The following is a 144179-nucleotide window of genomic DNA, read 5'->3' on the forward strand; positions in this document are numbered from 1 at the left end:
TATTATATTATATTATATTATATTATATTATATTATATTATAATATTTATTATATTACATTATATTATATTATATTTATTATATTATCTTATCTTATCTTATCTTATATTATATTATATTATATTATATTATATTATATTATATTATATTATCATTATATCATGTCATGTCATGTCATGTCATATCATATATCATATTATATTATATTATATTATATCATTATATCATGTCATGTCATGTCATGTCATATCATATCATATCATATATCATATTATATATTATATTATATTATTATATTATATTATATTATATTATATTATATTATATTATATTATATTATATTATATTATATTATATTATTATATTATATTATATTATATTATATTATATTATATTATTATATTATATTATATTATTATATTATATCATTATATCATATCATGTCATGTCATGTCATGTCATGTCATATCATATCATATATCATATCATATATCATATCATATAGCATATCATATATCATATCATATCATATCATATCATATCATATTATATTATATTATATTATATTTATTATATGTATGTATGTATTGAAAGTCACAACCCCTGGTATGCCCAAATATGGGAGGAAGTCTACTGCTTCCATTCTCTGTCTATTGGCTCGTCACAAGAGACCATCCAGACAGAAACCCAATATTTTTACTGTTTTACTACTGGTGGTCATATTCTTCCAGCCCAGAATAACACCAGTTGTGAAGTCACAGCATCAACTGCCAGTATGCTTTCAGGCCAATGCAAAGTGCTGATTATTCACTGAAAGTCTAAGGGAACTTTTCCTTGCTTGATGAAGAACCTAGTGAACTTTCGTATAGTAATTGCTTTTAATCATTAGTGCACAAAGAGCAAATGGGCTTTTCAATGTGAATATGTTTTCAGAGCACAACGTGTGCTAAAACTTTGTCATTAATTTCAACTGAAATAACTATAAAATAATAAGCGAGAACTCCCTGGAACTGAAGCCGTGCTCGCCATGTTGCAGAAAATCAGGAGATTTGGACGGCGAGATCAAGAAAAAGCTTTATTGGGCCAAATAGTTCCGATAGAGATAGCAATTTCTAACATCTGAACAGCATTCTAATCCAAACATGCGTTCTTATAGTAGGTGCAAAGCATCAAAAGCACAGAAATATTAAAGCATTTCAATTGGTTAAGTTATTGCTAGGCAGAAAAGCATGCAGGAAACACAAGTTTCATTCTGGTTTTTGTGGTTAAGCTCTATGCCTGACTCGCGAGCGAGACCCCCAACTGACTTGACTTACTGACAACAGGTGTCGCGGTTTGACATTTGAATTTCCTAAGCTCAAGTTTCCTGTTCTACTTCAAGACTCAGTAAATGTATAACAAGATAGAAGGGATAGACGCCACGCCCCCCCCCCCCCCACCGGAGATCTTATACTCTGACCCCGTTTCATGTTCTCTCTTATCTCCAAATCTCGCTTTATGTCCTGCCTTAGCCACAATGAACTCAAAGTGAAAAAACAACAACATATATACTGGAAGAATTAATCAAGCTTTTAAATTCTTCATACATTGTAAAAACTAGTTAAAACTGTTTTGATTAAGAAAATATGGAGGGAGAAGAATAAAGTAATAGAAATTTAAATACTCTAAATAGATGTTATATACGCCAGAAGATATTTTGCACGAAAGTGCTAATGTTGGAAGACATACCGGTAATAATTTGTTAGAGGTCAATCATATAGTGCCTCTAAGACACTGATGGCAAACCTTTTTCACCTCGGGTGCCAAAAGCACGAGAGCATGCATGTGCTGTTACACGTGCTTGCATGCCCACCCCCTAGATTTTTAGATTTTAGATTTTAATGAGCATTTATATGCCGCCCTTTTCCCTGAGGGGACTCAGGGCGGCTTACAACAATGGGGGGAAGGGAGTGCAAGACAAGACTTAAAAGAAAAAAAAATGTGAATAAAAAAATTAACCATAAAAACACAACAGTCACTCAACATTCGGGCGGGGTGAGAATAAATCCTATCCCCAGGCCTGACGGGATAGCCAGATCTTGAGGGCTGTGCGGAAGGCCTGGACTGTGGTGAGGGTACGGATCTCCACGGGGAGGTTGTTCCATTCCCTAATTTAATCCCCCACGCCGTGCCCCCTGTGCATGCGTGCATGGTTTTCTTGGAGCCTAGGGAGGGCAAAAACGCCCTCGTGCCTCCTCTGGAGGCCCTCCAGAGGCCGGAAATGGCCATGTGGGCCCAGTAGTTCTGTTTCTAGGAGCCTCTGGAGGGCGAAAAACAGCGCAACACGCAAACCGGAAGTCCATAGCTGAACTTCCGGTTTGCACGTTGGGCGGGTTTTCGCCCTGCGGAGGCTTCAGGGAAAAATGGGCGAAAAATAGTAGAATTGTGAATGTGAGTCTTCCACGCAAAGCCTTGTTTCAGAATTTTGATTTACTTTTGCCTCTGTCTTGTGCCCAGTATTTTTAAGCTTTAATTTCATTATTAGCTCTTCTCCTGAACATACTGGTATTATTTCATTTTGTACTGAATTGTTTACTGAATTGTTCGGTGTTCTTCAGGGGGTCCAGGTATCTTCAGCAATTTCCCCAGCATTACAGGACAATGGCTCAGCTTTTTCTATTCCGCTTATCGGATGGTCAAGCTTTCCATAGGCATGATGCGGCTTGGAAAACTGTGGCATTGACTCGAAGTATCTTTGTTGTCAGTGTGATGTTTCTGAACTTCAACACTTTGTAAAGGCCATAATTCTCTTTCTCTCAAGTAGCAGATGTCTCTATTACATGGTTACACACACTACATCTATGGATATTTGAACTTAGGAAAATGGCAGTCTATTACTACTTGAATATCTCAATTTGCATTCAGTTGGCATTTTGCCATAATTTTATGAGCTTTTTTTGCCTACAACAAAAAACTTTAAGTCTTCTTGCTTTGCAGATTTTAATTTCAATAGCCATCCCGTCCATTATCCATCTCATTCAATCCAGCATTTCTCACGATCATAAAAACGTACAACTGGCTCTTCGCTAGTTAATTTTGAGAGCTATCTCACTTGTTCACTTGTTTCAATTATAAATATTTACATCATTTATTTCCTCAGATCAAATAAATACCTTGGAAAAATGTGATGTAAATATTTTCAATTATACAGCAAGCAGACGACTTCAAAGAGTATTTCATTTCAAGGCGTATTTAGGAAATAATAACAATATTTGTTAATGCAGAAATTATGAAACAGTAATCAAACAATGTTTAAATAATTTTATTGGGAAAGGACTTTTTAGTAGAAAAGGAAACACAACCACGCAAAGGAGGAGAAAATGGACAATTTTCATTTGTCAGATACACCTGCTTATTCAAATTAAATTTTAATACTTTCTATACCTACTGTTCTCAACCACAGGACACAATACTTTTATTTTAAAAAATACCTAAAGCTTTCTATGACTACAGTGATCTGCAAGCCATAGATTTGTGGCAGCAATACAGTAACCTCATTCAACACTGATAAATTTGTACTGACAAAAGTATTAACAGGATTATTTTTCTATCCTCAACAAATGTTATGAATAAGTATTGCTCAATAGGATGAATGAAACTTTGTTGACTTCCCAGGAATGTATTACAATGAGTAATTATACTAAGGATGGTTTAAATAAATGAAAAATAGATAGGTTTGTGTTACTTTAAAATAGGATAGAGGGGGTATTTATCTTTCAAGTTCTGATCTGCTGCATGAGTATATGAATGAGTTTGCAATTTTTATCTGGTACAAGTTAGTTTTACCACTAATTTGCATTAGTGGTATACTTCTTGAATCATCTCACATTTTTGATAGAATTTTTTAAAAGGGCTCAGATTCCCCCCATCCCCCTTTCAAAGTTACTTCCTTCCAGACAGAAAGAAGAGCTATGGAGGATTATAGTGGAATAGACTGTGCATATTCCACTATATGATTATATTATTTTGTGGTTTCTCTAAAGAACTAATAGCCAAATGCAGCTGGTATATAATTTCAATTTAGACAATGAGATATTTCTAGACACTGCAGATTTTTTTTTACATCCTAGAACAAGCATAAAATTCAATACCAGTGAAGATGGCTAGAGGAGTTTGCATATTTTTGTCTTCAGCATAAATGCCGATCGATTTATTTAGTGCATCCGTTTCTGGGGTGGGGGGGCCCTGCTCTCTTAGGATAATATTGGATCAGCCTTGTTGAAAATGTTATTTTCCAAGGCACGGTCTTTGACATTGATTGTTGTCTTCAGTAATCAAATGCGATTGAACAATTATTATTTATATTGACAGTTCTGCTACATGGTCGCTTCTCACAAGTTGAGCCGCACCAGGGAGGAAAACTTGCTGCAACTATGGAGGAAGAAGGTACGCAGCACGGTATCCAAAGGAGTCTTGTTGTTGTTTTTTGCAGCTGTAATCTGGAGTTTTTAGATCCAGCACAAAAGACAAGATACTTGATCAGCTATTGAACTAATCGTCTTAATAGGGAGAACTTAACATGTACAAATTGTAGCTTTTCTATCTACGGCGTCTGTTTTATGAAAAAAAGAAGAAACAAATAGCATGCAACAGATTGAGGGGGGGGGGGCGGTCTAGAAAACAGCCCTACCGAAAAGATATGGATGCTACATCCAAGATTTAACTGGAATGCTTATTTGGGATTATTATTTCTCCCTGAGAAGATGCAGCCTCCAGCCTTCTCTGTGAATTGAAATGCATAGAGTTTAATTCTTCCATTTTTTTCCCCAGCATAAGAAGAGATAGAGCCACTGAACTTCAACACCTGCACTTTTTCTTCTTTAAAATAATGCACTGTAACTTTTATTACCTTTTTCCACTCCAAAGCTCCAAGCTTTCCAATTCTGTCTATCAAAACAACAACAACAACAATAACAACAACAACAACCCTATGTTGATTTCTAGAAGGGATGAAATTTACTTTTAAATACTCTAAAAATAAATCAATGTCAACTTGTTCCTGAAAGAAAGCGTTTCATTATATGAAAGAAAAAATTTCTACCCACTTTTATGCTGAAGCAACAAAACTGCATTTGGGCAAAAGAAAAGCTAAGGAATTAAAAATAAAATGTAGGCTATGAATATATAAAAATCTTCAACTCTTGATGCTGCTGCTGGTAGTTATTTTAATACTTTATACTTCATTATATTACTCTACAAACCCAGCTTTGTCATATTTAATATTGCTTTAAATAGTTTCCAAGACTTACTACCCTACAAAACATATTGCTCACAACGGAAGAAGGATCCCCTATAATAAATTGAGTTTTCACTGTGAAACGAAGCTAGTGTTAAGTATGAAATGGCATGGGGGGGGGGGGGGCTAGTACACGACTATGCTAATATCCCACTGCCATTAACAATGGGCAGAACCATGTTGTAATCGTGACCCGACAAAAGCGCGAACGTCATAAGCGCGAACGTCATAAGCGCGCCGACAAAACCGCGATGTCAAAAGCGCGCCGACAACAGCGCGCCGACAACAGCGCACCGACAGAAGCGCGATTTAAGTTAAGGTAAGGTTTAGGGTTAGGTTTAGGGTTAGGGTTAGGTTACAGCGCGCTTCTGTCGGCGCGCTTCAGGGCTCATTCGTCGCTCCTTCGTCGTGCGGTTTTGTCACCGCGGTTTTGTCACTGCGGTTTAGTCAGGCACGCTTTTGTCGTTCGCGCATTTGTGGTGGAACCGTTGTAATGCTTATGGTGAATTATACCAACCAGTAAGTTTAGAATTCCATGGCGGTTTGATACTCTGACCAAATACTGTTCAAAATATAATTAAAGAAAATGCCTCTTTCCCTGCCAAAAGTACATTTTACCGCCTACATCCTAAAATTATACAACTGGGGACAAGATTGTACTCTGCTGATTTTATACACTGGCTCTAATAATTCCCAGTCATGTAAAAAACAAAATGCCCAATATCTCATGTTTTACTACAGAAAAGTGAAGCTTAGTACCATCACTGTGGCTATTCAGTTATGGAGTTAGAGAAGTAGCTGCTCGGCGAGTTAATTGCCCAGCATACCATATCCAAAAACTTAACTTATGGAATATTTGGTAAATGTCATTACAGTATGAACCATATCTTAATTATATTAAATACCTCCTTATTGCTACATTTATTTGTTTTATATAAAATGTGGTCAAAAAAGAAAAGGAAAAAAATCCTTTTCTTTCTAAAAAAAAAAAAAACGAATTTCAAAAGTTATTTAAAAAAGCCCCCAGAACAAAAAAAAAAATTTTTTCCCCACAATTCTATGCTGATATACAAATGTGCATTGGTCCTATGAAAATAAATGCCTCAGTCGTAAAATAAGAACAATACAAAAGTTACACAACTTTGCATTCAAATACATACAACTAAAAAGTAAACTCTCTTAAAAGATCCTGAAATGTCTCGGTTGTAGAAAATACGGACGGGAGAAATGTTACAGGAGCCTGGATGTTTAGCCAGTGTCATGGAACGCATGCGCCAATCCCATAATTCAGCGGTGAGCAGCATATTTTGAAGACCAGTCAATCCTTCCATGCACAGGTTGAACAGGCGGTGGGGCTGGCAGAAACCCTGGTGTGCTTTTCATAGCCAGGTTAAATGATGGCCTCACAATATGAGGTCGGATCGTCTTCAAGGAACTGTATTCTACAAATGAAGAAGAACATGAAAAGGAGAGAGGAAGTCAAGGTGACAGTCAGATTAAAGCATCCTATTTCAAATTAAAGGACTACTGTAACGCTCTCTACATGGGGCTGCCCTTGAAGAGCACCCGGAAGCTTCAACTGGTCCAGAATGCGGCTGCGCGGATTATCATGGGGGCACCTAGGTGCTCCCATGTTACACCCCTTTTAGGCGGCCTGCACTGGTTGCCGGTTGTCTTCCGGGTGTGATTCAAGGTACTAATTATGACCTTTAAAGTGCTTAGGCCCAGTGTACCTGCGAGACCACCTACTGCCACCGGTAGCCTCCCACCATCCAGTGCGATCCCACAGAGTTGGCCTCCTCAGGGTGCCGTCGGCCAGACAGTGTCAACTAGCGGCCCCCAGGGGGAGAGCCTAGTTGTTGTGCTAGTTGTTCCCGACTCTAGGAGGCGGTGCTCATCTCCATTTCAAAGGCGAAGAGCCAGCGCTGTCCGAAGATGTCTCCGTGGTCATGTGGCCAGCATGACTCAACACCAAAGGCACACGGAATGCTGTTCCCTTCCCACCAAAGGTGGTTCCTCTTTTTCTACTTGCATTTTTACATGCTTTCGAACTGCTAGGTTGGCAGAAGCTGGGGCAAGAAACAGGAGCCCCGTTACGTGGCACTACGGATTCGAACTGCTGAACTTCTGATTTACAAGCTCAGCGTCTTAGCCACTGAGCCACTGTGTCCCTAGAAACCAGTTAGCAATCCATTATTCAACCCTGAACTACAGATATCCTCTTCTACTGGAAGATAACATTATTATGTACAATAGTGCAAGGCACAATAGAGCATACAATGTAAGCATCTATATTTTTTGTTATTGACTGTCTAACACAGAAAGTCAGAAGTTTCCAAAAGAAAAGATCCGTTCAAATTAGCTACTTATTAACATGAGGTTTGCCTGGCTGGTTGCCCAATTAACCGTGACCCGACAGAACCGCGATGTCATCAACGTGCCGACAACAGCGCGGCGACAGAAGGGTGATTTACAACAGCACATCTATTTAAGTTAAGGTAAGGGTTACGTTTAGGGTTAGGTTTAGGTTTAGGGTTAGGTTGAGGTTTACAGCGCGCTTCTGCTGCCGCGATTCAGCGCTCATTCGTCGGAGTGCTTTAGAACTCGCGGTTTTGTCACCGCGTTTTAGTCGGGCGCGCTTTTGTCGTTCGCCCTTTTGTCAGTGAACCCAATTAACATCCAGTTGAAACCTAAGGAGTTGTGAACTGTGAGGATTTCCCAAATGAAATGCCACAGTTTCTAGAGCAGTGGCTTTACCACCATAGTGCATCAATAATTTCCAGAGGGAAACAGAGCTTACGAGAAGATGAATCTGCAGGAGGCGGATCAAGAATTGGTGCCAACTGCACTCTCTGGCCAGCAGAGCCAACTTCTTTTTTCAGAAAGGAAGGGACATAAGCACCCATTAGGCCACTTGATCCTGTGCAATCTGAAATAAATTGCAAGAAACAGGGATGCATCAATGCAGGAGGTCAAGATAAACATTCCTTAGGCACCACTTCACCACTTGCAATCGTTTCTTTAAACGGAACATCAGTTAATGCCTAGTTGAAATATGTTAAACATTAGCGTTTAATTAGCATAACTTCAAATGCAAATTATTTCAATCAGCATAATAAGCCCCAATGTATGTATGTATGTATGTATGTATGTATGTGTGTGTATATATATTTGTTTTCTGAGGTTTTCGCGGGTGTTAGTATGTAGGTCTTTGGTCATTCGGGTTTTCTCCCGCGTAAAATTGGAAGAGTCTTGGTGACGTTTCGACGAAGTTTCATTCGTCATCTTCAGGCTTGGTGCTTCCAGGAGCAATGTGAGATCTCGGCTGTTTCTTCCTTTTAACTGCCAGTGGGGGTTTGAGCTGATTGGGTGGGAGCTTGGCTGTGTTCTGATTGGGTGGAGGTGTGTTCTGATTGGTTGGGGGTTTGTGTTTCATGTAAGGATAGGAGGGGTTTAAAGTGGTTACTGGTGCAGTTGCGGTCTGGCTTCTGGTCCTTGGTCGTGCCTCCTCATCAGTGTGGGTTTTAGTCTGCTTTCTGCGTGGATGTTTGGTGGTGACATCCTGTGTGGCTATTGTGAGTGTGGGCCTGGTGTCATTCCTCATATTAGGGCTAGTATAGTATATACAGTATATATCAGTGTTTCTCAACCTTGGCCACTTGAAGATGTCCGGACTTCAACTCCCAGAATTCCCCAGCCAGCATTCGCTGGCTGGAGAATTCTGGGAGTTGAAGTCCAGACATCTTCAAGTGGCCAAGGTTGAGAAACACTGGTATATATATATTAGTATATATATTTAAGGGTCTCATTTTAATACCCTGTGGAAAAAATCTCTAAAGCACTGGTGTCAAACTGGATTTCTTCGAGGGCCAGATCAGCATTGTACTTCTCCTCTGCGGGCCGGACACCTCTTCCAGCACCCTGCCAGCCAAAACGGGGTATGAGTGGGTGCACGCGGCCCCCTCGCACCCTGTGTTCAGCTTGAACAGCCACCTGCATCAGCCTGCGAGCCAAAACGGGCACAGATGTGTGTGTGTGCAGCTCCTCTGAACCCTGTTTTGGCTGGCAGAGTGCTGCAGGAGGCCATAAATGGGGAAGGGAACCTATATGCAACCCCCCGTGCACCATTTTGACTGCTAGAGGCACCGCGGGCTGGCCCTTTGCTATTTCCAGGGTGGCCCCATGCCCCAGATTTAAGCACCCTGTGGGCTGGATCCATCCTGCAGGCCTTGAGTTTGATACCCCTGCTCTAAAGAGACACTAAAGAGAGCCGAGGTGGCGCAGTGGTTAAATGCAGCACTGCAGGCTACTTCAGCTGACTGCAGTTCTGCAGTTCGGCTGTTCAAATCTCACCGGCTCAGGGTTGACTCAGCCTTCCATCCTTCCGAGGTGGGTAAAATGAGGACCCGGATTGTTGGGGGCAATATGCTGACTCTGTAAACCGCTTAGAGAGGGCTGAAAGCCCTATGAAGCGGTATATAAGTCTAACTGCTACACTATCCCCATTACTTTCATTAAAAAGGATGCTGGTCGGAAGCCGTTCTCCTTGTATTAAAGCCCAGCCCATGTGAAAGGATGCCATAGAGGTAGTTTCATTTCTTTGACAAGGTCACATAAAGCAGCAACCTGAATGAAATATAATACATTAGCAATGGGTCAAGATTGTACTATAGCCAGCAGACTTTCTGAACTGCAGTGAAAGGCAGATTGTTAATTGGTGGTTTTTGTGATAATAATCTTAAAAGCCCAATTCATAGGAAGTCAAAGACTGTAATTCTATCCAGATTAGGAAGAAATTACCCACTGAACTCAGTCGAACTAAGAATGCCTTTAAGGTCTTGGTTCAGGGATCTTTTAGAAGTATCCCGTTCAGAAAAGGGGTAATGGTGGGGGATCAGAATGCCTCTAAAGAGTGTTTGGAGACTACAGTTGGTCCAGAATGCAGCCGCGTGAGCAATATTGGGTGTACCTAGATACACCCATGTTACACCTATCCTCCGCGAGCTGCACTGGCTTCCCATTGGTCTCCGGACCCGCTTCAAGGTGCTAGTCGTTACTTTTAAAGCCCTACATGGTATTGGACCTGGCTACCTGAGAGACCACCTCCTGCCATTTACCTCCCAACGACCAATAAGATCACACAGGTTGGGCTTCCTTCGGGTACCGTCAACCGGACAATGCCAGCTGGCGGGCCCTTGGGGGAGGGCCTTCTCTGTAGCTGCGCCGGCCCTGTGGAACAAACTACCCGTAGAGATCCGGACCCTCACCACATTCCCGGCCTTCCGTAAAGCCACCAAGACCTGGCTGTTCCGGCATAATATCCAGCCCCTCTTGGACAGAATGGATGTTGTGTTAATTTTAATATTGTATTTCTTATTTTAAAATGTTTAAAAATGCTTTTATCTTGCCTGTGAGCTGCCCAGAGTCCCAATGGGAGTGGGCGGCATACAAATTTCATTAAACTAAACTAAACTAAACTAATTTAGTAAATCCTTCAAAAGATTTCAGTAAGACTTCTTACTGGTATTCAGCCTGGTGATCCCGCCTGCTGTTGCCGACGTCTTTCTAGGCAAACTAGAACTTGGCCATGGATTTGGTAGGACAGAATCTTTGCTTGAACTAGATACCAAATTATTTCTTGGGCTTATTCCTAAGGTCAAAACGAGACAGCTGTTAAAATGGCGCAGATACGTTATAAACGAATATATCTTTTTTCTCTTCCATTTCTGTGCTATTGTAATTCCCAACCGACTTAATTATTTGCAAATGTTACTGCTCATTGGCACTGATTGTTCTTTTTAGAATAAGAAGATTCTTTCTTCTTAGAAGGAATCCAGTGGTTAGGACAGTTAATCAGTATGTGCCTTTAGAGAAAAGAAACAGGAGGTGCTGGAATAATGAAGAAATGGCAAAGCTCAGAGACAACATTGTGTCACTTTACCTAGTTAATTTAAACAGCTGAATGGTGCAAATTTACTGTGAAAGCTGACTACTAATTAGTACAAAAGATCTTTCTTAGTTCTTAGCCAGAGGACGACTTCCCAATGTCCTCCTGAGCTTCAACACCAAATCACAAGCTGGCATTCTGTCTAGTTTTGATAGACATACCATTTAGCTAGGACAGTGGTTCCCAAACTTGGCAACTTTAAGACTTGTGGACTTCAACTCCCAGAATTCTCCAGCCAGCTCTGGGAGTTGAAGTCCACAAGTCTTAAAGTTGCCAAGTTTGGGAACCACTGAGCTAGGAAATCACCATTGTTTTGACTGAAAAGCTGTTTGATTGCAGTTGCTGACCCTACGGACAAAGGTGAGCAACCTTCCAGCAGCTAATTACCTGCAGCCTTTATTTATTTTATTTTATATTTTTGAAAGATGCAGTTAAAAGCCACAATAGAGGAAGAGTTCATTGTCTGATTAGAGGAGAGGATTATTTTGCTTGGTTTTGGATGTGTTAAAGGCAACAAAAGTTGACATCCCTTTAAAATGATCTCCACCAAAAACTGATGGGAAATTCAGTTTCTGTTTGTTGTTTGCCAGCAAAATTTGGTGGTATATTTTCTGGGAATGACAGGAAGGCTAATGTTGCCTGTCTCTTTTGCAGGCTATATTTTGACAATTTACAAATGGGGGGGGGGGGGAATCATTTGCGATGTATTTCAAGTTTTAAACAAGTCCAATTTATGTTGAACTGTGAAACTTAACAGTTTGAGCAACTTGTTCCTTTCAAATCTGGCATAATTTGCAGGATTTTTGTGAAAGTAAACCAGCTACTATCAAAAAGTAGACTGAGCTCCGTGGAGGGAAGGATGGCACGAGGATCATAAACTGAATAGAATTTAATCTGTGAAAATATTCTCTGCAAAGCGCACAATGAAGATACTGCTTGCGCAGGGCAGAGCAAACTGATAACATTTTGAAAAGTCAGCTGTTTAGAACATCTGCTGCTATTTGGACACATGAGTAAAAGGAAACAAAAACAACAATTTACACAACAAGCAGTTTGAGGCTATGAAATCAAATGGTATTTCTCCCCCCCGCCCCCCAATCTAAATGCCAATGAAATATCACAGTAAAGAGTATGGTTTGGGTTTGCTTGTTTTACTAACCAGGTAAATACCTAGAATGTTTCAAGTAATGTTGTTTGGCTGCAGAAACTTGGCGTGTTGGCATGTCCTGTTGAAGGTAGGAAGGTGCGCTGTTTCCCGTCCCTATGCAGGCTGAAGGTTTCAGGTCCAAAATACTTTCAAATCTGTAACCAAAAACAAATAACCCACTTCACACACTCACAATACACCCCTCTGTATCAATTCACATGGGGTTTTTTTCCTGACCAAAAGAAGCTGCAACTGAATCCTTCCAGGGTTGCTATTGTGGGGGGAAAACAGAAGGAAGGAGTATTGATATCTTTGACGCCCTGAGTTGCATAGAAAATAAAAGATGGGATAAAAATCTAAAACAAAAACCGAAAGGTTCAGCGCAAATTCCAACACATGTTTTTCTGATGCTCAAATACCAAAAATAACTATGTGCTAAAATGGTTAATTCATGTCACATAGAAAAAGATACATAATGTTCAGATGTTTGTTCTGCTCCACCACGTACCATATTTTTCAGAGTATAAGATGCTCAGGAGTATAAGACACACATTAGTTTTTGGGAAGGAAAACAAGGGGGAAAAAAATCTGCCTCTGTCTACCAGCATCCATCGGTATTTACTCGGCTTAGCTTCCTTGCAGCAAACAGCATGGTCAGCTTCAGCACATTATATCACAGCCTGATTCAGCCTGAGCAGCTGATTGTCACGTAGACCCACCTGCCAGAATACCCGCAATCAGCTGTTCCAGGCTGCGGGGATCGCCACAGCCCATCGCCACCTCTGTGGGTCGTGTTTTTGGCCTTCACGCGTCACGTTTTTGATTGGTTCCCGCTGCCGCTGCTCCCCACCTAGAACCAGCTGAAAACGCGATGTGCAGAGGCCGAAAATGCGACGTGCGGAGGCGCTGATTGGTGGCGATGTGCTGTGACGATCCACGCAGCCTGGAACAGGTGTAAATCAAAGTGTGCGGAGGCCAAAAACGTGACACGTGAAGGCCGAAAACAGCCAAAGGGTTGGGGCCAGCAGGTTGGCGGGGCTTCGGCAACAGTCGCTGTATAAGATGCACAGACATTTCTACCCATTTTTGGGAGGGGGGGAGAAAGTGCATCCAAAAAATACGGTACTTGTTATGCAAGGTTATTTAGAAGGAGTCTCCAGTGAAGGAAATAGGACTCAAGTCTTAATAAATATACATTGTCCTTCTCTGAGAGTAAGCTCCATTAAACTAATTGGGATATACTTCTGAATAAATATGCGAATGAATAGCTAGACAGCTATTGGACAGGCTGAATAGCTATTGATGAGGTAGTTTTACCTTAATATCAAAGTATCTTTATATGTTAACTGAGCAAAATCACCACATGATACACAAATGCATATTTACACAAGATACTGAAAATGTGATTTTGTGCCCTTTGTCACTCTGTAGGAGTACAAACTGGCTGCACACATGGTGCCAATACAATTTGTGCATTCATATTTCCTCAGAAAAGGTTATTACTAAGTTCAACTTCAATTGATCTTACGTTAAGCAGGAATGGAATATATAGCCTATAAATCAGGGAGGAGCTATACGCAGCCCTATGAGGACGTCTGAACTTCCTCTCAGCTCTAGCCAACGTGGCTAATAGTCCTCCATCATTGGAGAAGCCATATATTGCCCTTCCTTATTTTTAAAATATATCATTAGGATAGGAATTGCGGGCTGGGGAATTCTGGGAGTTGAAGTCCAAACATCTTAAAGGTTGAGAAATAGATCATATACACAGGGACTCACAGGCTTACCTACAAAGAGCATCATCAATCTGCCCTTTGTTTTTAAAGTCCGTTCTGCTGAGGGAAGACTTCCTATCACTCTCTTCCACAGTATCCCACTCCTCAGAACTTTTTAGTGTTCCAATAATGTGGCCCCATTTATGTCGGTTCTTTGGTTTGAGGTCAACATTGGCTTCTTCTGTGGCAATGGAAGTTGTCTGTCAAAATAAAAAATATGCCAGAATTTAAACTGCTTTGTAAATAAAAGGAAGTTGGGGATCACTCTACGTAAGCATGTGATTGGCTTCCCGATGTGATTTTTCATTCTCCTTTAGCTGCTGGAATCTGATTCCATGGTCAGTTCCCTCTCAAAAATGAAGATATTGCATTTATAGGAAAGCAGTGATTCAGACAATGCAATGTATACACAGAACAAATGTGCATAATTTATTCCAACTACAGAAAGCTTCTCCAACAGAAAAAAAACTTAGCTAGATAGACAGGTCTATTACAAGATAAAGTATCCCACGGATGTGCATTGCGAAGAATAGAACATCATTTGAAATGGGAACAATAGTTAATATTGGAGGAGAAATGAAGCAGCATGAAAACAAAACTTATAAAAGAAGGCTAAAAACAGTAAACAAAGCGGAATACAAAAGCAACTGCCACAAAAACTAAATAAAACTATCTCCAGGTCCTTTCATATTTCTCTTTTGTATGTTCTTATTTCTAATAATATTTCTGTAGTGGTTTGCAAATACTGATGAAAAGTTTCAAAGTTTGTTTCAAAGTTTAATAGCATTTGTATGCCGCCCAATCCCGAAGGACTCCGGGTGGCTAACAATACAATAAATCAAAAAGAATAGAAGAAAGAAAAGATAGATTTAAAAACACACCATGCACTCAATTCCAATCAACATAGCGGACTTCACTCCGCTTGATCTGTAGTAATTCAACTCTAATGCGCTACAGCTCATCTTTTGATATCAGGTTCCCAAGACTGCTCTAGAATGGCTCTGAGCAACTGCATACTTCCTGATGGAGTGCTAAGTGTGGAGAGAGCAGTTGTCATCCAAGGACAAAGGCAAACTCCTGGCGTGAATGGAAATCTTAAGAGCCGAGGTGGTGCAGTGGTTAGGGTGCAGTACTGCAGGCCACTTCAGGTGACTGTTATCTGCAGTTCGGCGGTTCAAATCTCACCGGCTCAAGGTTGACTCAGCCTTCCATCCTTCCAAGGTTGGTGAAATGAGGACCCAGACTGTGGGGGCAAGTTGCTGACTCTGTAAACCGCTTAGAGAGGGCTGACAGCCCTATGAAGCGGTATATAAGTCTAACTGCTATTGCTATTGCTAAATCTCCACGTAACCAAGCTCTTCTTCCCCCTCCACTTCCTCAAAGCAATTTGATGAGGGGAGCTAGTCTGAGGGAAAGTAACAGAGTGAGAGAACAATTGTACCTGTTGTAAAAATGCAAAGTGTTCAAAGCTTCTTACCTGGAGAGAAAGCTTGGCGTGAATGGCTGGGAAGACCACCTGGCTTGGCTTGGCTTCCTTTAAGGGGTCCCTCGCGGACGAGTCTGCTTTGTGCGGGTAGGTCAGGGATTGGGAGGAATGGCTCTGTGGACATGGTCTCAAGGAGAGGCCACTTTGTGCTTTAGGCGGGAGTGCCGCTGGTGGAACAGGTTTAAGGTAGCTTTGGCCTTTGTCAGGAAGGTCTCGCTGTTGCTTTCCCAGCTCCCGGATAGACTGAGAAGGGCCCAGGGTTTGGCCAACTTGGAAGTAAGGATACCGAAGTGCCTGAAATCCAAGGGAAACGTTCATTATTCAGCGAAGACGGCCAAGCAATCAAACAAGGGTAGGAATAGGGGGATATTTTCAGCCTCAATAGCCGGAACTGGATTTCCTGTAATTCTGAAAATGGAAAGGAAAAGCTCAAGGATATCCTAATACAAGCAGGATTCAATTTCCAGAAGCTTTTCATTTTTACGTGTTTCTTTTGAACTTTTGACACCCATTTTGAACCGAGTTGACCGAAGAGGGTGGTGCTTGGGAACAGGCATGAGGGAACTGTGGGACCTGCTTTAACTCAAACGGACGTTTTCCTGTGATCCTGCAGCCAATTTGTAAGCCTAGGGAAAGGCTCTTTTCAAACAGGTACAGTTCGCACAACTATTCTGGGGAAGAAGAAGAAAAAGGTTCCGGCTTTGGCTCTAAAGGGCAACACATCCCTCGAGAATGGCAGTTGCTGGGGGGAAATGAGCAGGGGGGGGGGCTCTTCATGCCCTGTCCTGCCTGTGGGAAGATGGCTAGCCTCTGTAGGGAACCAAATGCTCAGTCAGGTAGCAAACATCATCACAGGTTTGAGATGCCGTGTTAATGTAACAACTACAAGAAGAACCGACGGATGTGTAGTAGGAGAAGCAGCAACATCAGCCCATAGATTATAGAGCAGAGTTCAACGTTTCCGGCTTTGCCGACCGGTGAAGGAGGAGGGGGAATGGTTCAGAACAAGTGGTGCTCATGCGCAGGTCCTTTTGCACAAGCAGCGTGCACGCATGAATGCCGCTCACTTAAATGGAGTGCGCACATGCTTGCCTGCTGCTTGTGCCGGTGAGGATGCGTCCATGCGCACGCTTGCCAGCCGTTTTCCACCGCCCGGTTGCAAACCCCTCAGGGCCTGCCCACAGGTTGGGGACCCTTCGAAAGAGAATTGTGCCTACCCTGTATAATAAGGACACTGATATAGGGCTTGGAGCAACAGGAACTCAACAATGGTTAGAAGCCGTAACAGGCAAAACTGTTCTGCATAGTCTCTCCTTTGGTGGCTCCTTCAGTTTTGAGAGAGACAATGTGCTATTGTTGTGGCCCAGCAGGAGCCGTTGGAGCTGCCACCAGACTCCGACAGCGGGGGGCCCTATGAGTCGGCTTTGGAGGATGTGGAGGACCCTGGACAGGGTTCCGACTCTGAGCAGGGCACAGAGAGGCTGGTTGGCCACCAGGAGGCGCCTGAGCCTTGGACCAATGGGGAGGAGACAAGGGAGTGTGAGCCTGAGGTCAGCAGTGAGTTGTTTCTGGATGCACGGCACCGAAGAGCTAATAGGCGTCAGGAACAATTGCGCAGTTACAGGAGGTGATTATACTCAGCTGCTGGTAATTAGGCTCCTCTCCAGACTATAAAAGGAATGCTTGTGCACAAGCCCCTTTTGCAGAAGTCAACGCATTAACTAATGTTGGAGAACATTATGGTGAGCTTGGCAGGCTGGATTGCTGCCAAGGTTTATCTGTGCTGGATTGCTGCCAAGGACCTGCCTGTCTGTGAATAAATTCCGTAAAGTATCTTTGGCTTGGAGTGTTTTGGTGTGGGATGAAAGGGGGGGGGGTGTCAGAACAGCTATTAGCATTATCTATAAAGAGCTGTTAATAAAAGAATATCAAACCTGACTGGCGGTCGGCCGCTTTTTGGGGTCCCACTGCAGCATGTCTCTCATGAGCTGGATGGCCTCGCTGCTGGCATTAGGGATGAGGGTCTTTAGGTTATTTGGAACACACTGGGGCCACCGGAAATGCATGGTGCCTGCCAGCTGGTAGCCTTCGGGCCAATCGTTCTGAAAAGGATTAAGGAGGAGTGATGTTAAGGGAACTTTTGTAGCATATTATTGCAGCCTTACATGCATATTACAGGTAATCCTCAACTTGTGACAGCTGGACTTATTGGGACTCAAATTTTCATTGCTAAGTGATTTAGTTGTAAAACATGACTGCATCACTTCAGCGATGGCAATCCCTGCAATCCTGGTAGATATTGTTAAACATATCTCACTGTTGATAAGCGAGGCAACTTCCTGCTGCTGGTAACCTAGTCACTTGGCAAGCCAGCAGGAAATTGCAAGTCCCAGACTGGGAGACATGTAAGTTGTTGTTCTTGGGTGGGGAAGGGAGTGAGGAGGTGCGCAGGAAGCGCGGTGAAAGGTGGGGAGGGTGTACAAGAGTTTGAGGTGCGCATGAGAGCTACAGCATGCTGCGTGAGGGTGCAGCATGGGTCAGGAAAGTGTGCGGCAATGGACCAGAGGCACATATGGATTAGGGAGGATGCCCAAGAGGAATGGTATGGGTTGGAGAGAGTGAGCAGTAGTACAGTCAGATGGGCAGGTTCAGGAGAGTATGAAAAGGCATACACGTGGCTGCCTTGGCATGGACATACGGCGGCTGAGAGATTGTTTGCAGACAGCAGACAATTGTGGCCTTCTCTGCTGGCTTCCCCATGGTATTTCTGCCAGTGAAGGTTGCAAAAGGCAATCACATGATCATGGGGTTAAAAAAAAGTTGCTAAGTGTCCAGATAATGATCACGTGACAGTTGGAGTGCTGGAATGGTTGGAACTCTGGGGACAGTTCATAAAAACCTGGCTGGAATTGAAAGCTTTACTATGCTGTTGTATTGTCACAACAATTAGAGAGAATTATACTGGGTTATGTTTTCAACTCAACACAATCTTTTTGACAATTTCTATTGAAATGTACACATGATCAAGGCATATAATGTATGCTATCTTGCATTCTTCATACAGTGCGCCAATGTTTAGCTGTTGATAATATAAACCTGGAATCATTTGATTTTTCTATCTAATATCCACACAGCATAATGTGACCTGAGGAAAGACAAAAGTCCATAGAAGCTATTCGGGCTTGAAATATTCCGTGCGCAACAAAGGCCCGGATCTCATTTAGCTACCTTTTTCGGCGTTCCCAGCACTTGGCAAATTTTGAAAATGGTATCAATTTCACTGCTCCCGGGAAAGAGGGGCCGGAGGGTATACACTTCTGCCATGACGCAACCAACAGCCCAGATATCAATGGGAGAACTGTAGTTAGTGGACCTCAAGAGCACTTCAGGAGCCCTGTACCTAAAAGCCAAAAATAAGCAAAACGACGGTGTTTTTTTTTAAATGAACAGTAGCAATTAAAGCAGCTGTTAATATAGGACACAGACATTGTGAGTGTTCTCATTGCCCACTCACTACCCACTCCTTTCTCAGGGCAAGACTCTAAAGCCACTTGTGCCAGAGGTGGCACACAGAGCCCTCTGTGCGGGCATGCGCGCCATCACCAGCTGCTCTCCTGGTGTCGGGCCTGCATTTATATTCCTTTTAGAATTTTGGCCCGCCACACTTTCTCTTATTTCATTATGCTGTTTCTTTAAGTATAGTCAATGGGAGTGGGGATTAGAAGGAGTAGGATTTTGGAATGTATTGTTTTTCATTCTTTGCTAGAAGTCAAAGTCATCCTTTGTTCTCCACACCAGTAGACCTGACCGGAAGAAGCTGGGCATGGACGCCAGCGTGGAAGGAGAAGATTGGACCATGTGATGGACTGTGGGTGTGGGGACAAGATCATGAACTTTTAACTGGGTGGGATTCTGATGTAACTTCCAGAGTTGGGGATCCCATAGCTATGTGCCAACATGCCTGCTTTATTAAATTGGAACTTTAAGCATTGTTTTGCCTTCGATTCTGATTTGATTCTATATGGTTTTTGGAACTCTTACACCTGGTTTCTGGAGCGCATGGTTTCCAGCTGGTCATCGCAGATGCTGGAGCGCCTGAAAATGGCTGAAAAACGGCCTGAAAAACTCAAAACGCCCCCCCCCCCCCAAAATAGGCACACGTATGCCAGCCAGCTGGTCTTCAAGTTTCTGGTGCGCAAACATGCGCACATGCTCCGGTTTGGGCACTTGGTGCCAAAAAGGTTCACAATCATTGCTCTATAGTAATTCCACTGAGCTGCAACTTAAGTATTCTACCAGGGCTCATGAGTTTTCTTATCTCATTGGATGACTTTTTATAGTGTGCTAAGCCATTTACTGGATTCACCCACACTTCTTATCTATCAAGTTGTTAAACAGAATTTATGGAAAGACTATATATGGTTCATGCATTGTGCTAAGCCCAACCTGGTCAGATTGGATGACGGTTGTGCAATCTACCCAACTGGACTGTGTTTTATGATTCAGTCGGTGGTGTAAAGTTAAACAACAGTGGTTTATTCATAAACCACACTTACGCAGAACAAAGCTTAAGACAATGAATGAACACAGACTCTGAAATTGTATAGCACAAAGTACTCATGAACTATTACACATCTGTATTTGTTTAATCATATTTTAATTTTCATGTAGTTGTGGTTAAAATCTGCATGGTCTCTAGGAGTCAAACACAACTTGATGACACTTATTAATTAATTAATCAATCAATTCCACGTAACCTGGCTGAAATAAAACCAGTGCAGCCCACTGGTAGCTTTCAACTTACTGTCAGGCCTGCAATTATATTCCTGCCACTTTCTCTTATTTCATTATGCTGTTTCATTAGTACAGTTGATGGGAGGGGGGAATAGAAGGAGTAGGATTGTGGAATGTATTGTTTTCATTCTTTTCTAGAAGCCAAGGCCATCTTTTGTCTCCACACTTTTACACCTGACCGGAAGCAGCTGGGTGTGGATGCCAGCGTGGAAGAAGAAGATTGGACCATGTGATGGATTGTGGGTGTGGGGACAAGATCATGAACTTTTAACTGCGTGGGATTCTGATGTCATTTCCAGTGTTGGAATTAACACAGATGTGCTAAGATGTCTGCTTTATTAAATTGGAACTTTAAGGATCGTTTTGCCTTGGACTCTGATTTAATTCTACATGATACTTGGAACGCTGACATTTACGGTCAGTTGGCTACTGCCTGTTCAAAATTACGACAGATTTACCTGAGGCCTACTCATGACCCAGATTTGAAGTTCTAATTGTCACTCTCCCCTGGTCCAAATTTCAAGGGTCTTGTAACTGGGCTACATTTACCAGTGTTTGTAGTACCCTGCGGTCACATGATTGCATTGTGCTACAGTTTTGCCCAAAACTTTTCAGCAAAATCATGCCCAGAGTAAACCACTGGTTCGCTTAACAACCATAGCATTCACTTAACCACAGCAAAACAAATCACAACTTAGAACTGTGATGGACAAGCACCATTATGGTTGTAAGCTGAGGACTATCTGTACAAATGTGGAGCAGATATAAAATGCCTTGGATTCACTACAAGTTAATAAATGCCTTCCCTATTGAAAATGCTGAAGCCCCTATGCTAAGTCAAGGAAATCTTGTTGCTGAAAGAATCTTCAAAATGTTCCCCCGACAGAAAATGCCAGTTTTATTTCAGATAAAATGGAAGCCGTTTCAAATTTACTATTGGGTGGCGCAGTGGTTAGAGTGCAGTGCCGCAGGCTCCTTCTGCTGATCACCAGCTGCCAAGCGGTTTGGCAGATTGAATCTCACCAGGCCCAAAGTTGACTCAGTCTTCCGTCCTTCCGGGGTTAGTAAAATGAGGACCCAGATTGTTGGGGGCAATATGCTGACTCTGTAAACCGCTTAGAGAGGGCTGGAAAGCTATATACGTCTAAGTGCTATTGCTATTGCTTCTATGGTTAAGCCAAGAATGTATGGGCAGAGGTCTCAAGAACAGCTTAACATCATGGTGATTAGAGACACCGAGCTGATTTTGAATTAGTGAAGTCATGACGTAGACGTGTTTCTATTGGGTCTACCTTATCTCTTCATAGCCAACCAATCCAGCTGTCCTCCTAATCCTCAATGTAATGAGGGACAAGAGCAGGGTTTCCTAACCTTGCAACTTTAAGACTGTGGCTCAACTCCCAGAATTCCTTAGCCAGCCATGGGGAATTCTAGGAGCTGGAAGTCCATGCATCTTAAAATTTGGCCTGGTTGGGAAGCCTTGCGTTAGAGAGATCGATACAGAAAGGAGTCCCCCCTGTTGTAATATAGTTCCTTGTGTAGGTGTGGGTCATCCATGGCCCAGTTCATACCAGGGCATGCAGAGCCACGCTGAACCACACAGGAGAAAACAAACTCCTAAAACTCTATAACATCCTGATAGTTCATAACATAACATCCTGAGATGTGCCCTACCAATGACGCCCAGGATTTGACCATATATAGACAGAACTTCCCTGAGCAGTAGATTAGAAATTGTACTTTTACAGGCTGTTTTTAATCACATGCTATTGCTCCTCCTGCCTTTGTCCTATCTCAATAAAAGGGGCTACCAGACCCCCAATCTGGGTCGCTCCATCCCGAGAAAGACCGTGTCTTGTCTTTTCTCCACATTGGCCTCATGGACGACCCACGGGAACATCACATTTGGTAGCAGAGGATGGTTACGTTACACCCTCCCCCTTTTTAAATCAGTCCTATTGCATATGCTCAAAGCTGGATTCTACTTCATTATTTACCTAACAGACACAAAAAAGAAAATTCAAACAGAAGTGTCAATAATTGTCACTAATAATCCAATTAATAAGACTTTAACTTAAGTATTTACCACCGTGTTGAAACATAGTCTGTGTAGGGAGGTCTAGATCTAATTTCACGGGCAAGGCCAAAATCTGCTATTTTCACAAGTTCTGGTCCCATGCAAAGGAGATTCTCAGGTTTTAAGTCCCTGTGGAAAAAACCTGTGTGGAAAGACAAACTCTGGTTAGGCTTTTCTCTCATCCTTCTGCTTAGTTTTCACCTTATAGGCCTTTTTTTTTTTTAAAGAATTACAAGAATGAACAGTGCAGAAAACATCAAACTACATTTTCGCTTATGTAATACTGGATCGCTGCTCTTCCTTTCATTTTAGGCTGAGAGGTTTTTAAATTAGAAAAAAAGGTTATTTGGTTATGCTTTAAGTTTGGAGGTAAAGAGCAGAACAAATAACTTACTAAACAAAAGTAAGCATGAACGTGAGTTATTTCTGAATAGAAAGCAAAAAATAGTTACACTGACTATATATAGACTCCATAAGGACAGCTGAAGAAAAAATCTATGCTTTCAAATTGTGGTGCTGGAGAAGACGCTTGAGAGTCCCTCGGACTGCAAGGAGGTCCAATCGATCCATCTTGAGGGACCTCAACCCTCACTTAGGACAGATACTGACGCTGAAGAGCAAAATATTTGGCCACCCAATGAGAGGATTCCTTGGAAAAAAATCCTGATGTTGGGGAAGATGGAAGGCAAAAGGAGAAGGGGAGGGCAGAGGATGAGATAGTGTCATTGACACATTGGGCATCAGATTAGGCAAACTCCAGAAGACAGGAGCCCCTGATGTGCTATGGTCCATGAGGTTGCAAAGAGTCGGACACAATGTAATGACTGAACAACAACAACAACAACAAAAAGATTCCTGGGTTTTATGTATAAAATATTTAAAATTTGGAATGATACTACCATGTTACTGTTATAGCCTGAAACAATAACAGCAACACCGCTTGCTATTTATTTTCCCATTGTAGCTTCCTGACTTAAAAATGAGATCACTGTTGGGATTATCAACTCTTAAATCTGTTTATAGGATAGATCAGTTTAACAAAAGAACGGATGTAAATAATACATTTTGTACAGTGCAGCTCTATGTCAGCTGACATGAAATCAGTTCTGTGGATTGTGATGGGATTCAGAACTATCACTAAGAAGTAACTATTTATTTAACAACAGGGCTGTTCGGAAAACCTTGATGATAACATTGTTTAGTTCCCTGAACCCAAACAAGACGTTTCTGTCCAAATACATCTGAGATACTCCCTTCTGTGATACATGCAGAAAATCATCCAATTTGTCATTTAAACCTTACCATGTTTATGTATGAATGCAAGGCCTTGAAGAATCTGATACATAATATTCCTGACAGTGGACTCTGGGAACAATTTGTTCCTGTAAAGCAGAAACAGAACTCAAAGTTAATATTCACATATGAGGTTTCTTATCTGCAGAGTCCAGTGGTGGGTTTCAATTTTTTTTTAGAACCTCTTCTGTAGGTATGGCCTGTTTTGTGGGAGTGGCTTGCCGGCCATGTGACCGGGTAGGAGTGGCTAGCCAGCCATGTGACCAGGTGGGAGTGACTTGCCACCATGTGACTGGGTGGGCGTGGCCAACTTGTAAAATGTGGTAAAACTCACTTAACAACGCTCTTGCTTAGCAACCAAAATGTTGGCTCAGAAACTCTGGCATTTGAAGCACGCAAGTCTTAAAGCTGTCAAGTTACAAGACCCTTGCACCCCTAACCCTTTAGAAAAAAAAACCCCAGGAGTGTTCAAACTTGACAGCTTTAAGACTTGTGGACTTCAACTCCCAGAATTCCTCCTCCAGTCATGTTGGCTCAGGAACTCTGGCATTGAAGTGTGCAAGTCTTAAAGCTGTCAAGTTACAAGACCCTTGCACCCCTAACCCTTTAGAAAAAAAAACCCCAGGAGTGTTCAAACTTGACAGCTTTAAGACTTGTGGACTTCAACTCCCAGAATTCCTCCTCCAGTCATGTTGGCTCAGGAACTCTGGCATTGAAGTGTGCAAGTCTTAAAGTTGTCAAGTTACAAGACCCTTGCATCCCTTACGCTTTAGGGGAAAAAACCCCAGGGGTGTTCAAACTTGACAGCTTTAAGACTTGTGGACTTCAACTCCCAGAATTCCTCCTCTCGCTCTTCATTGTGATCCATTGTAAATGGATCAGAACACAAGCAAATTAGCTCAGACATTCTGAAATGGTTTGGTTCTGGAGCAAGTCCTCTTCTATTTATTTACAGGTAACCCTCGGCTTACAACAGTTTGTTTAGTGACCATTTGAAGTTACGGCGGCACTGGAAAAAAAGTAACTTATTACCACTTTTCACACTTACAAACTGTTGCAGCATCCCCATGATTGTGTAATTTACATTCAGTTATTTGATAACTGGTTCACATTTATGACAGCTGCAGTGTCCTGGGATCATGTGATCACCTTTTGAAAGTTTCTGACAAGCAAAGTCAACGGGGAAGCCAGATTGGCTTAGCAGCTGTGTTACTGACAACTGCACTTAACCAAGAAAGTCTTAAATGGGACTTAACACATTTCTCAATGAGCAACATAAATTTTGACCTCAACTGACATTGTAAGTTGAGGACCCACCTGTATTTAGGACACTCAGATGTAGCTTTACTGTTAATGATGCCATATAAGCAACTGAGAAAAAAGTTCTCATAGTAACTTACTCAGCTTCAGAACAAGGATGGAAATGCCACGGTATTCAGAGTGCCATCCTACTGGTTGAGCATCGTCATTGGCTCTTGGTATCCTTGGGCACGTGGTGAAGTTAAAGCAGAATCCATTGTTGTTGTATGCCCAATAAACAAATAAATATCCTGGACTCCAAGTACGATGGAAAACTGACATGGTGGTTCAACCCAGCTGTTGTTATTTCTCAGAAATACTAACTTAAAGTAAACCCCGAGAATACCATTGTGCCTAGGCTACATGAAGTATCAGATCTATTATGGTTGGTCACACAGTTAGCCAGATGTTCAGACTGGATTTGGCATTTTTTTATCTACCTATTGACTCCTTTTCAAGGATCTGGGATAGGCAGATGTTGTTGTTTAATATTATTAAAGGTATCGTTGCAAGATGTCAGCTGTTTCAAATAAAACAGCCTTTTGGTAAAATCTTTGCTTTCTTTTGCCTCAGTCATTCTACTTCTGTTTGCAGGTCTTTGTATTCAGTGATTTTGATCCAGTTCTTTCTCTTCTATTCTGCTGTCTCCAAGAAATGCAGCGCCTACAATTCTGACTCTTTGGCCTTTCTTATCAAGAATTGCTAAGTCTGGGATGTTGTGTGACAGATATTTCTCTGTCTGAATTATAAAGTCCCAGAGCATTTTAGCCTCTTTATTTTTCTATTATTTTGCCTATTTTGTAGTCCAACTAATTTTTACTTGCAGGCAAATGGCATTTTTGCAGATATTCCAATGCACCACTGTTGCTTCTCTCTCACGCTATTGTTGGTAATCGGTCTGTGCAATCTTGCAGCAGCTAATTAGATGGTCTACTGCCGTGATGGCAAACCTATGGCATATGTGGCATATGTGGCAAACCTATGGCAGAGGTGGCACACAGCGCCCTCTCTGATGGCACGCGAGTCATCGCCCCAGTTCAGCTCCACCGTGCATGTGCGCGAGTCTCCTACTGGCCAGCTAGCCTTCAGGTCTCAGCCGCACATTGGGGGGGGGGGGTGCGTGCAGGGGTAGGGTCGACTTCTGAGAGCTACAAATTATCATTCTTATCATCCTTTGCCTAAGTGCAGAGAGTATTAGGAGTTTTAGTTTAATAACATCTGGGAAGGCAAGTGATCTCTCCCTCTTTTTTTAGGTTATGCCATTGAAGTGTGCCTGGGAGGAAAAACAACGTACCTTTCTTTCATTAGCTGATAAAGATTTTCTTTCATATACTCAAATACAAAGTACAGATTATCATTTTCTCTGATAACTTCTTTTAGTTTCACTATGTTGGAATGGTTAAGTTTCTTCAAGGACTGGAAAAAACAACAGAAAACAATTACAGGCATTGTGACACAGCGAACTTCCAAGATAAGTGAAGACAATGAATCTTTGTTCCAGAAATGTAATTTAAGGTGCTGTTAAATTTATATATGGCCCCCTTCAACAAACAAACTCAGATCTCTAGAACTGGGTGTGTACAGTATCCCGGGCTTTCATGTTCCTGATGGCAATTAGCACAATTCACTTTTCAGCACCAAGGAAGCCAATTTCTTTGCAGAGATCTTCATGCAGCGAAACGCAACATCTAACCATAAGCTTTTGATCAACACTCCTTCCAGGCAGAATGAACACTGCAGCCTCAGGTGCTTTCTTACATATCTTTCCATTATGCTTCCACAATAGATTCACCAATTAATGTTAATTTTTCACAATCGTTTCGTTATTTAGATGCTTACATGCCAGCTGCTGGGCAATGGATAGGCCGGTCAGCTTCACAATAGTCTTAGAAGGCCTGTATCAGGGTTCCGACTGATGCCCTAATTAACAGCCTGTCAGTAGATCTCCCTTTTCATAGCTAGAGGACCAAGCATCTTACCAAACCTAGCTCAGCTAGTTCGTAAAACAGCTCTGATCTGAAGAGCAAAATAACTTCAAAGTACCAGTAGGAAAAGGTATCTAAAACCCAATATAAGCACACATTTAATAAACATGGATATGGCCAGATTGGAGCTGAAAAACCTTATAGCTGTTTTGCAACATCCTATAGACTGAATCCCAAATTCCTATTAATTCATGATGCATGCATCTGTTTGGGGATTGGGTGTGGGGTGTGTGTGTGTTTGGCACTAATTTTCTCTTGCCTTTCCTCTCTACTTGCCCAAATCAAATATCTGCTTATAACAGTCACCACCTACAATTTAAATGTAGCCCTAAACTTTTACCTTTGAAGTAGTCTCAAGAAAGCCTGTTTAACTTTCTTGCATTGTTTATAAACACAAACAACATAGGTTTTGATTTCGGGAAACAAAGGTTTTAGAAAAATAAAGTTCAGGTTTCCACACTACTTTTAAAACTGAAACTCCTTCAGTTTAGAATCAGAAGGAAGTGTCAAGTACCTTGACTTCACGAAGGTTCATGCATTCCTCCCAGGAATAAAATTTCCTCTTCATCCTGCAAAAGGAATAAGAAATCTATTATTGGGCACGATCTGTATTCCAGTTCCATTGTGACATAAGACTGGAGAAATAAATTCAAAGCCACAACAAACGAAGATCTGCAAACTCATTCTCTACCTCTATGCTTTTGGGGGAGGGGGCTGTTTCTCAAACATTTCTTTTCATTTTCGAACATGAAAAGAATTTCCAAAAGCCGATTTTCATGTACTATGAAAATCTAATAATGTAAGAGGGGAAACAGTCAAAAGCTGTTTTGTATTCCCAAGTGGTTGAAAATCAGCCTCAAGGTTACCACAATTGAAAATCTGAGTTTTTATTTCGTGGTTTCAAAATAAATGAAGTACTGATTTTTCCCAACTAAGGGATCAATTTTGACCTGACAAGTTGAAGCTATATCCTTGTGTTAGAAAAAGTTTGAACCACAGTCTTCAAAAACATGAACATGTGACGTCATGTGATGCTGAAACGTGATACGTCGGGTTAAAAAGGACAGCAATTCAGAAAGGTCCCTTACCTCTTAATGGCAATCAGCTCTCCTGATTCAATACTTCTTCCTAGGAGGACAGAGCCATATGTCCCATCTCCCAACTGTTTGATAGTTGTGTATCGATTCATGATAGGGATCCTCCAGAAGGCAATCTCATTTCAGCCCTTGGCATTCTCTTTGCAGTGGATGAAGCATTTCCCCTCAGAGTGAAGCCAGTTTTCCTAATGGCAGCACAACCCCAAAGTATCCAGGATTTTGTGAACGTTGCCAAGTTCATATTTTCAGGGATTGTCTTTTGGTCTGTGAAAGTACAGAGAAATCGTCACTGCATGCCTTACAGTATGAAGGAGGCGCATACGGTATTTTTTGAGATGGTCACTATTTGAACTTTTTTGAGTCTGCTAAATAGAATCAAGCTATAGCCAACCCTTGAATAAGAGCGTAGGGTAAAAGGCTCACACAGCCTAGACTTACAACCAGTTGTTCAGTGACCAAAGTTACACTGGCACTGCACTGAAAAAAGAGAGACTTATGACTGTTTGCACTTATGACAGTTTTAGCATCTCCATGATCAGGTGGTCACTTTTTGAACCCTTCTGACAAGCAAAGTGAATGGGGAAACTAGGTTCACTTAATAACCATATCACTAACTTAACAATTACAGTGATTCACTTAACAACTGTGGCAAGAAAAATCATAAAATGGGGGCAAAATGCACTTAAGAAATATCTTGCTTGGCAATGGAAATTTTGGGCTCAATTGTGGTAGTAAGTTGAGAACTACCTGTATAGATAAATAAACTGTACAGACATAAAGTCAAAAAGACATTTTTCCCCAAGGAGGGAGAAATAAATAAATAAATAAATAAATAAATAAATAAATAAATAAATAAATAAATAAATATATATATATATATATATATATATATATATATGTGTGTGTGTGTGTGTGTGTGTGTGTGTGTGTGTGTGTGTGTTTTTATTTGTGCTGATAAATAAATAAAGGGAGACTAGTATAGATAAATAAAAAAACACAAATATAACAAAGGCAACAGTAAAAATATTGGGTTTCTGTCGTGATGGACTCTTGTGACGAGCCGAAGGACAGATGATGGAAGCAGTTAGCTTCCTCCCATAATTGGGGCTTACCAGGGGTTGTAAAAATCTAATATATATATATATATATATATATATATATATATATATATATATATATATATATATATAGAGAGAGAGAGAGAGAGAGAGAGAGAGAGAGAGAGAGAGAGTAATAGCAGTTAGACTTATATACCACTTCATAGGGCTTTCAGCCCTCTCTAAGTGGTTTACAGAGTCAGCATATCGCCCCCACAGTCTGGGTCCTCATTTCACCCACCTCGGAAGGATGGAAGGCTGAGTCAACCCTGAGCCGGTGAGATTAGAACCGCTGAACTGCAGATAACAGTCAGATGAAGTGGCCTGCAATGCTGCATTTAACCAATGCGCCACACATATGTGTGTGTGTGTGTGTGTTGTATTTGTGCTGATAAATATAAATAAATATATATATACATCAGCACAAATACAAAATATATATATATATATATATATATATATATATATGTGTGTGTGTGTGTGTGTGTGTGTGTGTGTTTTCTGAGGTTTTCGCGGGTGTTAGTATATAGGTCTCTAGTTATTCGGGTTTTCTCCCGCGTAATTCGTAATACACACACACACACACACACACACACACACACACACACGCATGCATTCTGGTATTTGTCAATTATGGTAAGTTTTTTAATATATAAAACTACAAAAATACTTTGGACTATGATCTTGATCACTGTAGCTGCAAAACACATACATCCTTAATAAGTCAGAAAATTGTGATACTTCTAACAAGATTCTGAGATGGTGTTTTACTAAACTGCCCAAATCAAAAGAACATCAAATTTGACAGAAGCGAAGGTGGTAAGACGTTGCATGCATCTAATTTCTTCCACATTCTTTTACTGATTTCCACTTACGAAAGGGCTGAAATCCAACGAAAAGGGATATGTTTACATATATCCAAACCTCCAGTTGGAAATCAGCAAAAAATCTGGGGTCTCTTAGAAATTTGGCAAATGCAAACCCTCTTAATCCATCTTCTACAGAATCATCATTTCCTTTTTTGACCCTTCTGATGACATCAGCCTTCCCTGACACTGAGAGTAACCACTCTCAGTGGCTGATAGTAGTTGGGAGTTCTTTCTCAATCCCTGGAAGAAGAAATGGATGACTTTCAAAAGCTATCCTACTAGGATTTTGAAGTCACAAATTTGGGCCACAACTCTAGTTGTTGAAGAAATGCGACACAAGGATTGTTTAATATTCAAAGTATAGGAGGTAATACCACCTATAATTGTTTTTAAATAACATTTACTTTTTTAAACATTTGTTAAAAGAATAGAAAATGTGGCAGATCAAAATGCTTAATAACCATTACCTCAATATTTTTGGAATACTGCATTTATCATTTTTTTTTTAAAAAAAAATAAAGGTTTATATTTTGAAAGTTCATCCAGTGATATATCTTAGTCTGGTAACAAAAGAAGCATTTGTATTAACATATCAGTAGCAAATTAATATATTTAAAGATTGCAATTGTTTAAAAGCATTAGCTTTAGAGTCTTTCTAATAATAGAAAATCTGATCCAAGTTAGCCAAATTTCGTACTCAATTGAGTAAATAAATCCTCTTTTAACTATTTATACACGCACACACACATTCCACAAAGTTTCCATTTCCAATTTATTAGTCAGGCCCAGAGACATAACTCAAATCTCAATAATTTTGAGCATAAACAAAGGCTGGAGGATTAACTTGAGCTTTCGAAGCCCCAGATTCTATCCTATCTGAAGGATGATGTAAACAAGCTTACATCAGTGCTCCGGATGAAGTCTTATTAGTTCTCCAGCACATGCAAGCCTCCGCATTTAGAAGGTTGTAAAGCGGCTACAATTAAGGGATTCATCAAGAAAGAAAGACAATGTGATCATCAGGAACTAGAATCTCAAAAGGTGATACAAACCGGGCTAAGAGAAGCCGTGGGTTCTTCCATCAGAGGGAAAACAATGCTGAGAAGGATTCAGTGCATTCAGATGGGTAGCGACACAATATTTCCGCCCAAGAGAAAAATGCACACACAAAAGGAAAATACAGCCACATTGGAGAACCACCAGGAGCTTTCTCTGGTGAAAGCAACTCAGCAGCTCCCCCAGATGGACTTTTGCTAAGCCTGCCTGGAGGTCGGTGTAATTCGCTGGAGAAGCAGTGAACCCAATTTAAGTAGGATCTAAAAGTAAGGTCTGTGGAGGAGAGGTAAGGGAAGAAGAAAGAGGTAAGGAGAGGTGGGTGGAAGGGAGAGAAGAAGAAGAAGAGGAGGGAGGAAGAGAAAGAGAAGGAGAGAAGGTAGGAAGGAGAAGAAATAAGGGTAGGAGTAGGGAAGAGGTAAGGGAAGGAAGAAGGGGACGGAGAGGAGGGAGGAAGAGAGAAAAAGAGAAGGAGAGAGGGTAGGAAGGAGAAGAAAAAGGGTAGGAGTAGGGAAGAGGTAAGGGAAGGAAGAAGGGGACGGAGAGGAGGGAGGAAGAGAGAAAAAGAGAAGGAGAGAGGGTAGGAAGGAGAAGAAAAAGGGTAGGAGTAGGGAAGAGGTAAGGGAAGGAAGAAGGGGACGGAGAGGAGGGAGGAAGAGAGAAAAAGAGAAGGAGAGAGGGTAGGAAGGAGAAGACAGAGGGTAGGAGTAGGGAAGAGGTAAGGGAAGGAAGAAGGGGACGGAGAGGAGGGAGGAAGAGAGAAAAAGAGAAGGAGAGAGGGTAGGAAGGAGAAGACAGAGGGTAGGAGTAGGGGAGAAGTAAGGGAAGGAAGAAGGGGATGGAGAGGAGGAAGGAAGAGAGAAAAAGAGAAGGAGAGAGGGTAGGAAGGAGAAGAAAAAGGGTAGGAGTAGGGAAGAGGTAAGGGAAGGAAGAAGGGGACGGAGAGGAGGGAGGAAGAGAGAAAAAGAGAAGGAGAGAGGGTAGGAAGGAGAAGACAGAGGGTAGGAGTAGGGGAGAGGTAAGGGAAGGAAGAAGGGGACGGAGAGGAGGGAGGAAGAGAGAAAAAGAGAAGGAGAGAGGGTAGGAAGGAGAAGACAGAGGGTAGGAGTAGGGAAGAGGTAAGGGAAGGAAGAAGGGGACGGAGAGGAGGGAGGAAGAGAGAAAAAGAGAAGGAGAGAGGGTAGGAAGGAGAAGACAGAGGGTAGGAGTAGGGGAGAGGTAAGGGAAGGAAGAAGGGGACGGAGAGGAGGGAGGAAGAGAGAAAAAGAGAAGGAGAGAGGGTAGGAAGGAGAAGACAGAGGGTAGGAGTAGGGAAGAGGTAAGGGAAGGAAGAAGGGGACGGAGAGGAGGGAGGAAGAGAGAAAAAGAGAAGGAGAGAGGGTAGGAAGGAGAAGACAGAGGGTAGGAGTAGGGGAGAAGTAAGGGAAGGAAGAAGGGGATGGAGAGGAGGAAGGAAGGAAGTAGAGAAGGAAGGGAGGGAGAAAGGAAAAGAAAGAGAAAACAAGGTGGTGTCTTAGCAGGTGTGAAGGATGGTAAACAATGCATTCCAAACTATACCTTACAACCTTTCAAATGGAATAGTAATAATATAAGAATGGCAAAGAAAAAGAATAATTATGTGAATGTATATCTATAACTGTATGTAAGAGAATAAATGACAGTAAAAATATAAAGCACAATATAGGTAAATAATACTTGATCATAAGTAGCTAAGTATAAATAAATAAAGAATTGTACATAAAAATGGATAACGAACAAGGAGATTATGAACGCAAGATAGAAATGTATAGAAGGGAAAACACTAACTGCAAAGAAACCGATTCGGAACTGCTGTATAATATACGATGGAACTTATTGTTCCTATGTTGTTTTTAAGTTATGTGTTTGTTTCTGTTGATGTGCTTATGTGTTTAAAATAAAAATTTATTACGGAAAAAAAAAAGTAAGGTCTGTGAAAATTCTCCAAACAAGGGGTTTAATCTCCAGTATGTAAGTATGACAAAAAGGCCTCGGCACACATACAGAGTAGTGTATATTTATCAGTGGGTTAATGCAGAGTTGAGCTCAACCCAGTTTTTAAATACAGATTTAAGGTTCTTTATGGGTATTCTTTACAGAGAATGAGGTGGCTAGATGGAGTCACTGAAGCAGTAGGCGTGAGCTTAAATGGACTACAGAGGATGGTAGAGGGCAGGAAGGCCTGGAGGAACATTGTCCATGGGGTCATGATGGGTTCAGTGGTGGGATTCAGCCAGTTCACACCTATTTAGGAGAACCGGTTGGTAACTTTCTAAGCAGTTGGGAGAACCAGTTGTTGGAAGAAATCTCCTTTTGTTTTTTCCCACAGGGCTAATCCTGTAAGGAAGGCAGGAAGGAAACATTCTAGTGTTGTTTCTAGCCTAATCTTTATTGACCTGCTAACAGAAACTGCTTCTCCGGTTAACCCTTATTACCATTGTAACAGCTAAGGTGAAGCGCCCATCAACCTGAGTGACCTTGAGTTGGCCAAGCCCACCCAGTCACATGACCACTGAAACCCCCCCCTCCTACTCAGATGGTCATTAGGGCAGAGAACCGGTTGTTAAAATTATTTGAATCCCACCAGATTGGGTTGGACACGACTTTGCAACTAACAACAAAGAACCCCTTCTTTACCCATATGCATTTCACCATCGCACAGACCAAGAATAAACTGTATTCTGCACTATGAACATCGACGTCATCAGCAATTTACAGAACTTTTTTATAAGTTTAGGAATATGGGGTAAATCACCACCTCAAACAGGGTAGGAACTGAAATCTAGCCGAAGACACCAAACAAGATGATTAGCATCTAAAGAGCCGAGGTGGCGCAGTGGTTAAATGCAGCACTGCAGGCTACTTCAGCTGACTGCAGTTCTGCAGTTCGGCTGTTCAAATCTCACCAGGCCCAGGGTTGACTCAGCCTTCCATCCTTCCGAGGTGGGTGAAATGAGGACCCGGATTGTTGTTGGGGGCGATATGCTGACTCTGTAAACCGCTTAGAGAGGGCTGAAAGCCCTGTGAAGCGGTAGATAAGTCTAACTGCTATTGGTATCAAAAATAATGATGGGATAAAATCTCCGTCCGCATACTAAAGGTCGGTGTAATTCTTTACTAGCTTTAGTAAAGAATGGGGAAAATAAAATTTCGGTATGTACATCCTCATTTGGAAGCGTGTCTAGTAAATGCATCGCATTATGCTATTCTGCTTTTGTCTGCAAAAATACTCTGTCTCACCTTGGCCACTTTTAAGACCTGTGGACTTCAATTCCCAGAATTCCCCAGCCAGCATAGGGGATTCTGGGAATTGAAGTCCACAAGTCTTAAAAGTGGCCAAGGTGGGGGACACCCCTGATGTGGAGGCTCTGCTAGTGCAACCTACAAACTGAAGCGTGGTATTTGAGGGAGTCTTCCCCTATTTTCTTTTTTTCTCATCTGGGAATTAAGGAGGCAAAATAGCATTTCCCTACTTTCCAAATTCGAAAACCCTAAACCAGCCAATCACAGGGCCGACTGCTTGGGCCAGCTCCCAGAGTCCCTTGCGACGCTTACGTTTCCTAGCGCAAAATACGAAAAAGGGGGGGTGAGTCACGGGGACAGCGCACGCGCCGGCGCGCGGCCCTCTGGGAAGCGCAGTCCACGTGAAGCTTCTCCGCTCCGTTTGTTTATATTGGTCTAGGCGCATGCGCGCTCCGCCGCTTTCACCCCCCCCCCCTTGCTCCATCTCGTTCGGTCGCTGACGTTCCCCTCGCGCGCGCTCGCTCGCTCGCAATCGCTCCTCGCTTGTCTTTTTTGAGAAAATGGCTGCCGTACGCCGCGCTCGCAGTGACTCCCGCTGCGTAGTCCGCTTCTCTGACCGAGAACTCTGCTAATTTTTTTTTCTATCCCTGCCTTGGTAACCCACTCGAGAGGGAGGTGAATAAAGAGTCCGGGGAAAAAGAGAGACCCGACGGGGCCGTTGAGAGGCGGCGGCAACAACAACCTTCAACCAACCGGGACGAGGCCGCCCCCCCGAGTTCGAAAACGGCCACAGCGCTGCCGTTTGGCGACGGTTGGACGGACGGCCTGGCTGCCTCAGCCGCGGCCTCAGCATGGTGAGGGGAGGGGCTGCGGGGCGGGTGCGCGTGACGAGAGCGCGAGGAGGGGCGGGTGGGTGGGGGGGGGTCTCGCGCTCTGAAACGCGCAGTCGCAGAAGGGGCGGGGAGGGGGAGGGGGAGGCGAGGCGGTTGATATCGCGAGGCGCGCTCAAATCGCGCCTCGGTTCGGCCTCTTCGCCGAACGTTTGTGGAAGGTGACGGGCTTATAATTTGGAAGGTGCTTCGCGAATAAAGAAGCCTCTCGCTAACGAGAGTGCGGAAGATAGCTCTAGGATATATATATATATATATATATATGTATATGTATATGTATATGTATATGTATATGTATATGTATATATGTATGTATATATCCTAAATATATAATATTATAAATATTAAAATATAATATATATAACGGCCTGGCTGCCATATATATGTATATGTATATGTGTATGTGTATGTGTATGTGTGTATATATATATATATATATACATATACATATACATACATATATATATATATATATATATATATATATATATATATATGTTTTTTTTATTTGTGCTGATAAATAAATAAAGGGAGACTAGTATAGATCTATTTCAAGCTATTTAGCTCTCATCAGCTAGCCATGCCCTTACTGATGAGAACTAAATAGCTTGAAATAGATCTATACTAGTCTCCCTTTATTTATTTATCAGCCCAAATAAAAAAAACACACAAATATAACAAAGGCAACAGTAAAAATATTGGGTTTCTGTCGTGATGGACTCTTGTGACGAGCCGAAGGACAGATGATGGAAGTTAGCTTCCTCCCATAATTGGGGCTTACCAGGGGTTGTAAAAAATCTAATATATATATATATATATATATATATATATATATATATATATATATATATATATATATATATATATATATATATATATATATATATATATATATATATATATGTTTATATGCTCAATGGTTAACACATCTGCCTGAGAGACAATAGAGCACAGGTTCGATTCCCAGTAAGGATATGGCTAGCTGATGAGAGCTAAATAGCTTGAAATAGATCTATACTAGTCTCCCTTTATTATTTATCAGCATAAATATAATTATATATATATATATATATATATATATATATATATATATATATATATATATATAATATTTATTATATTATTTATTATATGTATATTATATTTTAAAAAACTGTGAAAAGTGCACAAATGACAGCGCCATCCACTTTAAAAGTGCAATAAAGATTTACAAGGCCAAGCTAAGCTGTGCAGCAACTCTCTTTAAGTAGATCCTAAATATATAATATTATTATTATATTTATTTATTGTATTATATTATTTATTTATTATATTTATTATATTATATTTTTAAAAAACGTGAAAAGTGCACAAATGAGCGCAACATCCAGTTTAAAAGCGCAATAAAGATTTACAAGGCCGAGCTGTGCAGCAACTCTCTTTAAGTAGATCCTAAATATATAATAATATATTTATTTATTATTTATTTATTATATTATTATATTATATTTTTAAAAAACGTGAAACGTGCACAAATGACAGCGCCATCCACTTTAAAAGTGCAATAAAGATTTACAAGGCCAAGCTGTGCAGCAACTCTCTTTAAGTAGATCCTAAATATATAATATTATTATATATTTATTTATTTATTATTTATTTATTATATTTATTTATTATATTTTTTTAAAATCGTGAAAAGTGCACAAATGAGCGCAACCTCCAGTTTAAAAGCGCAACAAAGATTTACGAGGCCAAGAAGCTGTTCAGCAACTCTCTTTTAAGTAGATTCGGTGGAAAAGACCAAACATAGCCAGCCGTCCGTCACCAGAAGGTGCTGAAGCCTTTAGTTTAAATAAGTGGTTTCCGCTGATGCCAGAAACAGTTGGAATAAGATATTGGGATGAATGCGGTTCGGGGTGGCAGAATTAGAACTAGGCACTTGTTTCTAGCAAGTCCCTGGAAAGTGCTAGCAAAGAGACTAACGTGACATCTGCGCTGCCTGCTCTCTTATACGTGGTGGTTCGTTCCCAAGGGGGGGAAAAGAATATCAGCTTAATAACTTTGGCAAAGGTAATTTGTTTTTTGTTTTTTAACAATCAGACAGAATCATACAAGAGAAAAGTAGGTGGGCACATGCAGTTTAATTGTGATTTGTTGGACAGGTTGTAGTGAATGTGTAGTTACTGAGATTTTTTGCCACCCACTTGCCAGTTCTAATGTGGTTTACAATATTACAAAATCCAATTTTAATGAAATACCTTAGTAAAACCAATAAATATAGAAGTCTTTAAAAGGTCTGTTTTTGTCATCTTCTGAAACATGGAAAGAGGCACACCTGATTTGGACAAGGTGTTCCAGTGGGAAGGATCTGTTGTTGAGAAAATCAAGCCTCTGAGTTCTCATCTCTTTTTTTTTTTTTTGATCTGGGGTGTCCATTCTCTAATAGATCATGAAGGTAGTGCAGATTTTACGTGAAGGAGACTGTTACAAAGGCCCAAGCAGAAATATATCCAAGGACTTGACATCTCTTCTGCAACAGCATCAAATTGATATCACCCTCTCAGAAGAGAGTGGAACTACTTCAAAACTGTCTCCAGTCCCCCTCTCTTGCAAGCAGCTCAAAAGGATACCATGTTGTTATACCGAAACTTACAGAGAGGTCTACAGGAAAGGAGAGTGCATCACAGCTGTTTCAAGTTGCGTCTACAAAAACATGTTCTGTTTCATGTCTTGTTTAGAAAGGATCCAAATAATCTGTCTCATCCAGGACCCTTTTGTAGTTGAAGCCTAGCTACCTTTTCTGCAGCTTTTTCAAACAGTAATAGGTTGGATAAGTAGATCCATGGAAGTATTTTAAGAAGAGAGACCAGTTTCTTTAATGACTGAAGGTATTGCCTCCTCTTCCTTTAGCAGTGGTTGATTGATCAGCTGAAACCATGTGCTCCATTCTTGTTAGAAGTTCACATTGAACAGTAAGGATCTAATTTGCATGTAGCCTCCTCAGGCATCCACGTTGAAGCAATAGTTTACAAATTACAATTTACATACTGCAGTAAATAAAATCTAAACTGTTAAAAACTCTTTGGTTATGGTCAGTGTATGCATTTGATTGTCCCTCTTCTCCTGCTTCTTGAGAGGTCTTACAATTTAAATTCAAGGACATTAATAGTTCATAGAAAGCCCTGAGAAGTGGGACATTTACAAATTGATTAAAGAAATAAAATAATTGCAACACAATATTCTCTATATAGAGAGTGAAAAGCATGGGAGTGGGGTGGAACATCAGTCTGCATGGGCCTTTTAACTGAATAGTTTTTAAAACCAGGGATGATGCACATTTCTATTATTACCGGTACTTATCTAGTTTCAAGGAAGCAGTTGGATTCTTCAACCTTAAACTTGATAACAGAGATGAGGGAGAACAAGTTGAAGTTAAATCCAGACAAAACAAAGGTGCTTTTGAAAAACAGAACTCTGGATGGAGAGTGTGGTAAAACCTGTTTTAGATGAGATTGCCCTCCCTCAAGAGGAGCAGATTTGCCATTTAACAGCAGTCTTGAATCTGCAGGTGAAGGCTATTATATAACATATCCATTCTTTGGTTATAACCTGTCTTGAGTTCTGCAATATGTTTATCTTATGGCTGTCCTTGAAGAGTACTTGAAATTAGTAATTGGTGCAAAAATGCAATAGATAGGTTGCTATCTGATACAAGGTACAAAGATCAGACAATGCTTGTAGTGAAAGATTTGTATTGGGCTTGATTATTTGAGATACTGCCTTTGTTATTGGGAATCTGCTAAGGAGACCTTTTGGAAGATTACTCTGTGGTACTTCTTGTAGGGCATCAAAGCAATAGCTCAAAAATATATTTTGTTTGCTATCTCCCATCCATGCCACTAGTGGATACTATTTTGTCAGCAGGATTATAGAGTTGGCTTCAAGACAATGAAATTTTTCTCCTAGAAGGAATCCATTTGTATACTGGAATTTTGAATGCATACACACTGAACATCAGAAATATTTGTTGAATTTCCTACATTGTGATAATGCAAACGTCAACCATCTGAAACAGTTCTGAAATTTTAAGTAAAGCAATTAAAAAAAAACTTAAAACTAATGAAATAAACAATTACCCTGACAAGTAAAATCAAGAGGGGAATAGATAAATTGTCAGGTCATGGCAAAACCTTTGCACTATGGAAGATTTCCTAATCTTCAAAATCAATTTATTCCCAGAGTGGATACAGCACAGGAAACATCTGCCCCTATAACATCATTAAAGGAATTTCAGTAAGCCAAAGAGTCGGGAAGACATCCTATCATGAATATAAGGATTGATTAGGCCTATATTGAAGCAATTACTTAGGTAACACAAGTTATTTAGGGCTTTTCATTAACATTGCAAATGTCTGAGCAACTGATTAAAATGGACCATCTCTAACAATTTTTTGTTAGTATCTGTGATTTTATGATATTAATATATAATGACTTGGAATACTAACTTGATGTTTCTTTATTAGGCAGAAGGAGAAGAAGATTCTTGCTCTGACATAGTAAAGGAGGATGACAATGATATTTCTGGTGAAGCAAATCTTGAGGTGTGCTGTTTTATCCTCACTCGTGTAGTAATATATACAATTTTATTCTTTATTCCATGTGCCTTTGTACTTTTGTCTCAACATAAAACTTTTCTGTATATTAGCTTTAAATGGAAAACAGTTTTATTTTGGGGGATGCAGTTGCAATGATCCTTAAAATTTTTCATAAGAATAATTGTTTATTAAGATTATGAAAAATCAACTTAGTAGAAAAATATTTCTATCCATGTGACAGAAATACTTGATATTCTTGATAGGAACATACATCTCTAGAAATTCAGTATTTCTTTTCTTTCTATCTGTAGAACTTCAGCTGCTGCTTCTTATAATGTTTATTGATCATTCTTCAAAAATGGATTTTTAGGCAGAGCTTCAGATGTTCAGAGCCCAGTGGATGTTTGAACTTACCCCAGGGGGGACCTCTACAGGTCTGGAAACTCGATCCTGCAGAACAAGAGGGTCTTTATTAAAGACCATAGATACCAAAGGGAAACTTGAACTTGCAAAAGAGGAAAAGGTAAACAATTTAAACCTGCTAAGAGCCATGGTGGTGCAGTTAGAATGCAGTATTGCAGGCTAATTCTGCTGACTGCCAGCAGTTCGGTTCCCACTGGCTCAATATTGACTCAGTCTTCCATCCTTCTGAGGTCAGTAAAATGAAGACCCAGATTGTTGGGGGCAATATACTGACTCAACCGCTTAGGGCTGTAAAAGCACTATGAAGCGGTGTATAACTTTAAGGGCTATTGTTATTGCTGTTGCTTTTGCTATTTCTAAATTGTTAACATTCATCTTTTAGTGTTTCAGTATGTGTAAAGTATAACCTAATTTTTTTATTTCTATTCTTACAATTGAGCTGTATCTTATTGAAATAATGCTGTCAGTATTATGAGAAAAAAAACCTTGTCCTCAATTTCCTGTACATTTGGATTTATGTTCAACGAAGTAAAGGCAAAATATGATTAAAAACACGATCAGATATTGAAAAAAAATACAGGATTGTAGTGCAATTAACATGATTAACATTGAAGTAATCAGTTTTGGTCAATAATTAGGTTGTTTATTAAAATTTAATTAGCCATAGTAAAACTGCTTTTGATTTTTTTAAAAAAATAGTATTAAAAAAAATACTAAAAAAAATACTAATAGAAGGCTGTATTTCATTACTTAAGTCAATTTTCTTTGCTTACATGTAAGGAATTCCAAAAACAAATGACTAATTTTTGTGCAGGCAAGAGAACTGTTTCTGAAGGCAGTGGAACAAGAGCAAAATGGAGCTCTTTATGAAGGTAATTCAACATTCCGATTTAATGTCATATATTAATTTCTTGGACCATGTTCCTTGTGAGCTAAAACCATTTACTGTTATAGTGAAAAATACAATGTAAAGATTCATTATTAACAGGCAACATGGTTGTCAAGCCCCCAACATATAATTTGTTTATATACTGTTGTTCTCTGGGAGGTGTTGAGCCCCATCTAGTAGCCAGAGACAAATCCATTATTGTTTGGAAACTGATCTGACCTTTTAAAGCATCCATCTTCCCATCATCCCTCATTCCAAAAACAAGTGCATTTGAAAGACATCAAGCAGTCATTTCTCTTCCACTCTCCTTAGTGCTGTGGTGTTGCAATGTGTCCTGGCCCTTCTGAAAAGGGAATGAACGCAGCTTCTTTTGTGTGTGGTGGGGTGGTTGCTTGCGAAGCTGAGGATCTGGTCCATGTGAGTGGGTTTGCGGTAGACACGGGTTTCCTGTTCTCTGTTGCTTACTTTCCTTATGTTAATATCAAGGAATGGGAGTCTTGTCTGTTTTCTCTTCATGTGTGAAGTTGATCCTGAGGAATATGAGTACCTGCAAATAGATGTTCCCATTAAAATTGAAATATGTGTTGAGGTATAGATCCAGAAGTTTCATGATGGTTGCTATGGACATGGAGTGTTCTATGGCAGAGTCATCTTTGTAAGTATGGTGTTTAGTGAGTAGGTGGTGTTTAGCCAGGTTGGTATCGTGGTGACGAGTACTGTGATATTGAAGGAGACCATGATTCCTTCCTTGTTGATTTTGATGTGCTTGATAAGTTGGATATATTGTTCTGGGGAATTTATTGAGTGGGTTGAGTCAGGTGTCTAAAAGTTTCTCCTGCAGGGTTTTTGCTAGTTTGTACATTGGTGTTCTGGGTAGAGACATAATTGAGTGTAAGGGGATCCCATTCTTGTATATTTTTGGGAGTCCATAGAACTTGGATGTGGAGGAGTCTTGTGGTTGCATGTTCTTTCTCTCTAGTGGTGTTAGCTGTTTTTCTTTTTCCATTTTCCTTAGGGTGTATTTTATTTTTTTCTCTAGCTGTTTTGTTGGATCATTGTGGATTATGTGGCAGGTATCATCATTTGAATGGTTTTCAGCTTTGCTGGTATAATCAGCTTTGTCCATAACCACAGTCGGTCTACCTTTGTCTGCCTGTGGGATGACAATATTTTCATCTTGCTTCAGTTTCTTCAGTGTTCTCTTCGTGTTTTGCCTGAGTGTTTGTTTTATCTGTTGCATTGCTTGTTAGGATGATTCTTTGCCTGATGTCTTATTGTATTTCTTAGTCCAGGTAGTTCGATTTTAAAATGTATTTGAGGTTGGCTGAGAATTCAATGGGGTCAGTGTCTTTGTGGTTGAGGCTGTGTGTGAGGACAGTCTTTTCATCATCTGATAGAGGTCTGCTAGATAGATTTCTGATCCCTAATTCTGAGTTGTCTGGTGGTTTTGAGGTGATGGTATTGAGTTTCTCCTGTAGTGAGTTGCATTTTTGTATTGGTTTGTATTTTGTTGGCATTCCTGTGGATCATGTGTTCTAAGATGTCTGTCAGTTGAGGCATGTCCAAAACAGTTGAGGCATATGCTTTTTTTGTTCTTCGGTGATGCGTTGGTATTTTTCATGGCGGTTGTGGGCATTGGTGATTGGTAGCATATACTTTTTTGTTTGTTTGCGGAGGCATTTGTGAAGAAAGTGTAGCTTTCTTCACAAATGAAGAAAGCTACACTTGTAGGCATGTCTGAGCATTGCATTTCCATGTAAGTTTGCAATAGTGGCAAATATCTGTATACAATTCTACATGGAAAAAACATCACATCAGTTGAAAACCAGAATCTATTAACATGAACTGGCAGACAATCACTATGATCCAAAATCCCTAATAGCTACCTATACTGACACTAAACAGCACCAGTTTGATTGAAGCAATACAAGAATCATCAACCATGCTACCACCTGCTATGCAAATGGGTTTATTGAAGCCTGGCATTCCAGAAAGCAATTTCATCAATAGACACATCGACCTACAACCAGCCTATGAGAAGCCCTGACAGTTCAAATCAACTGCACAACCAATCAACAGACAGCACTGACCTTCAACCAACCCATGCAATCCCCCCAACCAGCACTTCACTTCCCAATGACCCTCACCTGATGTGACCTCTCTATCACAAGCCCCTCACCCAACATGACTCACACCTGACTCATCACAAAAACCATCACTAGACCCTCACCGGATGTGATCCTCCCATCACAAGACCTACTGATCACACCAAGCCATTATAAGGAGAAAAACACCAACACTGACATTCCCTAAACTCTGCTGAAGTTTTTACTTTGCCTGGTAACAAAATGTTTGGAAATTAACTCACAAACTTGTAAAATGAACTCTACCCCAGTGTATATATTGTTGTTCTCTGGCAAGCGCTGAGCTCTATCTAGTGGCTGGGGACAAATCCTTTATTGTTTGGAAGCTAATCTGCCCTTTAAGGCATCCATCTTCCCATCACCATTCATTCCAAAAACAAGTGCATCCTGGAAAGCCAGATTCCATTTCCTTTAGCATTCTGAGGAAACTGAAGCATCAGGAAGAATCCAACCTAACCCATGGCACATGTTGATCTGAGGACAAAAATCCACATCCCATGCACACAGCGTTGCTGGTGAGATTTACAGTGCATTCAGAAAGTATTCAAACCCCCTTCACTTTTGTCAATTTTGTTATGATGCAGTCTGATTCTACAGTTGTTGAAATCCATTTTTTTTTCTTATTAATCTACATTCAGTAGATGATAAACTGAAAACATAATTTTAGAAATGTCTGTAAATTTATTAAAAAGGAAAAAAAAATGAAATCTCACATTGGCATAAGTATTCAGACCCTTTGCAACAACATGTGAAACGTAGCTCTGGTGCCTCCCATTTCTCTTCATCGTTGCTGACATGTTTCTACACCTTGAATGGTACCTTAAATTAAACTGATTGGAGATGATTTGGAAAGGCACACACCTCTTTATAGAAGGCATCACAGCTGACAATGCATACTGTAGCAGAACAAAGCCATGAGGTGAAAAAAAAACCTGCCTACAGAACTCAGAGACAGGATTATTGCAAGGCACAGATCTGGGGAAGGCTACAATAAAATTTCTGCTGCACTGAAGGTTTTTAAGAACACAGTGGCCTCTATAATTCTCAAATGGAAGAAGTTTGGAGCAGGACTCTTCCAAGAGCTGGTTGCCGGTCAAACTGAGCAATCGGGAGAAGGGCGTAAGAGAAGTGACCCAAGAACCCAATGATCTCTCTTGACAGCTCCAGAGATCCTGTGTGGAGATAGGACAGAGTTTCAGAAGGACAACTATCACTGCAGTCCTCCTCCAATTGGCTTTATGGCAGAGTGGCTAGGTAGAAGCTTCTCTTCGGTGCAAAACGCATGAAAGCCCGCTTAGAGTTTGTGCCTCACAGTCTCAAGAGTCCTTCAGGTGCCTTTTTGCAAACCCCAAGTGGGCTTACCCAGATCTGTGCCTTGCAATAATCCTGTTTCTGAGCTCTGTAGGCAGGTTTTTTTTTCACCTCATGGCTTTTGCTCTGCTACAGTGTGCATTGTCAGCTGTGACACCTATAGAGAGGTGTGTGCCTTTCCAAAACATGTCTAATCCATTAGATTTACTACAGGTGGACTCCAGTCAAGATGTGGAAAGAGGTCAGCAATGATGAAGAGAAATGGGAGGCAGCTGAGCTAAATTTCAAGTGTTGTTGCAAAGGGTCTGAATACTTATGCCAATGTGATATTTCATTTTTTTTCTTTTTAATAAATTTACAGACATTTCTAAAATTCTGTTTTCACTTTGTCATTATCAGGTATTAAATGAGAAATTAATGAGAAAAAAACAAATTTCAACAATCAGGCTGCAGTGAAGGGGTCTTTCTGAATACTTTCTGAATACTTTATCTAGATTTATCTGTGTTAATTGTTATGCTCACCAGCAACTCAACATTGCTTATTTTGTATTTAGGTTCTTACTGTATATATTTCTATTTTTCTCAGTTTCACCATCCTGTTCCTAGATCTATGCACCTGGTCTGGTTTATTAAAGGATAGGTGGGTTTAGTTGCAGGTCAAGCTGCACACAGTATAACATATAGTGAGGACAGCAGGTACAGTGAGGGTTGAGAGTTATATTTGTTTTTTCAAATGCTGACTAAATAATTTAATTATAAAAATAAAGATGGGTCATTATAGTTTAGAGGATCACATACTTTGACTAGTTTTGACTGGGATGAACCATATTCAAAGTTGTGCTACCTATTGAATTAGGTAGACATTTGGAAAATAAAGATTTCTGACTAACCTAACCACAGGGTTATTATAAAGATTAAAATTTATTTGAAAACATTTTGAATTGTGAAGGATATTATTAAACAACCTTTTTACTGGCACAGTAATTTTGAAGTAAGTATTGTAATAAATGGACTTAAACATTTTTAATAAAGATAGCAATATGGTTAATGTACATAAAATCCCCTCTCCTGTCCCTTCTGATTTATCTTTTTTTCTTCCTAATTTTTTTTAATGGGAGTTGCAAAGCAACGTCACAGTCTTTATTCCAAGAATGTTTCTGGTCCTCATGTATTCAAGCAAGCGTCTTGGGATATTAGATGGATGATAAGGCCACAATCTTACCAGCTTATCTTACAGTGAATGGGTGCTTTGTGATTGCTCATCCTAATGAAGACAGTTGCCAAAATATGTTCTCAACATTTCAAATGTGCTAACTGGCTCAAGCAACTCTGCCAATTTTAACCTCGGAGTACTTACCTTGCCCTGTCTATTAATTACTCAATGATCCTTGTTGCTGATTCAATCCATTGCTCCACTCCTCCCAGCTGGTCACCACATTTTATCAATACCTGTAAAAAAGTATGGAAATAGTTAGTTATATTATTAAAACGGCCTTTAATTAATCACAGTGATTGTACTCTCTTACCATCATTTTTGCAGAATATGTTTTGAATTAATAGTATAATAACAAAAGAATGAATAGTTGCTTAAGAACTCTGCTAATGCACTGATTTTTAAAACTCCATTTTTAATATTCCAAAGTGTATGAACAATCAATTTAAGTAAACATTGCTTTTATTTTTAGCTATTAAATTTTATCGTCTGGCTATGCAATTGGTCCCAGATATTGAGTTTAAAATTACTTATACCAGATCTCCAGAAGGCGACAGTATTGGGAAAAGCTAGTAAGTATATATGTATGTATATATGTATGTATTATTTGAAAAAGTTGTACTTAGTATATACTGTATTTCATATTTATATAGTTATTGGTGGTGTTAGATGGACATGACCCCAGTAAACCCATCTTAGTTAATTAGACGATTACTAGAGAGTACATTCATAAATAGCTCAAGTATATAAGATATTCTTCTGAATTTACATAGTAAAAACTATCCTGCTGCATAATTAAGGTAGTTTCCAAAGGTTTACTGTTACATATACAGTATATATTTTGGTCAGATTGATTTTTTAAACTAAAAATCTATTGAATCATCAGAATTTTTAAGGATGTTCTAGGTCTCAAATTGCCACTTTTTAAACATAATTTACTTTGTCCTATACTATTGGTAAAGAAACTAGAAGAAGCAAAAAGGCCTCAAACAAGGCAAAAACAATGTGATACATACACAGTTATTCCAATATTGGAAATCCAGTATGAACTGAAGGAGCCAACTCTCCTCTCACAGTTAGGAAATACAGGTAGCCCTCGACTTACAACCATTTGTTTAGTGACTATTCAAAATTACAACATCGAAAGTGATTTATGACCATTTCTCACACAACCGTTGCAGCATCCCTATGATTACATGTTCAAAATTCAGATGCTTGGCAACTAGCATATATTTAAATAGTTGCAGTGTCCTGGGATCGTATAATCACCCTTTGCAACTTTCTGATAAAGTCAGTATGGAAGCTCTGGCTTTGCCGGGCGGGGGGGGGGGGTGTCTTCCTGCAGAACAATCTCTCTCTCTCTCTTTCTCTCTCTCTCTCTCTCTCTTTCTCCCCCTCCCCACTTCCCCTCCCTCCAAGGCAGCCACATCCCTTCACTAATTTGCTTTCCAGCTCCATTCTCTGCTCCACATACAGGACAAGAAAAGAAAAGTAGACTGTATGCCTATAGTAAAAACAAATACCAGAAAATACCTTCCAAGTTCTCGGGGGGGGGGGGGGGAGATCTTGCGAAGTTGGAAGTGGCCCCTCAAACTACTTTTCTTGCCCTGCACGTGGCAGTGGAGAATGGAGCAGGAAATCAGGTTAGAGGAAGGATGTGGCTGCCTTGGGAGTGGGGGGTTAGGGATCTCTCTCTTACACACCCACACACCATCCTTTCCTTGGGAACTCTGCACGGATGCAGAGAAGGCTTCGGATAGAGCATTTAGGGGATGTACATCTGCACTGAGATCCCAAGAAAAGAACAATTGCCAGGAAAAGGGTGGAGTTTTTTGCCTCTTATCCTGTTCTGAGTCTATGCTGAGCTTCAGAACAGGGTAAGAGGAAGGGAAATCTCCCCTCCCCATTTTCATGCCATTTGCAAAAACGCCCCATTTCGAGCCTTCAGTGTGAATATGCAGGTGAGAAGCGACCTCCTTTAGGCATGAAAATCCATACACTTGGGACATCGGAAGAAGCTTTGCGAGGAGACGCTGCTGCCGAAGTGCAGGAAATCCCCCCCCCCCCCCCCGATCATCCTTTCAAAGAGGAGTTTCACCAGACGAAGAGGTGGCTGAGGGTGGCGTTTGTGTCGCCTTCATCCTGGTGAAACTCCTCTTTGAAAGAACGATTTGCAGGTCTGTGTGGGGGGGATTTTTTGCACATCAGCAGCAGCTTCTCCTCGCAGGGCTTCTTCCGATGTCCCAGGTGTATTGATTTCCATGCCTTCCTTTCCTGTTCCGCGGACGGAATTGCCTGCTGTGACTGTTGCCATTAGGTAAGGAGGGCCTGGGGCATTTGTGTTGCGTTGTTTGACCTCCGGCTTCTTTTGCAACCGCAAAAGCGACTGGCGTTTGCTGGAGGCAGAGCCCTGAGCGGCACCCACGAATCAGCTGTTTTGTGAATGGAGCAGCTCAACTGATCCGATTAAAGGGCCAAGAAGTCGTGAGGCGACCGCGGGAAGGGCTGCTAAACCCACCCCTTCACTAGGGCTTATTTTGGGGGGATGGCTTATATTTTTGCCCACCCCGAAAATCTGGCATGGCCTTATTTTCAGGACATGTCTTATTTTTGGGGAAACACGCTAGTTTCGGGACTTGTTTGTAATCGCTAGGGGACACTTATTGCATAACTTTGAACGTTCGCTAAGGGAATGCTCGTAACCCGGGGATTACCTGTATTATGATTTTCTGGTCTCATATTATGCCTGTGTTTTGTAGCATTGAAGATAATGAAGATGATAGCAAAATGGCTGACCTTCTCTCTTACTTTCAACAACTCACTCTTCAGGAATCATCCATCAAACTATGTCAGCCTGAGCTTAATCTGAGTCAGACTCATATCTCAGGTAAAAGAACATTTTCTGTAGGAAATTAGTGGCATATTTTAGTATAGAAGATCATGAAAGGGATGTTCAGAAACCATGCTAAACAGGAGAAAATAGTTTGAGATGTTTAATAGGAACTGTATAGATTTTAGCAATAAAATAGTTCCTCCTTCATTGTTACAATTCATATATGTTGCAGGCTTAACATAATGCTTTCTGGTAGTAAATACATTTAGCATAAGAAATATATTCTAAATGTAGGGATCTATAGAAATATGTTATAAATTATAACACGTTTTGTACTGAATTTCACTGGGTTCCTAACTAAATGCTGATTTATAAAAAGAATCTGTTAATTGTGACAGTTGCTGCAATTGCTTGTTCTAAAATTCTAAATCTAACAATTAAAAAAATAAAATATGTGCTGTTACCATATATTTTGTTATCTGAAATTGAAAGAAGAAAATTTCATTTTTAGATATTCATATCCATTGTTATTACAATACATTTAAACATGTTGACATGTAGAGTAATTATTTTTGTAAAATGAATGCTTTATGAAAGATTCAGCAACCTGCAAAAATAGTTGTTTGGATGAAAATATCATGCTTAATGTAATTTTTAAAAACATACTATATTTGAAGATGCAGTAATGTTTAGAATAACATAGTACCACATTAAGAGTAGAATCCTTTGTTCATCCTTGTAAGCCGAAGGGCCCTTACCCTAAAACCTCTCATATCACCCGCAAATTTACTCTGGAGAGTTCAGTGATTCTCCAGTTGCTTTCTGTTGCTTGCTTTTGGTGCCAAGGGCTATAAGAGGGAGGAGAACTAATAGCAGCATTACATTACATCCCAAGCCAGTAATTTGGATGCCAACAGCCTCCCCCGCATTGGGTTTATTTTTTAGCGTGGATCCAAATCAGACTACTGGAATTATTCTAATTTTTACATTTTTTTCCATAGTGTTGCCTATGGAGCTGTTAATGTATATTTTTCGATGGGTAGTTTCCAGTGATCTGGACCTGAGATCTTTAGAACAGTTATCACTGGTCTGCAGAGGTTTTTACATTTGTGCCAGGTAAAATTGAAACTATAATGCAATAAAAATTTCATTTATCCGGATAAAAGTGAGTAATTTTAGGATTTTTGAAATAAGTGGTGACAACCAATTTTTTGTGGTTATAAAAATAAGGTCTTTACTAAAAGTTAACTGAATTTTTGGAAGTTTTAGATAAAAGATGTGGTCAGTTAACTAATAATACAAAGTATTTTAAAGAAGAAGCTTCACTAAAGCAACTAAAAACTTATTTATCAGGCATTATTCCCAGCCAGTTACGAAATAAACCTATTAGTATAAAATAATAAATGTATTCCTTAAAAATGTTTAAATGAATTACTATTACTCCAGTTAAGTTATAACTTTAAGTTATAAGTAATGCTTTTATTAATGTAAATTATTCAGTGACCAATTCTTTTAATTTTGTTCTGAAAAACTAGGGCCACCTTAGATTATAGTTTTAAAATCATGAGAGTAAAAAATTATGAAATAAACAGCAAGTATTAAAAAAACTCCAGAAACTTATGTAAGTGTGAAGATTATTGATGGAAAGTAATTGTATGTTTCCATTAATGGAACAGTATTGAGGCAATTTCTCTCTGGTTCTCTAAGTAGCCTTTAGATTCTCCTCTGACAAATTTATTGAAGGCCTGCAGGTTGGTTCCATTTCAAATAGCTATTTCATTCCATCTGTTAAGCTAATTGAATTTGACTATTCAAATCAATTTGGGGAAAAAGTTGTTTTGACTTTCCTATGCAGTTTGATTCAGTTCAAAGATTTGATAAAAGTGACTTTGAATTAAACCTCTGAATAAAACTGCTGAGCCTATTACTGTATTCCATAAAGTTTTTTTGCATGAGAAGCTCTGTTATTCTGATTTGGCATGTATTATGCGGTCATATATACAGAAAGAGGGAAGTTTTAAAGATAATTCTAGCTTGTGATATCTGATTCTAGTCTAATTAAGTTAAAAGCATATGCCCATGCACACACAGAATACAAAACTGATAAAGGAGGGAACAGGGTGAATTAAATCTTATCAAAGTGCAATTTTCCAGAATGTATTCAAAACTGAATAATAGTCTCATTTAAAGATACTGTACAACCATCATTTGCAGTGTTTGATAACCAATAACACACAATATTTCTGAAACTCTTGTTTGTGTTAACATTTTTATAATCAGATCACACTGTCTTTTTTCCAGGGACCCTGAAATCTGGCGTCAGGCTTGTTTGAAGGTTTGGGGCAGGACATGTAATAAAATGGTTCCTTATACCTCGTGGAGAGAAATGTTTGTGAAAAGACCTAGAGTTCGATTTGATGGTAAGAAACAGCAATATTGTAATGATAATCAGGAAAGGCCAGGACCATATAATTGCAACAATAGTTTCTGATTATAAATAGAAAGATTAGTTGGAAATGTGACTGGAGTATACTTGGGATTACTAACAGTTATTGGCATTCTAAATATATACTTTGGCCTTATAACATAGTCCCACTTAAAAACACATAGTCACCTTTTTAATAACCTCTCACTGAATAGAATAATTGTGATATTTGCATTTGATGAGCTATTCTCTGGGAAGGACCTTTCCAGAAATTGCTAAAAAAATCCTCCCAAAAACAAAGTGGCAAGGATAATAAGGAAAATTTTAATTAAATAAGGATGTTCCAATTCTTGTGTGTGTATCCAGAAGCTGCATTGCAATAAAAGACAGGATCATGAAAAAAAGTTAATTGAATTAATCATTAAAATAATTGCTTATAAATAAAGTGCCCCATTTTCAAAATTAATTCACCTTTTTCTTTCTTTTTTTTAAAACAATTTTTTATTTATTTTTGAACAAAGACAAACTAAAAAGAAAAAAAACCCATCTTCCATTACAAATTGTAGAATGTGTCAGTTGGTTACAGTATTTCCATGCATCTCTTCCATAGTCATCACCCGCTATTCATATCAAATCGCATATTTTAAATTCACATATTCATGTATATCACAATTATTATATCTCAACCTTAATTAGGCTACAATTGTTTTTACATCATTTTATATATAATATTCAACATCTAGAATAGGATTATATGATAACATTCTATTAAATCATCCAATTGCAATACATCTTTATAACATATTCTAGATAAAGCTTTTAAACCTCCTCATATTCTCCATGTGTTGTTTATATAAGCAGTTAGCAATAGCAGTTAGACTTATATACCACTTCATAGGGCTTTCAGCCCTCTCTAAGCGGTTTACAGAGTCAGCATATTGCCCCCAACAATCCGGGTCCTCATTTTACCCACCTCGGAAGAATGGAAGGCTGAGTCAACCCTGAGCCGGTGAGATTTGAACTGCAGAACTGCAGTCAGCTGAAGTAGCCTGCAGTGCTGCATTTAACCACTGCGCCACCTCGGCTCTTATAAAATTTCATATTATCAAACTAATATATCTATATGTATTGTTATCATTATTAATCATTATTTAACTATAGCTATTGTCACTTCATTTTATACATACTACTAGTGAACTAAATTTAGCTTAGCTTTTATTATACATTTTCATTGCATCAACCTGTATCTTTCCAGTAATAGTGCAGTCTTATATCTCTTGCCGTTTGTAGTATTAATATTCTAGTTACTTTCCGCAACATGTTGTTCCTTTCGTATCTCATAAAAGCTCGAAACCCAGCATCTGCTCTTTCCATTCGCTTATCTTTGGTTATCGCTAGTACTTCTGTAAAGATTTCTCTCCTTATTTCCGTCAATTTTTCTCTCTTTTCTTCTTCTGTGCTGGGGTAGAGTTCCAATCCATCTACCTCCCCTTTCCATATTCCGCTCTTGCCATTACCAACCACGCTCACTTTGTTGTCAGTATCCACAGTGTTCTTATCTCTTTGTTCATTTTTTCCTTCCATTTTTTGAACTTTGTTCTCCACATTCTTCATTTGATAAACATCCTCAGTTTTTCCATCAAATGTTTCTGTTTTGTATTCTATATTCTCCAATCTCTTTTCAATTCTCTGTCATAACTAATAGATTTTGAATTTCAAACATAATCATTTGCAATGTTACAGTTTCTTTTTCCTGCTGCGCCATTCTTCCAATTCCAGCCTCTAAGTGGCAGTGTAACTGCTTTTCCTCCTGTTGTTACAACCCTCTTTATAATCCTTCTTATTATCTTCTTTATATTCCAAGCTTAAGAAAGAAAAAAACCCTTAAATGGAGATCAAAAACAATCCAATCAAGCATTATAAAAAAGAAGGAAAATTTTATTTAATCCATAGGTGTAAGCAAAAGTGAAAAAAGAAGAAGAAAAATTAATCCATTCAGTTTAAAAAATAGGGAGTCTTTGCAAAAATTCTATCCATGAAAAAAAATAGAAACAGGATAACACACTAAGTTTAATGTAGATTAATTTCATTGCTTATAGTCTTCTATCTACAATTTTAATTTAACTTAATTTTTTGGGGGGGTGGGTAGTCTCTTTTTCTAATAATAAAATTTCCTCACCAATTCGACACACTTTCTCTTTTCGCTTTATTCCCGTTCTGGAGCTGCCCCAATTAGCTGCGTTTCTGTTGTCGGAAAAAAAGGCTGTTCCTGGATCTTTCAGGGACTTTGCGCTGTCTCTGAGATGAGCAGGAGGTGCCTTTCTCAATCACTGTCTCTGTTGGGACGGTTTAGGTCCGAATGGACCATCCAGTGGCAGAAATATCAACTGCGATCTCGGAACACCAAGATCGCATGTCGTGCCATCACGACGTCAGCCCCTTTCGCCTTCACTTTTTTCTGTGTATGCAAACACCTAAGTATTTTTCTGTTGGACAGAAACGAAAAAGGAATAGTACTATAGAGAAAATGTCAGGAAGGAAAGAAACATTTACAAGAAATGAAGAAAAGTGAAATGAGAGAAGGAGGGAAATAAACTAATACAGAGATTAGAGTACAAGGAAGAAAAGACAAGAGAAAGATTGTAAAAAGCTCAACAGAAGCCTTTATAAATGCTTTATTCCCAGCAAAGTCGGCCTAGCATTTGCCCTGTTTAGACATTATGCCTACTCTATATGTGACCATTTCCTCACACTTAAAGGAGAATAGTGCAAAACTGTACTAGTCCCACCTATCCCATTCTTGCCCTTCACATGTTGAGGTGAGCCTGCAGTGGAGAATGAGAGGAGAAGGAACTACTTATGTAACTCTTGTCTCACTAAGAATAAGAACTAATCTGTGTGTAAACACCAAGGATCCTTCTTTCTCTCTCCTGCCTATGTTGAATTCAGTTTCTTGTATGATCTCTTTCCTACCATCCTTGTTTGGACAACAGTCTTTATTTAAAAAATATAACAAGACTTTCCAATTTAAAGATAATAATTTGAAGAAAAAAAAACCTGTCATGCTTTTCAGTGCATGATCTGCCAACCAGCAGTTCAAAAGCATGTAAAAAATGCAAGTAGAAAAATAGGGACCACCTTTGGTGGGAAAGTAACAGCGTTCCGTGCGCCTTTGGCCTTTAGTCATGCCGGCCACATGACCATAGAGTCATCTTCGGACAGCGCTGGCTCTTCGGCTTTGAAACAGAGATGAACACCGTCCCCTAGAGTCAGGAACAACTAGCACATATATGCGAGGGGAGCCTTTACCTTTATATAGAAATTGCAATAGATGAGATTAGAATTGGTAAATTAAATGTGAGCAAAGAAGATTGAAAATTGTAATATGCTCTCTGTTTCAGAATCCTAAAATATACATAATTGAATATTTAAAGTATAATAAGCAGGCAACTGTATTTTACAGGGGTGTATATCAGCAAGACAACATACATTCGTCAAGGAGAACAATCTCTTGATGGTTTCTATCGGGCATGGCACCAAGTGGACTACTACAGGTACAGCCATTTTAAAATAAAGTTAATGATCTCTCTTGTCTTCCTTTCAATGCAGTTCACACATAATACTGCAAACCAAGATATACAGTGAATTCAAATGATTACTTGTGTGTAAAAAATAATGATGGTTTAGATAATTGGAGCCAAGCATTTTGTGACTAAATTTTTTAATAATTCTGCTTTTAGACATTCCTAAAGTATTTAAAAATTACTAGGAGAAAATTGTGTGGGTATTCCGAATTTTCCATGATTCCCAGGCTATGAATATACAGAGCTAGCTTAAAGTATGTAAATTAAATCCTGAAATGAGCTGCTTTTGACTCATTATTTGATACTCTAGTATTTAATCTTCATGCTAATATCTCACTACTGAAATAGTTCCAGTAACAAAACTGAATCATCATAGTTAATGAGGTTCTGTTGGCATGTTCTTTTGGTGCATTCTGTGGTAAGGTTCTTTGTATGCAGTGAGGTTTCAGAGCTTTTTTCTAATTGCATATCCATATCATTCACTTTAATTTCTTTATAATTGGAGACTTCGGGAAAAGCCACATGAAAAGCTGACTTTCCTTTGTACCCAGAAAACACAGAAGACTCCTGATTGATTAATACTTCATATATTATCTGTCTTTTTTTGGTGGACAAAGCCTGAGTCCCATATTTGTGTGTCCTACTAAGATTGATGCACGACGTGCATATGAGCATGTTGCTCCTAAATTCAGACATAGGCTGACATACAACTAACCTGATTTCTGTATGAAACCGAGCAAGATTTGATATATTTGGAAGTTAGCACAAGGCCCTTTGGATCCTTACATTTATCATTTGTACATTAATATTTGTTTTTAACCAAAATATATACGTTGTGAAAGATGTTTCTTCATTTTATTGTTATTTTTAATATATTTTTGTGAACAAACCTAAATTGGGAAAATGTTGAACAATTCCTTTAGGTACCTGAGGTTTTTCCCAGATGGCCAGGTAATGATGTTAACAACTCCAGAAGAACCTCAGTCTATTGTTCCTCGATTACGGACTAAAAACACAAGGTATCTTCTACATCTGTATTAAAGAATTATATTGTCCATGGGATCCTGATATTTTTAATGAAAGATAATTAGGTACATAGTAAAGCTACTATTATTTTTCATTGCTTAGATGATTAGACTAAAGAATGCATTAATCAAGAGATTTGAAAACTACACTTAAAGTTATCTTTAATGAAAGAAAACCATGTTACAATCTAAAGTTAATTATAATTTCAGTAAGCTCTGAATCATAGGGATTTAAGTTGGTCATTATTAATTTAAATCCTATTAATTCTCAGACCTAATTTAATAATAGTAGTCTTTGTATTAGCACTTGAATGAATATATTTTCATGAAATGTTTTCCTTCTAAATCTCAGAACTGATGCAATCCTGCTTGGACATTATCGCCTTTCCCAGGATACAGACAATCAAACCAAAGTATTTTCTGTAATGACAAAGAAGAAGGAAGAGGTATTTATGTAAGAAAATATTAATGGTCAACAGTAATCAACTGATTAATAGAATAAGAAAACAGTAAATAAGTATTGTACTTTAGGATAATTTGTTAAGTAAAAATACAACTTTAGAGTAGTTCTTTCTGCAAAATACTCTCTCCAAATATTCTTAAATTCTGAATTTAAAGGAAACTATCTTTCGGCATATTTTTTTCTTTTTAAAATGGAAGGTAGTGAAATATAAGGATATAAGGACATTGTTTAATAATTTTAATTGCTCTGCTTCCTGCTGCCTTGAACTAGTGAAGGCAAGCTGTAGATTTAAAGAGAAGACTGATTATTTGGCAATCTATATGGATTTTCTTTTTCCTACCTTCTAGAGGCATAGAAGATTGGAATTAAGGGCTAGAAAGTGAACAAGAAAAAACTGTAAAAAGTGTTGAAAGCTAAGGGGGAAATTGAAGGCGTAGGAATATTAGAAATTAATAAGCCTTTTCCTATTTTCTACCACATAGTAATTTTATAGATGCTTAATATTGTCACTATCAGCATTTAAAAGTCTAGTTTTAGAAGTAGGATACCTAATATTTTTAACTATTATGTTGTATTTTAGATTACTAACACTGTAGAAAAATACACCTCATTATAAATGTAGAAATGTTTTTGTCTGAATGAAAATCAGCATTCATAGACTCCAGAAGAAACTGATGTAGAAAAATATATCTTTTACAATTGTATGAATGCTGATTTTCATTCAGACAATAAACATGTTCTGTGTTTATCACTTCTCACAATAGGATCATTGTATTTTGATTTTATGCATTAGCAATAGCAATAGCAGTTAGACTTATATACCGCTTCATAGGGCTTTCAGCCGCTCTCTAAGCAGTTTACAGAGTCAGCATATTGCCCCCAACAACAATCTGGGTCCTCATTTTACCCACCTCGGAAGGATGGAAGGCTGAGTCAACCTTGAGCCGGTGAGATTTGAACCGCTGAACTGCAGATAACAGTCAGCTGAAGTGGCTTGCAGTACTGCACCCTAACCACTGCGCCACCTCGGCTCTAGCATAGGATATTGCTGATTATGGTTGATTAGTACCAAAATATTTTGTAGAAAGGAAAATGTCTTTGAAATGTAACATTTTATCTTTTAACTAAGATATAGTTTTAGTAGCCATTTTTTGCTGCATATCCTTGACAGCCTATTCCTTTCTTGTTTGTTATGTAGAAACCAATTGACTATCACAAGTTCAGATATTTCTGTCGTGTCCCTGTGCAAGAAACTGATCACAGTTTTCATGTAGGGTTACAGCTGAATTCCAGTGGCCGCCAGAAATTTAATAAACTCATTTGGATTCATCATTCTTGCCACATAACTTACAAGTAAGGGTTTTTTTTAAAATGCTATAAAAAACTTTAAAAGTCCTTGAAACCTAACTAATAGAAGATATTTTATTTCTTCCTTTTTTACAAGCTTTTTTTATGCCTGCATACAACATGTAACAAAACTTGGAGAAGGAATTATATGAACATTTATAGCACATAATCATACCACTTATATTATAAGAAATGTCTGTATCACTACATTTTAAACTGGAGCCTGTAAGATTAATAATTAGAGTTAATGTTCTAACATAAAAATAAATGCAACTATCTGAAAGGTGAGAATTGCCCATAATATCACATTGTTTCTAGTTGTTTCCATCCAACTAGCCAATTATTGCCAGCAGAATAGAGTGATGAAAGAATTTGGTTGTACATCAATAAGTAGGAAGAAGAGAAGAAGGGGAAATTCCATTGAGTGAATTGAAATCCTTTTGTAATTACATGGTTTGAAATCTTTGCTAGATATTTTCTCATAGATGAAGCAGAATACTGATTTTAATTTCCTAGGCAAATAAATCTAATTTGGTCAATAATATTGAACAAATCAAGCCAGGGCAATCAAACATCAAAAATATTTGCCAGACGTATCTCACTTCTTTACATGGATAATTTGAAACTGTTGAAAAATACCATTCAGAATAGAGTCGCTGCTCAACACTGGATGAAGGCAATCATTGCTGGCATCCTTCAAGCTGGTAAAATTAAGTTCACTGAAGTCAAGAAGAAAGTTAGAAGTGAATACATCAAGAGAGTGAAGAAGTTCTTAAAGTCTAAAAACTCAGTGAAGGAAAAACCATCAAGGTAGCTAATACATGGACAATTCCAGTCACTAGAGCCGAATTAAAATGCTGGCTGCACAAAACCAAGTCTTAAAAACAAATGCATACAAAATGTGAATTGAGAAGGAAGCAAATGCCAGCTCTGCAAAAAAAAGCTGAAAAAATAGTGGAGTACCTATTTAGTGATTGCAAGAACATTGTACACACTGATTATAAATAAATAGCATGACAAAGTAGCAACAATAGTGCATTGGAATAGCTGCAAAAAGATAATTTGCCTGCAAGCAAGAACTGGAGGGACCGTATAGTAGACAAAATAATAGAAGATGAAGAAGCTAAAGTCCTTCAAACAGACAGCTGCATAAAACCCCAGACTTAACACTTATCAGTAACAAAATTGAAAAAATCTGGATATTGGATGCTGTTACCAAAAGAAAAGATGTCAATAGTAATAGATGCCTTGGGTACAATTCCGATATTACAAAAAGGCAACTTTATTTGGAACAGCTTATGTCCTGCCACAATATCTTTAACACTATCAAACAGCAACCACTATCCCAGCTCCTTGAGAAGGATTTGATAGATAAAAATAACAAATCCAGTGTAAACATCTGCTGACTGTATGACGAACCATAATAATAAGTGTATGTTGTGCCCAATTCTCAGTGACTGGGTAGATTACGAATTGTTAAAAACGTTTAAAACAAGGGAAAAACAGAAAAGAATAAAGATGACAAAACTGGATGGGAACAATACAGGGAGCCATTCAGATTTCATGGAAACCCCCCATTCCAGCGAGCAGGAGCTGCTACAGAGAACGTGGGCTTCTGAGCTCTTGACAGTTGACATTGTTTAATCAAAGAACCTGGAGCATGCCCACCCTGCCAGACCAGATAAACAGATACTAAACTAAACAAATTAATATGATATTCTTGTTAAATTATTTTGCAGTATTTTAATAATTTGTGAGTTATTGTCTAATTAGCATCAGAAAATGGCATTTGTGCCTCAAAGTCTCTTCTAACCATGAAAATCATACACAACCATTTCTTTGCAGTGTAACTTATACATTAATGTATTATTTTGGAACCATGCTCCAGCTTTAAGGTCTGGAGAACTTTGGTGTCCAATTCCATTTTGCAAAATAGCCGTAAATGTAAACATGCTCTGGTTTCAAGTAAAATATTTTCTTACATAGGATGCAAAGAGAATAGGTACAACAAGTTATATTATTCAGGACAGTTTTCTTTCTTTTAGGCAAGGAATAAGACAGACATGCTGATCACTTTTTTCTCTTTTTTAGGTCTACTGGTGAGATAGTAGTCTCTTCTTTTGACATTGACAAGATGTACACCCCTTTGTTCTTTGCACGCGTGAAGAGCTTTACTGCAATTTCAGAAAGGCCTCTCTAAGAAGCTTATATTTCTTGCATGAAAGAAATTACAGCAAACAACATTTAAGTTATAAATGTGAGTGTGCGCGTGTGTGCCTGCGTGGATGGATGGATGTATGTGTGTGTGTATATATATATATATATATACATGCGTGTGCACACATACACATTATATATATATATATGAATTTTATTTTAAAATTGGGAGATCTTTTTGGAAGAATATATACTGGAAATACATTTGATTTAGGGTGGCAGGGTTATCTTTCTGGTTTTGATGTCAAATTTACACTTTATTTTAAACTTGTTTATGTTGTGAAAAGACTTTGTAAGATACAAGGCATTTTTTGCCATCTCATTTTATGAGCAAAATTTATAAGCTGTTCTCTTTACAAAGTAAGGCTTCATCTGCCTATGCACCTTAAGTTCAGGAATTGTTATAAACATACTGCTGTACATAAAACATTGTGTGCGTGCTTGGGGAAGTCTCAAAATGTGAAGAATTTGTCCTGCATCTGTGCGTGGCCTATAAATGTATAATAGGAATTCATGTTCAGGAAGAGATGCTGATTTCAGTAGAAACTACAGCTTTATTTAAAAAAAAAAAAAAAAAAACCAAGAAAAAGCAAAAGGTGAAAGTTCAGCTTCAGATGTCTTTTTTTTTAATTATCTGGTTTTAAATAATCATAATCACTTCAGATGTTATGAGGCTTTAAGTCAGTGTTTCTCAACCTTGGCAACTTGAAGATGTCCGGACTTCAACTCCCAGAATTCCCCAGCCAGCATTCGCGAATGCTGGCTGGGGAATTCTGGGAGTTGAAGTCCGGACATCTTCAAGTTGCCAAGGTTGAGAAACACTGGCTGTAAGTAGATGATGACAAGACAGCCACATTGCTGGATTGCTTGCCTTTGTCTTCCGGAACACTAAAGTGCATCATCTGAATTCTCTTATGCAAACAAACAGGGCTGCGTTTTGCTTTGTTTTTGTGTTTTAGCTCTTCTCCTAACCGCCAAAAATACTTTACGCCTCTTGGGTGTTTTGTAACCCTTAACCTTTTCCTTTGGGACTCCTGCAGATGTTCAGGTACTGTGTGCTGCTTCTCCTGCGTATGTAATTTGGGAATTGGATGCGACTGCTGTATTTCACCTGTCATAAATATGTATTTACTCATATAACTCGCCCTTCTAAATGTTTTCCTTTTACCAAGTTGTGTCATTTTTTTTTTTTTTCATTTTGGGGGGAGAATATGGATGAAATAAAGATCACTTTGTTTGAAGTTCCATGATCTGGGTTGTCTGCCATGCTGAGTGCCAGTGACTAGCCAGCCTGCGGAAAAAATCAGCCAACAGGCATAGTGAAAGTAATAAAGACCGCAGGGCCCATAAGCCATTTCAACTGTATGCCATTAGTCCCCAAGGGAAGTAACCTGTTGAAGAGATACAGGGCTAAGGGGAATTAGACGCTGAGAAAATTAGCAGGTACACATACAGTGTAGAGGAAGAGGGTAAGGCCGCTAGCCATGGCTGCCTCGGTTTGTAAGATTTCTCCAAATTTTGTCTTGGCTGAAATCCAGAACAAACGCATGGCATCTCTTGATTCAGCTGAGTTATTGTCCTAATGCAGGGACGTCAAACTCAAATGTCATTGAGGGCCACATCAGCATTATGGTTGCCCTCAAAGGGCCAGTTGCATGTAAGACTGGGAACTCACAGCAGGCGTGTGGGCATGGCTGGGTAGGTATGGCTGCGTGGTTGCAATGGGATTGCTGTAACTAGGTGGGCGTGGCTGGCCTTGTGTGGCGTCTTCCCCCAAGGGCTGCCTGCCCACCCACTGACTGGGCTGGGCTGGATGCAGGACTTGAAGTGGAGGGGAGGGCAAGTGAAATGGATTGAGGCATTTCACGATCTGTTCCCTTGCCTTCCCTTTGGGGGAGATGCCACGCTGGGGCCGAGATCGCTGTGGTGCATGCGTGCAGCCCCTGGACCTCTGCCTGCCTGGAGTGCTGCCGCCGGCAGGCATTGGCCCCATTGAGATCTGAAGGGCAGGGAGCTCAGGCTGGGAGAGGTGCATGAAAACTCTGGAGCTGCTTGAGGCCTTTGGGGCCGATCATGTCATCCAAGGCTTTGCTCCCTGGGGAAGGGCTTCCTTCCCCTCTTTCCTTATTTTCCCTTTTTTGCTATCTTCCCATCTTTTCCTTTGTCTTTCCTCTTTCCCTTCCTCCTTTCCCTTCTTGCATGCTCAAATGAAAAAGGGGAAACATTTCTCCTTTTGTTGTTTTTAGTTTGTTTTGCTAGCCCTCTGCAAGTGAAAATAGAGCCAAGCTCCATTTTCACTGGCAAAAGGTTGCAGAAGACAGTTGTGGCCAAAACGAAACACCCTGGGACGGCCACACCAGTGGTGGGTTTCAAAAATTGTTCGAACCTACTCTGTGGGTGTGGCCTCCTTTGTGGGAGTGGCTTGCCGCCCATGTGACCAGATGGGAGTGGCTTGCCACCCATGTGACCAGATATGAAGATGCTGATGACACTTGTCAGAACCACCTTAAATTGCCTCACACACAGCACTGGCATGCATAAGAATATGACGTAAACTTGTTTTTTAAAAGGCATCTTTGGTTTGCGTTAAAACAACTTCAACACACGCAATGTTCTGATTGTACCACAAACGCAGTAGTCATCCTTACCTTTCACAGAGGCACTGAGTTTTATAAATAGGAGCATGATAGTGTAGAATAATCATATCCAAGGACCAGTGGTGGGTTTCAAAAAAAATTTTGGACCCTCTTCTGTAGGTGTGGCCTGCTTTCCGGGTCCACTGGTGGAACCTCTTCTACCCGGTTCGGTAGATTTGATGAACCGGTTCTACCGAATAGGTGCAAACTGGTAGGAACCCACCTCTGGACCACATGCATCTTTCCCGAGCTCCATTTTTGCTGGCTGCTGTTTCCAGGGTGCTCCCCCCCCTCCCAGGCCAGATGCAGCCCGCGGGCCTTGAGTTTGGCACTCCCGTCTTTGATGAAAAAATACCTAAAGGCAAAATGGGTAGCCTGCTAAACATGCATACCATTCTGAGGTGGAACACAGCCAACGTGCACCCACCTAACACAGATCACCTTCAGTAAGACCTAAATGTATATTGCAAAAGGTTTAGTCCTCTTCATTGATTTCTGATTAAGACACAATATGTTGAGCCATGAGGCACGCTTCCACTTTGTATTCAGAGTGGAAGGTACGTGATCCTGTGCCCCACTGATCATTTCGGCTCCGTGTGTTTGCCTTCACCTATCTTCTGAATCTCCTGCTCCTGTTCCAAGATCAACGGTTGACCCAATGGTCCAATTGGAAGGGCAAAGGGCAAAGACCGAAAAGTGTGGTAGGGCTGGAAATGCCTGCTCCGAAATGAGGGGAGTGACCCTGACTCTTAAAAGGTCTGGGATGAAGCAGCCCTCATTTTTTGACACTGCTATCAGATGACCCTGCAGGATAATAATAAAAAAAAAAACAGTTAAGCTGGTAAGTTTTGTACATTTGTATTGCCAAATAAAAATACAGAATAATCACAAAAAATTATTCAACAACAAAACTCTTTACCAGAATGACATTTTTCAGAAGTGAAAATAATGTTTTTTTTTCCCATGCTTCACTGCTACAAATCCCATGTTAACAGAAATATTTATTAACGTGAAGTATTTCTCCTTAAAATCAGGTGCTTGTGTATCTCTGTCTCATTCCAATAGGGCATTATTGGAATGATAACAAGATAATGTGTTGTGAGATAAAATATCTGGGGAGGGGAAAAATAATGCCCTATTGGAATGTGTTCTGGAGAATGGAGCCATAGGGGCTCTGAGCAAGCACTCTGAATAAGTTTTTATTAAATGTTTTGTTACAGAAAGTTCAGGACAGTTTTTATTGCTATAGCTCCAGTTCTTTTTCTTTCTTTTTAAATAAGTGTAATTAAAACAAGCCTTGTTTGTGGCCCAAGGTGGGATTTTATTTAACTCATGAAGAAGAGTTTCAGGCTCCATGATCCTTCAAGTGATCCTTCTGCTAAATTCAATCCTTAGAGATATTTCCTAATCTCTACCTTCATTTGCTTCACATTTGATCTTAGGACGTACTAACATGACTTAGCGCTGGCCAAGTTTGGGGCATGACAGTTGCTTGGAAGGGCCTTTAGTTTTAGTTTAGTTTAGTTTTAATAACATTTATTTTTTTTAATTAATTTTTTTTTATTTTTTTACATAAACAACACATGCCCACACCAGTAGGAAAAGAAAAAATCAAAACACAAAAAAGACAAAAAACAAGGCAGGGAAAAGAAAAAAGAAAAACAAAAAAAAACAGGTATATATTATAAAAAGTATATCAGCTGGTTACAACATGTTTTGGTGCATCTCTTCCATTAATTCATATTAATTCAAATATCTTAACTCAAATGTTTACCATATTGACATCATTATACCTCCACTTTTAGTTGACTATAGTTATTTAAACATCTTTCATCCTTAACTATGCCAAAGAGTTAATCCATAACCACATGCTAGCATTTCATTTACTTGTTTGTAAAATCCTCTATTAACATCAAATCCTCATATCCTGTTTTAGCTGAACATCCATAATATTTAATACCAAAAATTCCATCTTCCATGTATATAGTTTATTATCATTCTCCTTTCTTTATGTAATTATATCATATATCGTAACATTTTCCCCATATTAGTTAACATTTAACTGTATATAGTTTTATTTTTTAATAGTGATAATTATTGTGATTAATAACCTTTGTATATGGTCCAAAAATATTTCCAACCTTCCCTTCTCATATCCAATTATTATTTATCATATCAACTCCACATTATATACATTACTATCATTATCAATTATTATTCAACTACGTCTAACATTTATATGCCACCCGATCCCGAAGGACTCCGGGCGGCTTACAATACAACAATAATCAAAAAATAAAAATGAGATACAAGGAAGAAAATAGATATAAAATACAACACATCATGCACTCTATTCTGAATGGGGCTGGACCGTATTTTAGGATCAACAGCCCCAGGTCTGCCGGAACAACAAGGTTTTAATGGCTTTCCGGAAGGCCGGGAGAGTGGGAAGGATCCGGATCTCTACGGGTAGATCATTCCACAGGGCCGGGGCAGCTACAGAGAAAGACTTCCCTCGATTAGTCGCCAACCGGCATTGTCTGGTCAATGGTACCCGGAGGAGGCCCAGCCTGTGGGATCTTATGGGTCGTTGGGAGGTATGTGGCAGGAGGCGGTCCCGCAGATATCCAGGTCCCAAGCCATGTAGGGCTTTAAAAGTCATTGGATTCAAGTATGACTAATCAATCTGATCTCCACCTTTTTATGTGCGCACAATACTTATGACACATGCTAAAACGGAGCAGGGCTTTAATGACGTTAGACCGAGTCCAAAGAAGACATGGGACAGTCCTGGCAAAATTTGGGCTCTTTATTTGCTCACATGAATAGGCAGAATTTTGCCCGACTAAATCCTTACTGCTCTCATCCTAATGGACAAACCCCGGGAGATTCGAGGGAGTAGATATCTTCATTTTCTTCCTCTGCTAGCCAGCTTTCAGCTGTGTTGTCTTTTGTCTCGTCCCCTTCCCTGGATGTGTTCCTTCCTTGCAGGGAAACTGCCACTTTAATGTAGCCCATCACCCTTCCCCCTTTGTCAGCATCTGATCCGGTTACAGCTGCAAACTCTCCTACACCCCTTTTATAAATATGTTCACTTAAAGCCTTTAATAACAGGACTGAAAACGCTCGAGCAGTGGAATAAAAGTTTTGAATAACCTTAAGAAGGCTAAATGTAATTTTTTTCCAAAGCAAACCTTTTTTTTCCAAAAGGGGGGGGGAAAACCCAGATTAGTTCACTTACTAAGATTGCAAAATCCAAATATCTGTGGTGTAGCAAGAAAACATGGCCGATCACAAATGCTTTCCTCAAGACCACCAGTGGCCAGGACAGAACGTTGGCCTACTTCTGCTACTACACTGGGCATATGGGCAATGAGGCCTAGTAGGAGTGCCACCCTCGCTGCTTAAACGTGGGACATGTTAAGGAAAGGCTTTGCTGGTGGGAAAACGCCCTTAATTGTTCTCTCTAGTGTGAGGCAGGGTAAGGGAGATGAGGGGTATACAGCAGTTGTTCAGTGCCTTGTGCAGTTGCCAGAATAGCAGGTTGTTATCTCACAGCTGCTTGGCTCCTGTTACTTGTTAGCTGGACCAGTGGTGGGTTGCGTCAGTGTCGTGCACATGCGCAGTTCACGCATGCGTCTTAGCGCCTGCGCGATGCTCCAGCTGCTCGCGGAGACTCGCGCAGGTGCTGTATGTGCCATCCAGCTGCTTGCGGAGAATCGCGCAGGCGCTGTATGTGCCATGCGCCTGCATGGAAGCGCAGAAGCCTTCAAAGACCGGTAAGGAGCGCGGGCGGGCGGGTGGGCCATTCACCGTTCCCGAAAGTTACTTACTTCCAGGTTCGCCGACCAACCGGTTTGCGGGGACCGCCGTGAACCGGTTGAAACCCACCCTTGAGCTGGACTATTTATAAACAGGGCCCTGGCAGGCTCCTTCTGAAAGAGCGTTAAGCCTTGAGCAAAAGACTCCCAGATCACAGGAAGGGCATGAGATTAAGTGGCTTTGAGCCCCCCCCTCTCTTCCTCCCTCCCTTCCTCCCAATTTATTTGAAGTGACAAGAAAACCAGCTGAATTACTAGACAGCCTATGTCAGTGTTTCTCAACCTTGGCAACTTGAAGATGTCCGGTCTTCAACTCCCAGAATTCCCCAGCCAGCAAATGCTGGCTGGGGAATTCTGGGAGTTGAAATCCGGACATCTTCAAGTTGCCAAGGTTGAGAAACACTGGCCTATGTGTTAAGAAACAATATTTACAAATAGTATTTGGAGATATTAACCTGCCAGCAAATATGGAGGGAATTAGGAGCTCAACTTTTAAGAAAACCAAGAAATGTAAGTAGCAAGACTAGAATATATACAAAATGTAAAAAATAACCAAACTGGAGAACTGAGAACAAAGGCAAATGAGTTTAGACAGAGAGAGATCTAAACATCAGTCACCTATGCGATACTAGTGAATATCTGTAGCTTGAGTGTAGGATGAAGGATCTCCTAAACTCCACTGAAGATGTTACCTAGTCTGGTAATGAAACGTTTGGAACCCACCCACAAGTTCGGGGAAGAACCCACTCTCTCATCAGTCACCTAGCCCAATAAAAATAAGGATGCGGCTGGATGTCAATAAAATAAGAGCTGATGTGTAATAAATATGACTATGAACAGTCAGTAGATGGCAGTCTATGACTTAAAGACCTCTAATATAACTGCTCAACATCATTCCTTGGCAGATTTGATGGCTTCTAACAAAATACAGAATAATCTGGTTGGAGGGGACCTTGGAGGTCTAATCCACTGCTCAGGCAGGAGATCCTATATCATCTTCGTACCCCACAAAGATGCACACATCTAATAAGGATGCATTGTTGTTGTTATGAGCGAACCATATTTTAAAATCAGAGTTGATTAGGAGGGTTCCACCACAAAACCACGTTCGACTAAAGCGCGCTCGACGAAACCGCGTAGCTGACGTCATCACAGTGCGACGAAAAAAGCACGCTGTAAACGCTAAAGCTAAAATTAACCCCTAAACCTAACCCCCCTAAAACCTAATCCTAAACCTAACCCTAAACCTAACCCTAAACCTAACCCTTAACCTAATCCTAACCCTTAACCTAACCCTAAACCTAACCCTAAACCTAACCCTAACCCTTAACCTAACCCTAAACCTAACCCTAACCCTTAACCTAACCCTAAACCTAACCCTTACCTTAAGTTGAATCGGCTTGCTTTCAAAGCGCTATTTAAAGCGCCCCTTTTTTCCCGTGGTCGCTGTTGTCGCCCTGCTGATGACGTCAGCGACGCGGTTTAATCGGGCGCGCTTTAGTGGATCGCGGTTTTGTCGTGCCACGGATTAGGAATGCCCTTCACCCGTCCTGCCAATGTTGGTGGAAGTGTGGTTTCCTTCTTAGTAATTCCTTCATTGGAGTATTATTTTCTGTTTGATTGTTTGTCTGGTGTCAATCCCTGTTTAATCCCCTCTTAAGGAGAAAACCGCATCCCCACCAACATTGGTAGGGAAAGCTACTGTATATAAACAGGCAAGAAAACACTGCTGATGTTACTCAGTCAGGTAATGAAACATGTGCAATCAAGCAACCAGGCCCAGAGACCACTGAGGATTCCAAGCAAAGAACGTGCAGATGTTCTGTGCTTGCAATACTTGGTAAACTACTATTCACTTTGCCAGGTTCTAAGAAAGCCACGAGAAAGGTGTTGATTATTCTTCATTGTTCAGGCCATGATCTCCTGAGAATTTGAACCCTAAAGCAGTTCTTTTGGTACTCTCTTGAAATCCCAAGGAAGTTAGCTCTACTGCTCCCTTGTTGTATACAATTAAAAGGTAGAATCTAAAGTTTATCTACTTTCGCTGTTCTTCTCTCTCTCTTTCTAAACATAGGAACAAGTCAGGTTAATTTGAGATGATTTAACTTGATGAATAAAAGATCAATTCAATCAAATGCAGACTTTCGTTTCCCTTCAGAGTAAATTGTGGAAAGCGTGAGAACATGAAAGGATGAAGCAGAAACTAGAGATACTTAAACACCTGATTTAAAAATAACCCCTCAGAGATTGCATTGGAAAGTGGGGAGTGGGTTAGAGAAAAGAGAGCGTGCAATCGTATTTTTTTTCTTGTCTTTTCTCCAAATTATGTATGCAAGATACTCTCTTCCCCAGCAAAATACCTTTCGTCTTTGGTTAAAAAATAGCAATAGCAATAGCAGTTAGACTTATATACCGCTTCATAGGGCTTTCAGCCCTCTCTAAGCGGTTTACAGAGTCAGCATATTGCCCCCAACAACAATCCGGGTCCTCATTTTACCCACCTCGGAAGGATGGAAGGCTGAGTCAACCCTCAGCCGGTGAGATTTGAACAGCCGAACTGCAGAACTGCAGTCAGCTGAAGTAGCCTGCAGTGCTGCCTTTAACCACTGCGCCACCTCGGCTCTTAGCACCTAGGACCGTGATGGCATTCTGCGGGCACACCAGCTGTCACCCCAGCCCGGCTCCACTGCGCATATGCTGGTGTTTGGATCTCTGTCATGGATTCACCGGAGGGTGGGGTGCATGCGGGGGACCCTTACACGCATGCACAGGAGGCAGGGGGCATTCACATTGCATATTGGGGCCTCGTGCAGAACTCCCACGCCCCGTTTTGGACCTGGAAGTCCTCCTGCACCAACCTAAAAGCCAAAACGGGGTGTGGATTCACCGCACAAGGCCTTCCCATGCCCCATTTTGGGACTGGAGAGCCGCCTGCACCAACCTGGAAGCAACGAATGGGTGAGGGGGATGCATGCAAGGGAGTGGCCAGGGAGCATGGGGGGGGGGTCACGTGCGTATTGCATTATGGGTGCGGGAACATGGGAATGCTATTGTGCGTGCACATGTGCTTTCGGCGCACAGTGGCAATAGCAATAGCTAATCTGATAGATAGATAGATAGATAGATAGATAGATAGATAGATAGATGATAGATAGATAGATAGATAGATAGATAGATGATAGATAGATAGATAGATAGATAGATAGATAGATAGATAGATAGATAGATGATAGATAGATAGATAGATAGATAGATAGATAGATAGATAGATGATAGATAGATAGATAGATAGATAGATAGATAGATAGATAGATAGATAGATGATAGATAGATAGATAGATAGATAGATAGATGATAGATAGATAGATAGATAGATAGATAGATGATAGATAGATAGATAGATAGATAGATGATAGATAGATAGATAGATAGATAGATAGATAGATAGATGATAGATAGATAGATAGATAGATAGATGATAGATAGATAGATAGATAGATAGATAGATAGATGATAGATAGATAGATAGATAGATAGATAGATAGATGATAGATAGATAGATAGATAGATAGATAGATGATAGATAGATAGATAGATAGATAGATAGATAGATAGATAGATGATAGATAGATAGATAGATAGATAGATAGATAGATAGATGATAGATAGATAGATAGATAGATAGATAGATAGATAGATAGATGATAGATAGATAGATAGATAGATAGATAGATAGATAGATGATAGATAGATAGATAGATAGATAGATAGATAGATAGATGATAGATAGATAGATAGATAGATAGATAGATAGATAGATAGATGATAGATAGATAGATAGATAGATAGATAGATAGATGATAGATAGATAGATAGATAGATAGATAGCAATAGCAATAGCAGTTAGGCTTATATACTGCTTCATAGGGCTTTCAGCCCTCTCTAAGCGGTTTACAGAGTCAGCATATTGCCCCCAACAATCTGATAGATAGATAGTTAGATAGATAGATAGATAGATAGATAGATGATAGATAGATAGATAGATAGATAGATAGATGATAGATAGATAGATAGATAGATAGATAGATAGATAGATGATAGATAGATAGATAGATAGATAGATAGATGATAGATAGATAGATAGATAGATAGATAGATAGATAGATAGATGATAGATAGATAGATGATAGATAGATAGATAGATAGATAGATAGATAGATAGATGATAGATAGATAGATAGATAGATAGATGATAGATAGATAGATAGATAGATAGATAGATAGATAGATGATAGATAGATAGATAGATAGATAGATAGATAGATAGATGATGATGATAGATAGATAGATAGATAGATAGATAGATAGATAGATAGATAGATAGATGATAGATAGATAGATAGATAGATAGATGATAGATAGATAGATAGATAGATAGATAGATAGATGATAGATAGATAGATAGATAGATAGATGATAGATAGATAGATAGATAGATAGATAGATAGATGATAGATAGATAGATAGATAGATAGATAGATAGATAGATAGATAGATAGATAGATAGATAGCAATAGCAATAGCAGTTAGGCTTATATACCGCTTCATAGGGCTTTCAGCCCTCTCTAAGCGGTTTACAGAGTCAGCATATCGCCCCCAACAACAATCCGGGTCCTCATTTTACCCACCTCGGAAGGATGGAAGGCTGAGTCAACCTTGAGCCGGTGAGATTAGAACCGCTGAACTGCAGATAACAGTCAGCTGAAGTGGCCTGCAGTACTGCACCCTAACCACTGTGCCACCTCGGCTCTTCTCAAAAGGTTAGTCATCACTGACCTAGGAAATTCCTGGACAACTCTTTTGCAATATATCTTGTCTCTAGCCAGGCGGAAGATTCATCAATCCTAGGCTAAAATTGTAGGCCAAGTATCACTAGATACTTGAATTTCATTTCATCAAGAACAGACAGCTGGAGTCACAATGAAAAAGTTACAGAATATACTATTGATTTTGTGACTCCAAGTATAGACTCACTTGTGTAGGCGTGTATCAGAGGTTGGTTGCTACTGGTTCGCACCGGTTCAGGTGAACTGGTTGTGGACATTGGGACTGGGTCACCGAACCGGTACGCACAGCTAGTTGGCCACACCCCCAAACCGGATCCCAGTTGCCCATGCTATTGCTGGCATGTTTTTTACTCATTTTATAAGGATCTGCGTATGCGCAGAACATACTACAGGTAACTGCACATACACAAGCAACGCTTCATAGTTATTGAATTATCCAACCCAGCACCTTCCAAATACAATAATTCTTGAGAATCCAGATTGTTGATTAAAGAAGCTGCAGTCCAACACATCTGGGCTATATGTGTTGAAGAGCCGAGGTGGCGCAGTGGTTAGAGTGCAGTACTGCAGCCATTTCAGCTGACTGCTAAGCTGCAGTTCGGCGGTTCAAATCTCACTGGCTCAAAGGTTGACTCAGCCTTCCATCCTTCCGAGGTGGGTGAAATGAGGACCCGGACTGTGGGGGGCGATATGCTGACTCTGTAAACCGCTTAGAGAGCGCTGAAAGCCCTATGAAGCGGTATATAAGTCTAACAGCTATTGCTATTGCTATTTGATAACTCCAGTTGTATCCTTATCACGAAAACAATAAGCAAGTTAACTCTTGGCATAGATTAGATTTACGCAGTATGCTGTGTTGACTTTACTGTAATTGAGCCCAGAATTATGATAGTAAGTCATTGCAGTAGTTACCGTATTTTTCGGACTATAAGACGCACCACAATATAAGCAAAGCACGCACGAAGTGAACCATCAGCAACGCCCTGGCGTGTATGTATATACCTACACATTTTTGTACAAATAACATATGGTACTTTTGACTGGTTTCTTCTAATCTGTAAATTTGCTTATTAAAGACAATGGTTCGAAAAATGTAGTTAAACCTGCAAAGCTAAAGAAAATGTGAAGAGAAGAGATGAACGTTTGTCTGGGTATGTGACCAAACAGAGATGATTTCAATCTGGTTTTTCTTCTTTGTTTGGAGTTCTAATTAAAAGGCTTTTTTATGATGTAATAATTATGGGATAGTAAATATAAGTGTGTATGATTATCATATTTTTGAAGGTAAAATTTCTCCCTAGAGGCAGATTTTTTTTAAAAATGGTAACAGATTACGATCTCTAAGTTATGAAAAATTGTCATTTTAACACTTCAGGCTAAAAATTGGCATCCAATAAAACATTCTCCTGATTCTTTTGTAGAAGAGTTCAGTGTTAAATAACCTTGCTCACCTGAGACTGTACTTAAGGATGCTTTCCTTGAGCAGCATCAGGTCCAAAATGTATTTTCCTTCTTCCCTGTTCAGTCTCAAGGACTGCTAAACTTGAAATATTCTTTAATATTTCAGAACTAGGTTGATGCAAAACTTTGGATTGGTCAAGAAAAGGGTAACCATACTCCAAATGCTTCGTGGTGGTCAGCCTACTTTAATTTCAATTATTTCTCTCTGTCAGTTTGCCTGCTGCTTCATAGAATTGGGGAAACACTGCTTGAGCCAAGGTGGCGCAGTGGTTAAATGCAGCACTGCAGGCTACTTCAACTGACTGCAGTTCTGCAGTTCGGCTGTTCAAATCTCACCGGCTCAAGGTTGACTCAGCCTGCCATCCTTCCGAGGTGGGTAAAATGCGTGACCCGTCAAAACCGCAGCAGACTAAAGTGCGCCCGACGAAAGCGTGTACGTGACGTCATCAGCAGCGCGACAAATAAAATTAAAAATAAATTAAATTAAAATTAAATTAAAGCAAGCCGATTCACATAAAGGTAAGGGTTAGGGTTAGGGTTAGGGTTAGGGTTAGGGTTAGGGTTAGGGTTAGGGTAAGGGTAAGGGTAAGGGTTAGGGTTAGGTTAGGGTTAGGTTTAGGGTTAGGTTAAGGGTTAGCGTTAGGTTTAGCATTAGGTTAAGGGTTAGGTTTAGGGTTAGGTTTAGGGTTAGGTTAATGGTTAGGCTTAGGGTTAGGTTTAGGGTTAGGTTTGGGGGGGTTAGGTTTAGATTTACGCATTAATTTTAAGTTTACCGCTCACAGCGTGCTGTTTTCATCGCGCTGTGATGACATCACGTACGCGCTTTCGTCGAGCTCACTTTAGTCTACCTTGGTTTTGTGGTGGAACCGGTAAAATGAGGACCTGGATTGTTGGGGGCAATATGCTGACTCTGTAAACTGCTGAAAGCCCTATGAAGCGGTATATAAGTCTAACTGCTATTGCTATTGCTAGTTGCACTGGTGTTTAAGCAGAAATATGGCAATTACAGATGATTGCTCAACTAGGATTGGGCTAAACCAGTAAGAAGAGAAAGTTACAGGCTGTAAATACAAAATGATTTTATGTCCTTGAAAATTTCTGTTTACGACCAGTTGTCCTCAGGGAAAGAATGGATTGGGTAGGTTGTGTATTATGCAACGAAAGATATTTTCCAAATAGCTTACAAATAATATACAAGTTAGAGTATCTGGTTAAGGAAAAAAAAAATCTCAGTCCAGATATTGAGTCTGTCATCTGCACCTCTATAACTGTCTGATTTGGTTCTGCAACCCAACAAGACAGAGGCAGACTTCAGAGGATAATTAGAACTGCGGAAAAAACAACGGCTACCAACCTGCCTTCCATTGAGGACCTGGACACTGCAGGAGTCAAAAAGAGGACTGTGAAAATATTTACAAACCCCCTCCCCATTTTCTGTTTCAATAAATTGTTTCAACTCCTACCCTCAAAACGACGCTATAGAGCACTGCACACCAGAACAACCAGACACAAGAACCTTTTTTCCCCAAACGCCATCTCTCTTCTAAACAAATAATTCCCTCATCACAGTGAAACTATTTACTAAGTCTGCATTACTATTACTATTAATCTTCTCGTTGTTTCTATCGCCCATCTCCTCCCCCATGACTGTATGACGGTAACTTCGTTGCTTACAATCCTTACGATTTATACTGATTGTTTCCTAGGATGATTTGATTGCTTATTTGTACCCTATGACTATCATTAAGTGTTGTACTTTATTATTCGTGACGAATGTATCTTTTCTTTTATGTACACTGAGAGCAAAAGCACCAAAGACAAATTTCTTGTGTGTCCAATCACACTTGATCAATAAAGAATTCTATTCTATTGTATTTTATTGTATTTTATTGTATTTATTGCATTCTATCGTATTCTATTGTATTCTATTGTATTCTATTGTATTTTATTGTATTCTATTGTATTCTATTGTATTCTATTGTATTCTAATGTATTCTATTGTATTCTATTGTATTTATTCTATTGTATTCTATTGTATTCTATTGTATTTTATTGTATTTTATTGAATTCTATTGTATTCTATTGTATTCTATTGTATTCTATTGTATTTTATTGTATTCTATTGTATTCTATTGTATTTTATTGTATTCTATTGTATTCTAATGTATTCTATTTATTTTATTGTATTTTATTGTATTTATTTTATTGTATTCTATTGTATTTTATTGTATTCCATTGTATTTTATTGTATTCCATTGTATTCTATTGTATTCTATTGTATTTATTCTATTGTATTCTATTGTATTCTATTGTATTTTATTGTATTTTATTGAATTCTATTGTATTCTATTGTATTCTATTGTATTTTATTGTATTCTATTGTATTCTATTGTATTTTATTGTATTTTATTGTATTCTATTGTATTTTATTGTATTTTATTGTATTTTATTGAATTCTATTGTATTCTATTGTATTTTATTGAATTCTATTGTATTCTATTGTATTCTATTGTATTTTATTGTATTCTATTGTATTCTATTGTATTTTATTGTATTCTATTGTATTCTAATGTATTCTATTTATTTTATTGTATTTTATTGTATTTATTTTATTGTATTCTATTGTATTTTATTGTATTCCATTGTATTTTATTGTATTCTATTGTATTTTATTGTATTCTATTGTATTCTATTGTATTTTATTGTATTCTATTGTATTCTAATGTATTCTATTGTATTCTAGTCTAGTCTAGTCTAGTCATCAGACAAACTCTTTAAACAAAGCAGCATTTGAGACCATCATAGAAAAGAGATCTATAACCTTGGATGTGTTTTCTGCACAGGCAAAATTTTAATGCTTACAATCATAGAATTGTAGATTAGAAGGAACCACAAGGATATCTAGTTCATCCCTCTGCAACATACTGAAAAAACATCAAACCATCTTTGAGAGGTTACTATATTTTCATGGTCCTCTTTTTGCCTCGTGCAGTGTACAGATCCTCAATGGAAGGCAGTTTGGTAGTGATTGTTTTTTCTGCAGTTCTATCTATCCACTGAAGTCTGTGTCTGTCTTGTTAGGTCACAGAACCCAACCAGACAGTTATAGAGGTGCAGATGGGAGAGAAGAAAGGAGAGAAGGAAGGAGGGAAGGAAGGAGAGAAGGAGAGAAGAAAGGAGGGAAGGAAGGAGGGAATGAAGGAGAGAAGAAAGGGGGGTAGGAAGGAGGGAAGGAAGGAGGAAAGGAAGGAGAGAAGGAGAGAAAGAGGGAAGGAAGGAGGGAAGGAAGGAGGGAAGGAGAGAAGGAGAGAAGAAAGGTGGGAGGGAAGGGCGAAGGAGGGAGGGAAGGAAGGAGGGAAGGAAGGAGGGAAGGAAGGAAGGAAGAAGTAGGATTGTTGTAAAATAAGATGGGTTTATGGGATGGTAAGAAAGCAACCTCAATTATATTGTTAACTGTAGGGGAGAAAAATTGTTACAAATACATATTATTAATAACAGTTATGTGATCATATAATTGTGAATGTATATATGAGAAATAAATAAAAAAATATAGAGGTGCAGATGACAGACTCAATAATTCCTCTGTAGAACTGTATCAGACGCAACGTTTATTTATTTGTTTATTATATTTATTTATTACATTGATTTACTATCCATCTCACCACCTTCCTTCAGCCTCTCTTCATTATTAGCCTTTCCTTTGAACTTTGGAATATAATATTAGCCAGGTAAATTGAATTCATCCAACCAGCATGTATCCATCAGGAAAGAAGTTTATTCTTTGCAAAGAACTCTTCAACGGCATTTCTAATCAACTACGATTTAAAAATATGGTTCATTCATCACAATGACAACAGCAACACAGCTTTATGCACCTTTGGGGGTTAAAGATCATTCTGAGCCCTGGGTCACATTCAGAAAAGCGGCCTTTGATAAGAGAAATACAATTATTTAATATATATAACCTAAATTTCAAACTTTTTATTTCAAACTTTTGGCCTGAGTCAGGCCAACTGAATTTGATAAAAAGTTTGAAATTTAGGTTATATATATTAAATAATTGTATTTCTCTTATCAAAGGTCATGTAAAAAAAAAAGAATATTGTGCATAATTAGTGGCAACTTTTGGTTACCCTTTCGGAGAGGGGCATCCAAGGCTGGTGGGGGTTTGCATGATGTCCTGGTGCCTTAAGAGGTGAGACTCTAATTATCTAGTGACGTTTCAAAAGATTCTTCCTAGGGTTATAAATTGGGTCAATAGGATTATCTCCAGAGTACTGAAGAAAGCATGCAGCAGCTGAAGTCCTTGCTTAAGGCCACTCTGCAGGGGCATGGCAATATTTGAAGAACATTGCAACGAGGACCTTTTGTCCTTGAGTGGTATTTCCAGCCACGTTAATATGACAACGTACTAGAATGCTCCTCTAAAAAACAACCAACAAACCTGTCACTATTTCTCCATCACCTTGACCAGCCTGATAGGACAGGGCACTTAAGACTCTTCTTTTCTTCATATCTGTTGCTCTCTTGACATGAAGAGATAATGATCTATAGCTCATGGCCCTCTACGACCTGAATATCACCATGGGCTCTGATCTATCTGACTGTGGCTGATCTCAGGAAAGCTAAGCATGGTGGGCTTTGATGAGTACTTGAAAGGAAGGCCATTCAACTGCTAAGACCCCAGGCAGTTAAGGAACGTCACAAAATGTTCCAGAAAACAGAGAGATAAACCATTTGCCCATTAAGGTATGTGGACATGTCCTGGTGATCTCCAAAAGATGAGTTGAAACTGAGGGACAGTCTGTCTTCTTGGCCAAAATTGTCATGTAAAATGTAACCCCCAGTTATCCCCTTTCACATCCAGGCCAGCTCTAATTACATTCATGGGCTCTATGTAGAGCTGTGTTTGAAAAAAAAGTTGAGAATTTGGCCAGTCAAGTTTGGATAAATATCAACTGGCGCAGTCGTATTTTGCTATTCCAAAACAGTTTTATTGGCTTGTGGTTTGTTTCGGAGACAGATTCAGTGTGGGATTTTTTTTCCTTTTCAAAATTCTAAATCGACTTTTCCTGAATCTCAGGAAACACATTTTTTTCTTGTGATCAGAGCCACCTTGGATCAGGTTTCTTCCCACTAAAGAGAGGAAAGAAAGAAAGAAGAAAGAAAGAAAGAAAGAAAGAAAGAAAGAAAGAAAGAAAGAAAGAAAGAAAGAAGAAAGAGGGAGGGAGGGTAGGAAGGAAGGGACTCCAGCCCTACCAATATCTAAGAGCTGAAAAGAAAGAAAGAGAGAAAGAAGAAAGAAATAAAGAAGAAAGAAAGAAAAAAGAAAGAAAAAAGAAAGAGGGAGGGAGAGAGAGAAGGAAGGAAGGGACTCCAGCCCTACCAATATCTAAGAGCTGAAAAGAAAGAAAGAAAGAAAGAAAGAAGAAAGAAAGAAGAAAGAAAGAAAGAAAGAAAGAAAGAAAGAAAGAAAGAAAGAAAGAAGAAAGAGATATTGGTAGGTCTGGAGTCCCTTCCTTCCTTCCCTCCCTCCCTCGCCTCCCCTTCTCTCCCATTTCTCTCCCCTCTCCTTTCTTCTTTCCAAATAGGAATTCTAGATTCAGAATTCTCTAAAATAGATTTTTTTAAATGTGGTCTTTCTTAAAAGATTGTATAACCTTCTCTATTCACCAGGAAATGGCTATGGGTTGCCATTCAGACGGTTTTTAATGTGAGATATTCAGAGGTCATTATGACAATTTCATGGACAATCAATAAATTAAGGTGTAAAAATATCCTTTTAATCATAATCAAACCCCCCAAAACAGCAATGAATACCAGTGTTTGGAATATCTAAAATATAAAAATACCTTTGTGAAATTAGATTGCCTCTTGCTACTCAAAGCAAAAGGTGAAAATATGACAAGTTAGTTGTATTGTTGGAGAGCAACTATCCTGGGTGGGAGGAGGGCCGAAGCAAGAAATCAGCCCGGACTCCCTACAGAAATACAAGAGGACAAAGACTGACAACCAACACCCCCCCCCCCAATGCCTCTGAGCCTGGTCTGGTCTTTATCAAATGAAAGCTGTCAATCTGGGGCAGAGGTGGGTTCCTACCAGTTTGCACCTATTCGGTACAACCGGTTCGTCAAATCTACCGAACTGGTTAGAAGAGGTTCCACCAGTGGACCCGGAAAGCAGGCCACACCTACAGAAGAGCTTCCAAAATTTTTTGAAAATGTAAATTGGCACTTGGATATGATTATTCTACACTATCATGCTCCTATTTATAAAACTCAGTGCCTCTGTGAAAGGTAAGGATGACGACTGCGTTTGTGGTGCAATCAGAACATTGCGTGTGTTGAAGTTGTTTTAACGCAAACCAAAGATGCCTTTTAAAAAACAAGTTTGCATCATATTCTTATGCATGCCAGTGCTGTGTGGGAGGTAATTTAAGGTGGTTCTGACAAGTGTCGTCGGCATCTTCATATCCGGTCACATGGGCGGAAAGCCACTCCCATCCGGTCACATGGGCGGCAAGCCACTCCCACAAAGGAGGCCACACCCACAGAGTAGGTTCGAACAATTTTGGAAACCCACCACTGATCTGGGGAGATTCCTGTACCATAGGTAGTTTGAACGCAATACATGTAGGGTCTCGTTTCTCATGGCAGATTGATACATACTAAGGAGAGTCTACTTGTAAATGATCATTCTGAATAAAATTAGTTCTATATTTTTTTATTAAAAATCATTTCTCACTCTGAGAAAAAAAAAGAGAAAAAAATAGCTTTAAAACGTGATGGATACACAAGTAGGTGAATCACCTGAGCTCACTGCGTGTAGAGGAATGCATCCAACCAGGGAAACTCTCAGTCTTCCACTTTCAGGATTTATCTACTAGTGCAGGCATAATATAGCCAACTTCTTCGCTGTGAAATATTTCACCCAAATTGCTGCCCACTTTTTAAAAAAAAAAAGAAAAATCAAGAAATTCAACCACAAAATGTAAAATAGCCATATCGGATATAACTTAACTGACACTCAGAATCGAGTGGCAACACAATAGTTGAGAACCAGTGGTGGGTTTCAAAAATTGTTCGAACCTACTCTGTGGGTGTGGCCTCCTTTGGGGGAGTGGCTTGCCACCCATGTGACCGGATGGGAGTGGCTTGCCACCCATGTGACCGGATATGAAGATGCCGACGACACTTGTCAGAACCACCTTAAATCCCCTCACACACAGCACTGGCATGCATAAGAATAGGATGTAAACTTGTTTTTCAAAAGGCATCTTTGGTTTGCGTTAAAACAACTTCAACACACGCAATGTTCTGATTGCACCATAAACGCAGTAGTCATCCTTACCTTTCACAGAGGCCCTGAGTTTTATAAATAGGAGCATGATAGTGTAGAATAATCATATCCAAGGACCAGTGGTGGGTTTCAAAAAAATTTGGAACCTCTTCTGTAGGTGTGGCCTGCTTTCCGGGTCCACTGGTGGAACCTCTTCTAACCGGTTCGGTAGATTTGACGAACCGGTTCTACCGAATAGATGCGAACTGGTAGGAACCCACCTCTGTTGAGAACCTATTTCACAACTTGGGGGGAGCTGCTAAAAGAGCTTTCACCGCAAAGGAAAGAAGTTGGAAAACTTCTCATTGTTGCAGTGGTCAAGATTGGTGTACTTTGGGTCTTCCTCGCTGGCCCACTCATTTCTTTTGAGGGGCAAGGGATTCTGGTAATAGTGATGGGCAGTGTCTCCAACGAGGTAAGGGTCCTCTGGAGACAGCTGGCAAAAGGAATGGTTATTGTTACAAAACAGGGGGCTTTTGATCTCAGATATATCTTCCCCAAGCATATTCCCAGGAGATCTGAAGGAGTGGTAACCAACCTTCATTGAGGATTCCCACCTACTAGGAACATGTTGGGGACTTAAATCTACTGTGTTAAAGGAAGATAGTGCCTCGCTGGGTAGACCTGGCAAAACTGTAGAAGAGCCACTGACATATTTCATTGATGGAAGATGCCTTCCTAAGTCAAAGTTTTGATTCCAGATTTCCGGTTCCCCGTATTCAGAACAATCGTATGCTAACAGTTCCGCTGGGTCTCCACCATCGTAGTCACTGTTTCCAACTGGTTTGTATTTGTCCATGTATTTGCTGTAGCCCATGTCTTGAGTGTTCTCCAACACATAGGGCAACTTTCCGGAACCGAAGCCTTTGTTGAAAGTCAAGCAATTATTCAGCTCTTGAGATGGGTTCTCCCTGAAGTATCCATTGAAGCTACCGTGTGATATTCGCTCTTCGTGTTTGGGAACAATTAACAATAAAGTATCATCACTTTGCATCTCTCCTGTCAGGGACTTAAGGAAAAAAAATAATAACATTACCAAGTTAATAAATTTACATTTAAAAATAATAAATTTACAGGGAAAGTGTCCTTTCCATTGAGCTTGAATCTTGGTGATTCCATGTAAATATCCTTTTTGGGTGTCTTGGAAATAATATTTATTTATTTACACATCAAATTTATTCAGCCGCCCATCTCACCAAAAAAGAGATTCCGGGCAGCGTACCACAAAGATATAAATCAGTCAAACATAATAATATGGAATTGGTTGGCCATTGCCTCCTCCAGAATTTGACTTGTTGACTTCCAATTCAGAGGTGGGTTCCTACCAGTTCGCACCAGTTCGGTAGAACCGGTTCGTCAAATCTACCGAACCGGTTAGAAGAGGTTCCACCAGTGGACCCGGAAAGCAGGCCACACCTACAGAAGAGGTTCCAAATTTTTTTGAAACCCACCACTGCCACACAGACAGACAGACAAACAGACAGACAAACAGACAGACTGACTGACACAGAGAGAGAGAGAGAAAGAGGAAGAAAGGAAGAAAGAAAGAAAGAAAAAAGAAATAAAAAGAGTGAGAGAGAGATGAAAGAAAAAAAAGAAAAAAGGGACAGAGAGACAAAAGGAAGGAGAGAGAGAGAGAGAAAACACATGGCCAACAAGCCACTCCCACCAGGTCACATGGCCGGCAAGCCACTCCCACAAAGGAGGCCACACCCACAGAGTAGGTTCCAAAAAATTTTGAAACCCACCACTGTTCCCAGGTGACAGTTTGGATGGGTTTTTTTTTTTTTTGTGGTCTCCAATACAAGTGTAAACTAGTGTGACTTTGTGAGCTTTTTATTTTTTAGATCAGTCCAATTTGACTAAGTGCTGCCTCTTAGCTTGACTTCTCTTTGGATTATTACCTTATAAAGAAATGGGTTGCCACTTCTTGTCATTTGATTGCCACCAAAGGAACCTACCCAACTGAAGAACGTAACTCCAGGAAGGGCAAATTGTACTCAGGCTATACTAATACCAAACCTTCAATCAATTCTCCCTACATGATGAGTCCTCGCTGGATGCTCAGCTTCAGGAGCTCCATCTGTGACAACAGAACGTGGCCATTTGGGTATTGGGTTCTGTTGTGGCCCAGCAGGAGCCGTTGGAGCTGCCACCAGACTCCGACAGCGAGGGGCCCTATGAGTCGGCTCTGGAGGATGTGGAGGACCCTGGACAGGGTTCCGACTCCGAGCAGGGCGCAGAGAGGCTGGTTGGCCATCAGGGGGCGCCTGAGCCTTGGACCAGTGGGGAGGAGACAAGGGAGTGTGATCCGGAGGTCAGCAGTGGGGAGGAGCCAAGGGAGTTGTTCCTAGATGCCCGGCACCGGAGAGCTAATAGGCGTAAGGAACAATTACACAATTACAGGAGGTAATTGTACTCAGCTGGTCGTCATTAGGCTCCTCTCCAGACTATAAATGGACAGAAGTCCATTTTCAGAAGTCAACGCAGGAACTAATGTCGGAGAACATTATTGTGAGCTTGGCAGGCTGGATTGCTGCCAAGCCTTATCTGTGCTGGATTGCTGCCCAAGCTTGTCTATACCAGCTTGCTGCCAAGGACCTGTCTGTCTGTTAATTGAATAACTTATCTTTGGCTCAGAATGTGTGTTGGTGTGGGACGAGGGGGGGCAAAACAGGATTCCATGAAAATTTACCTCCATATCTCTGTTCCTCTTCAGTCTTGGAGAAATTGAAATATATGCTTTTTGTATTGATCTTCTTGCTTCTGCTTCCAGTTTGGTTTCTGGTCGTGGATGATCATGAGCTCCCTTTGACTTAACAAATAAACAAAGAGAGGCTTAATGAAATAAAGACAAGAAACAACTTATAGCATCATTTGAGATCAGTGAAAGAGGTGTAAACTCCAGAATGGCCTAGAGCAGTGGTGGGTTTCAAAAAATTTTCGAACCTACTCTGTGGGTGTGGCCTCCTTTGTGGGAGTGGCTTGCCGGCCATGTGTTTTCTCTCTCTCTCTTTCTCTCTCTCTCTTTCCTTCCTTTTATCTCTCTGTCCCTTTTTCATTTTTTTCTTTCATTTCATTTCTTTCTTTTTTTCTTTCTTTCTTTCTTCCATTCTTTCTCTTTCTCTCTCTGGGTGAGTCTGTCTCTCTCTCTCTCTCTCTCTCTGTGTGTGTGTGTGTGTGTGTGTGTGTGTGTCAGTGGTGGGTTTCAAAAATTTTTGGAACCTCTTCTGTATGTGTGGCCTGCTTTCCAGTTCTACTGGTGGAACCTTCTCTAACTGGTTCGGTAGATTTGACAAACCGGTTCTACCAAATAGGTGCGAACTGGCAGGAACCCACCTCTGGCTTAGAGGCCCCTAAACTAAATGCCCAGCAAGTTGTTTGTAAACCTGTTTCAATACTTGATTTTATTTACCTAATTGAAAGTATTTTTTTTCCTGATGTGGATCAGCTTCACCATATGCGGGGAAGAAGAAATTCTTCTACTAGCTTCTTTGTTTATATGGTTTGTTTTTGTTTTGTTTTTTTTAAAAAAGACTATTAAAATGCATGGAGTTTTTAAAATTTGAGAGAGACTGTGAATTATTTTTTAAAGACATGATTAGATATCTTGATGGCTTTCATCTAGACCAGCCTACAATTTGTTTGCAATTAATTAATAAAATTAGAAATTATAAATATAATAAAAATAGTAATAATTAGAAATTATTACTCTTTAGTCCAACAGTACATCTAAAATGTATATATATATGTGTATGTACCAGTATATGCCTATATATATGTATATATGATTTCAGATTCAGGGATCATAATTGGAAAGATGTCTCCTATTAAATATGCTTAAACATCGAATCAGGTTTAGATTACGAGCAATCTGTTCCAATTCAGCACCTTCTACTTTCTAGAACCACAATTCCTAAAAATCCCAATCATTTTGTTCCTCCTAGGCCTTGCTGTCTCAAAGTATGGGGAAAATGTTATGGAAGAAATCTGATTTCATGAATTGGCTGCAAATCAAGATAAACTCAATAAAGAGTGGAAAGTGGCCTAGGGTGTTTGGTGCTGTTAAATTTTAACATAGGTTTGGGTGGAAATGTTGACCCAAGGAATTTTCTGTGGCTACCATATAACCCAATGGGGTTTATCTTTAATAATTAAGGACATGGTTGGGCTCTAATTATTTAATGGGACACACTATGGCCATGTCTCTCTAGATCAGGTAACAAAGTCCAAAATTTAGATGCTTTTCTGGATTTAGTTGAGGGTGTTGGGCCGAGTTTTGTGTCATTTCTTTCAAAAAAAAAAATACTGGCATGACCCAACTTGTATAAGATTGGCCCCAAGTTAGAAAGACTTCCCGGAACCCCCTTAGCAGAGCATAAGACCAAACATCCCCTGGTTTAAGAACATTCTGATGGAGGAAAGCCTGATTAGTTTTACATCCTGGGTTCCACTATGGCCAATGAGTTGGATATTGGAAGCTTCCAAGGAGAACACAAAGGGTGTAGTCCTATTCCATCATTATTCCTACCAGGTTTTTGTTCCTACCCTTTCAATATCATGCATTGCTCATCATCAAAATAAAACAAGTTCACTTGCTCTACATGAATTCAATATTTGTTTTGCTCTTGCTTACCTGAAAAAATATGAACCGTCCTTCATGTCTCCAGAAATTTGTTACAGGATATCCACCATGGCCTCGACATGGAATCACTTTCAAAGGTCCATTACAATTAGGACATGGTTTCCCTGTAGGATAGATAGACCATTCTTTAATGGTATTCAAAAAATAATGTAAGATTAATCTGGTCTTCAGGTCATATAGCAATGGTGGGTTTCAAAAAAAATTAGAACCTCTTCTGTAGGTGTGGCCTGCTTTCTGGGTCCACTGGTGGAACCTCTTCTAACCGGTTCGGTAGATTTGACGAACTGGTGCGAACTGGTAGGAACCCACCTCTGTCATATAGCAATAATCATCATTATGAGCATCTCAATCATAGTTTAATATTGAATTCCCAAACCAGATATATGGACTACAGTACCAGAAATTTCAGCAGTGGCTGCACCCGAAATGAGAAAGTCAGGTCATTGAAACTTGCAAATCTGGAAATGGTTTTTATAAGAAGAAAAGTGGATATAATTAGAAATGGTCATTATAGTGCAAAAGTTTAAGCTTTCATGATCCAGAATGGAATCATATTTATTTGTTGTTGTTTTTAAAGATAAAGGTTTCCTCTGTCCAGTTGTGTCTGACTCTAGAACATGGTTAGCCAAGGGAGCCTCCACTTTTAAAGATGCTTCCATGGTCATGTATGCCAAGGAGCACAGAACGTTGTTACCTTTATAGAACAATGTTATCTTCCCACTGAATTGGTACCTATGTATTTACTCACATTTGCATCAGTGGTGGGATTCAAAAAATGTTACTACCAGTTCTGTGGCATAGCTTGGTGGGCCTGGCAGGAGAAGGATACTGTAAAATCTCCATTCCACTCCAGGAGAAGGAAACTGCAAAATCCCCATTTCCTCCCGATCAGCTGGGATCCGGGAGGCAGAGAATAGATGGGGACAGGGCCAGTCAGAGGTGGCATTTACCGGTTCTCCAAACTACTCAACATTTCTGTTACCTGTTCTCCAGAACTGGTCAGAACCTGCTCAATACCACCTCTGATTTACATGCTTTTGAACTGGAGCTGGGGCAAGCAATGGGAGCTCACCCTGTCACAGCACTCAGGTCTCAAACTTCCAACCAACTGCCCAGTGTCTTAACCGATAGACCAATGCAATGTCCTGGTATGTGCTATCTATTTCCATGACATTCTTTTTCAATGATATTTGACTTGTACATATAAAAGTGCTTTCACATAGACAGGGGGCTTACTGATTTTCATATAGCATAAGATACATTTCAAAACATCTCCTAAACTCCATGGCAGTTTTTCATTTATACAAGGGACTGGATTAAAAGTCTACAAGTGGACCTTGGATTTTTAACAATGTGTAGAGCCCACTGAAACAAATGTACTTTTCAAGTATTGGCTATACATAGCTTTGTTTTTCAAATTTTCAGCTCGCTTCTCAATTACTTCTTTCTTATATTCAGCTTTTGATTTAGTTGCCTTTAAAAGGCCTCCTTTATTTACTTCCTTAATCATTGGTTCTTCGCTTTTCTGGATGTAATTATTCAAGGTGTGTTTTTCTTCTTCCACAGTCTGTTTTACTTGTAGGAGTCCTCGACCACCCTCTGCTCTTGGTAGATATAATTGGTCAACATCACTTGTAGGGTGCAAAGCATGATTCATTGTCATAAGCTTCCTTGTTTTTCTGTCCAAATTGTCCAATTTCATCTGGGGCCAGTCAATTATTCCTGCAGAGTATCGAATCACAAGTATAGCCCAGGTATTTATGGCTTTTATGATGTTTCCTCCACTCAATTTGGACTTTAATATCTTGTGAATTAGTCAAATGTACTTGGCTGAAGTTAATTCCTTGACTTTATTATGCATTAAGTCAGAGGCCTCTAAAATCCCCAAGTACTTGTAGCCTTCTTCTGGTTTTACTGCCTTTATCATTTCTTCATTCTCAAGTTCTATTCCATCATCTTCTATGATCTTGCCTGCTTTGGTTCCCATTGTTGCACATTTATCAATTCCAAACTGCATACCAATGTCTTGGCTAAATTCTTTTGTGCTTTCAATTAATAAATTCAGTTCACCTTTTGTTTTACCAAACAGCTTCAAATCATCCATGTACATCAAGTGCGAAATTTTCAGTCCTTTCGTTCCAAGTTCGTATCCATAGTTCATCTTCTTCAAAACGATTGTCAGTGGTAGCCTTGAGAGTATAAAAAGTAGGGGTGAAAGGGAATCGCCTTGGAAAATGCCTTGTTTCATTTCAACTTCACCCAGTACTTCTTCATTACCTATAAGATTCCTTTTCCAAAGGTTCATTGAAGCTTCCATGAATTTTTGTATGTTGCTGCTGATGCCAAAGATTTTCAGGCATTTCTTGATCCAGTTATGGGGAACTGAATCAAATGCTTTCTTATAGTCTATCCAAGCCATGAACAGGTTGGTTCGTCTTTTCTTTGAATTCTTTAGGATTAGTTTGTCAATCAGCAGTTGGTCCTTTGTTCCTCTTGAATTTTTGCAGCATCATTTCTGTTCTACAGGAAGCAAGTTATTTCTTTCCAAGTATGCATAAATTTGGTTTGCAATGATACCAGTAAGGATCTTGTATGTTGTTGGCAAACAGGTGATTGGCCTATACTTGTTGTTGTTGTTGTTGTTGTTATTCTGCTGCTCTGCGTGTACACAGTGAGGTTCTGCACTGGAGACAAAATCCTTGTGTGTATAATCAGACTGAGCCAAATAAAGTGTTCTGTTCTGTTCTGTACCACTTTGCTCCGTTTCGCTCCGTTCTGTTCCATTCCGTTTCATTCTGCTCCACTCCACTCTGCTCTATTGATCCATGATTTCCTAACATAAACCCAATTATGTTTACCCAGAAATAAAACTCTTTGAAATAAATGGACATATGATTACAACCTCAATAAATATCACTGTTCATATTTTTCCAAGCAATAATATTTAACAAGTATCTATTTACAGCATTCCAAAATTGCCTCAAGTTGTTTTGTAAAAGAACATAGTAGCTGGAAGTTATACTTTATCTGACTTTCTCTACCGTTGCAGTATTTTTACAACCCTATTAACGATAAGCATCAGCTTGTAAAAGTATGCTTTACATTACTTAACATTTTTACAATAGTTTTCAAATATAATAGCAAAGCATATGCCACATCTATAAAGCAAGTGGGGAGAGAGAAGGAGATTAGTTAATTATAGGTAGTCCTTGACTTATGGCCACAGTTGAGCCCAAAATTTATGTTGTTAGGCAGGGCAGCTGTTAAGTGAGTTTTGTTCCATTTTATGACCGTTTTGTCACAATTAAGTAAATCCCTGCAATTGTTAGGTGAATCAGGTGGTCATTAAGTGAACCTAGCTTTATCCGTTGACTTTGCCTGTGGGAATCCAGTCGGGAAGTTTGTAAATGGTGATCACATGTCATAACTACATGCCAATTGCCAATAGTCACATTTTGATCACATGACCATGGGGATGGCTCCAATTGTCCCAAAAGTGAAAAACGGTCATGTCATTCTTTTTCAGTGCCGTTGTAATTTTGAGTGTTCACTAAAGGAATGGTTGTAAGTCAAGGATCACCTGTAGGTGCCATTGAGTCAGGCTCAAATCTTGGAGACTTGGAGAGGAGGAACAAAGGTAGATCCAGCAACAATCTGTGTACCTCCAAGAAGATTTTGATAATCGGTTCTATCCCATCCATCCACTTCAAGTTTCAAGTTTAATTTTATTTATAGGCCACCCAATCCCAGAGGACTCCGGGCGGCTTACAGAGAGGGGAAATAAAAGAAAATAAAAAGAAAATAAACAAATTAAAAAACAACACAGATACATTCATTTCAGTCGGGGCTGGACTTCGACAATGAGGTCAACAGCCCCAGGCCTGCCGGAATAGCCAGGTCTTGACAGCTTTTCTGAAGGCCATGAGAGTGGGCGAGGTCCGGATTTCTGGGGGTAGTTCGTTCCAAAGGGTCGGGGCAGCCACAGAGAAGGCTCTCCTCCGGGGAGCCGCCAACCAACATTGTCTGGCTGATGGCATCTGAAGAAGGCCCAATCTGTGGGATCTTACTGGCCGTTGGGAGGAGTGTGGCAGTAGGCGGTCTCGCAGGTATGCTGGTCCTAAGCCATGTAGGACTTTAAATCTGTTTCATCTGTTGGAATTTCTGCCTTCTATGTTCTTCAATCGTGCCCAGCATGAGCCATTCATCTGTTAGCGTCAGATACCCGAGAGGTTTGATTTCCTGTTTGCTGATCATAGTCTCCAGGAAGCAGTCAGTTAGTTTTAGCGTGTCCAGGACTCATTGGTTCTTCTTGCAGTCCATAGTAGCAATAAAATAGCACTTAGATTTATACACGGCTTCACCATGCTTTACAGCCCTCTGTAAGTGGTTTACAGAGTTAGCCAAGGGAAACGTACAAAGTTTAAGGAATGAAAAAGAAGAAGTAGAAACAATTTCCCCAGGTTTTCATCCAGGAATCTTCTAACTTCCAAAAAAAGTGCTGCAACCATTGTGATATGCCGTAGCATTCATAGAAGCTATGAAAGACCAGCAAAGCAGTGACAACGAATTTTTTATTTTAAAACCCGTTGCTGTACCTTGATGCTTTTGTTTTGCATATACTTTCAGTTTAACTGGATTAGTATAGTAGACATATATGCCGTGTTTCCCCGAAATTACGACATGTCCTGATAATAAAGCTATGCCACATTTTTCTGGTGGGCGAAAATATAAGCCCTCCCCCCGCAAATAAGCCCCCTGGACAAGCCTCCACCTCCAGCTAGGTAGAGCACTGCTCACCAACCTAGCGGTATCCCGAAGGTGCCAAGCTGTATACTGTAAACATACAATAATACATACACGTACATATACACGCATGAGGGTGTGCATACACACACATCGGTTCTGTAGATGTGGCTTGGTGGGCATGGGAGGGGAAGGATACTGTAAAATCCCCATTCCCTCCCGATCAGCTGGGACTCGGGAGGCAGAGAATAGATGGGGGCGGGGCCAGCCAGAGGTGGTATTTACCGGTTCTCCGAACTACTCAAAATTTCCGCTACTGGTTCTTCAGAACTGGTCAGAACCTGCTGAATGCCACCTCTGATACACATAATATGCATACCCATATAAAACCATATTTATTTAGGAATACCCACATGGAAAGAAAGTGATTGGCTGCTGCTTTTTAAGCACAGCAGTCACGAATTGTCCAGTTATAATTTATTTTATATATTTATTCATTCTATAGTCCAATTTGTGAAGGGTTTCAGTATAATCTTTCCAATTTCCTGGAACTTCATTTTCTTGGATTATACCTCTACTGGGATTTTTCTTAAGTATCCCTACCTTAACTGTAAACTTTTCCCTAAAAATCGCTTTCATTACTCTTTTCCCTGTTATTCCTTTCTCATTTATTGATTCTCTTCGTTGAGGTATCTTTTTCTTGACTTTGATTGCTTGACATTGAGAGTCTGCAATCAGCATCTCTCTTGCAGCCCAAGGCTTCCATCCTCCATATTTTCTTTGTCTGTCGTGATAACTTCTTTTGACAATCATTTTGCTCCTTTCCTCCTTGTGAGATTGTTCTGCATTGTTTTTCATAGGATCTTTTCCTCTTTCAGCTTCTCTTTGGCAGAAGCTAAGAATGGTGAATGGGTTCACCTGCATCTCCTATTCTACCTGTAGGCCCTTCATAGTGGTGGGATTCAAATTTTGTTACTGCTGGTTCTGTGGGCGTGGCTTGGTGGGAGTGGGAGGAGAAGGATACTGTAAAATCTCCATTCCCTCCCAATCAGCTGGGACTCGGGCGGCAGAGAATAGATGGGGGCGGGGCCAGTCAGACTACTCAAAATTTCCGCTACCGGTTCTCCAGAACTGGTCAGAATTTAATAAATGAAATGAAATGAAACCTGCTGAATACCACCTCTGGTCCTTCAGTCCAAATGTTGCTAACGCCGTCTATCCTATTTAATTTTCTAAAGTTTTCTAAAGTTTTGCTAGTAAATTTTATAGTAATATTCGTGTTCTACTCCATTGCTCCATGAGGATTCTTATATTTAAAACAGGTATATGGAATATAAGTAGATGGAATATGGATGGCAACTCCTGTTACTTAACAAAAATGCCTTTCGAACCGAGGTATATCCGACAGAGATCCTTAAAAATAAAATAAAACGAGAGGCTGCAACTGCACAAAATGGCAGATTTTTTGTTTGAAAGTGTGTCCATCTGATCTAAACATGAAGGTGAAGGAAGGAGAGAGGGATGGAGAACAAAAGGAGGAACAGGAGGAATCTTGGCAGTGTATCTTTTGGTCAGTGTGTATCAGTGGTGGGTTTCAAAACATTTTGGAACCTCTTCCGTAGGTGTGGCCTGCTTTCCGGGTCCACTGGTGGAACCTCTTCTAACCGGTTCGGTAGATTTGACGAACCGGTTCTCCCGAATAGGTGCGGACTGGTAGGAACCCACCTCTGGTGTGTATACATTACATGCAATCACTCTGTATATGTATAAGCTTCTCTCATGACAGCTGCTCTGTGAAAACAGGTCCAACAAACTCTTAAATTTCCACTAAGTACACTTATCCCCCAAAGTTGCCTATCCTTGGGCTAATTGTTTAAATAGAAGGAGGTTTCCATTCCATTGGATAATAGCTCTTGGGCAGTTGATATCTGATGGAATCATCAGCACAACAGTTTGGAAATTTTTCTCATTTCGCGTGGTAGATCAAAGCCAATATCAAAAGTGTAACAATAGCTCCCCAAAGGGGCTTTGAAAACAAAAATGACTCACAAATTCTCTTAGTCCTATTCCATAATGTTAGTAGAATGTGTTAATTGGGGAGGAATATGTCAATAAGGGAAAAATCGGATGGCATGCCTCCCTCTGGCAAGAAAGAGACACCCCCCATAGGTACTTCATGGGACATTATATTCGGAAGATTTTGATGGGGGTCTGGGAAAAGATGAGGAAAAAATACTATCTTAGGGTTCCGTACTGGTTGGCACCATTAGAGGCCTTAACGCATCCGAGTGTATTTAATTGGACAAGAAACATAACTTATAAAGACATCATGACAGAAGAGGGCAACATGAAAACAAAGATGCAATTAGAGCAGCAGGGCAGGAATCTGGAATGGTGGGAATATTTACAGGTTAGAAACAGGTTTAAAAGTGATAAGGCACGTTTTGGGATCTACCCAAACCCTCAGGGGCTAGATAAGATTTTGTTTGGTGGAGACAAGAAAATGTTATCGAAGATTTACCAATTTTTGACCTGCCAAGATGCTAATGAAGAGATGGACAAAAGCCTTCTAATAGCATGGGAGAGAAACTTTGGCTATGAAATTGAAATGGGCAAATGGTGGGATCTATGGAGTAAGACCATTAAACTTCCAACATCTGCAGCATTCAAAGAAAACATATACAAGATGGTTTATAGGTGGCACTTCCCCCCCAACGAGGTTAGCCAAGATGTTCCCTGGGTTATCTCCATTGTGTTGGAAATGTGGAAGAAAGGATGGCACATTCTACCATATTTGGTGGTCCTGTACTGAGGCCACGAAATACTGGAAAAGGATTAAAAAATTGCTAAAAGAGGTCACCGGGGCAAGCATGGAAGGAGACCCGAGAACCTTCTACTAAGCATTAAACCAGAAAACATAAGCAGCTCAATATGGCATTTGAGCCTACATATAATTGTGGCCGCAAGAATAACTTATGCACAATTTTGGAAATCCACTACCATACCATTGGAAGATGCCCTAATTAAAAAGATTTATGAATGTGCAGAAATGGACAGAATGACGGGTTGGCTGAGGGACAAAGGAGAAACAGAACATTACCTTAGCTGGAACTTATGGTATATGTGGGCGACAAGGAGAACAGCAGGGACTTAAAAAGGGGAAAGTTAAAAGTGAACATGGGTATTGTAATAGATCCCTGAACTTTGTAATGAGAAGATGTGGCTTAGAGACCTAACAATGAGGAAGGAAAGAAAAAAGTTGGGCTGTGAATGACTGTCACTGTGGTGGGGGAGGGGAAGGGGGGTTGTATGTTTAAAATTGTATTTGTATCTGTATGTTTTACGCTTAAAAAAAATGTATAACTAATGAATGCTGATACAAAAGGCTGTATATTTACTTTATATTGTTATGTATGTTTTGTCTTTTCTTATGTTGTTGTGTTTTTCTTTCTGTTTTTAAAGGTAATAATGTTTAATAAAAACTATTTTTTTAAAAAAAGGGAAAAATCTTTCACCGCTGACATATATTTGAATATGTTCATGTAGTCCTGCCTCCAGTATGTATCAGGAAACTTTATAAAACTCCTCAAAAATCTTTGGTGTCTCTTGATGTGATGGGTTGTACCTACATTTTGGATACTTCATTTTCCACTGCCGAAATCAGTTGAGGTTGAACACACAAACACACGCACGCACGCATGGACACACACACACACACACACACAGACACATACCAGCACAATGATTTACTGTTACTTGGCGCCAGTGGTGGGTTTCAAAAATTTTTTGAACCTACTCTGTGGGTGTGGCCTCCTTTGCGGGAGTGGCTTGCCGGCCATGTGACCTGGTGGGAGTGGCTTGCCGGCCATGTGTTCTCTCTCTCTCTCTCTCTCTCTCTCTCTCTCTCTCTCTCCTTCCTTTTGTCTCTCTGTCCATTTTTTCTTTTTTTCTTTCATCTTTCTCTCACTCTTTTTCTTTCTTTTTTCTTTCTTTATTTGTTTATTTCTTCCTTCCTTCCTTCCTTCCTTCCTTCCTTTCTTTCTTTCTCTTTTACTCTCTCTCTCTGTCAGTCTGTGTGTGCGTGTGTGTGTGTGTGTGTGTGTGTGTCAGTGGTGGGTTTCAAAAAATTTCGGAACCTCTTCTGTAGGTGTGGCCTGCTTTCCGGGTCCACTGGTGGAACCTCTTCTAACCGCTTCGTTAGATTTGACGAACCGGTTCTACAGAATAGGTGCGAACTGGTAGGAACCCACCTCTGCTTGGCGCATCATCTTGAAGATTTTGCATTAATTTATTTCAGTGGAATCTCCATTGAACTTTTGAAGGAGCTTCACATTAGACTGCAGATTTTTTTTTTAAAGTGGGGGGGATTAGATTGGTTTTTGTGATTAAAGTTAGCTGGACTGCAAGTAGAAAGGATCTTATAGGGATGATTCTTGAGAATATTTTCTATGCAGAAGAAGGAGAGGTGGGCTTCAAAAATTTCAGCAATAGGTTCTCTGCCCGGTTGCTTGGTTGGCATGGACAGCCAAGGCGTGGCCTAGTCAGCCTCTTGCACCATGGGGGGGGGGGATTTTTGCCTTCCCCAGGCTTTAGAGACTTTCCTCAAGCCTCTGCGAGGGCAAAAACTCTGGCCTTCCAGAACTTCTGGGTGGTCCACTTTCCCCCTCCCCGAGCCTCCCTGCACTTAGCTCACATCCAAAATGGGCTGCGTGGAGACTCCTGGGAGGCGGGAGGGGGGCAGCCAGGGGTGGGATTTGGAGGTTCTCTGAACCAGTCATGACGTTAGCTACAGGTTCTCATAGCAGCCCATCCCTGAGAAGAAGCCACCTCAAGGAGGTACACCCACGTTACACCTATCCTCCGTGAGCTGCACTGGTTACCTATTGGTCTCCGGACTCAATTCAAGGTGTTGGTTATCACCTTTAAAGCCCGACATGGCTTAGGGCCAGGATACCTTCGAGACCGCCTGCTGATGCATACCTCCCAACGACCAGTAAGATCCCATAGATTGGGCCTCCTTCGGGTGCTGTTGGCCAAACAATGTCGGCTGGTGGGCCCTCGGAGGAGACCCTTTTCAGTGGCTGCTCCGACTCTTTGGAGCCAGCTTCCCCCCGGAAATCCGGACCATACCCACTCTGACGGCCTTCAGGAAAGCCGCAAAAACTTGGCTGTTCTGGCAGGCCTGGGGCTGTTGACCTCACTGTTGAGGTCCGGCCCTGACTAGAATGAATTTTATGAGGGATGACTTGTTGTTTTAAATATTGTTGCTATGTTTTTTATATTTTTTCGTAAGCCGCCCGGAGTCCTTTGCGATTGGGCAGCATATAAAAGCTTTAAATAAACGAATAAACGAATAAATGAATAAATGAATAAACCGAGCCGAGGTGGTGCAATGGTTAAATGCAGCACTGCAGGCTACTTCAGCTGACTGCAGTTCTGCAGTTCGGCTGATCAAATCTCCCCGGCTCAGGGTTGACTCAGCCTTCCATCCTTCCGAGGTGGGTGAAATGAGGACCCGGATTGTTGTTGGGGGCAATATGCTGACTCTGTAAACCGCTTAGAGAGGGCTGAAAGCCCTATGAAGCGGTATATAAGTCTAACTGCTATTGCTATTGCTATAAACGAATAAACGAATAAACGAATAAACGAATAAATGAATAAACGAATAAACGAATAAATGAATAAACAAATAAACAAATAAACAAATAAACAAATAAACAAATAAACAAATAAACAAAAACACGAGTAAACGAATAAACGAATAATCAAATAATCCAATAATCCAATAATCCAATAAACCAATAAACCAATAAACCAATAAACCAATAAACCAATAAACCAATAAACCAATAAACCAATAAACCAATAAACCAATAAACCAATAAACCAATAAACCAATAAACCAATAAACAAATAATCAAATACACAAATAAACAAACAAGGCTATTGATGAAGAATCTTGTCCCCACTTACTCTGCTGCTTCTGCCTGGCTTTGTCACATATGGCTGGTCTCAGGTACAACTTCCCTCCATCCGGAGTGGAGCAACCGCTGTCACAGACCACGACGCCAAGGCAGGATTTTTTCAAGATGCGCGCGTTGTGATTGTTGGTGTTCCTCATGGCCCAGCTACTCAGGTGCCGCTGGGCGCTTTTATCCTCTGCGCTGTAGATGTATTTTACGTAGGAATCAGGCCATTGCTGAAACCAGTCTATCCGTTTCACATCCTGTGAGGAAGCCGAAGATTTTTTACATTGGAAATGAAGGAAAGAGAGAGAGCAAAAAAAGCAATACAGCTGTTTTTCAATCTGCAGATTTCTGAGTTGGCGAGGCAGGCTGAGATGATTTTGAAAAGTTTAGACTACACAGCCAGAAATAGGACTTGCTGAAAAACACCCAAACGTGACCCGTCAAAACCGCGGAGGACAAAATCTCGCTCGACGAAAGCGCGCATGTGACGTCATCACAGCGCGACGAAAAAAATTAAAAATTGAAATAAAATTAAAATTAAAGCAAGCCGATTCACATAAAGGTAAGGGTTAGGGTTAGGGTTAGGGTTAGGTTAAGGGTTAGGGTTAGGGTTAGAGCGTTAGGGTTACGTTTAGCGTTAGGTTAAGGGTTAGCGTTAGGTTTAGCGTTACGTTAACGGTTAGCTTTAGGGTTAGGTTTAGGGTTAGGTTTGGGGGGGTTAGGGTAAGGTTTTCGCTTTATTTTTACATTTTTCAATCACAGCGCGATGTTTTCGTCGCGCTGTGATGACGTCAAATGCGCCCTTTCGTCGAGCGCGATTTTGTCCTCCGCGGTTTTGTGGTGGAACCCACCCAAAAGGTTGGAAGAGAACATATTTAGGCATTAACTTCCCATCCATGGCCCTTAACCTTCAGTCATATAGACAGTAATAAGATTGGATATGTCACTGAAACCAATGGAAATTTAGTTAAGGGTGTTGAGCAAATATCTCTTCAGTTTCAGTGACTCTGTTTCAAGACCGATTAATTGTGTTCAAGCCACAATATCTGTCTTGTTTTAATATCAAGAGATGGAGGTACAAGGTCAAAAGCAGATTTCAAGCTATCTTCTTTAAAATACATTATTGACTTCTATATTTAATTCATGCATTATTACTTACTGACCTCAGGGCATTAAATATTAGGATTTCTAAGAATGACAGAAGTAGGTTAATTACATTCCCCAAGAGGGGAAATGTTAATTACGCTCATCTTCAAGAATTCCAAATATATCTTGTCTTCTTGCACGATGTGGTTTTAATTCATGTGTGCGCAGGGGACATGCAAATCGATGCGGCATTTTTCCTCAGAAAAATGACAGCTTAATTTGTGACTATTTAGTTTGGTCAAAGGATAGAAAAAAAATATATGTTGCAATAATACAGCAACAATTGCTGGAACGAGAATAAAAGCTGCCAGGCCCATTTTGACCAATTTAACAGGGTCTCACCAATATTTGGTGAAATCTCTATACCTCTCCGTAACATCAGGGTCAAACAGCGAATTTCAGAGGTTTCAAATGGAGGTTTGAATTACGTGTTAGCTTTGGATGATAATGATGGCCATGGAATAGGATGTTGACTCATCTCATTGATTAGTGCAGTGTTTCTCAACCTTGGCAACTTGAAGATGTCCGGACTTCAACTTCCAGAATTCCCCAGCCAGCGAATGCTGGCTGGGGAATTCTGGAAGTTGAAGTCCAGACATCTTCAAGTTGCCAAGGTTGAGAAACACTGGTTTAGTGTTTCCCAACACTGGCAACTTTGAGATGTGCATTCTGGCTGGGGAATTCTGGGAGTTGAAGTCCAGATATTTTAATGTTGCTGGCATTGGGAAACACTGAAATAGATCAATCCAGATTGAAATAAAATAGTACATCCCTACCCACAGATCTTTCCACTTAGTTCAAGAAAAAGTATATTGAATGGATCACGCATAAGATTATATCATGGTTTCCTTAGCCTTGTCTAATATGAATCCATAGCAACAATGTTAGCAATAGCAATAGCAGTTAGACTTATATACCGCTTCATAGGGCTTTCAGCGCTCTCTAAGCGGTTTACAGAGTCAGCATATCACCCCCAACAATCTGGGTCCTCATTTTACCCACCTCGGAAGGATGGAAGGCTGAGTCAACCTTGAGCCGGTGAGATTTGAACAGCCGAACTGCAGAACTGCAGTCAGCTGAAGTAGCCTGCAGTGCTGCATTTAACCACTGCGCCACCTCGGCTCAATGTTAGTTTCAATAGTTTACAGCCATCTTCCTCAGTTCAGTCCCATCCCATCCCATCCCATCCCTTTCCTTTCCATTCCAGCATGTTCTGAATCAAATTAGTGATTTACTGGACAATGTCCAAGTAATTTTCTTGAAAAGAGAATGGAAACTGTTTGCTATTGCTTTCTCTGAAGATGTTTTCAACTTTTAACCTACCAGGTCGTCTCCTGTCTAAATACTGTAGGTCCAACTCCTCTTAACTTCCAAGGTAAGGTAAGGTCAGCCTAATGCTGCCACCTGCTGATGCGTGAAGTAGTATATGGAATAATAGCAATAGCAGTTAGACTTATATACCGCTTCATAGGGCTTTCAGCCCTCTCTAAGCGGTTTACAGAGTCAGCATATCGCCCCCACAGTCTGGGTCCTCATTTTACCCACCTCGGAAGGATGGAAGGCTGAGTCAACCTTGAGCCGGTGAGATTTGAACCGCCGAACTGCAGCTAACAGTCAGCTGAAGTGGCTGCAGTACTGCACTCTAACCACTGCGCCACCTCGTCTCTTAATACCAATAAATGCTGCATTTAATAATCGTGACTAAAGACAGACCATGGTTTCTGCGAAAGTTAATATGGGAAAATAATAATTTATGTTTGTGCAAAATAAGCATTATGTTAGCGCCACCAACCTTGGGAAGCTTGACGTCATTAATATCCCAGCTGAGAACGTCCTCGTTTTTAGAAGGCAAGTTTTCTTCCATGCTAAAATCAGCAGCAACCCTCAACATGTCAGGATTTGTCCCCCTGGATGTAACAAGAACAGTCTCCACTGTCAGTTTTTGAAGTGGTACGGCAGTCCCAGCTAGCAAGCAGTTTAGGGCCAGGAAGCAATTTCCCGAAGCTAAATCATAGGTTGCTCATTAAAGATAAAATCAGTGTTCTTTTTGCTAGAAAAACCCGTTCCATTCAAAGTTTTGCAAGCAGCCGAGACATTGGAAACTGTAGCTTCCAGACAAGAGTGGGGTGTTTGGGAGGTGGCATCAGCAGCAGTCTGTTGCAGAAGTCCTTTCCATTGTTCTAGGATTTAAGGAATCAGAACTCTCTCTTATTTTACCTTTAATTCGCTCTCAGCTAATGTGCCTTAAGACGTAGCTGTACTGTTGGTTACAAAAAAAACGATGACAAGGATTATGGCAGCTCTTGTTCCCTCTCCTGGACCCCATACCTATCTTAGCCAAGAGTAAAACAAGTAAAAGTGGTGGGTGGGAGGAGGACTTGGAGTTAAGAGATAGTTCTCTCTACATACTGGTCATGGATACTCCTTAATTGGCTTGAGGTTGTAGCAGTGCGAGATGGAACCTGCTCCTTCCTTCCTCTCTTCCTTCTTTTCTTTCCTTCCTCTCTTCCTTCCTTTCCTCCCTCCCTCCTTTCCTTTCCTTTCCTTTCCTTCCTGCCTTCCTTCCTTCTTTCCTTCCTTCCTTCCTTCCTTCCTTCCTTCCTTCCTTCCTTCCTTCCTCTCTTCCTTCCTTTCCTTCCTTCCTCTCTTCCTTCCTTCCTTTCCTCACTCCCTCCTTTCCTTTCCTTCCTGCCTTCCTTCTTTCCTTCCTTCCTCCCTCCCTCCCTCCTTTTCTTTCCTTTCCTTTCCTCCCTCCCTCCTTTCCTTTCCTTCCTTCCTTCCTCCCTCCTTTCATTCCTTACTTCCTTTCTTCCTTCCTCTCTTCCTTCCTTTCCTTCCTTCTTTCCTTTCCTTCTTTCCTCCCTCCCTCCCTCCTTTCCTTTCCTTTCCTTCCTTCCTTCCTCCCTCCTTTCATTCCTTCCTTCCTTTCTTCCTTCCTCTCTTCCTTCCTTTCCTTCCTTCTTTCCTTTCCTTCTTTCCCCCCTCCCTCCCTCCCTCCCTCCCTCCCTCCCTCCCTTCCTTCCTTCTCTCCCTCCCTCCCTTCAGCCCCCCCCCCCCATATCTGTGTGTGCAATTTACAGGGTTTTAGAAAAGTATGAGGCCTTCAATTGTCTTTTGGAATGTAAAAGACCTTCGAGCCAACATGCTTACAAATGTAGGCATTTTTCAAACTTACTTGCAAAGTTTTGCAACAAAGAGTTGCAATGCCCCACCCCATGGTAACCCATCAAGACTGATGGATTTTAAAGAATGTTAAGTGTCTTTTTTATGATCTTAAAATGAAATTAAGCCAACATTTTTTTTTCATGGACATGTCAGAACTTGTTTTTAAAAAGCTGGTTCTCAAAATTATTATATCAAAAGTAGCAATAGCAATAGCAGTTAGACTTATATACCACTTCATAGGGCTTTCAGCCCTCTCTAAGCGGTTTACAGAGTCAGCATATCGCCCCCAACAACAATCCGGGTCCTCATTTCACCCACCTCGGAAGGATGGAAGGCTGAGTCAACCCTGAGCCGGTGAGATTTGAACAGCCGAACTGCAGAACTGCAGTCAGCTGAAGTAGCCTGCAGTGCTGCATTTAACCACTGCGCCACCTCGGCAAAGTGATATAATACTGCCCAAATTTACAGATATTGACATCATTCCTCGTTCATGTGACTGTAATTTATGACTTAGAGAAAAAGAAGTAACACTGCCACCTAGAGGCTTGGAGGCTGGGAAATACTGTTGTTTTTTTCTTTGAGCATTTGATCTTCAAGGTCAAAAGCTCAAACAATTAGAAATTGTTTTTAAAAATTTTAAAAAAAATTACTACCGGCTCTGTGGGCGTGGCTTTGTGGGCATGGCTTTGTGGGTGTGGCTTTGTGAATGTGGCAAAGGAAGGATACTCTAAAATCTCCATTCCCTCCCCACTCCTGGTGAAGGTTACCACAAAATCTCAATTTCCTCCGGATCAGCTGGGACTCGGGAGGCAGAGAATAGATGGGGCAGGGCCAGCCAGAGGTGGTATTTACCGGTTCTCCCAACTACTCAAAATTTCTGCTACCGGTTCTCCAGAACTGGTCAGAATCTGCTGAATGCCACCTCTGACTCACTGGAGAAGAGCCCAATGCTGGGAAAGATAGAGGGCAAAAGAAGAAGGGGACAACAGAGAATGAGGTGACTGGATGGATTCACTGAAGCAATAGGCATGAGCTTAAATGGACTCCAGAGGATGATAGAGGACAGGAAGGCCTGGAGGAACGTTGTCCAAGGGGCGGTGAGTCGGACAAAACTTCACAACTAACAAAACAATGTTCTTTTTAGCTGCATCAGCACTCCTTACGTAAAATAAGAAGGAGGGATATATCTGGCCAGACCAGAGGTGGGTTCCTACCAGTTCGCACCTATTTGGTAGAACTGGTTCGTCAAATCTACCGAACCGGTTAGAAGAGGTTCCACCAGTGGACCCGGAAAGCAGGACACACCTACAGAAGAGCTTCCAAAAATTTTTGAAACCCACCACTCACACACACACACACACACACAGACTCACACAGAGAGAGAAAGAGAAAGAGAAAGAAAGGAAGAAAGAAATAAAGAAATGAAGAAAAAAGAAAGAAAAGGTGAGAGATGGGCAACTTCAGGAGGAGAATGCTGCAGCCTTCATCTCCTGCTGGTGGATTTCCCACAGCCATCAGCCGGTCTCTGTGGGAAACTGATGCTCAAACAGAGGACCCTTTAGTCTGATCCGGTGGGAGGTTTCCGTTTTCAGGCTTTCTTCAATAGGCTGCTGTTGTTGTTGCAAGGTTTCTAAAGCACAGACGGACAACATTTTCTCTCTCTCCTAGCTAAATAAAGAATTGACAAATAAAACAAGGGACAAATCTCTATTTCTGGATCAAGTGAGGTCTAACATTTCCTTTCCTTCAGCCAAATGCTTCTTGTTTTCTGGGTTGATTCCTTTGTCTGGAAAAACAACAACAACAAAGCATAATATTCGGATTCTGCCTTAATAAATGCGTTCTTCCATCTTCCAAAAGAATGAATTCAAACAGATTTGGAGCTCCACTTATCAACCTTTCTTCATCGTTGCTTTCAAAATTAATCTTTGCTTCATTCTGAGTACACTTTAAAAAGTCCACACAGGAGCACGGTGCATTGATTTTTACAGGCAGAAACCTGTGAAAACCAGATCAATGTATTTAAATTTTTAAAAAAGGGATGGGGTAGAGATAGAGGAGGGATGCCGTGGCTCAGTGGCTAAGGCGCTGAGCTTGCAGTTCGGCAGTTCGAATCCCTAGTGCCGTGTAACGGAGTGAGCTCCCGTTACTTGTCCCAGCTTCTGCCAACCTAGCAGTTCAAAAGCACGTAAAAATGCAAGTAGAAAAATAGGAACCACCTTTGGTGGGAAGATAACAGTGTTCCGTGCACCTTCGGCATTTAGTCATGCCGGCCACATGACCACGGAGATGCCTTCGGACAGCGCTGGCTCTTCGGCTTTGAAACGGAGATGAGCACTGCCCCCTAGAGTCAGGAACGACTAGCACATATGTCAATCAATTCAATGGTGAAAAAAGCAAGGTTCTACATTTAGGCAAGAAAAACGAAATGCACAGGTACAGTATAGGTGGTACCTTGCTCAATAGTAGTAACTGAGAGAGGGATCTTGGAGTCCTAGTGGACAACCATTTAAATATGAGCCAGCCGTGTGCAGCAGCTGCCAAAAAAGCCAACACAGTTCTAGGCTGCATAAACAGAGGGATGGAATCAAAATCACGTGAAGGGTTAATACCACTTTATAAGGTCTTGGTAAAGCCACACTTGGAATACTGCACCCAGTTTTGGTTGCCACAATGTAAAAAAAGATGTGGAGACTCTAGAAAGAGTGCAGAGAAGAGCAACAAAAATGATTAGGGGACTGGAGACTAAAACATATGAAGAACGGCATCAGAAACTGGGCATGTCTAGTTTAATGAAAAGAAGGACTAGGGGAGACATGACAGCAGTGTTCTAGTATAGAGGCTGCCACAAAGAAGAGGGAGTCAAGCTATTCTCCTGAGGGCAGGACAAGAAGCAATGGGTGGAAACTAATCAAGGAGAGAAGCAACTTAGAACTCAGGAGAAATTTCCTGACACTTAGAACAATTAATCAGTGGAACAGAAGTTGCCTCCAGAAGTTGTGAATGCTCCAACACTGGAAGTCTTTAAGAAGATGTTGGATTTGTCTGAAGTGGTGTAGGGTTTCCTGCCTAAGCAGTAGGGGGCTGGACTAGAAGACCTCTAAGGTCCCTTCCAACTCTGTTATTCTAATTCTAATTCTGTTTATCCTCCAGTGGGATTTTTTTCATGCCTTTAACATGGACAGATAGAAAAATTCAGACCCCTCCCAAGCATACCAATGCGCTGCGAATTCATTGGCAACATCCATTTTGCTCCCATGGGGACCTAATCCTAACTCTAAGTGGGTTTTTGCATTTGGCAGAAGAGAAAGGAGTGCCTTCGTTTTTCTATTTTTCTTTCCTTCTCCATTTGCAACTCTGGTGTGACCCTTGAGCAGTGTTCCCCTTGTATAATCATTTCCAGAAATCTGTGTAATTTTTCTCCTTGTGAGAAAGAAGATAATGTCCAGAGATGATAAAGTGATTCTTATCCTTTTTTTATCAGTCTTGAGAAAATAATTGTCTACATTAAAAATATCAACACTTTATTTTCATTAATAAATGAATACTTTCTATATTTTTCTCATCGTAAGCAACTCTGGGAAAATCCATGAAATTGAGGCAGAAACTCATGTATGTTCCATGTGCTCCAAGTCTCTTCCTTTTCATAGAAAATGGCAGCCTTGTTTCTAGGAATTCATCTAGGCTTCTCGTGGTTAATCTCCCTTGTCACAGAAAAGAATCTTATTAAATATCTGTTATTGATACCAGAACAAGTGAATAAGACATTAAAAAAATTCTTCCTCAACCAACTGTTAAAATTGTTGCTACAATGTGGGAAGCATCACATATTTTGTCAAGTGAGCGTTCAACATTTGGTGCAACAGGAATATTATCAATGACTATTCAACACAGATTATTTTAAAACCTGAACTTTGAACCTATTTGCAACCTGTTTGAGGATGATCTGTGAAAATTCAAAGGCTTTGGCCAAAAAAAATTCTTTGCAATAGTGTCAATAATTGAACCAGATACAGCTAGCCGGTGGTGGCGCAGTGGTTAGGGGTGCAGTACTGCAGGCCACTTCAGCTGACTGTTATCTGCAGTTCAGCGGTTCTAATCTCACCGGTTCAAGGTTGACTCAGCCTTCCATCCTTCCGAGGTTGGTGAAATGAGGACCCAGACTGTGGGGGCGATATGCTGACTCTGTAAACCGCTTAGAGAGGGCTGAAAGCCCTATGAAGCGGTATATAAGTCTAACTGCTATTGCTATTGCTATCTATCTATCTATCTATCTATCTATCTATCTATCTATCTATCTATCGGATTGTTGGGGGCGATATGCTGACTCTGTAAACCGCTTAGAGAGGGCTGAAAGCCCTATGAAGCGGTATATAAGTCTAACTGCTATTGCTATTGCTATCTATCTATCTATCTATCTATCTATCTATCTATCTATCGGATTGTTGGGGGCGGTATGCTGACTCTGTAAACCGCTTAGAGAGGGCTGAAAGCCCTATGAAGCGGTATATAAGTCTAACTGCTATTGCTATTGCTATCTATCTATCTATCTATCTATCTATCTATCTATCTATCTATCTATCTATCTATCTATCGGGTTGTTGGGGGCGATATGCTGACTCTGTAAACCGCTTAGAGAGGGCTGAAAGCCCTATGAAGCGGTATATAAGTCTAACTGCTATTGCTATCTATCTATCTATCTATCTATCTATCTATCTATCTATCTATCTATCTATCTATCTATCTATCTATCTATCGGGTTGTTGGGGGCAATATGCTGACTCTGTAAACCGCTTAGAGAGGGCTGAAAGCCCTATGAAGCGGTATATAAGTCTAACTGCTATTGCTATTGCTATCTATCTATCTATCTATCTATCTATCTATCTATCTATCTATCTATCGGATTGTTGGGGGCGATATGCTGACTCTGTAAACCGCTTAGAGAGGGCTGAAAGCCCTATGAAGCGGTATATAAGTCTAACTGCTATTGCTATTGCTATCTATCTATCTATCTATCTATCTATCTATCTATCTATCTATCTATCTATCGGATTGTTGGGGGCGGTATGCTGACTCTGTAAACCGCTTAGAGAGGGCTGAAAGCCCTATGAAGCGGTATATAAGTCTAACTGCTATTGCTATTGCTATCTATCTATCTATCTATCTATCTATCTATCTATCTATCTATCTATCGGGTTGTTGGGGGCGATATGCTGACTCTGTAAACCGCTTAGAGAGGGCTGAAAGCCCTATGAAGCGGTATATAAGTCTAACTGCTATTGCTATCTATCTATCTATCTATCTATCTATCTATCTATCTATCTATCTATCTATCGGGTTGTTGGGGGCAATATGCTGACTCTGTAAACCGCTTAGAGAGGGCTGAAAGCCCTATGAAGCGGTATATAAGTCTAACTGCTATTGCTATTGCTATCTATCTATCTATCTATCTATCTATCTATCTATCTATCTATCTATCGGATTGTTGGGGGCGATATGCTGACTCTGTAAACCGCTTAGAGAGGGCTGAAAGCCCTATGAAGCGGTATATAAGTCTAACTGCTATTGCTATTGCTATTGCTATCTATCTATCTATCTATCTATCTATCTATCTATCTATCTATCTATCTATCTATCTATCGGGTTGTTGGGGGCGATATGCTGACTCTGTAAACCGCTTAGAGAGGGCTGAAAGCCCTATGAAGCGGTATATAAGTCTAACTGCTATTGCTATTGCTATCTATCTATCTATCTATCTATCTATCTATCTATCTATCTATCGGGTTGTTGGGGGCGATATGCTGACTCTGTAAACCGCTTAGAGAGGGCTGAAAGCCCTATGAAGCGGTATATAAGTCTAACTGCTATTGCTATTGCTATCTATCTATCTATCTATCTATCTATCTATCTATCTATCTATCTATCGGGTTGTTGGGGGCGATATGCTGACTCTGTAAACCGCTTAGAGAGGGCTGAAAGCCCTATGAAGCGGTATATAAGTCTAACTGCTATTGCTATTGCTATCTATCTATCATCTATCTATCTATCTATCTATCTATCTATCTATCTATCTATCTATCTATCGGATTGTTGGGGGCGATATGCTGACTCTGTAAACCGCTTAGAGAGGGCTGAAAGCCCTATGAAGCGGTATATAAGTCTAACTGCTATTGCTATTGCTATTGCTTACGCCACATCAATAACAGTAAAGCTACATGTGAACATCCTAAATACAGGTAGTCCTCAACTTACGACCACGATTGAACCAAACATTTATGTTGCTACGTGAGAAATTTGTTAAGTGGGTTTTGTCTCATGTTACAACTTTGTTTGCCGCATCGGTTAGTGAATTGCTGCTCTTGTTAAGTTAGTAAGATGGTTGTTAAGTGAATTTGGTTTCCCCGTTGGCTTTGGCTGTCAGAAGGTCGCAAGAGGAGATCCCATGGCCCAAGGACACTGTAGCTGTCACAAATATGAATCAGTTGCCAAGTTGGGAACGCTGCAATGGTCGTACGTGTGAAAAAGTCACTTTTATTCAGTGCTGCTGTAACCTCGACTAAGCCCATTGTTGTAAGTTGAGGACTACCTGTATGCTGACAGGCTCTAAGTTAGCCTTATTTGAGGAAATAAATGAAAATCCTTCATCTATTGGTCTGGATTCATGAATGTTGACAAATAGCCTCAAAGGAGAAATTGATGGGAAACAAAGAGAAAGGTTGACTGTTGCTGCAAATGACTTTCTAACAGTTTGACATAACTTTGTTGAGTATCCCTAGGTGTTCTGACCCCCCTCATCCCACACCAACACACACTCCGAGTCAAAGATAAGTTACGGCATTTAATTAACAGACAGACAGGTCCTTGGCAGCAAACCGGCACAGACAAGCTTGGGCAGCAATCCAGCACAGATAAGGCGTGGCAGCAATCCAGCCTGCCAAGCTCACAATAATGTTCTCCAGCATTAGTTCCTGCATTGACTTCTGCAAAAGGGGCGTGTGTACAAGCAGTCCTTTTATAGTTCTGGAGAGGAGCCTAATGACCACCAGCTGAGTGCAATTACCTCCTGTACTTGCGCAACTGTTCCTGACGCCTATTAGCTCTTCGGTGCCGGGCATCCAGGAACAACTCACTGCTGGTGTCCGGACCACTCTCCCTTGTCTCCTTCCCACTGGTCCAAGGCTCAGGCGCCTCCTGGTGGCCAACCAGCCTCTCTGCGCCTTTCTCGGAGTTGGAACCCAGTCCAGGGTCCTCCACATCCTCCAGAGCCGACTCATCGGGCCCCTCGTTGTCGGAGTCTGGTGGCAGCTCCAACGGCTCCTACTGGGCCACAACACCTAGGGTACCAATTCAATTGCTTATCCTACTAGTACCTACTGTAGTCTACGGTCAAATATTTATTCATTTAAAAAGAACCAATGAACATTGTATTATTTTCCACTATTTTATTAGCATATATAATGTATTTGGAAGTTCTGCGTACAGTGACAAAATTATCTAATGGTTCTCAAACTAAAACAAACAAACAAATGCAAATTCAGAAATAGGCACAAGTTTTAAAAACAAGTAATCCAATTAATTCTTGCAAAGCGGCCTTCATTTTCAATATTGAAGAATTTTACCAAGCTAGAATGCTCTTTTTTTTAATAGAAGATTTTTTTTAAGTTGGTTATGTCATTTGCATCAATACGAGATTAGAAAAATATTGGTTTAAGGTCTCCTTCCTCCCCACCCCCCAAATGAATTTTCTCATTCTGCCACCTCTCTAACTCTTGAGCCAGCCACATTAATCTGGATGGGAACATCTGGATGATCACTGGATAGAAGGATTTATAGATAATCATTTAGCAACCACAGTTGGTACAGCAGCTCAGTTGTTACGACAAGCGGCAGCTATATGAAATCGTAAGTGGACTTGTGATCTCATTCCAGCTTTCCTTGGCATTTATAGATCTCTGTTGGTCATAAATGTGACATTTGGTTGTAAAGTTATTTTTTCCACTGCTGTTGTAAGTATGATCTGTTGCTGAATGAGGCTGTCACTAAACATGAATTGCCTTTACACTCAAGTTTAGAGTTTAGAGTTTAGTAACATTTATATGCCGCCCGATCCCATGGAACTCCAGGCGGCTTACAATACAACAATAATCAAAAAGGAAAATAAAATCAGATACAAAGAAGAAAAATAGATATAAAATACAGCACATCATGCACTCTATTCTGAATGGGGCTGGACCGTATTTTGGGGTCAACAGCCCCAGGCCTGCCAGAACAACCAGGTTTTAATGGCTTTCCGGAAGGCCGGGAGAGTGGGAAGGGTCCGGATCTCCACGGGTAGATCATTCCACAGGGCCGGGGCGGCTACAGAGAAAGACCTCCCCCGAGTAGTCGCCAACCGGCATTGCCCGGTTGACGGTACCCGGAAGAGGCCCAGCCTGTGGGATCTTATGGGTCGTTGGGAGGTATGTGGCAGGAGGCGGTCCCGCAGATATCCAGGTCCCAAGCCATGTAGGGCTTTAAAGGTAATGACCAGCACCTTGAAGCGCATTCGGAGACCGATGGGAAGCCAGTGCAGCTCGCGGAGGATAGGTGTAAGTGATCATCCTGGCTTTTACATTTCAGGTATGGTAAACTAATGAACTGGGGAAGCGTAGGTGTTGTTTTTCATATTTTGCACAAATCCTTGTAGCCACGAGATGGCGCTGGGGCTCTTTCCAATCCTGACTAGTTACAGGAACGAGAGGAACTTTGCAATCCAGACCTGATCGTACTAGAGTGACAAAATTCATCTCCTTACTTTTGAGGTACCTTAAAAAGATGGCATTGCAAATCTAGAAATAACGGAAAGTTGGATTACTGAAGCATGGAGAGCACAAAAGGAGACAATCTGTAAAGCTGGACACTTAGAATAAAACTCTTAAGCATGTGGTTTTTTTTCTGGAAGATCAAAGGCCCTTCCACAACACAAAATTGGCAAAGAGGGTTTTTTTTAGCCTAATAGCCTTTTAATGACCATTTCCGGTGACGCTGATTGCTTTGGAAGAACATGAGTGTCCCTGAGCTGGGAAAAGATGAATTTTGTTCCCAGCACGAGACGAAAGAACACGTCCCTTCTCAACTGAGGTGGATACTCCATTAGTTTTGGATTCAGCCAACTGTGAGGAGCAATCACACCAGGATATCTCGAACAACATGAAATAAAGCACGTAGTTACGGGGCTGAAGGACACACAAGGCTCTGCTCTCCTGGCCTCCTGTGCTTATCAGAGACAAGAAAGCAACAGCAGGCATTAGGAACTCCTGCAAGGAGCTGTTTTGAGATTTGGGATTTGCTCCAAGGGGGCATTTCATCAGATTGGATTCCCAGGAGGGAGGGGGAATTCCAGAGGAGGAAGAAACAACGCAGTCAAGATAATTTGTGTGACAGAAAGTGGGTGGAGACAGCCCCTCCCTAATAGTTCCCAAGGAATAGCTTCAATCAATAGTATGTTTCTTTCACTTTGGCAAGATTCTGTCTAAAGGTGGAGAACAATAAAGACACCTGGAAGAATCACTGTGTGTCTTTCTTGGTTTTTGAAGCCTGACAAGGAAGCCCTTCACTAGGTTGGTCCAAGGGCAATAGAAACGCAGTCCTTATCAGGCAGGTTATGATTTTTAATTACTTTTTTTTTTTAAAAAAATTGAATTCTGTTATTATTTTGGTGGCTCAGTGGCTAAGACACTGAGCTTTTCGATCAGAAAGGTCGGCAGTTCGGTGGTTCAAATCCCTAGCGCCGCGTAACAGAGCGAACTCCTGTTGCTCGTCCCAGCTTCTGCCAACCTAGCAGTAAAAATGCAAGTATCAAAATAGGAACCTCCTTTTTGTGGGATGCTAACGGCATTCCGTGCACCTTCGGCGTTTAGTCATGCCAGCCACATGACCACGGAGACGTCTTCGGACAGCGCTGGCTCTCCGGCTTTGAAATGGAGATGAGCGCCGCCCCCTAGAGTCGGGAATGACTAAGACATATGTGCGAGGGGAACCTTTACATTTTATTATTATTTTTACAAATAACTCAAGGAAGCAAATACACTTAATATTTCTTCCTCTCCCTATTTTTCCCACAACAACCCTGTGAGGCAGTGGTGGGTTTCAAAATTTTTTGGAACCTACTCTGTGGGTGTGGCCTCCTTTGTGGGAGTGGCTTGCCAGCCATGTGACCTGGTGGGAGTGGCTTGCTGGCCATGTGTTTTCTTTCTTTCTTTCTTTCTTTCTTTCTCTTTCTTTCCTTCCTTTTGTCTCTCTGTCCTTTTTTTTCTTTCATCTCTCTCTCTCTTTTTCTTTCTTTTTTTTCTTTATTTATTTCTTCCTTTTTTTCTCTTTCTCTCTCTGTGTCTGTCTGTCTGTCTGTCTGTCTTTCTGTCTGTCTGTCTGTCTGTCTGTCTGTCTGTCTCTCTCTCTCTCTCTCTCTGTGTCAGTGGTGCGTTTCAAAAATTTTTGGAACCTCTTCCGTAGGTGTGGCCTGCCTTCCGGGTCCACTGGTGGAACCTCTTCTAACCGGTTCGGTAGATTTGACGAACCGGTTCTACCGTACTGGTGCGACCCTGTAGGAACCCACGTCTGGTGTGAGGTGAGTTGGGCTAAGAGAAAGTGATTAGCCCAAGGACCCCTGGCTGGCTTTCATGGCTAAGGAGGGGCCAGAACTCATGATCTCCACTGCTTTCTGTCCAGAGGCATTTCTAATGGGCACACTTTAAAAAAAAAACACCAGTCACGATTGCTCATGAATCCGTTTGATGGAATACTATAGTATTGAATACCACAGTGACCTCCTCCGGCCCACTGAAACTCTCTTAAAAGCTTTAGCAATAGACTAATGCTTCTTGTATCAATAAATAACGGCTGTGCACTTGGGTTATGCTGATGGAAATGCGCCCAGCAGGAAAATGGCCATGGATTTAAAGCTATCAATTATGGTTCTCCACCAAGTATACTCTTGTCTTGAACAGCGTTATCTTAGTGGGCGTATTTTCATGACTTCGTTTCCTCTTCAGAAATGAAACCTGTCCAGGAGGTGAAATTAAGAGTCACCTCCTAAGAACAGAAACTATTGTCATTGCCACAACGTCAATGATCAGCTCAAATTCATCCATTTAACCTTCTAAATGTGTTTTCAAATGTAATGTAGGAGCCAAGAAAACCCACTTATCTATTGGAAACATGCAAGTGTGACCTCTGGTGTGCCTGCTATTCTATAGAGATGCCAGCCCTGTTTGAAGGCGTCTTCTTTGAAAGGATGCCACATCTTTAAACCCCCACTGAAATTCGATTAAAGACCCTTAGCTGGAACAGGGACCTTGACACTGTCCTTCAACAGTAAGCGGCAGATCACAGAACGGATTAGAGAAAACTGGCGAGAGATAGCTAATGAGCACTAACATCAAATGTAGTGTATGCAAATCAAATGCAAATTGGTGTTTTCCTTTGTGAAAATGTATTTAATCTCCGAAAGATATGCAAAGCATCCATCCATCCATCCAAAGCATCCATCCTGTAATCACACACGATGTCTGTTGATTCATTCACAAGTACACTAAGGCAGCGAATGCTGGCTGGGGAATTCTGGGAGTTGAAGTCCGGACATCTTCAAGTTGCCAAGGTTGAGAAACACTGCACTAAGGGAACAAGGAAAAAGGAGATTTTGCCACATTCCAGATCTCCAAAGGACACTAAAAGCCTCTCAAAAATCTTTGCTGCCATCTAATCCTGGAGTTCTGAAGTCAGGGTTGATCACACCAGCGTTACTAATTTCTCATCCATTGCATCAACAGGAAAGTTTAAAAAATTTATTGAACACTAGCTAATAACCTGGCATTGCCTGGGTATTTATTTATCCTAATCCATACACTTGTCCTCAAAAATAATCCCGGACCAAACATAATTTTCTAATGTTACGTTTTCCCCCTTACTAGAGGGAGCACTCCTGTGGAGTACTGTGACTTCAGCAACTTCACTTCGCTGTACAGTAGAAGCCATTTTACGGCAGTACGGAAGAAGCCATTTTAAGGCACAACAGGCTGTATCTTAACCGAACTCTTACCCCCCACAGTATTTGTTTCCAGAGAGTAAGGCATCTGTGTACCAAGTTTAGTTGAAATTGCTCGAGGTGTTCCAGAGTTATACTGGAACATACACACAGAGCCATATATATATAATTTATTTCAGCAAAACATCAGCTGGTTAGGTGGCAATTATCTGTTATCGTACGGACTTTATTAGAAACAGTCCTGCCACCTTCCCAATATTGTTAGATGCCTCATCATAAATTAATCTACTCATTGTGGTATTGTGCAGGAACAGTAATTGGATACTTTATCCATTGTATGGTATTGGACCTGGGTACTTGAGAGATCGCCTGCTGCCAATTACCTCCACCAGACCGATTAGATCCCACAGAGTAGGCCTCCTCCGAATTCCATCCGCCGGCCAGTGTCGACTGGCGACTACCCGGAGGAGGGCCTTCTCTGTGGCTGCTCCGACCCTCTGGAATGAACTCCCCGTGGAGATTCGCACCCTCACCACCCTCCAGGCCTTCCGCAAAGCCCTTAAAACCTGGCTGTTCCGACAGGCCTGGGGCTAAACAACCGTTGCCCCTACCTCGAATGGTATGATTGTTGTGCTTTTAAATTATGTATTGTTTTGTGTTGGTGTCAAACTGTTTGTATCCCCCTTCCCTTGCTCAACTTGTGAGCCGCCCTGAGTCCCCTTCGGGGAAAAGGGCGGCATACAAATGAAATAAATGAATGAATGAATAAATGAATGAATGATATGAGTAATGCCCCAGCAGGTTTTCACAAATAGACTTTACATGATATAAATGCAGTTTCATTCTATCCAATTGCCATAGAATAAACTGAAAAGTAACTGGCAATGATTTATTTGCAATCTGACAAGGAAGTGAACAGGAACACTGATATTTTCTCTCAATTGACCAGGCAAAGCAAAGGAATATCTGGGAGGGGGAAAGTATGCTCTAAAGGGGGAAAGGATTCTTCTGCCATCGCTAGCTAAACTAAGGGGGAGGGTTTCTTCCCCTACGGAAGATGTCACCTGGGGATGAGGTCAGCTTGGGAAGGACTTTTGATTTCTGTTAAGACTATAAAGTTAAGAGCCTCTCCACATCTGTAAATGGAATTCCTGAGCAGTTTAGGGAGAAAAAAAAGGGGGGGGGGTCTTTGCTATTCTCGTTTGGTGGTTTTCCTGCAGATGTTTCACTACCAAACTAGGTAACATCATCAGTATCAGTGAGTGTGGGTTTACTGCCTGTTTATATACAGGTGAAACTCAAAAAAATTAGAACATCGTGCAAAAGTTCATTTATTTCAGTAATGCAACTTAAAAGGTGAAACTAATATATGAGATAGACTCATTAAATGCAAAGCAAGATAGTTCAAGACGTGATTTGTCATAATTGTGATGATTATGGCTTACAGCTCATGAAAACCCCAAATCCACCATCTCAGAAAATTAGAATATTACATGCAATCAATAAAAGGATTGTACATAGAACAATATCGGACCTCTGAAAAGTATAAGCGTGCATATGTACTCAGTACTTGGTTTGGGCCCCTTTTGCAGCAATTACTGCCTCAATGCGGCATGGCATGGAAGCTATCAGCCTGTGGCACTGCTGAGGTGTTATGGAAGACCAGGATGCTTCAATAGCGGCCTTCAGCTCTTCTGCATTGTTCGGTCTCATGTCTCTCATCTTTCTCTTGACAATGCCCCATAGATTCTCTATAGGGTTCAGGTCAGGCGAGTTTGCTGGCCAATCAAGCACACTAATCCTTGAGTCAGGTTTTGGTGCTATTGGCAGTGTGGGCAGGTGCCAAGTCCTGCTGGAAAATGAAGTCAGCATTCCCATAAAGCTCGTCTGCTGAAGGAAGCCTAAAGTGCTCCATAATCTCCTGGTAGACGGCTGCGTTGACCCTGGACTTCATGAAGCACAGTGGACCAACAGCAGTAGATGACATGGCTCCCCAAATCAACACAGACTGTGGAAACTTCACACTGGACTTCAAGCATCTTGCAGTGTGCGTCTCTCCATTCTTCCTCCATACTCTGGGTCCTTGGTTTCCAAATGAGATGCAAATGTTGCTCTCATGAGAAAAGAGGACTTTGAACCACTGAGCAACAGACCAGGTCTGTTTTTCTTTAGCCCAGGTAAGAGGCTTCTGACGTTGTTTGTTGTTCAGGAGCGGCTTGACAAGAGGAATACGACATTTGAAGCCCATGTCCAGGATGTGTCTGTGGGTGGTGGCTCTTGATGCACTGACTCCAGCCTCAGTCCACTCCTTGTGAAAGTCCCCAACACTTTTGAATGGCCTTTTCCTGACAATCCTCTCCAGGCTGCGGTCATCCCTGCTGCTTGTGCACCTTCTTCTTCCACACTTTTCCCTTCCACATTAATGTGCTTTGATACAGCACTTTGGGAACATCCAACTTATTTTGCAATTATCTTTTGAGGCTTTCCCTCCTTATGGAAGACGTCAATGATGGTTTTCTGCACAACTGTCAGGTCAGCAGTCTTTCCCATGATTGGGAGTCCTACTGAGCCAGACTGAGAGACCATTTAAAGGCCCAGGAACCCTTTGCAGGTGTTATGGCTTAATTAGCTGATTAGAGTGGGACACTTTGAGCCTAGAATATTGCACCTTTTCACAATATTCTAATTTTCTGAGATGGTGGATTTGGGGTTTTCATGAGCTGTTAAGCCATAATCATCACAATTATGACAAATCACGGCTTGAACTATCTTGCTTTGAGCCAAGGTGGCGCAGTGGTTAAATGCAGCACTGCAGGCTACTGCTAGATCAGCAGGTCAGCGGTTCAAATCTCACCGGCTCAGGGTTGACTCAGCCTTCCATCCTTCCGAGGTGGGTAAAATGAGGACCCAGATTGTTGGGGGCAATATGCTGACTCTCTGTAAACCGCTTAGAGAGACCTGAAAGGCCTATGAAGCGGTATATAAGTCTACTGCTATATTGCTATTGCTTTGCATGTAATGAGTCTATCTCATATATTAGTTTCACCTTTTAAGTTGCATTACTGAAATAAATGAACTTTTGCATGATATTCTAATTTTTCGAGTTTCACCTGTACAGTAGCTTGCCTGGCCACCTCTAGTACTGATGATGTTACTTTAGTTGATAATGAGACATCTACAAGAAAACAACCAAACTCAGAGAGCAGAAAGGATCCTCCAGTTCGACTCTTGAGCTACAAATATCCCCATTTATCAGTTTAGAAACAAATTGAATGGAAGGAAACAATAAGTATTTTAAAGTACGCATCTCCACTGAGCAAGATCTCCCTCTGCCCAGGAACGCAGCCTCTCCCAGTGCCTACTCAGATGTAAACCTGTGGGACCTTCTCCAAGTTAAGTGGAAATATGGAATTGCAGCTTAAAGGGTACAAAACAACATGAGGGTTTTTAAAAAATATTTTTATTAAAATACTTTAGTAAAACTTCAGTTAAATATAGTGTAGGCAATGATCTGTCACTGTACCGATGGTTAAAAACTGTTCAGTGAGGTTTTTTGGTATTATAAAATAGCTTGTCTTTCAAATGTGAATCAGGAGAGAGGGAGAGAGGAAGGGAGGAAGAGAGGGAGGGAGAAAGAGAGAGAGGGAGGGAGAGAGGGTGGAAAGGGAAGTATAAACAGGCCTAAACAAGACTCCTAACTTTTGTTTCAGGTCTGGATATCAATAAAGGTCCCTCTGTGAGCTGCAGTTTACAAATCTTTTTGGCTTTGAACTTGACCCAGATGACTCAGATGGTTCCACCACAAAACTGCGCTCGACTAAACCGCATCGCTGATGTCATCAACAGGGCGACAACAGCGCGGAGACAGAAGCACGCTGTAAACCTAAACCTAAAATTAACCCCTAAACCTAAACCTAACTCCCCTAAACCTAATCCTAAACCTAACCCTAAATCTAACCCTAAACCTAATCCTAACCCTTAACCTAACCCTAAACCTAACCCTTAACCTAACCCTAACCTTAAGTTGAATCGGCTTGCTTTCAAAGCGCTATTTAAAGCGCCCTTCTTTCTCCACGCTGGCTGTTGTCGCCCTGTTGATGACATCAGCGACGCAGTTTAATCGGGCGCGGCTTAGTCGAGTGCGGTTTTGACGGGTCACGGACTCAGATGACATTCCTTATTGATACTGAATAACTCCCAGTGCAGAATCACTACTTCAAACCAGGGCAAGGAGGCACAAGGGCCTTGCCAAAGCTTTCCATCTGCCTGCATTTGTCATAATTGTAATGTTTTTATGAATGCCAGTGGGAACTTTCTTCTCTGTGCAAGCAACAGGGGAGCATGGGAAAAACACATGAGAAAAATTAAAATTGAGACAATTTAAAGAACATTCTGCCGAGTGCTACTTAATTTTTCCTTTCAAAAGTTAAGTTGTGGCTTCTTTTATTTCTGGGATTACCAAAAAGGGAGGAAAAAAAATGTTCGTCAGTAATTGGTGGTGTGTAAGGGGAAAAAAAAAAAGGAATATCTCATGTAAAAATACAAGTTACTAAACAACAGATGAGTTACAACGCTGCATTGGGTCTACAAAAGTGTCAATATATTAAAACACAAGCACAAGTATCAAGAATGATTTAATGATTAAACACAAAACATAACAATGCAGGTATTTCTGACAAGCTAAGTTTTTTTTTTTTAATTTTTAGCACACACATATTTAGGCAGCGTAACTTGTTTGGATGGTAAAGCTGCTGTAGGAAATATGTGAAAACTTTGCGAATCAATACTTAGAAACCAAGACATGTACATATAAGTTTTGAGAACATTAAACACGCACACACATACACACTTAGGGGCACACACACACACACACACAAAGTAAACCAGTGCTGTCTCATTCAGAAACAGGGAGGGAGGGATTGACCGAAGAAACAAATCAAATCTGCAAAGCTAATAAAGAGAAATAATTAGTCTTAAACATTAGCTGAGCGAGAACATGGTAAACTCATATCTGTATAAATATAAAATCATAAAACTCTTTAATATATAAACTTGAGACGAGGAGAGAGGGAATGGCTTGATGCAAAGTACAGATTAGCATGTTAACAGATTAAAACGCCACCATTTCTACACGGTATATTTCTTTACAGATAACCTGCTTAACAACCAACACTGTTCTAGATCTCTGGGTGGTTTGTGTGTGGGAGGGAACAAGTTACAATGGAGATTTCAACAAGCATGTCCCAAATATATGTCCAATGACACAAGCAACCGGAGAAGGAATGGACAAAAGGAAACAAACCTCATTTTGTTCCAAGAATTTGTCATATAACTATAACCTGACATGAGCTAACGCAACACTCTGAAAAGGCAAAAACTGGAGAACATTTGACTAGAGGCACATTTTCTAAAGTCAATGAGTTGGATCCAGGAGTTGCTTGCATGAATGGAAGGATTCCTATTTGTGTTGGGGCAGATCCCCTATTTTGCAGAAAAGTTTCCCTTAACAGATGCAGCCTTCCCTTCTCTACACTACTCATTCTCAAGTAAACTCCGGCTTCAATACTGCAGAGGAAGGGAGGGAGAAAGCCAGGGTTCATCCTAAAGTTTTCTTAAAATTGCAATTACAACAATTGGCCAAAAAAATCTAGGAAAACCAAGGCAAATGCTAGATTTGCCCAGAAATAGCTTTCAAGTGTGGCTGAAACAATGCTGTCAGTCATGAGAATATGCTGCTCAACACCTGTCATTTTCAGAGATCTGCTTCGCAATTTAATCACGATCCCTTTTCTTTGGCCCCACCTGAAGACTCATTCTAGGGTTTTTCGAGGGAGGGGAAAGACACGGGAAAAGAAGGAGGAGCTGCGCCTTCTTCAAGGGGAAGAGGGAAGCTGGCTTCATCTCAGATGTCGCCAGATGTTTGGAAAGGAAACAGCAAGCATTTTCGGGATGCAACACTGGAAACGTTTTGGTGGGTGAATGATAGTAGGCTAGCCCCCCCTCCAAGCATCTTGAAATGTTTAGAGTCAGCATCCCATTCTAGACACTGCAAAAGCAAAGACGCAATTTCCATGACTTATTAAAAGTTAATGGAAGGGGGGGGGGGCAATTACTTTTAAAAGGTAAACTGCTGCAAAGAACAAGTCCTGACAAAATTAAAGGGCTATATATATATCTTTTTTAAAGCACTGGTGTCATTTCAAACAGAAAGCGTGAGTGCCTTTGAGTGTGCCCGCTATCGCACATTATAAGACAGCCCACTGCATTTTTTTAAAAATTTGTGAAAGGAATTAAATGTTGCACCTGGGCTGAAGGAGACGTGCAGCATACTGCATGTGTGAAGGGTTTAACCCTACCTTTCTGGGGGTACCACTTGTATAGTAAATAGACATTTTGATATTCTAGACCTGAAGATAGTCATTTGTGAAAAGGGTCAATTAAGGGGATCCTATCACCGATTTGGAAATATATAATCCCTCCACAGGAAATGAGGCTGTCCGCTTGAACACGTGGGGGAGACCCACATGTATCCCATGTACGTGAATTTTTCATCGACGACCCTGTGTTTCTCCAAGATTTGGTATCCGTACCAGGGCAATAAAAATGCCATTTGAGAAGCTGCCCTCTTAGAATGAAACAGTCCCATACATTTTCAAACTGGTAAATTAAGATTTTAGGCCCTGCTTTTATTTTTGATTTAAGGCATGTGTGTTTTAAACTATTGGGGGGGAAAAAAAAGGGAACTGAATTTTTGTCATACAAATTACAGTAACATGCAGTATCTACAGTTAAAAATATGAGTCTGAATTACCGTTTTGGAATTGTGAATCCTAATTCAGCACCTATTATATCAACTAAGTAAGGCAACAGCAGTGACTGTCATACTACAATAATACTTCCTTCCGCATTTTATGCTTCAGTCTATGATCATTCAGGATTATCAACGTAATCAACTTTAGCTTATGGATAGTTTCTAGGATGTTTTGCACTGGTTAAATCCTACATAAATCAACACTATTCTAGGCAGGAATAGTTACAGTAGCTGTCAAGAATTATCAGTGCACAACACGTATTGTGCTTACAATCAGATTTTGTTGTTGTTGTTTGTTGCCTGGGGTATCAGAATAGTTTTTTTTTTCTCAGCTTGGTCTTCAATCCTTCCTTTGTTTTATTTGCTTCACATTGTTTCCAAAAGAAGAAAAGCTATTTGTGTGCCCATTCATAGCAGCTGCAGACCCATTCTGATATTCTTTCCTTCTGGATGCTGCTTTTTTGTTGTAAGTCTTTAAAAAAAAACACACACACAGACAAACAGAGAGACAGGTCAGTAATAGCTTTTGCCACAAAAGAAAAGGGAGGGGGGAATCAGGATTTTTTAAAAAATTACACAAGTTAGGGGGCAGAGTCTGATTTGTGATCAGAATTAAAGTTTGCTCAAATTACAGGTTCTCCCTTGCAGCAATGAAAAACAGACTACAGTTTATTGTAAAACATGAACAGAACTTGTTTGTTTACACAGCCTATGAATAGGGGGGGGGACGCTCATGTAATTCTCAACCAATGTCGGCTGGCCGGTCCCCGGGGGAGGGCCTTCTCTGTAGCCGCTCCGACCCTATGGAATGAACTACCCCCCCCCCCGAGATCCGGACTCTTCCCACTCTCATGGCCTTCCGAAAGGCTACCAAAACCTGGCTATTCCGGCAGGCCTGGGGCTGTTGACCTTATGACCAGCCCCCACCAGATTGAGTGCACGTTGTGGTTTTTAATCTGTTTTCACTGCTTTTTAATTTTTTAAATTCTTTTTAAATGTATTTTCCGTAAGCCGCCCGGAGTCCTTCGGGATTGGGCGGCCTATAAATTTATTAAATGCTTAAATAAATTTATCAAAATACTCCTAATTTCAGGGAGATCCAAAGGTGCTCCTCACTATATTCAACACATTATTTCATCCTCCTAGATTTGGGACACAGAACCAGGTCGAGTTGAAAACAATTTAAGATCCCCCCCCCCAAATAAACTAACGAACGGAGGGGCGGGGGGGGAGGAGAGAAGAGACAAATCATGCAACACTTACTTAAAAAAAAAACACCATTTAATTAGATTGCTGTACAATCTTTTAGAACAATATTCAGTGCATTCTATAGCAGGGGTCACCAACTCCTGGGAGGTGAGCCGTTTGGAAGCGGGTGGCGAGAAGGAGCGGGTGAACGCCCAAGTGCACTCCTACTTGTGCGAGCAGCTGACAAGTGCACAAGCGCTCCATGTGTGTGGTGCCTGCCCCTTGTGTAAACGGAGCTATGCTCACATGTGCTTGCCCACTGCTCGTGCGAAACCATGCCTTCTCTCACACACGCACACACTCCTCACCAGTTCACACAGCTGGAAAGGTTGGGGAAACTCTGTTCTATATTACCTTTTCAGATGCCTACGAGGGCCGCAATGTTTCAGTTTTGAAGGCCAACAAGGGCTTTGAGTCTATGGGGGCATAAACGTAGCCCTGCCTATGAATTCTGGGATACTGGGAGAAGACATATATTCTGGGATACTGGGAGAAGACATATATTCTGGGATACTGGGAGAAGACATATTGGTTCTACCACAAAATCGTGGACGACAAAATCACGGTCGACGAAAGCGCGTATGTGACGTCATCACAGCGCGACGAAAAAGATCGAAAAATGTAAAAATAAAGCTAAAACCTTCCCCTAACCCCCCCAAACCTAACCCTAAACCTAACCCTAAACCTAACCCTTAACCTAACCCTAAACCTAACCCTAAACCTAACCCTTAACGTAACGAAAAACCTAACGCTAACCCTTAACCTAACGCTAAACGTAACGCTAACGCTCTAACCCTAACCCTAACCCTTAACCTAAACCTAACCCTTAACCTAACCCTTACCTTTATGTGAATCGGCTTGCTGTAATTTAATTTTTATTTTAATTTTTCGATCTTTTTCGTCGCGTTGTGATGACGTCACATACGCGATTTCATCGACCGCACTTTTGTGGAACGCGCTTTTGACGGGTCACGGACATATTTGGCTTAAAGATCTATAGTTAAATGCAGTACTGGTAGAATGGAAGACTCTCTCTTATTAGAATCCAACTGTCCACACACTGAAGAAACGGACTGGTAATGACCATTCCGCTCCCATTCTTCTGGAAAATACCCGACTTAACTTACCTGGACATAGAAATTTGTGAAAAGGATAATCAAGATCAGCATGTAACCGATTTGGAAGTATAACCATCCCATAGGGAACCGACAGGGCCAAACGACCCCACAGCTTGTCTGGATGATTGTCAGGACAAATTGAATCTGTTGGGCAAGAGGAGAAAATGGATATTTAAGGAAAGAACAACATTGTGGCAGCCAAGCAGAGCAGGAATCAATCACAATCGCAATCAATTACTTCCTGTGCCCTTGTTAAAATCCACACAACAACTTCCAGTCATTCCGTAAGGAAAATGGGACTCCATTCCACAGAGAGTTCAGGCTAACTGGGAGAGAGATACTTCTGACATTTGGTCAAACTGAAGAGTGAACCTATGCAATAGCAATAGCAGTTAGACTTATATACCGCTTCATAGGGCTTTCAGCCCTCTCTAAGCGGTTTACAGAGTCAGCATATTGCCCCCCACAGTCTGGGTCCTCATTTTACCCACCTCGGAAGGATGGAAGGCTGAGTCAATCTTGAGCCGGTGAGATTAGAACCGCTGACTGTTATTTGCAGTTCAGCGGTTCTAATCTCACCGGCTCAAGGACGACTCAGCCTTCCATCCTTCCGAGGTGGGTGAAATGAGGACCCAGACTGCGGGGGCGATATGCTGACTCTGTAAACTGCTTAGAGAGGGCTGAAAGCCCTATGAAGCGGTATATAAGTCTAACTGCTATTGCTATTGCTATTTTTCTCTCTTGGGCAAGCATTTCTGGAGCTCTGCAGGTTACTATCAGGTCAATGAATTTGGGTGCGTTGTACATTTAATACAATGTGCAAATACAGTCTGCAGGTAAGATTGAGGTTAAGGCAAACAGCTTTAGCTGCAATCAGAAACCAGGAATTTTAATTAGCATATAAGATCCGTGGGTTAAAATGTCATACAAACTGGCTCATCTCAAAACAAACTTACTCGTATTCGTTCAAAAAAAAGAAACCCCAGTCACTACAACTCACCAACTGCCCTTGAGTGATGTATTTCTTCCACCAGAGATATGGACGCATAGATGGGATAGCAGATAGCCCATAGTAGGAATACATGAGGATATGAATAAAGCTGTTGAGAGTGGCACCAAAATATGCTACAGGTTTTAAGGAGAGAGAGAGAGGAAAATTGCAACGATGAAAGGCGTCATTTTAAAAGTCGCTCTACATCCATTATAAAATTAATATTTTACAACCCTCTAAAATTCAATCCAAGATGAGAACAAAATTAAATCCTGGAAACACTATAAAGAAAGGTCATTTAATGCATCTTTGGATCTGAACTGGCTGTAATTATAACCTGCTAATTATAAGTTTCTCCCAAAGCTACTTAAGATTGTAGTTTCTAGGGCAGTGATGGCGAACCTATGACACGCATGTCAGTGCTGACATGCGTAGCCATTTGGGGTGACACGCACAGGATTTCATGCGATTCATCCTCGGCTCCTGCATGGCCGCCGAGGATGAAAGAATCTGTGCTGGAGGAACAGGGGGGGGACGTGTGATCTCCCCCGCCCACACTCACTTACTGTATCGCCGCCGCCCGCTGCTGGTAAGGCGTGCGTGCCGTGCGCACACACGTCATCAGCGCGGCGAGGGAGGACCCGCAGGAGAGGAGCGCGGGAACAGTGCGCGCCTCTCTCCAGTCAGGCCGGCACAGAGAGTCTACTCCTGGGACTGTCGGTTACGACCGCACCACAGCAGGGAACAGCGGAGTGCCAACGGGAACTGTGAGCGCCATTAGCAGCAACTATAAATTGCGCAAAATTATGTTTTTGTCGAAGTGACACACAACGCGAGTTATGCTCGATTTTTTGCCGATTTTTGACACACCACGCCAAAAAGGTTGCCCATCACTGTTCTAGGGAATGGCTACAAATTTTAATAGAACACTTGACTTTGTTTACAAGCCATAATTCAGCCATATAATCAACATTTATTACAACCAGTACTCAATCTACATAACAATGGAGATAGAAGACACATCTATTTACATCATACATTGCATCTAAGCATCTACCAGAGGCGAACTTCGAATACACAGTGATTCTTTCCTCATCTCACTCATTTCCTAGCGCAAACAGATGCAGTTATTTCATGCGAGCGCTGCATGTATCTGATGCTCGCAGCATGGAAGCCTCCACACGGCATGAACATCTAAATTATAGGCAGCACAGTGTCATCTAAGTGTGACATTGAGGTATACATGCTACCGCGTGGAAAAGCTTTTTGCTAGCTTCTCCCTGGCATTGTTTTTGATAAGTCTGGATACCTACTTCCGGTTGTAACTCAGAACATTTAAGCACAGGGCAGGTTGGCAGGGGATCGACATCTGGTAAAGTGCGAAGCTAAACAAAGTAAGATAAAGAAGTAGCAAACAAGGAAAAAGCTACTGTGAAGGAGTTTAACCTTTTATCAATCGGCCTCACCTTTGATGGCTGAGAATAAAAACAGTTTTACCAAATTAACCGTTGCTTTGATGATAATCACAATCAGCCTTATAAACAATTGTTAATTGTTTATAGTTACAACTGCTCACCGTAACAACATTGCCAAAAAGGCATTCAGAGTTGTCAACCTTATTTTACGTGGTTTTCTTTCTGGTAACACTGTGATAACTAGGACATACAAAACTTTTTGCCAACTTGAAATACTGCTCACCTGCCTGGAACCCACCCTGCATTTCGGACATTAAAACATTAGAGAAGGTCCAGAGGTGTTTTACAAGAAGAGTACCCAACTCCTCTGCTCGTAATGAAATTCCGTACACCACCGGGATTGAAATTTTAGGCCCGGAGAACCTTGAACTACGCCGTCTACACTCCAACCTGAGCTTAGATAATCTGCCATAACTTCCTACCTGTTAGTGACTACTTTTACTTCAACTGCAATAACACAAGGGCGTGACCCGACAATTGCGCGATAGACATATGCGCGCCGACAAAACCGCGCCATCAAAATCACGCCCACAAATTCGTGACGTCAAAATCGTGCCGACAAAACCGCGACGACAAGCACAGGGTTAAGGGTTAGAACGTACATACGTGCGGTTTTGTCGCCGCGCATTTGTCGAAAACCAATTAGCGATTTTGACGTCGCGGTTTTGTCGGCGCACATATGTCTATTGCGCATTTGTCAGTGAACCCACAAGGGCTATCAATAGATACAAACTAAATTAATCCATTCTGATCTCAATTGCAGGAAAAACGATTCCAGCAGTATAGTAGTAAATGTGTGGAATACCCTACCTGATCCTGTTGTTAGTTCCTCTAACCCACAAATCTTTTACTTAAGCTGTCTACCATGGAACTTACACGTTTCTTAAGAGGTCCCTAAGGGGGCGTACATAAGCGCACCAGCGTGCCTACCATCCCTGTCCTACTGTCCTATTTATATGTCCTCTTTTTATGTGTTTATGGCTATGTTTTCCTCATTTATATCCATTTATTTGTGCCAATTTTTTCATGTGTTTTCATACTTGTTTCCTTGTACTTGTTGACAAACAAAATAAATAAATTAGAAGTAAAAGCGTTTCAATCGAGTGAGTGAACAGAATACATATACAGGTAGACCTCCAACCTTTCATACAGGGAACGTTTGAAATGACAAGGGCACTAAAAAAAGTAACTTATGACCGTTTTTTTTTACACTTATGACTGTTTGCAGCATCCCCGTGGTCATGTGAACAAAATTTGGACGCTGGACAACTGGCATGTATTTATGATGGTTGCAGTGTCCCGGGATCATGTGGATCACCTTTTCTGACCTTCTGACAAGCCAAGTCAATGGAGAAGCCAGATTCCCTTAACCGCATTACTAACTCAGTGGTGGGATTCAAATAATTTAACAACCGGTTCTCTGCCCTAATGATCAGCTGGGTAGATGGGGGGTTCGGTGGTCATGTGACTGGGTGGGCGTGGCCAACTCAACGTTCCTCAAGTCGATGGGCGCTTCGCCTTAGCTGTTACAATGGAATAAGGGTTAACCGGAGAGGCATCTTCTGTAAGGAGGGCAATAAAGATTAGGCTAGATTAGGATTAGCCCTGTAAAGTGGGAAAAAAACAAAATGAGATTTCCTCCAACAACCGGTTCTCCGAACTGCTTAGAAAGTTACCAACCGGTTCTCCCGAATAGGTGCGAACTGGCTGAATCCCACCACTGTACTAACTTAACAGTTGCCGTGATTCACTGAACAACTCTGGCAAGAAAAAAGAGGTAAAATGGGGCAAAACTCAATAGCTGTCTTGCTTAGCAAAGGAAATTTTGGCCTCAATTCTTGTCATAGGTCGAGGACTACCTGTATGCACATATAATCTTTTTTTTTTTAAATGAAACTCTTCTAGAATCATACATGTGTATCGATATATACCAGTGTTGGCGAATCTTTTCGGCACTGGTTTCTGGTGTGCATGCAGACCATACATGCCGGAAACCGGAAGCTAATTTGCCCGGTGCACAGATGCGTGCCAGATAGTCGCTCTTCCAGTTTCTGGTCCTGCATGAAAACCGGTGCGCATATGTGCGCCGGAACCCAGAAGAGCAATGGGTGACAGCTGGCGTGCTCGGATAGAGGTCTCTGTGTGCTACTTCTGGCACGCGTGCCATAGGTTCGCCATCCCAGGTATATACAGTATCATACACACACACACACACACACACAATCACTCTCTCATCCTGAGTCACAAGAATACTTACAGTGGCCACAAGGCACCCAGTTCATAACAAACCACCAAATATTCAACATCGTTGTATGGTGGAACACATGAAGAACGGTGATTTGGTGGTTATTTTTCCGTAATATAAAGAAGAAAGTATCCATAAATTCAATGAACTTTGAGAAGTAATACCACCAGAGGACCCGTATAATCTGGGAAGAGGAGAAATAGTTCAGATGTTTGATCCACAATACATGTAAAATAAAACTTCGGGTCATAGTCTCTGCCTCAAAGACAGATGCTAGTTGGACAAGATCCTAGTGGATCAGTGCTCCTTCTGGATCCACTGTCTGTTACATCAGTGTTTCCAAACCTTGGTAACTAGAAGATCGGTGGACTTCAATCCCTAGAATTCTAGGGGTTGACGTCCACCAATCTTCAAGTTGCCAAGGTTAGAAACACTGTGGCGCCACGCGGCCTCATTCAATAGTGTTCTGGGCTTCCAAACACAGAACTATTTCACAGCCAGGTGTTCAATCTTACACTGAAAGGAGAGAGGTGTAGTCCAAACACTTTGGGCATGTCTGAAGTAGCTACCTGATTATAGGTATAAAGCCGAAGCTGTGACTAACGCAAAAGACACTGTAATTTTATGCCGATTAAACTGCAGCTCAGGTGCATCAAAACTCACAAGGGAAATGCTTAATCCTCACATTGCTGCAGAGATCCCTGAACAATCTGAGCAAACAGGAGTTAAGGCTATTGTATATTCCCTAAGCTTTCGCCAGGCTGAGATCCAGAGGAAGGTTGATTAGGAAGGGAGAGAACTAGTTTTTAAGCGAGCTACAGGTAAGCATATTTAAGAAATAGCAAGCTGTTTTGGGTAGCCCATGTTGAAATCTGACTCAATTAAAACTGAGTTATAGGACAAAGAATCATTAGGCTGAATAATTTGCAAACAGATGCAAATCTGAATTAGGCGAGAAGATTGACCCCTTTCCAACAATATGATGGGTATCTGAGGGGAAGGGGGTCTTTTTGGCTGAAACCCCAAAATAAAAAAATGTAGTACCAGCTTTTAGGAAAAGCCTCAAGACTAATTTCTTTTTCTTGGCATTATCCAGGCTTATGGATGCTTTAGGCTCAATTGTTCAGGGAATTTTGCCATTTTAGCATTTTAAGGGATCTCTGCTTTATTATTGTTATTAACTTTCAGTAAAGTTGTGATGTGTATTACTTGCTCATTTCTTGCTAATATTACAAAATTAAGATAAATATATTACGTCAGTTATCAAATCTATCACTATGTAAGAGGCACTTGATATGACTTAAAAGTAGAAAATTAACCATTAGCGCTCTTCATTTTAATGTTTCAGAATTTTTTTTAAAACATTCCCTGACCGCCACCCCTCTCAAGATTACACAATCTCTTTTTTCCCGCTTAAGAGAAGCATTTCAATACCTGGTTACGAAAAGAAAGAAATGGATGGGACTGGGCGTGACCCGACAAAAGGGCAAATGACAAAACCGCGCCCAACTAAACCGCGTCGCTAAAACCGCGACATCATCAACGTGCCGGCAACAGCACGGCAACAACAGCGTGGAGACAGAAGGGCGCTTTACAACAGCGCATCGACAGAAAGCTGATTTAACTTAAGGTAAGGGTTAGGTTTAGGGTTAGGTTTAGGTTTAGTTTTACAGCATGCTTCTGTCGGCGCGATTCAGCGCTCATTCGTCGGAGCGCTTTAGAACATGCGGTTTTGTCACCGCAGTTTAGTCGGGCGCGGTTTTGTCGTTCGCCCTTTTGTGGGTGAACCGGGACTGGGTCTCAAACAACTAAAGAATCTCAGACTAAGAGGTCAACCGTACACCATTTACAGAGTTTTGAAAAGCTTTATTCCTTTTACATGCAATTCCCCAAGAGCCACAGTGATAAGATTATTGTACTTGGTTACCTATGAGTTCCAAAACTATTCAGTCACAAAACTGTCTTTTGAACATTTATCAGTCATATAGTAACATTTGACATATTCCCTCTGTATGGTACAGTAATCTGTTTGGAAGAAAGGCAGGATGAAGATGCTCAATTCAAATGTAATTTGAATCTGAGTCAGATAATTCCTAGTGAATATCTTAATTTGGGAAGAAGATCTGAGCTGATACTTCCTTGTTAGTGTGATACGAAAAAGCCAGGTTAAGACACCAAGTGCATAATAGAAATAGGGAGGACAGATAAATTATCATATTCTAAATCAGTGTTTCTCAACCTTGGTAACTTGAAGATGTCCGGACTTCAACTCCCAGAATTCCCCAGCCAGCGAATGCTGGCTGGGGAATTCTGGGAGTCGAAGTCCGGACATCTTCAAGTTGCCAAGGTTGAGAAACACTGTTCTAAATTGTTTTGCGTCTAAAGCAAAAATTTTACAAACCAAGATTGGATTGCGAATCAATCTAAAAATTCCTAAAGAGCATTTTTGCAAATTTTCAAAAAGGATAATGGTACTGAAATTTCAAAACAGTATCTGCTGAAATGATCATCTGACGTTGATCAGATTACAACTGGGGGGAGCTCATATTTGAATATTGCACAATTAATGGCTTATATTCAAGTTCCAACTTAGCTTGTTTTGATGTGCTCGTTTTAAAATGAGGTTAAAAAGAAATAGCAGTCCTCAGTGATTATCTGCAGCCTCGTAAGAACCATTAAGAGCATATCAATGATTCTTCTAAATGCCATATCAGATTAAAGGAGGCTTTAAAACCTCACAAAAATAAAAGCTAAACATTTCAAATAGATGAGCTTGGTCTATTGATTCCTGGAATTGCTATTAAAATTGAAAGTCTAAAAATGTATTTTATTACAATTATTTTTAGTCTGACTTTTAGGATAGAGCCCTGTCAAGGAGACACGTAGAGAAAATGGTAACACTAATGATAGCAATTACAAGCAAGACAGCAGCCTCAAAATATAATTTAACATGAAATCAAGAATAATGGAAAAGCAAAAAAACCAAGTTTGAACTTTAGAACGGAATGGATTCAGGGGTGAGAACTGGATGGAATGCGTGACCTCCCAATGGAAGTTCATCAGACCTGAAGGAAAACTCAATGAGGGTTGCTCAAACTTTCTAACCTAAGGTGACCAGATTTTAACATTGGTAAAGAGGGACACCATTGACCGGGGGGTGGGTGGGGTGGGGTGGTAAAAAAATCGAGACTTTTTTTATACACTGCGGGACGCGGGACAAATTGTTCAAAAGTGGGACTGTCCCGCCAAAAGCGGGATGTCTGGTCACCTTATTCTAACCTATCTCTTCATCCTTAAAAAAACCCTTAAATATACGGAAGACTGTCTTCTTTCAAGCTACTAATCTACAAAAGCGGAAATTGGGCGTTGGTCTTACCTAAGACGCCCGTTCTCAGGGCGGTGGAGATAGCATCCAGGAACGGGTTAACTCCATCTAGTATCCAATCAGACTGAGTCTACAATCTGTGATGTCACACCTCCTCTAGTGACTCCTCCCAGCTTTTGACAAAGGTGGTACTGTAGACTGACATGTACGACCAAAAATATCTCCTCCTCTCACCTCACCGCCCAGGCCCGGACTACTAATTGGGTGGGCTGGATGCTATCTCCCCCTCCCTGAGAACAGGCATATCAGGTAAGACCAATGCCCATTCTCCATAGTTGAACTTAAGCTATTAATAGCCTGCTTTCCGGGTCCACTGGTGGACCCTCTTCTAACCGGTTCAATAGATTTGATGAACCGGTTCTACTGAACTGGTGCGAACTGGTAGGAACCAACCTCTGGAACCCACCACTGGTCTCTTTCTTTTGCAAAGCATTAGGCTCAGTTGCCTTTTCCGACCGATGATTTCCAGATAAAGTAAACTTCAGCCAAACTAGCTGGAGTTGGAGGAGGAGTGGATTCTCTGCAGATTTGGAAAACGCCAGGTTGGGAAGCGGGCAGAGCTAGAAGAGGGTCCTTCCAAAAGAAGCATGCTCACACCTGTAGGGACACTGTCTTCTTCAAGAGGTAAAGGAGCAGGGTCAGCTTAGAACGTTACCTTCATATCGGCTTCACCTCCACTGTGCGTATCCTGACAGAAGAAATTGTATCCTCCTTCCCATACTCCCGTCACCAGCTAGAGCAAAACAAACATTTGGTCAGTAGACAGTTGTGGACCTGTATAGGTGCTTACAAGAGATACTTATACTTATTTATTTAAGAGCCGAGGTGGCGCAGTGGTTAGGGTGCAGTACTGCAGGCCACTTCAGCTGACTGTTATCTGCAGTTCAGCGGTTCTAATCTCAACGGCTCAAGGTTGACTCAGCCTTCCATCCTTCCGAGGTGGGTGAAATGAGGACCCAGACTGTGGGGGCGATATGCTGACTCTGTAAACCGCTTATATACCGCCCTATGAAGCGGTATATAAGTCTAACTGCTATTGCTATTATTTATTTATTTATTTTATTTAATGGATTTATAGGCCGCCCAATCTCGGAGGACTCCGGGCGGCTCACAAGACGAGAAGAAAGTAATTAGTAAAAAAAATAAAAATAAAAGAAAACAATTTAAAACATCACCATGCACCCAGTCTAATCGGGGCTGGACCTCAGTAAAGAGGTCAACAGCCCCAGGCCTGCCGGAATAGCCAGGTTTTAACAGCTTTTCAAATCATGAAAGAATCCAAATCGTATCCAAGTCAACCCAGAAAAAGAAGGACTACGGGGGCAGGCCTACTCCCATGCAGGTAGTCCTCGATTTGCAAAAGTTTGTTTGGTGGGTGCTCAAAGTTACAACAGCAATGAGAAAAGTGACTATATGACCATTTTCTACACCACCGTTGCAACATCTCCGTGGGTCGTATGATTAAAATACGGATGCTTGGCAAATGACTCGTATTTATGATGAGGTCGTGTGATCACCTTTTGCGACCTTCTGATGGGGTACCCGGATTCACTTAACAACCATGTCACGGACTAAACTGCAGTGATTCACTTAACAACTATGGCAAGAAAGGTCATAAAACAGGGCAAAATTCACAACAAATGTTTTGCTTAGCAACATAAATTTTGGGCTCAACGGTAGTCGTAGGTCTGAGGACTACCTGTAAAGCAGGGAGATTCACCCTTTCTCTAATTTTCTGCCACATCCTCCTGTTCTCTTTCCCTCTGAAGAGCAGTTGGCGGAAGGACAAGTAATCCTTGCAAAGTCTGAACTGGTGCTCACAAAAACCTTCTGATATTCCATGGAAGGAGGTTTGGCCGGAGGGCCAAAGACAATCCCCACTCAAAGTGCTTTTAATATAGTTTGGAATTAAATAGGCTTTAGGATATTCAAGTTATTTAATATTAAAATATTCCATTCTTATGAATGAGCCTTTTAATGCTTCAGATGCCGATGGTCAAACAGGTTCTTGTTGGTTTCAAAATGTGGAAGATGACAACATTCTGATTCACCAAAAGCAAAAAAGAAATAGGAACACACCACAATTAATTCTCAACTTTTCAAACACCCAATTTGGTATGTTAATGTGATACAGGTTTCTCTTATCTCTGAACAGAATGAGGGTTTATACTCCAATCTATTCTTCTGTTATGCTTCCTATTAACCTTCTGTTTTAAGTCTCTTGGCTGATTTGCACGGGAAATAATTATAATTTTAAATTGGACTAACCTCTATGTTCCCCAGCTGATGTTAATCATAAGAAGAAGAAAAAACCCCAAAATAAATTGCAGGTCAATATCAATGTTTCTGTTTCTTTTTAGAACTCTCCAAAAGAAGTCAAAGTGATTAACCATGATGTTTGAAGCAATTTCCATTAAGAAGTCATAAACTTTTTTCTATCCATTAACCTATATTTGTGAGATGGGTTGCTGCTGGTTTTGGCCGAACCGGTAGTAGAAGCGGTGGGAGGCTCCGCCCACCTGCCCAGACGCTTCTGCACATGTGCAAAAGTGTCGCACACGCGCAGGAGCGCGTCCTGATCAGTAGTGAAAAAATTAGCAACCTTCCTCTGGATCAGGGGTTCCTAAACATTTGGCCATCACAATTCCCTTTAGTGTAATATCAATGTACACACTCCTTCCCTAAGAATCCAAACACCAGAATGAGCACAAATGAACAATATCGTGAAATTAGTAAAAAGGTGAGCTTATTGCAGCAATGTTAATGAAAAGGTTCTTCATGCTTCTCCTGGACTCCGTATGCACCTTCACAAGATTGATGTAGCTCACGAATTCCCAACTTTTCCGGCTTTGCAGACCTAACCACCCTAACCACTGCGCCACCTCGGCTCCTTATTATTTAATAATAATATCTAAATAATAATATTTAGATATTATTATTAAATAATATCTAAATATTATTTAAGAGCAAAGTAAACAGCTATAGAGACTACATCAAGGACTTTCTCCTATTTGTTGGGGGGGGGGGGAATGACCTAGAATTTGAATACAAACTAGAGCATGCCACAAACCCTCGGATAACTGGAGGGTATTGAAGTTTTGCCCTGTAAAAATACCACCTATGCTCCAAATAGCATGGAAGTTCTGATTTGTTTATATTTAGACCAAAGCATTTTTGAATCTGGGCTGCACAAGCAGCTGCTAAGGATACTCCTCGTGCAAGAGACCCCTTCCTCTTCCTGTAACCGGTTTAAACCCCACACCTAATTTTCTTTAAATACTCATCAATGACATTTCAGTAGCCATCATTTCTGAAAATGGTAGGTCTATGGCAGGGATGGTGAACCTTTTTGGCCCAAACTGGAACACATGCGCATGCACTGGAGGCACCAGAAACCCGAAAACCAGCTGTTCGATGCGCATGCACGAAAAACCACCTGAAAACGGCCCCCCAAAATGGCCGGAAAACAGCTCAAAAAAACAGCCTGAAAAACCGTCTGAAAACAGCCCAAAAATGGCTGGTTTTTTGGCCATTTTGGGGGCCATTTTCAAGCCATTTTCCGGTGCTCTGGCACCTGCAAAGACCAGCTGGGGACAGCGCGTGTGCCCACAGAGAGGGTTCTGCATGCCACCTCTGGCACATAGATTCGCCATCAAGGGTCTATGGGGGTCTATATACAAATAAAGAGGACAAACGCATGAACCTTCAAGACTGGAATATCTAAATAAAAAGCAAATTGTAGGGATAAATAAAGCCACAGGGAGACTGCAGCTAGTCCACAATGCGGCCGCGCGAGCGATATTAGGTGTACCGAGGTACACCCACGTTACACCTGTCCTCCACGAGCTGCACTGGCTACCAATTGGTCTCCGGACGCAATTCAAGGTGTTGGTTATTACCGTTAAAGCCCTACATGGCTTAGGGCCAGCGTACGTACGAGACCACCTACTGCCACATACCTCCCAGCGGCCGGTAAGATCCCACAGATTGGGCCTCCTTCAGATGCCGTCAGCCAGACAGTGTCGGCTGGTGGGCCCCCGGAGGAGAGCCTTCTCTTGTGGCTGTTCCGACTCTTTGGAATCAGCTACCCCCCGAGATCCGGACCATGCCCACTCTCATGGCCTTCAGGAAATCTGTAAAAACCTGGCTGTTCCGGCAGGCCTGGGGCTGTTGACCTCATTGTTGAGGTCCGGCCCCGATTAGAACAAATGCGTGTGTTTTGTGATTTTAACCTCCTTTTTTCTTATTTTTTTTCTTTTGTAAGGCACCCGGAGTCCTTCGGAGCCGAGGTGGCGCCGTGGTTAAATGCAGCACTGCAGGCTACTTCAGCTGACTGCAGTTCTGCAGGTCATCTGTTCAAATCTCACCAGCTCAGGGTTGACTCAGCCTTCCATCCTTCCGAGGTGGGTAAAATGAGGACCCGGATTGTTGTTGTTGGGGGCAATATGCTGACTCTGTAAACCGCTTAGAGAGGGCTGAAAGCCCTATGAAGCGGTATAGAAGTCTAACTGCTATTGCTATTGGGCGGCATATTAATTTTTAATAAATAAATAAATAAATAAATAAATAAATAAATAAAGCTTGCTATCTTAGAAATATAAAGATTATGTAGCTGGGTCAGACATGTTTCAAAGTGCATTTCAGAGACATATTAAGGAGCTAAATATAATTCATTCGGAAGAGAGTTATCCGTATGGTCAGCATCAAGAAATCTCTATTTCATATGCCATGAATTTTGACTATCACTTGTAACATGTGATAATCCTGATTCTTTTGACCTGCTTCCTCCTTGACCTCATATAACATTAAACCAGCAACTTCCTCCTGAAATAGAACAGCACCTCTGTGTGTCCTTGTTCCTAACCACGTACAGAAAAGAAATAATACAAACGACAACTCTACGCCACGAGATAGCGCTCTGTCAAAATTAAGTATCCTTTCCTGAAATACTGCAACAGTGCATGGCAAACATACCATTCATGTACAACATCTGTGTCAGCCTCTGGTTTGCTGTTGCTTCGGCTGCCATGAAACGGGGAGGGAGGGCATGGTATTTGGGAGGGGTTACTAATTGTGCTGGAGGAAGGTTCTGGAGCTCAGCTGCCTGTCGGACTACGCATGCGTAGGAGATTCCCGCCAGGACTAACGGCACCGACATTCCATCTTCGTGATGCCTTTTGAAGTTATCTCACACCTGACACTTGGGAGAATTATGTTGGACTATAACCGTGATGCCAAGGGGTGGGGAATGGGTTATTCTATATATCAATCGCTTTCCCGCCTAAATAATCAGACTTCGCTGCGCTATGCCTTTAATCATTTATAATTAGTAAAAGTACACTTGATTTCTACTCATGGAGTCTCGTGGTCTTCTTTCCTAATTATCTAATGGAGAGGTTCTGACAATCTGTTTAATTTGAAGAATTGTCCTGTTCTTGCAGGCTTAAAGATCACCCCTGCTCCTGCAACGCTCGGGCTACCATAAGGCATAACTTTTTCCTGTCTTACCTCATAAAACATATACGAGGACAGGAGAGTGAGCCCGATATTGTAGACCACTAGAACTCCCCTGTTTGAAAACGGCTGTCGGTTCCGCATATACTTTGGTCCTAGCCATACAGTTAATAAATAGAAGACGGAGAAGATAAAGGTAGGTCTGTAGTTCGTCAAGAGAAACCATCCTTTTACTCTGGGATCTGAAATAGAAAAAAAATATATTTATTACTATTATTTGTGCTTTGGGTCAGCAGGGATTTAACCCTAGCAAAAATAGCTGCCCATTCCAGATTCCAACACCTCCCTCTCCCATCTCTTTAGGAAAGCTTCGGTCCTAGAAACTGAAGGAATAATAGCTGGTAAATACACAAAAAAGGCCTTTTGTTCTTATTTATGCAACAGCTCTCCCCCTCTCATATGAGGTCTGATTTAACTCTGCTGTTGCTAAGGGAAGCACGACTAATGTTCTCTTTACTTTATAAAATGCTGTTCCCCCGAAGGAGGGCTTGATATGCTACTTTTCATACTGCATTTGTTTCTAAAATCCTGATTCAAAGTACCTGCAGCCCCTGTTGTTGTTTTTTCTTAATTCTCCGTTTTCGGTTAAATTTTATCTCCCACATCCCATTACGGGATCATGTTTTTTAATAAGAGGGATTTTAAATGAGACACGGATTGCCATTCAATTTGCTGTTCTTGCAATTTTACTGATGAAAAAAGCCTGCAGTGTAGCAATGTCATGAGTATTAAAGATTATTTTTTGAGTAATCAGCTTTTGGATTCTCTTGGGAAGCCAGTTTGGTCTTAGGCACCATGCTAGAAACCAGAAGCACAGTGAGTTCGAGTCCAGCACGAAACCCATCCAAGTGGCTGCTGCTTCCCATGCAAATACTTCAGATACCAAACTCAGTGTGGAATGTGGCACTACTGAATTTTAATCCTATGCAGTAGTCTGAATGCCTGGAATAAATGCTGTGTTGATTATGCTGAGCCGACTTCGAGCTGGCTGTTGATAAAGAAGGCGACTAATAAAACATCTGAGGAATTCTATGAAGTGCATTTAAGAGGCAACAGCAAGTACTTATTTCATCCTCCTTGTAGAAGTCAAGAGACTGAATCGGTGTAGGAAGAAATGCTGTCCATTCTTCCTTATTATCTTTAATCTCACACCTTTATTATTTTTTATAAAGTAATTCAATCTGGGGAACATATTTAATGTCCTTCCTCCTATTTGCTGTACAACACCAACTGTGTGAGGTGGGAGAGCTGAGAGAGAAGAAGTGGTCAGGAGCCACCCAGACAGCTTTAGCAATAGCAGTTAGACTTATATACCGCTTCATAGGCCTTTCAGCCCTCTCTAAGCGGTTTACAGAGTCAGCATATGGCCCCCACAGTCTGGGTCCTCATTTCACCCACCTCGAGGCGGTGAGATTTGAGCCGGTGAGATTTGAACAGCCGAACTGCTGAACTGCAGTCAGCTGAAGTAGCCTGCAGTGCTGCACTCTAACCACCTCACCACCTCAGCTCTTTCATGCCTAAGGCGGGACTAGAACTCACCATCTCCTAGTGATTGGTCTAAAATCACTCAGGTGGTTTTCAGGCCTAAGGCGGGACTAGAATTAACCATCTCATGGTGATTGGCCCAGAGCAGTTCAGATGGCTTTCATACCTAAGGTGGAATTAAACTCACGGGTCTCCTGGTTTCTAGCTAGGATCTTAATTCCTACACCGAACTGACTCTCTGTTATTAAATGTCCCGTCTAATGCTTACAACAGAAAGGAATTTACAGTCTGACTGAGACATGCCAGAATTGAGAAAGATGCATAGGTGGTCCTCGACATACAACCATTATTTTAGTGATCATTTTAAGATACAATAGCAATGGAAAGAAGAAGAAAAAAAGACATGTCCATTTTTCCACACTTGCAATCGTTGTAGCATCCTCATGGTCACATGATCAAAATTTGGATGCTGGGCAACTGGCTTGTATTTATGATGGTTGCAGTGTCCTAGGGTGGGGGTCCCCAAACTTGGCAACTTTAAGACTTGTGGACTTCGAGAGAAGAGAGCTGACGTCGCAATGGCACGACGTGCGATCTTGGTGCTCCAAGATCGAAGTCGAATTTTTGCCGCTGGATGGTCCATTTGGACCTAAACCGTCCCGCAGAGATGATGATTGAGAAGGGCACCTCCTGCTAATCTCAGGGACACTGCAAAGTCCCTGAAAGATCCAGGAATAGCCTTTTTTCCGGCGACAGAAACGCAGCTAATGAAGCTGCTGAAGTTCGGACAGCTCCGGAATGGGAAGAAAGCGGAAAGAGAAAGTGTGTTGATTTGGTGAGGAAATTTTATTATTAGAGAAAGAGACTACCCAAGAAATTTTTTTTAAGTTAAGTTAAGATTGAAGATAAAAGATAGTAGGGGGTGAGATTGATCTGCATTGAACTTAGTGTGTTATCCAGTTTCTAATTTCTTTTTTTTTTCACGGATGGAACTTTTGCAGGGGCTCCCTATTTTTTAAACTGAATGGATTAATTCTTTCTTCTTTTTTCACTTTTGCTTATACCTATGGATTAAAATTCTCCATCTTTTTTTTATAATGCTTGATTTGATAGATTAGATTGTTTTTGATCTCCAGCTTTTTTTCTTAAACTTGGAATATAAAAAAGAAAATAAGAACGATTATAAAGAGGGTTGTAACAACAGGAGGAAAAGCAGCTACATTGCCACATAGAGGCTGGATATATTGTTTTTTCTTCTTTCTCTTTGAACACTTGAGATTCAAGGTTCTTTCAGCTTGTTTACTGACAGTGATAGTAGGAAGAGCACAAGTTGTTTATACAGGTGCCTTTTGGAAGTTCTATCACTAGCTTTGGAGGGAAGACAACATTTTGACTTGAAAGATAATAAATGAACCTGTTTGAAGTTTATTAAAATAGCCTTATAGTGGCAGTATCTGCAAAAAAATGGCCCAGCAGGAAAAAGAAATGATTATGTTTGAAATTCAAAATCTATTAGTTATGACAGAGAGAATTGAAAAGAGATTGGAGAATATGGAATACAAAACAGAAAAATCTGATGGAGAAACTGAGGATGTTTACCAAATGAAGAAAGTGGAGGACAGAGTTCAAAAGATGGAAGAAAAAAATGAGCAAAGAGATAAGAAAATTGTGGATACCGATAACAAAGTGAGCGTGGTTGGTAATGGCAAGAGCGGAATATGGAAAGGGAGATGGATGGATTGGAACTCTACCCCCGACTTCAAAGCACAGAAGAAGAAAAGAGAGAAAAATTGACGGAGATAAGGAGAGAAATCTTGATAGAAGCACTAGTGATAACCAAAGATAAGCTGATGGAAAGAGGAGGTGTTGGGTTTCAAGCTTTTGTGAGTTACGAAAGGAATAGCAGGAGGTTTATACAAGATTTATTAAGAAAGTAATTAGAACATTAATGCTACAAATGGCAAGAGATATAAGACCGTATTATTGCTGGAGAAATACAGGTTGATGCAATGAAAATGTATAATAAAAATTAAGCTAAATTTAGTTTACTAGTAGTATGTATAAAATGAGGGTGACCATAGCTATAGTTAAATAATGATTAATAATGATAACAATACATATAGATATATTAGTTTGATAACATGAAATTTTATATAAACAATATATGGAGATTATGAGAGGTTTAAAAGCTCTATCTAGAATATAAAGATGTATTGTGATTGGATGATTTTAGGACGATTTACTGGAAGGTTATCATGTAATCCTATTCTAGATTTTGAATATTATATATAAAAGGACGTAAAAACAATTATAGTTAAATTAAGGTTGAGATATAATAATTGTTTATATACATGAATATAGGTGAATTTAAAATATGCGATTTGATATGAAAAGCAGGTGGCGACTATGGAAGAGATGCATAGAAATACTGTAACCAACTGTAACCAACTTTCTACAATTTGTAATGGAAGATGTTTTTTTTTAATGTTTGTTTCTCCTTGTTCAAAAACAAATAAAAATTGTTTGTTTTTTTTTAAAAAAGAGAAGGATACAAAAAAAAAACAAAAAACCCAGACTTGTGGAATTCAACTCCCAGAATTCTCCAGCCAATTCTCCATTCTGGGAGTTGAAGTCCACCAGTCTTAAAGTTGCCAAGTTTGAAAACCTCTGTCCGAGGGTCATGCGATAGTCTTTCTGACAAGCAAAGTTAATGGGGAAGCCAGATTCACTTAACAACAGTGCTACTAACACAGCAATGACTCAGTTAACAACCATGGCAAGAAAAGTTGTAAAATGGGGCAAAAGCTCACTTATCAACTGTCTCTCTTAGCAACAGAAATTTGGGGGTCATTTGGTTGTAAGTCGAGGACTACCAATGGGGAGGGGGAGGGAAACTTATTTTCTTGTAGCTTGGAAATGCGTGGAGTAATAACTGCTTGTTTGTATTTTTTCTTAATATTTCTTATTTCTGTAAGCCGCCCAAAGTCCTCCGGGATTGGACGGCCTATAAATTCAATAAATAGAAACAGAAATAGAAGGAGATGTCAAGTTTATTTCCTTCAAACTATAGAGCTGAGAGAAGCTAACACTTTAAAGGAAAACAGCTCTTCCAGCTGCCTGAAACTGTCGCAGCCGAAGCAGGCAAAGATCCCTTTCTGGATCGTAACAAGTTCAAATATTTGAAAATGAGCTACATACCTCTTGGCCCAAGCCAAACATCCAGGTAACTATTGAATGTTGCATCCAGGGACTCCATTGTAACACCTAGAAAGAAAGAGGGAAAAAAATGTTTACTTTTCCCATAGAAAAGAAAAATGTTTACTTTTCCCATAGAAGTTTTCTGATTGAGATGCAATTAAGATTTAACCTTAGTTCTGAACTATAGCTCTTAAAGCAGGGATTCTGGGAGTTGAAGTCCAGACATCTTCAAGTTGTCAAGGTTGAGAAACACTGTCTTAAAGGCTCAGTGGCTAAAACAGTGAGGTTGTTGATCAGAAAGGTCAGCAGTTCGAATCCCTAGCGCCGCGTAAAGGAGTGAGCTCCCATTACTTGTCCCAGCTTCTGCCAACTCAGCAGTTCGAAAGCACGTAAAAATGCAAGTAGAAAAAATAGGGAGCGCCTTTGGTGGGAAGGTAACAGCATTCCGTGCGCCTTTGGCATTTAGTCACGCCGGCCACATGACCACGGAGACTTCTTCGGCCAGCGCTGGCCCTTCGGCTTTGAAACGGAAATGAGCACCGTTCATTAATGAGAAATGAGCACTTTACCTTATAGTTCTGAATATCTGATGCAATTTTATAGAAACTGCCACGATACGTTCTTGTTTTGTCTTCCTAAAACATTTGACGACAGTTGGCATTTGGTAACTCTATTTTCTGTACCAACTGTACTTGCTGCGTTTCCCTTGACAGGAAACACAAAGTTAGCACCTCCTCTAACTAAGCTATACACTGAATTTACAAAGGATTCTCTTTAGTAAAGGTTAAAGAAGATTTAATTAATTGTACATTGACATTTGCTGAAGGGTGGGGCAGCAGTGGTGGGTTGCTTATCCCGTTCCAACCGGTTCGGTTGGAACGGGGCCGGCGGCGTCCTCGTGCACGCGTGCAGCTCATGCATGCGTCGTAGCGCCTGTGCGATGCTCCAGCTGCTCGCGGAGAATCGCGCAGGTGCTGTATGTGCCATCCAGCTGCTCGCGGAGAATCGCGCAGGGGCTGTATGTGCCATCCAGCTGCTCGTGGAGAATCGCGCAGGCGCTGTATGTGCCATGCGCCTGCGTGGAAGCGCAGAAGCCTTCAAAGACCGGTAAGGAGCGCGGGTGGGCAGGTGGGCCCTTCGCAGTTCCCGGAAGTTACTTACTTCCGGGTTTGCCGACCAACCGGTTCGCGGGGACCGCCACGAACCGGTTGAAACCCACCCCTGGTGGGCAGCCTGGTGATGTCTTGATGTTTTATATAACCAATAACCACTGAGGATTCATTATGTCTCAAGTTTATGGGAGTTTGTAGTCCTAAAAATGTGGAGAACACCAGGTTGCCTATCTTTGCAAAAAATAGAGAGGGAGAGGGAGAGGGAGAGGAAGAAAGAGAGAGAGAGAGAGAGAGAGAGAATAGTCTTGTTAAAAGAGTTTTAAATGCGTAATGAACAATGTGATGTGTGTCTCAGCAAAGATATTTTAGAATCTGGTAATTAAGAACTACAGAAAAGCTGGTAAAACCGCTGTTTCTGAACACAACATTGCTGAACACAATTAATCTTTAATACCACAATAGTTGGGTGAGCCCGTTGTCTGGTTATACGGACTGTGCAGTGTTTGATTCTTCTCGGCTGCTTTTCAATGCTGCTTTTAAATTATTCACATTTCTGATCAACTGGCTGTGTTTCATTTTGCTGCTCTTAAGCTTCTCTTAGCTGCCCAGAGCCATGTGTACGAGCTAGGACGCCATTCAAATTTACTAAATATATAAATAAATGAATAAGAGGGGGAAACCATCTCTACTCTTTTTCAAACACTGGCACAGGACTGGCGTGAAGCGAAAGAGGTGCAGCCTGCTTTCTAATTAAGTTTAGTTTTGTTAAAAAATGATTTTTTTTAAAGCAAGGTGTTTTTTCAACTTTTTGCTCTTCTCCGCTTTATAAATAATTCTGATTCACCTGGGTCTTTTTTGGGGGGGGTGAATGGACAGTGCACTGCAGCATTTAAATTAATGGAGGGCTCTCATACAAATCTTAGGAGCAGCTTGATCTTCTGGAACTATAACGCAGCAGAACAATCTGTGACTTTATATAAAGCTGCCTCATCACTTAAAGCCGGCGGAGCTGACCTTGTCAAATTAATTTTGATTAATTGATCTTATGACTATGTAAACAGGGAAGGGCGGTGACCCCGTTGGTCAAAAATACACCTGAGAAGCATCTAATGGTGGGAAAGCTCTGTGGCCTGCTCTCACCTTAGCCTTCCAATGTCAGGTGCTACACCTGGGAGGATTTCTGCTTTGCAAAACAGGATCATGCATAAATAATACTGGACTGGATTAAAAAAAATACTTTCCACTAGTGAAAACTCTATCACTGTTTATAGTGATGTCTATCATATTTATTACAAGCCTTCAAGCTGTCAGAGCAGCCTACTGACAAGGCAAAAGAGATATAAGTTGAGTTGAACCAGTAAAATAGGATCGAGGGTTCTTTTTAAGAATATTCTAAAGTTGAATTCTTCCCAAGTATTTCTTTATGCATTAGTTCAATTTATAATATGACTGCCCATCACATGTTTATTGACTCTGGGTAGCTGACACTCTTAAAAATTACGAAGGAATAAAAAAGAGAAAATACAATCATCTTTTATAGAAATATTGTTTTAAAATTTTAAGCTCTTTTTGCTTTTGTTGTATTTCCCCCCTTCCCTATGAGTTTGTTAGCCGCCCTGAGTCCCTTCTGGGAATAGGGTGGCATACAAGTTTAATAAACCATAAACCATAACCATAAGCTATAATAAAGTTTAATGCTAAGACTTTTATTTTTTTTTAAAAAATGAAGCGATGATGATTGATTAAGGGCCAATCGAGTGATTTTTGGCTTTTGTCTTTGACTTAGCGTGGTGGAGCACAATTAGCGTTTGGTCAGGAAATGGCCAGGTACGTGGCACGACAAAACCGCGCTCAACTAAAGCGCGCCCGATTAAAGCGCGTCGCTGACGTCATCAACAGGGCGACAACAGCGAGCGCGGAGAAAGAAGGGCGCTTTAAATAGCGCTTTGAAAGCAAGCCGATTCAAGTTAAGGTAAGGGTTAGGTTTAGGGTTAGGTTAAGGGTTAGGATTAGAGTTAGGTTAAGGGTTAGGTTTAGGGTTAGGTTAAGGGTTAGGATTAGGGTTAGGTTTAGGGTTAGGTTTAGGGTTAGGTTAAGGGTTAGGGTTAGGTTAAGGGTTAGGTTTAGGTTTAGGGTTAGGGTTAGGTTTAGGGTTAGGATTAGGTTTAGGGTTAGGTTAAGGGTTAGGTTTAGGGTTAGGTTTAGGATTAGGTTTAGGGGGGTTAGGTTTAGGGGTTAATTTTAGGTTTAGCGTTTACAGCGTGCTTCTGTCTCCGCGCTGTTGTCGCCCTGTGATGACGTCAGCTACGCGGTTTCATCGAGCGCGCTTTAGTCGAACGCAGTTTTATGGTGGAACCGGCCAGGTAATGATGGGGGTTTTAACTTAGAATGAAAACAAAGAGATGGGAAGAAAAATTTGGAAAAAAAAAAAAAGGCAGTGTCAAACTTATAGCAGTAGACTTATATACTGCTTCATAGGGCTTTCAGCCCTCTCTAAGCGGTTTACAGAGAGTCAGCATATTGCCCCCAACAATCTGGGTCCTCATTTTACCCACCTCGGAAGGATGGAAGGCTGAGTCAACCCTGAGCCGGTGAGATTTGAACCGCTGAACTGCTGATCTAGCAGTAGCCTGCAGTGCTGCATTTAACCACTGCGCCACCTTGGCTCATTATCAAACGACTTTGATAATGTTGCATGGCACTACATAACTTCATGGAGTCAACAAGGGATGAAGCTTACTATTAAAAGAGAACTAATGCATAAATATTTACCAAGCCAGCTGACTTTAAATGACTTCCTTTAAGGGTGTTTCCCCAACCCCCAGGGCTGCAGACTGGTACTGGTTCATGGTCTATTCTATTAGAAACCAGACCGTTCAGCTGGAAGTGAGTGACAGGTGAGCAAAACTGCATATGTGCAAGTACCTAGGTTTTCTATTCCTCCCCCTGGAAAAAAAAATTGTCTTCCATGAAATCAATCCCGGGTGTTCAAAACGGATCGCGGCTTTAAGGTACTTGTAAAATTGATATCTACATAGAGTTTAGATTAGAATACAAGTAGTCCTTGAGATATGACCACAATTGCACCCAGAATTTCTGGGGCTAAGCAAGGCAGTTGTTGAGTGAGCCTCATCCACTCTTAAAACCTTTTTTGGCCATGGTTGTTAAGTGAATCACCACAGTTATTAAGCGAATCACATGGTTATTAAGCAGTTTGTTAATTTTGCTTTCTCAGAAGCTGCCTGGGAAGTCGCAAATAGTGATTCACATGGCCGCAGAACACTGCAACCATCGTAAATACAAGCCAGCTGCCTATTCCCTGAATTTTGAACACATGATCATGGGGATGCTGCAATGGTTGTTAAGACACCTTTTTCAGTGCTGTGCCATTTCGAATAATTGCTAAAAAAAATTGGTTGTTAAGCCAAGGACTATCTATAGCCAGATTTTAACTACCTTAAGAAGAAAATATATTTAGTACAGGCCTATCAACGGGCTGGATACATCACACACAGGCCACGCCCAACCAGCCCCGCAAAAGCAAAAAAACCGTCATGATACATCATGTGACACGATCGAGTTTGACACCTATGATGCAGTAGCTCTCCATTAACATACATAAAATGCTTCAAAATAAATAGCAATAGCAGTTAGACTTATATACCGCTTCATATGGCTTTCAGCCATCTCTAAGCGGTTTACAGAGTCAGCATATTGCCCCCAACAACAATCCGGGTCCTCATTTCACCCACCTCGGAAGGATGGAAGGCTGAGTCAACCTTGAGCCGGTGAGATTTGAACCGCTGAACTAGCAATCAGCTGAAGTGGCCTGCAGTATTGCACTCTATCCACTGCGCCACCTCAGCTCTAAAGTAGTTGAAATTAGCAGGATTTTATTTTAAAAACACTCTGTACGCTGGATTGCTTTCAAGACAGAAATACCTGAAATTCCTACATCAAATATATACAGGACATCACCTCATTAAAAAGAAAATAAGATACTTGCATATC

General features: G+C 40.7%; 4 protein-coding genes and 2 long non-coding RNA genes across 9 annotated transcripts; 2 read left to right on the forward strand and 4 right to left on the reverse strand.

Moving 5' to 3' along the window:
* Nucleotides 1-6276: 6276 nt before the first annotated feature.
* On the reverse strand, nt 6277-31404 carry CILK1 (ciliogenesis associated kinase 1). 4 transcript variants are annotated; one of them, XM_032214913.1, is made up of 14 exons: nt 31194-31404; nt 28167-28439; nt 27593-27647; nt 26388-26509; nt 23804-23883; nt 22511-22643; nt 18859-19030; nt 17565-17732; nt 15622-15924; nt 14157-14344; nt 12382-12524; nt 10797-10925; nt 8076-8204; nt 6277-6717 (listed from the first exon to the last, which is right to left on the reverse strand). In XM_032214913.1, exons 2-14 carry the CDS (start codon nt 28265-28267, stop codon nt 6563-6565), a joined length of 1878 nt encoding a protein of 625 aa, XP_032070804.1. In that variant the 5' UTR covers nt 28268-28439; nt 31194-31404; the 3' UTR covers nt 6277-6562. The 4 variants fall into 4 exon arrangements, with proteins under 4 accessions (XP_032070804.1, XP_032070805.1, XP_032070806.1 ...); XM_032214914.1 differs by lacking the exon at nt 10797-10925; XM_032214915.1 differs by lacking the exon at nt 10797-10925 and having other exon boundaries at nt 6629-6717; nt 12393-12524.
* Nucleotides 31405-34914: 3510 nt separating this feature from the next.
* Nucleotides 34915-60372, forward strand: FBXO9 (F-box protein 9). The gene is made up of 13 exons (XM_032215460.1): nt 34915-35309; nt 39848-39925; nt 40290-40442; nt 41157-41214; nt 46372-46471; nt 48659-48786; nt 49734-49848; nt 51034-51152; nt 54621-54711; nt 55665-55760; nt 56119-56212; nt 57428-57582; nt 59668-60372. The coding sequence occupies exons 1-13, from the start codon at nt 35307-35309 to the stop codon at nt 59774-59776; spliced, it is 1299 nt and encodes a 432-aa protein (XP_032071351.1). The 5' UTR covers nt 34915-35306; the 3' UTR covers nt 59777-60372.
* Nucleotides 35433-39401, forward strand: LOC116507376. Its single transcript, XR_004255194.1, has 2 exons — nt 35433-35529; nt 37024-39401. It is a non-coding gene; the product is annotated as an uncharacterized LOC116507376 (long non-coding RNA).
* On the reverse strand, nt 42430-46363 carry LOC116507375. Its single transcript, XR_004255193.1, has 2 exons — nt 45666-46363; nt 42430-43183 (listed from the first exon to the last, which is right to left on the reverse strand). It is a non-coding gene; the product is annotated as an uncharacterized LOC116507375 (long non-coding RNA).
* A 19795-nt stretch (nt 60373-80167) lies between the features above and the next one.
* GCM1 (glial cells missing transcription factor 1) lies at nt 80168-98290 on the reverse strand. The gene is made up of 5 exons (XM_032215148.1): nt 98192-98290; nt 95258-95510; nt 84533-84645; nt 82592-82711; nt 80168-80905 (listed from the first exon to the last, which is right to left on the reverse strand). Exons 1-5 carry the CDS (start codon nt 98288-98290, stop codon nt 80168-80170), a joined length of 1323 nt encoding a protein of 440 aa, XP_032071039.1.
* A 17912-nt stretch (nt 98291-116202) lies between these two features.
* Nucleotides 116203-139124, reverse strand: ELOVL5 (ELOVL fatty acid elongase 5). Its single transcript, XM_032216178.1, has 7 exons — nt 139057-139124; nt 134368-134555; nt 129515-129592; nt 125487-125658; nt 121764-121888; nt 120773-120907; nt 116203-118869 (listed from the first exon to the last, which is right to left on the reverse strand). Exons 1-7 carry the CDS (start codon nt 139112-139114, stop codon nt 118738-118740), a joined length of 888 nt encoding a protein of 295 aa, XP_032072069.1. The 5' UTR covers nt 139115-139124; the 3' UTR covers nt 116203-118737.
* Nucleotides 139125-144179: the final 5055 nt, after the last annotated feature.

Source organism: Thamnophis elegans, chromosome 4 (genome assembly GCF_009769535.1).
Source record: "Thamnophis elegans isolate rThaEle1 chromosome 4, rThaEle1.pri, whole genome shotgun sequence".
NCBI classification, from domain to species: domain Eukaryota; kingdom Metazoa; phylum Chordata; class Lepidosauria; order Squamata; family Colubridae; genus Thamnophis; species Thamnophis elegans.

Coding starts and splice junctions, on each gene's coding strand:
- CILK1 (XM_032214913.1), bottom strand. CDS start 28,267: ATGAATCGATACACAACTATCAAACAGTTGGGAGATGGGACATATGGC. Junction 27,648..28,166: donor GAGCTGATTGCCATTAAGAG/GTAAGGGACCTT, acceptor TTCCTTTTGCAG/GATGAAGAGGAAATTTTATT. Junction 19,031..22,510: donor GACTATGTTTCAACACGGTG/GTAAATACTTAA, acceptor TTTGGCTTTTAG/GTACAGGGCTCCTGAAGTGC.
- FBXO9 (XM_032215460.1), top strand. Junction 41,215..46,371: donor AAATGGAGCTCTTTATGAAG/GTAATTCAACAT, acceptor TTTTATTTTTAG/CTATTAAATTTTATCGTCTG. Junction 54,712..55,664: donor CACCAAGTGGACTACTACAG/GTACAGCCATTT, acceptor CAATTCCTTTAG/GTACCTGAGGTTTTTCCCAG.
- GCM1 (XM_032215148.1), bottom strand. CDS start 98,290: ATGTTGAGGGTTGCTGCTGATTTTAGCATGGAAGAAAACTTGCCTTCT. Junction 82,712..84,532: donor GACGGTTCATATTTTTTCAG/GTAAGCAAGAGC, acceptor TTATTTGTTAAG/TCAAAGGGAGCTCATGATCA. Junction 80,906..82,591: donor AGAGGAACAGAGATATGGAG/GTAAATTTTCAT, acceptor TTTTTCCTTAAG/TCCCTGACAGGAGAGATGCA.
- ELOVL5 (XM_032216178.1), bottom strand. CDS start 139,114: ATGGAGTCCCTGGATGCAACATTCAATAGTTACCTGGATGTTTGGCTT. Junction 121,889..125,486: donor CTGGGTGCCTTGTGGCCACT/GTAAGTATTCTT, acceptor TAAAACCTGTAG/CATATTTTGGTGCCACTCTC. Junction 118,870..120,772: donor TCACAAATTTCTATGTCCAG/GTAAGTTAAGTC, acceptor TTTTTTTTAAAG/ACTTACAACAAAAAAGCAGC.